A 117,562-nucleotide genomic window follows, 5' to 3' on the forward strand; every position below is an offset into this window, starting at 1 on the left:
GGATGCCGAATGCCATTTATTGAAGAAGGGAGGGAACCTTAAATACAGGCTTACAGCACAATGGAGGAACTCCGAAGAGCAGAAGTTTGATACTGAATGTTCTACATTCTTGCATCTAAGCTGTTTACACCAAATGCAGGATACACAAACAAGGAAACTCCCTTAAACATTCAGGAGGGTGGAGACCGCAGGGAATCAGCATAGGGAGGACATCAAGGTCAAGGTCAGGCAAGCAGGGCAGCAGTTACCTAACTTGGGAGTTCCAGGGCACTACGGCACTACACACCACCACTGCCCGGACTCAGATTTTGTTTAATATAAGGATTTATTGCTATTAACTGTCCTCTTAGGACAGCCTTGGCTGCATCCCAGAGGTTCTGATAAGATGTGCTTTCATTTTCATTTGTCTCTAGAGTAGTGTTCATTTGTACTAACAGTCTACTCTTGAAATTAGAAAAACAAATTTCATTCAAAATAATTCTGCCCCAAATTTAAGTATTTAGAAATAGATTTAACTAAAGAGTGAAAGACTTCTACAATTAAAACTTCAAGATACTGAAAAAGGAAATCACAGAAGATATTAAATAATGAGGAACTATTCCATATTCCTGAATAGGCAGAATTAATATTGTAAAGATGTCTATGCTGAAAAAATTAATATACAAAATGAATGTAATACCTATCAAAATCCCCATGTCATATTTCATGGGTTAGAAAAACAATACAAGAAATTATATGGAACCACAGAAGACCACAAATAGCTAAAGTACTCCTGAGGAGTAACAACACTCCTAAAATTACAACATCTGACTTCAAATTATACCAAAGAGCTATAGTGATGAAGACAGCCTGGTCCTGGAATGAAATAGGCAGACCAATGAAATGGAATGGAGAACCCAGAACTAAAATGGCAAAACTACATTCACTTAATGTTTGACAAACACGACAAAAACATAATTTGGAAAAAAGATAGCCTACTCAACAAATGGTGCGGGCAAAACTGGCCAGACCTCTAATCCCAGCACCAGGGAGGCAGAGGCAGGCAAATCTCTGTGAGTTTGAGGCCAGCCTGGGCTACACAGCAAGTTCCAGGACAGTCAGAGCTGTTTGGCCAGAGCTTCTTTTTAATGACCAGGAACTAACCCCAAGTATCAACAGATGGAACTACAGGAAAATAAAGTTTCTGTATAGCAGAGGAAACAATTATCAGAATTAACAGACAGACAACCTCCAGAATGGAAGAAAATCTTCACAGGCTAACATTTAGACAAGGGGCTAATATCCAGAATTTACAAAGAATTGCAGAAATTAACAAGGGAAATAAAACTGTCAATCACCAAAGAGCAAGCAGACAGTTTCCAAAGGGAATCCCGACACAAATGGCCAGGACCTTTGCGACAAGGTCTCACTGTGTGGCTTTGGCTGGCCCGGAACTTACTATGAAGACCAAGCTGGTCGTGAACTCACAAAGATTCACCTGCCTCAGCCTCCTGAGGGCTAGGATTAAAGGTGTGTGCCACCATGTCTGGAATGCAATAACTATTTTTAAAAGTGTTCAATATCCCTAACCATCAGGGAAATGCAAATTAAAACTATTCTGAGATACCACCTCACTCCAGTGAGAATGGCTGGCTGTCTTCAAGAAATCTGACAACAAGCCGGGCGGTGGTGGTGCACGCCTTTAATCCCAGCATTCGGGAGGCAGAGCCAGGCGGATCTCTGTGAGTTCGAGGCCAGCCTGGTCTCCAAAGCAAGTTCCAGGAAAGGCGTAAAACTTCACAGAGAAACCCTGTCTCGAAAAGCAAAAAAAAAAACAAAAAAGAAAGAAAGAAATCTGACAACAAATGTTGGAGAGGATGTGGATGGAGAGGAACCCTAATTTACTGTTGGTAAGGGTGCAGTCAGTCTGTAGATTCCTCAAAAAATTAAAAATAGGACTACCAAATGACCCACCTATTTCACTCCTGGGCACATACCCAGAGAAGTCTGTACCCTATCATAGAGATATTTGCACATTCATGTTTACTGCTGCTTTAGTCAGTATAGCAAGGAATTTGAATCAACCTGGCTATCAACAGATGAATGGATAATGAAAATGTGGTGTGAATACTACTCAGTTCTAGAGAAAAATGAAGTTTAAAAATGTCAGGAAAATGGACTCAGACTGTACAATCCTAAGCGAGATCACAGTCTCGGAAAAAAGCAATCTAGATGTGCTCTCTCATGCAGAATCCAGGCGATGATCTGTGTACACATGTAAGTGAATGTGTATGTGGGTTCAGTGTAACCTGTAAAGAACAAAAAAGGCTAAACACCAGGGCATGAGGAGGACTGAAGTCAGGTAATGACCACAGATATAAGAGGATAGAAAGCTAATTTTTTCCAGTTCTAATTCTGTCACAGATTTTTGGTCTGGTGGATTAGTGCATAAACATATTTGATACTGAAAGTAAGTGTAAAAGCTACTGTGAAGCTCTATTGCTTCCATTCTGAGTGCCAATTCAAGTTCATTGAGTTGCACAGACTTCAGGTCTAGTTAATTTGGTTACATGGTGTTTTTATTTATTTGCAAGCTTTTTAAATAACAAAGTTCATAAGATTAGAAAATATAATAAAATAAAAACACTGGGCTGGAGAGATGGCTTGGTAGTTAAGAGCACTGACTGCTCTTCCTGAGGACCCAGGTTCAATTCTCAGCACCCATTCCCAGCTGTCTCTAACTGCAGTTCCGGGGGCTCAGACATACATGCAGGCAAAACACCAGTGCACATAAAACAAAAATTAATTAATTAAAGAAAAACTACCATGAAGATGTGTGTGCTCCAGTTCTTGGAAGAAGCTACATTCATCCTGCAGACTGCTCGGCCTCAGCTGACTAGAACAGCATAGCTCTGGAGCATGGGGACTCATGCCTATAAACCCAACACCTGGAAGACTAAATCAGGAGGACTGCAGTGAGTTCAGGGTGAACACAGAGGGTTCAAGGTCAGACTTGGCTAGAGTGAAGCTATGTAAAAAAAAAAAAAAAAAAAAAAAAAAAAAAGGAAAAGACAAACAAACATCACAGCTGTAAAAAAATGTGTCACCAAAACTATCTTGAGCTATCTTAGGCCAATTACCTTCACTTTCTATCTGACCTAACAATCCCCTTACTAACCCACTTCTCAAACTATATCCACTAAGCTAGGACATGTCTGAAAGACCCCAGACCCCTGGGACACTTTCGTCTGTGGGAGGGCCCCCCAGAAACCAAGACTCCAAACCAGCAGATGCAACAAGCAAGGGGAATGTATTCAGCGCTTGACAAGCGGACTCTCCACCCTGGTCAGTCAGAGAGCCCTGAGCAGCGGTTACAAGCATTTTTAAAGGCAGAAATTACAAAATTAGCATAAGATACCAAGTGCCCCGGGTTTGGCCCAATTTAAAAATCATCATATATTTCAGCAATCATTTTGTTACTTGGGAAATTTTGTAACATTGGTCGTAAACTGGTTGGCTCAGGGGAGGTCTAGGGGGAGTGGTTACTCTGGAGGGGAGTTCGCATAGTTACAGGCTTGTGATTGGCTGACATTTGACCTAGTTTGCTGGACTCACCAGATGGTCCTTATCTTGGGTCCCCTTTGGGGAATTTTTAAACAGAGACTTATTTTTTTTTTTAATCTATAATTACAGACCTTGTCCCAAGGCCGGCATCTAGACTCTGAAACTTTTTACTTATTTCCAGGGAGAGGATGGGTCAGTTTGTCTAACGCAAGCAAGTTTACAGAAGCAAAGTCAGCAATTTGCAATTGCAAAATGTATCTCTAATTTTTTTTTCTCATTCCCTTTTTCTTTGGACTATTTTTAATCTTAAATTTAGGGTGTCTGTATATTATCCTGTGGAGTGTCAGTCGTTCTTAATGCTTGGTACTGTTGGGTTAATACCATAGCCTGCGTAATGGACAGTCTTTCTCGGATAAACTGTAGCAGCCTATTAAGAATGTAGGGGCCAAAAGTGAAAAGCAAAAGTAGGATGATGATGGGCCCTGCTAACACAGACAACAATGTGGTGACCCAGGGGGATTTGGACCATCAATTTTTAAACTAACTGGCTCCGGTGGCCTTTTCCCATTTTCGCTCCTCCAGTCGTTTACGAAGCTTGGCCATGGAGTCACGTACTACCCCAGTGTGGTCCGCATAGAAGCAACATTTTTCTTTTAGGGCCACACATAATCCTCCATCTCTAATGGAAACCAAGTCCAGGCCTCCTCGATTTTGGAGCACAACCTCTGACAAGGAGGTGAGGGAGGTTTCTAATGCAGAGATGGAAGCCTCTAGCCCCCTCAAATCCTCTGCTATAGCGGCCTTTAGCTGTTCCATGTGCTGATACCCTTACACATAAGCAACACTCCCCATTCCCCCCCCCCCCCCCCCCCCCCACCGCTATGCCCGCTACTGTTCCCAGTCCCATGAGGACGGCTAAGGTCATGGTGACGGGTTCCCTTTTGTATCGGTGGGTCAGGCCTTCCATCTGTTCTTCAAAAGATGAGGAGTCATGGTATATAACCCGAGGGTACAGATGCACTAGAACATAGAAACCAGTCTGGTTTATCAGCGTTGGTGAGATACAAGGTGTTAAACCAGTGTTACAAGGCCACCATCCCCCGTCTGAGGGTGCTAAATATTTGCCTGTAATAGCTGTAACCTTTTCTGTGCGGGCACAGAGCTGACTCTTTTCAGGGGGTGGTGTACCAAGACATAGTCCCTGTCCTGATACCTCAGATAAAGTTAGTTTGCTGGCACCCTGTCTTCCCCAGGAGCATGAGTCAGTGTTGTTGTAGGTACCATTGTAGGTACCTCATAATAAGGGGGTCCCTCAGAAAGGCAGAGCCAACAGGACCGAGTGAGGTCCCTTTTGGTGGAGTTAAGGGCAGAGAAGGCTCCCTTAATCAGGTTGTATAAGGGGGACATCAGGGGCGTCCCCATGGTTGTTGATGGAGGGGGAGGGTGGCCCCCTGAAGTTACGGGGGTGTGGGTTGTGGTTATATTCTTGGGTGGCAGGGCTTGGGGTACCCGAGGACTGGGACGAAGGACAGGGTTTGGTCCTATCATCATTGGATGAGATAGGGGTTTTAGGCGGAGGGTAATCTTAAACCAAAGGCCATCATCATTTCCCTCCTTGTAGAGGCGTAACCCCCAAGTCTGACCTTTTTGTCTCTGGGCTAGATTTTCAACCTATTTTCCTGGTTCTGTAAAGATGATGGACAAGGGGTTGCAGAGAGCCTGTTTTGAGCAGTCTGCCACAGAGCCCTTTTGACCTGAATCCAATCATGACTGGAAGATGGTCCCCAGTAGGCATCCCCGGTAGTCTCACATCCCCATTTGGCACAGTATAGGGACTCAGGCCCTCCACATTTTAGAACTTGTTTTCTACTTCTCCTATCTCTAGGACAGACGTAGAACTCCAGACCATGGAGTTCGGCGCGGGCCTGTGGGTTCGAGCATCCATACCAAGGGAGAGGGACTATTTTTACTCTCCATTGTAAATTGTTTGGGTTTTCTTGTTCTGGGATATCCCAGGTGTCCAGCCCCATGAATAGTTGGCACAGGTCAGGTGTCACGGTGGGCCACCAGGTTCCAGGGGTGTGGTCACCTTCAGTTAACCAGACGACCTGTCCAGTAGCAGTGCTGACTTCCCTAACCAGATGTTGGGGGGAGTGTGGATTAGCTGCTGAGCTAGCTCCTAGGTTACAGGGTCAGAGTACCAGTAGGAGAAACAATACCAGTTCAGCAGACATGAAGTTTAAGGGGATTACTAGTCTTTTCCAATTTCCAGTCGGGTCCCGGCTGGGGTGCTGGCTTAAGATGGGAGGCATGGATCCAGGCAGCGATGCCATCGACCTTTACTGCCGTGGGGGTGGTCAGCAGCACAGTGTATGGGCCCTTCCAACGAGGCTCGAGGGTCCTGGATTGGTGTCTTCTCACGTACACTTCATTGCTGATCTGGAAGGGGTGTGGGACAGTGGAGCTCCCAACTGTATAGACGGCAGCCAAGGGCTTCCACACCAGTCTCTGGATGAGTTGTAGGGCTCGAAGCCATGCCTGCAAACTTTGGGAATCAATGGCAGGGTCAAGGAAATCTGCTATAGGAGGGGGTCCTCCATATAGGATTTCGTAGGGAGTCAGTCCATGGCTCACTGGAGTGTTTCGAGCTCTAAACAGGGCCGTGGGAAGGAGTTGGACCCAGTCTTTAGTGTCAGTTTCTAGGGCTAATTTCTCTTTAATCATTCTGTTCATCCACTCTACCTGTCCTGAACTTTGGGGTCTGTAAGTGTAATGTAATTTTCAATCTATCTCCAAAAGCTTGGCCACCATCTGACTTACCTGGGAGACGAAAGCAGGGCCATTATCTGACCCTATTACCTTAGGGAGCCCAAATTGAGGAAAAATCTCTTTTAAAATCTTCTTGACTGCCACTGTGCTGTCTCTTGTTTGGTGGGGAAGGCTTCTGTCCAGCCAGAGAAAGTATCTACAAAGACTAGGAGATATTTAACTCCGTATTTGCCAGGCCTGATCTCGGTGAAATCGATCTCCCAATTGGTGCTGGGTCGTTCTCCTCTCATCCTGACTCCAGCGGGTGCCTGGAACCGACCTGCATTGACCTTGGCACAGGGAACACAAGAGTCTACAACCTGTTTAATTATGCCCGATAAATCTGGAATGTAATGAAACTGTTCCTCTCTCTGTAAAAGAGTCTCTAGCTTTTTATAACCCAAGTGAGTCCACCTGTGCAGGTAAGTGACCAGTCTCCTTGCATCCTTTTGGGGCAGTATAGTTTTATTTTTGTATTCCCAAGTTCCGGACGAGTTGTTAAAGGTTGCCTTTAACTTTTTGGCCGTCTCTATGTCCTGATCTGAATACTGGAAGAGGCTGTTTGCTGGGCTGCCCTTCCTGGGGTGTGGTTAAGGCAAGGGTTTGGTTTTGTAAGGCTGTTGTCCTAGCAGTTTCATCCGCCATGCTGTTTCCCACCGCTACAGGGTCCCTCCCCACCTGGGGACCCGGACGATGGATGATGCTCACCTTTTTAGGTAGGAAGAGCGCCTGTAGGAGGTCTAGGATTTTTTTGTTGTTGTTGTTTTTAATATCTTTTTCCGCCGAGGTTAACAGGCCCCGCCTTCGATAAATCTCTCCATGGACATGCGCAGTAGCAAAAGCATACTGGCTGTCTGTGTAAATGTTGACTTTTTTTTCCATGGGCCTTTGTCAATGCCTGCGTCAGGGCGATGAGTTCGGCCCTCTGTGCTGAGGTTCCAGGCTCTAGGGCCGACGCCCAGATGACTGTGGTCCCATCTACTACTGCTGCCCCTGCCTTTTGCTCACCGTTATGCAGGAAACTGCTCCCATCCATGTACCAGGTGTGTTCAGCATCTGGCAGAGGTTGGTCAGTCAAGTCCTCATGGGTCCCGTGCACTTCTGCCAGGATTTGATGACAATCATGTTCGATGGAGAGGTGAGAGTCCGAGTCCGGAAGCAGAGTCGCTGGGTTGAGAGACTGCAGCCCCGAACCGAATCCAGTCGGGATTTAATAGCATCGTCTGGTAATGGGTGATCCGGGCATTTGAAAGCCATCGGTCAGGGGGCTGGCAAGTAACTGTCTCTATGGCATGGGGGGCCATCACTGTCAAGGGCTGTCCCAAGGTTAGCTTATCAGAGTCTTTTACCAATATGGCCACAGCTGTAATGATACAGAGACATGGGGGCCATCCGGCCGCCACATTGTCCAGTTTCTTTGAAAAGTAGGCCACCGGTCTTTTCCAGGGCCCTAATTTTTGGGTTAAAACTCCTTTTGCAATTCCCTGTCGTTCATCTACATATAAAGTGAATGGCCTGGTCACATCTGGGAGGCCCAAAGCCGGAGCTGATAATAAGGCCTTTTTTTTTTTTAGCTGAGGATCGAACCCAGGGCCTTGCGCTTGCTAGGCAAGTGCTCTACCACTGAGCTAAATCCCCAATCTCAATAAGGCTTTTTTAATTCGATCGAAGGCCTGTTGTTCTTTTTCCCACCGGAATGGGGCATTGGCCTTGGTAAGGGGATACAGAGGGGCTGCCAGCTCAGCAAATCCTGGTATCCATAAGCGACAAAATCCAGCACTTCCCAAGAACTCCCTCAGGGCCCGTGCACTTGTGGGCGGCAGGATCTGGGTGATGGCTTGTTTACGACCCTCTGTTAGCCACCTCTGTCCTCCTTCCAGCTTATAGCCCAGGTAGGTCACTTGTCTGACACAAATTTGGGCCTTTTTAGCTGAGGCCTTATACCCTAATTCCCCTAGCCTTTTTAACAGGTACCTTTTAGACAGTCTTCTCGAGTCTCGGCTGCTAGGAGCAGGTCATCTACATACAGCAGAAGAGCGAACTGAGGATGGCTGACTCTGAAATCAGCCAGGTCCTGATGTAGAGCCTCGTCAAACAGGGTCGGGGAGTTTTTGAATCCTTGCGGTAATCTTGTCCATGTGAGCTGTCCTGAAAAACCTGATTCTGGATCTTTCCATTCAAGAGCAAAGATTGGCTGACTCTGAGGGCTTAGTCTTATGCAGAAGAAAGCATCTTTTAAATCTAGCACTGTATACCATGTGTGGCTTGGGGGCAGCGTACTTAGCAAGTTGTAGGGATTGGGCACTGTAGGATGTATATCCTCTGTCCTCTTGTTTACTTCTCTTAAGTCCTGTACCGGATGGTAGTCCCCCGTCCCAGGCTTTATGATGGGCAATAAGGGGGTGTTCCATGGGGATTGGCATGGTTTTAGGATGCCCAATTGTAGCAGTCTTTGTATATGTGGCCTAATTCCTTTTTTGGCTTCCCTGCTTAGTGGATACTGACGTATCATCACCAGGGTAGCCAAAGGCTTAAGTCCAATGATCATGAGAGGCTGGTTCACAGCCAGTCCCATTCCCGCAGTCTCCGCCCAATCCTGGGGAAAATCTGATAACCATTGGGGGTCGGTCTGGGCTGACTGAGGGCTTTCTTGTAATCGATGTTCATCCTCCAGGCGCAGAGTTAGGACTTGGAGGGGCTGCCCTTGGGGTCCCTTAATGGAGGCCCCTTTCTCTTGGAAGTAAATCTGGGCTCCTACTTTTGAGAGGAGGTCTCTCCCCAACAATGGATAGGGGCAGTCTGGAACTAGGAGGAATGAGTGAGTGACCAACCCCGTCCCAAGGTGTACTTTTCGCTCAGTTGTCCATCGGTACAGTTTTCCTCCTGTGGCCCCCTGCACCCAGGACGTCTTAGAACTCAAGGGACCTCTTGATTGGGTTAGGACCGAATGTTGGGCACCGGTGTCAACCAGGAAGGTTACTGGTTGGCCCCCCACTCGAAGGATTATCCGGGGCTGGGGGGGGGGGGCTCCTGGCCCTGACTGTCCTAGTCTTCATCATCCTGTAGGGACAATATTTCTGTCAGCTTCCGGGGTCCTCTTGTCTTTTATTTTTAGGGCAGTCCTGGCCCAGTGTCCTATTTCCTTACAATATGCACACTGGTCGCGGCTCATTTGAGGTCTCTTTTTGTCTCCCAGGCCCCTACCTAACCTAGCCCCTCTCTCTTCTGGCTGTCACACTACGCTGGCCAAGGTTTTGCTTAGCTCCTTAGTACGCCTCTTGTCTCGCTTGTCCTCTCTGTCCTCCTGCTCCCTGCGCAGTCTTCCTTCCTTTTATTCCTGTGTCTCTCTTTTATTAAAAATCTTTTCCGCTTCCTTGACTAAATCCTGCAAGGTGTACCCCAGAAGCCCCTCCAACCACAGTAGCTTAGTCCGTATGTCTGGGGCTGATTGCCCGATAAAGGACATGATGACATTGGATTGCCTATCTGCAGCAGAGGGGTCAAAGGGCGTGTACATACGATATCCTTCCATCAACCTCTCTAGGAATCCTGTGGGTGTTTCCTCAGCCCCCTGTATTATCACACGTACCTTGGCCAAATTGGTGGGGCGCCTTCCAGCCCCTTTGAGACCCGCCAACAGAACCTGGCGATAAAGATGGAGCCGCCCCCTACCAGCTGTGGTATTGAAGTCCCAATCAGGGCGGGTTAACGGGAACACTTCATCGATCTCATTAGGCAACTGCGTCGGTCTGCCATCTTTTCCTGGAACATTTTTGCGAGCCTCTAGGAACACCCGCTGCCGTTCCTCCGTGGTGAGGAGAGTCTGGAAGAGCTGCTGACAATCGTCCCAAGTGGGCTGGTGGGTTAACAGAATGGATTCAATCAAGCCTGTCAGGGCCTGAGGGTCTTATGAAAAGGATGGGTTGTGAGTTTTCCAGTTATATAAGTCCAAAGCGGAAAAAGGCCAATATTGAAATTGGCTGGCCACTGTCTAGAGGGGAGGAGCATGGGCTGTCCAGACCCCCTCACTGTCCCCTCCTCGATCATGATGGAGGCGCATACGACTGCTGGGAGGTGGTGAGGGAGCCAGAGGCTGCCGTAGCACCTGGGGACCCATCTGGGGAGGGAGCAGGTAGGGAAAGGGAGCCCTCTAGGGGGCCCCTTTGTTCTCTTATGGAGCGAGCAGGTTGGTCATAAGGTGGTGGGGGGTCTAACATTGACGGGGGGATCTAACAGTAGCGAATCTGTCTGATCGTCAGATAAAACGGGGAGGCGAGGAGGAAGAGTCCTTAGCTTTAAACCCAGACAATTCTTTTAGGGGATAGAGGGAAGATGAGGGTGGAGGGAGGGGAACAAGGGGAGTGGACGGAACCTGGGGGAGGAAGGGCTTGATCCACTTGGGGGGGGGTCTCGGGCAAGATCCTCCCAAATGACTATGTAGGGGACCTGATCAGGGTGTCCATGAGGGCCAGGCTAAAAAACTCGAGCCTTCACCTGTAAGAGAACATCGAAATTAAAAGAGCCATCCTTTGGCCACCCTACGTTAAGAGCAGGCCATTCTGAAAAACAGAAAGCGATCCATTTCTTTTTCCAGACCTCCAGTGACAGTTGTGGGCCCGGGTCATAACATCTTTCCAGTGATCTCAAGTGAGGCTTAAGGGGGTCGTTAGTCGTTGTCCCATTTTTCTAGAGGCCACCAGACATATAAAGACAATCAACACTAAACAGAAACAAACAAGACTAGACAGACCCGCGCGGTGCCGAGTGAGTACAAATGAGGAAGGAAACTTCAAACGGGAGGGGCCGGCCGTGCCTTAACTCCCTAGAACAAAGAGACACTCGGATCCCTTCCTCCCTCCAAAGACCCTAGAGTGGGACTCCAGGGTGGGACCAGGGGTCTGGGCACGTCTGCCTTCCCCACTGGCCCAAATACAAATTCAGAAACAAGTCCTGTACAGGCACTTTTGGATCCCAAAACATAGAACAAAAAAAAATGACAAACATTAAAGACATGAAACCTCAGAGCTCTGTCTTACCTCCAACTGGCCTTGGAATTTGGGTCTGGGGCGCCCAAATCCAGGACGAGCCCCCTAATGAAAGACCCCAGACTCCTGGGATACTTACGTCTGCGGGAGGGCCCCCCAGAAACCAAGACTCCAAACCAGCAGATGCAACAAGCAAGGGGAATGTATTCAGCGCTTGTGCAAGCGGACTCTCCGCCCTGGTCAGTCAGAGAGCCCTGAGCAGCGGTTACAAGCATTTTTAAAGGCAGAAATTACAAAATTAGCATAAGATAGCAGGTGCCCCGGGTTTGGCCCAATTTAAAAATCATCATATATTTCAGCAATCATTTTGTTACTTGGAAAATTTTGTAACACTCATAGTAAACTGGTTGGCTCAGGGGAGGTCTAGGGGGAGCAGTTACTCTGGAGGGGAGTTCGCATAGTTACAGGCTTGTGATTGGCTGACATTTGACCTAGTTTGCTGGACTCACCAGGTGGTCCTTATCTTGGGTCCCCTTTGGGGAATTTTTAAACAGAGACTTATGTTCCTTTTTTTTTTTTTTTTTTTTTTTTATCTATAATTACAGACCTTGTCCCAAGGCCAGCGTCTGAACTCTGAAACTTTTTACTTATTTTCAGGGAGGGGATGGGTCAGTGTCTAATGCAAGCAAGTTTACAGAAGCAAAGTCAGCAATTTGCAATTGCAAAATGTATCTCTAATATTTTTTTCTCAATGTCTAGCTTCCACCAACCCTATAAAGCTAGGAGAAGTATCAATCACACAGTAAAAACCAAATAGCCTTCTGCCCACAAATTCCATAACACATTTTCCCCAGGACTGACAGATGCCAGCAGTAGTGTCTAAAATGGGTCTGAGGGGTCTCAAGAAAATGGCCACATGTTCTAGCTTGCTTTCTGTTGGTGTGCTAGAACACTCTGACCAAAAGCACCTTGGCTTATTTCATCTTACACGTCTAGGTAACAATTCGTCACTGAGGGATTCAGGGCAGGAGCAGAGGCCAGAACCGTGCAGCGCAGGGGCTCACGGGCTCACTCCCTACCTGCCTCCAGCTACCTTCCTCATACAGCCCAGACCCACCAACCTAGAGGTGGCACTGTCTACAGAGGGTTTTACTCTCCATCAATCAAGAAAATGCCCCGCAGGCCAATCCCAACTGAAACTCCCTCAAATAACTCTAGGCTGTGTGGAACTGACAGCTGAATCTAACTAGGAAACCATACAATCCCAAGTGTTTGAGCAAGGCAAGATGTTCGCTTCTACAGAAGGGAGGTTGGCCATGCTTAAGAAAGCGTACTGTACAGGGAAAGTAGTGTTGCTCCTACAGAGTCCCGTGCCTTGTTCTGAGTGGTCAGAAGGCTGCCTCGGGGACTTAGCGGCTGGCGGCAGAGTTCATCAGCAAAGTGCTACTCCTGAGCACAGGATCTCTTTAACAAAGAGATCAACCATGAGTACATTACCTCAGTCTTAGGGAAAGACTGACGGGGAGACATCCTACCAATTCCTTAAAGATAGAATTTACTCAGTCTCATGAACTCTTCCAGAGAAAAGATTATTTCACCCCCATTTCCCACAGGAGGGAAACAGGGCCTCACAGGGCTGTGGAGAGAGCACCACCTCCTTTACAAAACTCCGGTCAGGACTGGGACTATAACTTGGGGTGCCACATCCCTGCTGTGCAGAACAAAATGCACCCATTTAAGAGACTGTTGACCTGGAGTCCATGACTACGTAAGACAGGTGCAAAACTCTGCGTGTGTGTCTTTCTTCGGGAGCTCAACAAACCTTCAGAGGGTTAAACACCCGTAACCTATCAAATACTATCTTTTCTGGAGGGAAAAGTTGCCACCGTACTAAATTTCTTCAGGCGGGACGTAATCAAAGTTCCGGTGTTCACCAAGTAGGGAACTCCTAGGAAGGAGAGGAAGCACACAGAGGAAGCCAGAGTACGAACAACGGGTAGAGGGAGGTGAGCACGGAGGAAGACAGAGACCAGAGGCTCAACAGACAGGCTTGATTCTGGCCAAGCCCTGCGAAGGGGTGGGGGAGCTGTCTTTAGGATCAGGACGGAGAAGGGAAGGGCGGAAGGGCCTGCACAGCTTCCTCTGGTGGCCAGTGGTCCGTAGCTACCAAAGGTAGCAGGGGGTGTAGTGGGTGGGTGGGTCAGGCGACCGATGCCCATCTCTTGTGGGCTCCTGGGGTAAGTGGAGCACGGAGGCAAGGGTCTGGGAATGAACTGGCATTAAGATGCTTTAGCTCTGGGAGTTGTCACTGCTTAACCGAAATGGAGGCTTCAGAGAATGGCATGGGCACGGCTAACAGCAGAGAGGCCGTCTCCGCCTAGTCTCTGCGGAGGGCAGGGAGCCCGCTGGTGAGGGGACCGGGACACAAGGCGTTCCAGGCCTGCAGAAGGAACTGCCGTCGCGAGCCACCGCTCTCTAAACGGAACCACGGGCAAACCTCAAACGTGGTAGCCATGTCCACTCCGCGCTGGGAAGCCCCCCAGTTTCGGCGAAACGATGGGAATTCCTGAAACCAAAGAGATGCGGTTCCCACAGCCAAAGCAACTCTTGCCATCGCGCCCGACCGACCTCCTGCCGTCTTAAACTCACCGCGTCCCCGCAAGCCCAGCCACCCACTTCCCCGGCCCCAACTCCCTTCCGGGGTCCGGGCTCTAGAGGGCGTCTACGCGGGTCTTTCCCGGGTTAAACCCGCGCTCGGTCCCTGATCCGTCTTCTCGGTGACCTTACAGCATCAGAGGGCAGAAGAGCAGACGCCCCAGGGCCTTTCATCCCGCGGTCCCTTTAAGAAGAGAACCGTGCCCGGACCCGCAGGCCTCACCGACCCCGGTTTTAACCGAAACCTAACCTGGACTTCCCCCTCTTGACTCAAATAAGACTAACTTTGGATTTTCCCTCCCCTCTCGACCAATCAGATCCTGTTACCAGGCAGACTTTCGCTGCCTCCGTCTCGGTGGCAGCGACGACCAATCACGGAGTAGGCCGTGCGTGTATCCAGGCAGACCGCGGCTGGCACGACCATTCAGAAAAAGGAAAATAAAAGCAACGCACGAGCCCGCCGGCCGGGCACCGTGGGGCTGGGCTGGAGCGGAGGTAGCCGAGGGGCTCGTTTCTCTTTCTCTCCTACCTGTCTGGTGTCCGTGCTGCAGGGGGACGGCTCCGAGGTAGGAGGGGCGACGGGACTTGGGTGCCAGCAGGACCAGCTCTCGGCAGCTCCTCGCCCGCGCGCACGTGCCCGAGGCTGGGACCCGGCTCCCCGCGGGGTTTCCTGCGCCGGGTCTCCCGAGTTCGGGGACCGGCCCTCCCATCCCCCCGGCCCGGCACCGGGGATCGGGTGGAGGCCCGAGGGGAGTGGGGACGCCACGGGGTGGGATGTCGTGGGATGACGTCGGGTCCGCGCCGCGGCGGCCGGGGGGCAGCGGGGAGGCCGTGGCGAGACCCGGGCGTGAGAACTTGGGCCCAGTTTTTTTTTTTTTTTCCAAACCTGGGAGGGCCGAGTGTGCCCGTATCCCTTCCGACCTCCCCGGCGAAATCAATGGCGAGGAGGCTAGTCGAATATCGGAGAACTTTGGTTTGTCGTGTTTTGTTTTGTTTTGTTTTTTTTCGGGGGGGGGGGGATTGGAAGATTTCTTTCTAACGTGGATCTCCCCACCCCTATCTCCCCCAGATTTGAGAGACTTCAAAAGGCGGGACATACAGAGTGGAGATGTCAGAGATCTCTTCGGGTCTAGAAGGGCCTGGCAAAGTAACGGAATAATTCAAATTTTAGAGAAGGCAAGTGGTGAGGAAAACCACCGGGGGAGGCTTGGCTGCTGTTTGTGTTTCTGGGTAGAGACGGGGAAAGGAAGCTTGGTGGGAGTTAAATCTTCTGCCTTGTCTTCTCTCAGCTTTTAGTCCTCATGCTGGGATGGCAGAAGATAAACCTGATGTTAAAAGCCCCAGGGTGGGGGCAAGGCCCCAAGGTGGTGCTGACACTGGGGAACCTACCACCCTTCTTCAAAGGCTCCGAGGTACCATTTCGTAAGTAATCGGCTCGGGCTCCAAACCCTGTGCCAGACCCAGCTGTAGATCCTTGTTACCCTTCACTCCTTACTCAGGCAAGTGTTCAAGAGCAGGCTGAGGTCTGGGGTCCCGGGAGCAGTCCGGTCCTTTTTCTGTCTCTAGCAGTCAGACAAAGGGATGGGACAACCTTGTGACCTCCAGCTTTTCTTCTTCTCCACAGCAAGGCCGTGCAGAACAAAGTCGAGGGAATCCTGGTAAGCAGGTTGGGAAAGGGCCGCAGAGGTGGTATTGCTGAGGGGTGAGGATGGTGGTGATGTGAGAAAGTAAATAGGTTTATGTGGGAGAGCCAGTGCTGCCCACCTTTGAGCAGCATGCTCCATCCTTGTGTGACCTGTGTAGAAAGAGATCAAATCAAACCCAATCCTCCCCTCTGCTCCCTTTCTCTCCATGGGAGCCCAGAAGGTTCCTCGTGTAGTGAGTACTCACCCTCAAGTCATTTATCAGGTCCCTTCTCATTCTGACAGCCTGACTTAGAGTCAGCTGGACTCTATGGTCAAGATGAGATCATTCACTGGGTCCTTGGCTTCATCTCTCCTGCCTCTGTTCCCTTCTGCCTCAGCAAGAAGTACAGAAGTTCTCTGACAACGACAAGCTCTATCTCTACCTTCAGCTCCCTTCAGGGCCCAGCGTTGGCGATAAAAGGTACTTTGGTGTTAGTGTTTTAGATGTCCTAGGTTCTGATCTTGAGTCTCACTGTGATGAGTCAAAAAGTAGGTGATGGGGAAGGGGGTTAAGAGCACAGGCTGCTCTTGAATAGGACCCAGGTTCAATTCCCAACACCCACGTAGTAGCTCACAGCCATCTATAACTCCAGTTCCCAGGAATTTTGACACCACTTTGTGACCTCGGTGGGCACCAGGCACACATGTGGTACACATACATACATGCAGGCAAAACACTCATATTATAAAATAATCTTTAAAAAAAGGAGAAGAAGATGCATTGATGGTGCCCTGCCCTGGCATGGTTTAGCAGAGAAAGGTAGATTTGGGACTGACTGATTTGGTCCAGCACCATTGAAGTATGTGTGTCCCTTTTACTTGCCTTACAGCTCAGAGCCGAGTATACTTAGCAATGAGGAGTATATGTATGCCTGTAGGTGGATCCGCAACCACCTGGAAGAGCACATGGATACCTGTCTGCCAAAGCAAAGCGTCTATGATGCCTATCGGTATGTAAAGAAGGTGATGCCTGGGTTGTTGGGCACAGGACTAGACCCTTACCCTTGAAGCTCCTCCTGCCTTGCTGGAGTGTGACCTCTTAAAGGGTTCCCCACACTTGGTCCCTAGCAACACTCTGAGCCCACCAGTAGCCTTCTCTGAATATCTTCTCCCTCTACCCCTACTTCCTCAGAAAGTACTGTGAGAGTCTTGCCTGTTGCCGCCCACTCAGCACAGCCAACTTCGGCAAGACCATCAGAGAGATCTTCCCTGACATCAAGGCCCGAAGACTTGGTGGTCGGGGCCAATCCAAGTATCCTTGACTGAGAGATTAGGACCTGGGGAGGAAAGGGGACGAGATAGAAATAGCCTAACTTGCCTAAGAGGCTTGCCGAGCTCCAGATTTTGGCTGCTCCTTAACTTGCATCAGGTATTGCTACAGTGGCATCCGAAGGAAGACCTTGGTGTCTATGCCACCATTGCCTGGACTTGACTTAAAGGGTTCTGACAGTGTAAGTAATGACCTTCCAATACTAATTAACTCTCTCTCCCAGGTAAAAGAGGTCTTTAGGACTTGTTGTGGTGGCTGGGAAAACCACAGTCATTCATACATTGCTTCTGGGAGACCGTCTGCCTTCCTTGTGGCCTAAGCATGGGAAGAAGAGCATTTGAGTTTCTGGGTCTTAATGAGTAGGAGCAACTTCTGTCCTCAGTCTGGTTTCTGCTTTAGTCAGTAGTAGGGGAGGGACAGTAATTCACTTGGTAATCTGATTGAGCATGTCTTTCTTCACTCCAGCCAGAAATGGGCCCAGAAGTAACCCAAGCACCTCGGGATGAACTGGTAGAGGCAGCCTGTGCCCTGACTTGTGACTGGGCAGAGCAGATCCTGAAACGATCCTTCAGTTCCATAGTTCAGGTCGCCCGCTACCTACTACAGCAGCATCTCATCTCTGCCCGATCTGCACATGCTCATGTGCTTAAGGCTGGGGGGCTTGCTGGTGGGTGGACCTGCTCTTCAGCCACTTTTACCTTTTTTTTGGATGTGCGCGCGCACGTGTGTGTGTGTGTGTGTGTGTGTGTGTGTGTGTGTGTGTGTGTGTAACACTTGCACAGAGTCTGACTATGTTGCCAAAGATGGATTAGACCTCCTGGGCTCTAGCAGTCCTCCTGCCTCAACCTCCAAACAGGCACACACTGATATCCTTTCCAGCTCTAAAGGCCTTCCCAAATACAAGGGTAGACACCCCTCGGATTGCTTTCTCTTCCCAGTGATCCTTTTTGTGTGGGTGGATAGGCGTGCATGCCAGGTGGAACTCTAGTCATGCTTACGTGGCAAGCACATAACCAACTGAACTCTGAGCCCGGCCCCTGCTGGAGCTACTTCCTAGGACATGCTTTAAACACATGCTTTCCTGCTGTCTGCCCCAGGCCCAGCTAGGAAGTCAGGCTCATTTCACTGTCCATACCTTGGTTCTTTCCTCACCCTCGCTTTATTCCCACTGGGTACCTCTGCAGAAGAGGAAGAGCGAGCCCCTCGGGAACGGTCGTCATGTAAATCCAAGAATGGCGTGGAGAACCTGGAAGGTGGAGGCCCCAAAAAGCCAGAGAGACCAGCCCAGGTAAGGCAGCTAATGCCTCTGACTTTGTGGTCGGCCCAGGGCTCCTTGGGGTTTGAGTGTCCCCTCCAGCAAAGAGCCTCCTACATTTTTACTCTGCTGCACCAGGTCCCTTCTTTTCCTCCTGTATTCAGGCTTTATTTTCTTAGTTATCTTTAGATTTATTTGTTACGTGTATGAATGTTTTGCTTGCATGCATGTATGTGCACCACATATGTACCTGGTGCCTAAGGGGAGAAGAGGACTTCAGATGCTCTGGAACTAGAGTTCCTATTGGAAGCCACCATGTGGGTGCTGGGAACCGAACCTGGATCCTCTAGAGGAACAACAAATCCTCTTACCCCGTGAGCCATCTCCCCAGCCCTGTATCCACAGTCTTTATGCACTGTTGTGGCTGTGTTTGCATTTTAGCCTCCTAAGGAGCTAGAAGCCCGAGCTGGGACAGACACCCCAGGACGTGGAGAACGGAAGAAGGGTGTGATCGACAGCTCAGCTCCCGCAGCCAGTAAGCCACAAGTTAATGCCCTTGTGGCCCGACTGCCTGTGCTCCTTCCCCGAGCACCACAACCTCTTATTGCACCCATTCTGGCTTCTAAGCTTTCTTCAGGCACTCTGAAAGTAGCTACATTGCCTCTGCCCACTAGGGTTGGGGGACCCCAGGCAGCTGTGCCCATCATTAACATGATCTTACCACCTGTTCCTACTTTGTCAGGGGCTGGGGCTAGAATTGGGCCTGGGCTTGGGCCAGGACCAGGGCCTGGGCTTGGCCCTGGGCTCGGGGCTGGGCCTGCACCTGGGCCTGGGCCTGGGCCTGCACCTGGGCCTGGGCCTGCGCCTGCGCCTGGGCCTGGGCCTGCGCCTGGGCCTGCGCCTGGGCCTGGGCCTGGGCCTGGGCCTGGGCCTGGGCGAGTTCCACCCAGGACACTTCTTCTGCCTCGAGGCACAGAGAACAGGGAGGTAGTGATAAGTGGTGACCCACGACCCCATGACAAGGGTATCAAAAGGACAGCAGAAGTGCCTCTGAGTGAGGCCAGTGGGCAGGACCCACCGGTTAAAGAAGTGAAGCAAGAGGCAGAGGCCACAGTGAGTGAGGCAAAAAGGAAGCGGGGACGCCCTAGGAAAAAGCCAGGCGGGAGTGGGGAGAGGCATGCTACTCCGGAGAAGGCTGCTGGGAACTCTCCCCGGTCTCCGAGGTTACTCTGGGGCTCCAAAGGAGAAAACAGCTCAGTTGGGAGACCAGAAAGACTAGGGCCAGTGGGTGATGCCAAGCAGGAAACAGTGTCTACTCAAGGTCAGGAAGATGGAGCTGTTTCCAAAGGAGAAAGGAGCCTGAGTTTCCAGCCAGCCAAAGAAGCAGAAGATAAAATTCCTCCCATCACCTCAAAAGTGAGTGTTATCAAGGGCGGCATTCCAAAGGAGGCCCTTTCGTTGGTAAAGGGAGAGGCTGCCATCACAACACAGGGTAACCAAGGGTTAAAGGGTCGAGGACTTCAGAGTTCCCTAACCCAGGAGCATAAAGACCCCAAAGCAACACCCCCATGATAGATAGCTCTGTGGGGAAGAATAGCTATGTTCATTTGAGCTCAACCTGCCTGCCTGAAAGAGGCCCTTCACTGCACCTGCCTCTCATTCAGCTAGTCTTTCCCTAAAGGAGCCCATTGGCCTGGCTTGTATAGTGCCTGGTAGCTGCTTCAGACCTTTCCAGCTCAATACCTTGGCTTTAATACAACCAGTAAATTATAATGACCTTCCCACCTAGATCCCTGTGCTCTCCTGGGGGAATAGAGCTAGGGTAAATGTGAATGTAGGTTAGGGATATTCTGGCTTCTAATCAATAGAAAACTTAGAACTCACTTAAGACAAAAGCTGTTAATTGGCTTATGAAATTGGAAAGTCAAGAGGTAGTACTGGCTTCAGGTGAGGCGTGATCTGATTGCTCAGTTCGTTCTCACGGCTTCACCTAATGTAAAATCATCCTTAGTTTGGACCATTCACAGATGCCAGCACTCCTAGGACTGCGTTTGCCCATTTTATATCTAAGCAGAAAGAAAGGGTATCACTATGCCAGGAATCCTAGCAAAAGCCCAAAGATTTACCATGATGAAACCAGCCTGGGTCAGGTCTATCCTTGACCAACAAGTGTGGCCAGGAAGATGTTTATGCTAATGTGTTTATTATATACATCATGGACCAGCTTTGGAAAAAGGGTGGAATCGGCCTTCTCACACCACAGACTCCCCAGATGGAGACTTGGGGAGGAGGGTGGAGAGTTGCTGCTGGAAGTGTGTCTTAGCTGGCTAAGCTCAGGTGAGCTAGACTGCTGCCTTTCCCTGAGCCTTGCATTTCTCTCACTGTGGTGGTGACATCTTATCTCATTGTAGTCTGGGAAGGACAGAGAAGGAAGCATTCTCTTGAGAGTCTTACTTCTCCTGACAACTTTTCCACTGACTCTGGGTCTCACTCCCTACCAGGAAAGCTAGCCCATGGCACTTGATTCAGTCTGCAGCCACCAGGTGTCAGTCCCTTGTCAGGACCGGATGGGGTCAGGCTAGATTAGCCGAGGAGGTGGTACCGATTCTGTAAGTTAGGGAGCACCAGGGGACAGATCCAGACACTCCAGATGTATCCTTGGGGACAGCAGGAAACCAGCCCATATTAACTGAAGATGAACTCTGTCCTCTCCACTGGATAGCTTCTTGTCAGGGAATCTTGGTTTTTTTCCCAAGAAATACAGATTTTCTTTCAGGGAGGTAACACCCATTTGTCCATTTATTTCCACAAGAGCAGATTTTTTTTAAATTATAATAATATTTGATATCTATAAAGAAATATTTACTATAAATTATGAAATGCAGTGAGTACCTATAACCCATCATTCAACTTAAACATTAAAACATTAAAAATTCTATTAGGTTATGCCACCTTTCCCTGCCTCTTCTTAGAGGTAACCGCTGTCTTTAATTTTATGCTCATTAATCGCTTGTTTATGTATATTGGCCATGTGTGTATATATTCTTTAAGAATGTATTATTTCGTTTTGCTTGTATTTCAGCTTTACAAAAATGTTGTACTCTGTTAGTCCCTGGAGGTTTGCTCTTTTGCACCTACCATTGTTTCTAAGATTCGTCGATGTCGTAATAGCTATGATTCATTCATTTGCATCTGTATAATATTGCAGTAAATACATACAACACAACCGACTTAGCCATTCACCTGTCGAGTAACATTGGGCTGTTTCCAGGCTTTTGTTATTATACACAATGCTGCTATGAACATTCTTGTACATGAGTGCCTTTGTTTTTAGTAAGATTTCTAAAGAGGTTTCTAAGATTGTCCTCGGCGGTCCTTTTGGTCTGTGTACCCTCTGAGTTGGGGACTGTTGCCTCTTGTCTTACTTTATGAAAGAGTTTACATCATATTGAAATGAACTGGTCTTGAATGTTTGATAAAACTTACCTATAAAGCCATCTGAGCCTTATGTTTCTTTGTGGGCATAATTTTTTAAATTTCGTTCTGTTTTGTTTTGTTTTCTCAAGACAGGTTCTACTATGTCTGTCACTGTACTGTCCTACTCACTATGTCGACCCACTGCCTCTGCCTCCAGACTGCCGGGACGAAAGGTGTGCACCACTGTGCCCAGCTCTTGGTAGACGTAATTTTAACTACTGGTTCCATAACTATAAACAATTTGGGCTCCTAAGTCACTTTTCCAGTTTAGTATGTATTTTCATATATCTTTTTTCCTTTTCTTTCTTTTTTTTTTGGTTTTTGAGACAGGGTTTCTCTGTGTAGCTTTGCGCCTTTTCTTGGAACTCACTTGGTAGCCCAGGCTGGCCTCAAACTCACAGAGATCCACCTGGCTCTGCCTCCCGAGTGCTGGGATTAAAGACATGCGCCACCACTGCCCAGCCTCTTTTTTTTGAAACAGATCTTATTACGTAGCCCTGGCTGGCCCAGAACTCACTCACAGAGATCCTCCTGCCTCTGTCTCGGAGTTAAGGGATTGAAGGTGTGCGCCACGCCCAGCTCATTGTTCTTACCCGACATGAAGGTAGTGTACTGGCCTCCTTCTCATTTCATCAGTTTCCTTGTGCCGCCCCACCCCCCATGATCGACTGCGCCAGAAATTTCAGTTCCAAATTTTCAGATGCTACTGTGGGCTTTTGTTGATCCTTTCATTATAATTATCCAAAGTGTTTCCTACTTTTTTAAGGTTTGATTTTATGTTTCCATATAGTTAGTATTCTCTTCTTTAAAGACACATTTTGATTTCTGTTTGTTTTCAGTAGCCCAGGCTGCCTCTAAAGCACTATGTAGCTGAAGATCACCTTGAACTTTTGATCCATCTGCCTCTGCTTTCCAAGTGGTAGGATTACAGACATGTGCCGCCATGCCCCACTTAGGCAGTGCTGGGTTGGAACCCAGGGCTTCATGCATGCTAGGCAAACACTACCAACTGACCAAGATACCCTTAATTTAGACAGCTGGTTATATTGACAGGGTATCTTTTTGGTTGGCTTGGTTTTCTGTAAGAACTCAAGACAGTCTCCCCCGGCAGCTTCCTCAGTGCTTTATTCTATGCTGCCGACCTCCACTCTTGGCTAAGGCTGAGGGTCACACGGTCACAAGCACACAGAGCTCTGAGATACATATTCAGGCTTTGTTTTCTTTTGAGACAGGGTCTGAGCATGGTACGTATCTCAGGATGACCTTGGAAGTCTGTAGCCCAGAGTAGCCCTAACTTGTGATCCTCCTGCCTCCGTTTCCAAAGTGCTGGAATCATAGGTGTGTGTCACATACCCAGCTATTTGAAAACTCCGCTCTTCCACAAGCCATGAGGTTTTCTATGCTATATAATATTTTCATTAATATTTAATTTTTAAAATATTTAAATTACCTTCATGACTTTGTATATGCATTTATGTGATTTACATATGTGCGCACCTATGTAAAGGGCTGAGCTTGAAATTAGATGTCTTCCCAGCATTCCCTGTTTTGAACTAGTGTGGGAATCCCTGATACTGTCTCCCACATGCTGGGATTACAGGTAGGCCTTCGTGCCCACCAAGCCTTGACCGCTCCAGTTCTCTCACGCAAGCAAGCACTCCACCCACTTCACCGTCTCCACAGCTCCCTCCATCACCTGGTTTTGGGTGTATGTGGTGGGGGTGATCAAACCTAGGACTTCGTGAGTGCTCTGCCACTAGCTATAACCCTACAAGCTATAAAATGCTCTAGGAGTTATTTTAAAAATTTTATAAATTTCCAAATGCCCCCAAATTTACATTTTAAAATCTCTTTTGATACTGATTTTCAACTTTATCATTAATATGTTTCTGAAGCAGGGTATGGTGCCTTCATACCTGTAATGCCAGCACACTTGGGAGGCTGAGGCAGGAGGATTACAAAGGTTGAGGACAGCCTGGGCTATATCGTAAGTTCGAGGCTAGCTTAGGCTTCAAGTGTGAGACCATTTCAGAAAACTAACCTAACAAAGCCAAGTATGAGTCCATATCTGTAATCCCATGCTTACGATGTAGAAACAGGAATACCAGAACTTTAAGGCCAGCCAGAGCTATGTAAGACCCTGTCTCTCATACACACAAAGCAGGAGTTGGAGGAGGGGGAACGGGGAGGGGACAGAGAGGTGGTTCAGGAGTAAGTTCAGTTCCCAGCATCCATGTTGGTGGCTCACAACTGCCTAAATTCCAGCTCCAGAGAATCCAACACCTCTAGTCTTTTAGGGACAGACCTGCATATGCACACACACAATTTAAAATAATTTTAAAGAATACTTAAGAGATAGAATGGGGCTGGAGAGATGGCTCAGAGGTTAAGATCGCTGACTGTTCTTCCAAAGGTCCTGAGTTCAATTCCCAGCAACCACATGGTGGCTCACAACCATCTGTAATGAGATCTGGCGCCCTCTTCTGTGTACATAATAAATAAATAAATTAAATCTTTTTTTAAAAGAGATAGAATGATTTGATACATATTTTTAAAAACACAACTTCTTCCTCACAAACCTACAAACACACACACACACACACACACACAGTGTCTTTGGTATCAATTCTTTGAAATTTGTTAGGATTTTTATGTTTTCTGACATAACTTGGGTACCTAAGTTGATACCTCCTTGTCTGTGGTAGCTCATTTACTCTTATATTTTGTACTTTGGGATTTTGAATGCATATTTTTGTCAAGCTACAAGAATCCTGGGGCTAGAGAGATGGCTCAGAGGTTAAGAGCACTGGCTGCTCTTCCAGAGGTCCTGAGTTCAATTCTCCGCAACCACATGGAGGCTTACAAACGTCTGTAATGAGATCTGGTGCCCTCTTCTGGCCTGCAGTGCAGGCATGCACGCAGGCAGAACACTATACACAATCAATCAATCTTTAAAAAAAAAAAAGATCCTGAGGGCATAAATTAGAAATAATTCTCCATTGGCTTCTCCCAGGAGCCAGGGCATGTACCAACCAAGGCACAAACTGGCCCTTTGGAAGAACCCTGAGTTAGTGGGCTGTAGTATAGAATGGTGATATAGAATGCCCACCACCTGGGAGGCTCAGGGTTCAAGTGAGGAAGAACAGCAAGCACTCTCAACCACTGAGCTGTCTCTCCAGATCCCACCATGTGGCTGCATTCTCTCTGCTGTGAGCAGGTCTTGTGTGTACTGTCACCAGCCCTGAGTCTGTGGGGCTGCTGTGGAACAGCTCCCCCAAAGTCACTCACTACCTGTGGTTCTTACAATCTTTCTGTCCCCTCTTCTGCATAGAGCCCTGAGCACTGAGGGCAAAGATATGAGAGCGAGATCCCATTTAGGGCTGAGCCAACACTATCTCTTAAGAATGGAGGAGAGGGCTGGGACTGGTGTGGCAGGCACAAAGCCTTGAGTTCAGGCAAAGAAGAAAGCTACCCACTATGCAAATCAGTATAGAAGTTCCTCAAAATACACTAAAATACTCAGAAGTGAGTTCCAGGACTTATGTAGATCCTGTCTCAAAAAAATAGAGATTTGTGCCATAATGGTGATGAACCTTTAATTCTAGCACTTGGAGGACAGAAGGCAGGTGGATTTCTGAGTTTTAGGCCAGCCTGGTCTACAAAGTAAGTTTGGCCAGCCTAGTTAGATGCCCCCCCCCCACATGAATACCTGTTTACTTAGTAAAGATGAAATATTGTTTATTGGAAAAATCGTGAAAGCCAACTTTCATTTTACCACTTACCATATGACTTGTTTTCTCGTGTGTGTGTGTGTGTGTGTGTGTGTGTGTGTGTGTGTGTGTGTGTGTGTGCGCGCGCACAAAGCTGTGGAAGCAAAACAAGGGTGTCAGATTCTCTCGAGCTGAAGTTACATGGGTTTTAAGACACCTGACATGAGAAGTCAGTGCTAGGGACTGAACTCTGGTCCTCCATAAGAACAGCAAGCACTCTCAACCACTGAGCTGTCTCTCCAGATCCCACCATGTGGCTGGTTGGTTGTTTTGTGTATATGGATGTTGTCCTTGTCTGTATGTCTGTGCATAGCGTGTATTCAGAGACCAGAAGCCATTGAATCCCCTATAACTGGAGTTACAGAGACTTATGAGCTGCCATGCAGATGCTGGGAACCCAGGTCCTTTGAAAGAGCAGCCTGTGGTCTTAACTGCTGAGCCATCTCTCCAGCTCCACAATATGATTTTGAACATTTATTGTCTAGTTTTTTTAAATTTTATATTGCAAACCACTAGTAAACTATGAAATCTATTTAGAAGGATGCAAAACATTGTTTCTAAAAGGAAAATAAAATAAGCCCAAAGTGTGAGAGTTCATGAAACTCTTATTTCATATTAAATATGCTCATGTACTTTTCAGTGATCACAGTATAAAATGCATTGGCTTTTTTAAAAAAGTTTTCCAATGTGTATATGTGTTTTGCCTGCATGTTTTTATGTGCATCGTGTATGTGCAGGTGCCAGCAGAGGGCATCAGATCCCCTGGCACTAGAGTTACACATGGTTGTCTGCCACTATGTGGATAGTGGGAACTAAACCTGGGTCCTTTACAAAAGCATTGAGTGCTCTTAACCACTGAGCCATCTCTGCAGCTCCAGAATCCACATTTAAAAAGCCAGGGGTAAGGCTGGAGAGATTGCTCAGGGATTACAGTTCTGCACCCCATACCAGATCTCCTTTAAGGTTCTGAAAAAGCAGACTTTTAGGAGCTTTGTGATTTAGAAGTCTCTAGGGGCTGGAGAGCTAGATCAGCGGTTAAGAGCAGTCCTGAGTTCAATTCCCAGCACCCACAGGGTGGCTCACAACCAACTGTAATGAGACCTGGCACCCTCTTCTGGCCTGCAGGCATACATGCAGGCAGAACACTGCACATAATAAACAAACAAATAAATAAATCTTTGGGGGAATTAGAAGGTCAGGTGGGGTTGGGGATTTAGCTCAGTGGTAGAGCGCTTGTCTAGCAAGCACAAGGCCCTTAGTTCGGTCCTCAGCTCCAAAAAAAAAAAAAAAGGTCAGGTGCAGTGGTGTTGCTTATAACCCCAGGGAGGCAAAGCCAAGAGGATCCCTGGGGCTTGCTCAGTCACAAAGAAATAAATATCAACAAAAGCCAAAGTGAATGGCACCTGAGGGAATACCACCAAGAGTTTATCCTCTGGCCTCCACAGGCTTGTGTGTGTGCACACATATACTTGCACACCAGCAAACACATGCACATACACATGCACACACAAAGAGGGTCAGCGGTGAGGGATTTAGAGAATAGTGAAAATATTATACTTCAATTTTGAATACATTTCTCATGGTTTTGCTATTTGAAAATGAGACTTGAATATAATGTAGTATGCTTTTCATGGTTTTATGATTGACACTTAGGAGACTGAGGGAAGCTAAGTAACCTGCTTGTGACTCCAGCATTCCGGAGGTGGGAGTCGGAGGGTGTCAGGCTTGAGGCCAGGCTAGGTCACACAGTGCGATCCTATTTATGTAACTCTGCTTATCCTGGAACTCGCTGTGTAGACCAGGCTGGCCTTGAACTCACAGAGATCTGCCTGGCTCTGCTGGGAGGCAACCATACCCAGCTGAAACCCTGGTTTTTTTTTTCCCCAAACAAAACAAAATAAGACTAAGGCTTTAAAAATAAAGGAAAATAAGAGTATAGAAAAATTAATTTAGTCAAACCTATGGACTTAAAATATTTAAAATTTAAAATTTATTCACTTTTGAAAAATATATTTTCCCAAATTCAAGACATCAGTGAAGTTTCACATCATTTCACAATTTCATAAATCTCCTTTATGTGCTAATAAATTCTCATATCTCCTTCTGAATTCAATCTGATGCCATATCAACAAACACAACTTTTTCCTATGGTGAAAACTATGGATTCTTAGAATGCAAAGGTAAATCTTTCCCTCCTGTAAGACAGCAGTTTTCAAGCTGTGGGTCACAACCCCTTAAGCAAACCTCTGTCTCTAAAGATATTTACATCATGTTTCATAATAGTAGCAAAATTATAGTAGTGAAGTAGCAACAAAAATAACGTTCTGGTTGGGGGTCCGTACAACATGAGGAACTGTACTGAAGGGTCGCAGCCTTGGGAAGGTTGAGAACCACTGCCCTAGGAGCTCAGAAGACCAAGGATTGGTTAAAAATTAGGTCTGTGATCCTAGCTACTTGGGAGGCTGAAACAGGGCTGCAGGTTCAATGCCTGCCTGGGCAACTTATTGAGAACCTGGCTCAAAAAGGAACAGAGCTGGGTATGCAGCCCAGTGGTAGAGCACTCATTAGCACCCAAGAGGCTCTAGATTAAACCCCCAACACGGCAGAAATAAATAAACGTGTCAAAATACAGGTAGAAACAAGGCTGGGGTGTGTGTGTGTAGCAGAGAGTAAACAAAACAACCAACAACTCACTCTCCAGATAAAAGCAGAGACAACGCTGTAAATGCACACCTACTGCAGAGGGCAGAGGGCAACTTGCAGGAGTCAGTTCTCTCCTTCTACCATCTAGGTCAGGGACTCACACTTGGGCAATCAGCATTGGTAGCAAGCACTTTACCCAATGAGCCCTCCCACCAGCTCCAAAAAGCTGCTATCTTGGAAATAAAATCCTTAGTTTGAAGAGATACTCTAGTCTTGAAGTCTTGTTTTTCTGTCAATGGGAAAATCCCAAGAGGTTGAGGAAGAAGGATCACTATATATGTAGCTGGGGTTATCTAAGCATCTCAAAAACAAATGGTAAAGGGAGGCACAAGCTGGTTGTGGTGGCAGATGGCTCTAATTTCAGTATTAAGGCAAAGGAAGGAAATTGTGGCGTTTTAGACTTGGCTTAGCTACATGAGACCCTGTCTCAAAAAGCAAACCAGTATCAAGGAAGGGGTGGCTGGGAGAATATGAGCAAAGTAAAATTATATATATGAATATATACATATGTTTGTGTCTGCTCATAAAAATGTCATAAATGTGCCAGGCAGTGGTGGTGCACACCTTTAGTCCCAGCACTTGGGAGGCAGAGGCAGGTTGATCTCTATGAGGTTGAGACTATCCTGGTCTACACAGTAAGTTCCAGGCCATGTAGTGCTACATAGTGAGACCTGTCTTTAAAAAAACAAAATAGCCTGCCAAAAGTACTGGCTCAGGCTGAGTTGATGCAAGTTTAGAGTCAATCTGGGCTACAGAGTTAAAGACTAACCCGGGCTATAGTGAGCCCCATTTCAGAAAACAAACACAAATGAACAAAAACCCTAATGTAAAAGAGGCTCTCAGCGGGGTGGTGGTGGTGGTGTACACATTTAATCCCAGCATTCGGGAGGCAGAGGCATGTGGATCTCTCTGAGTTCGAGGCCAGCCTGGCCTAGAGTGAGATCCAGAACAGCCAGAGCTACACAGATAAACCCTGTCTCAAAAAGCAAAACAAAAAACCAAAAAGGACTTTTGACACCTCATTTTTTATTGTTTGTTTTAATATATCCAGCCTGTCATACCTGTTTTTACAATATTTAAAAACTAATTTTAACCCAGTGTGGTGGCATGTACTTTTAATCCAGGCACTCAGGAGGCACAGGCAGGCAGATCTCTGAGTCTGAGACCAACCTGGTCTACATAGTAAGTTCTGGGACAGCCAGGGCTATGTAAAGAGACCCTGTCTCCAAAACTCAAATAAAGACTAGTTTTGTGGCCCCATGGAATCCTAGGTCTTTAAGGAATGTGTAACATTTAAACTCTAGGCTACCTCAGGCTTACCACTTCTCAATACAGCTGATGATTGGAAGCTAGCTGAGAACTGTGGGTGCTGACAGGTGGGATGGTGATGGCCCACACAGTGACAGGTTGAACTGTCTTTGGCACCCTGCTGCTCTTCTTTCTTATCTTCCATTACTGTGCTCCTCCTTTAGCCTAGTTTATCTGTTTGTCCTGTCCTTGTGATCTGAAAAAACTCCCATTTCTATTGTTCAGTAATTTTTTTGCTCTTAGAACGCTCTTTCTTTGTGTCCTACTGGAGACTATCTAATATCTCTCCTAAGTTCTGCCTTGCAGTATTCACAGGAAACCTTTCATTCATTCGCCATATACCATGCAGCCAGGCCTTCTGTGTCTATAGCAAGTAAGAACTCCATTTGTTCTACTTCCTGCATTTGTACTACCTGAGGCAGGTTTTAAGCAGGCATTTCAAGCTCTAATTTTATCTGCATGAATGTTTTGCCTCCATGTATGTAGATATGTATCTGGCCCACAGGAGTCAGAAGAGGACACTGGACCTCTTGGAAGTGGAGTTATGGATGTTGTGAGCCACCCTGTGGGTACTAAGAATTGAACCCAGGTCCACTGCAGGAGGAACCAGTGCTCTAACCCACTGAGCTATCCTTTCAGCCCCTCAAGCTGCAGTTCTTTATCTGCCACCCATTAAATACTGATGCAGGGACATTCATCACTTGTATTAATGTTCCAATAACAGACATGAGTATTATAGTACTTCCTTAATATTCCCAACCCCCCCCCCACCTTGGAAAATGGTATTATTACATCAGATATTATTGTTCCTATATTTTTATGGTAATATTGTCATTATTATACAGAGGTTCAGTATAGTATGGGGGCATGTAGATATATTCCTAGTTACTTTACAGGCCAGTGACTTGAGCCAAGGAATATAACAGCATCCTGGGAAAAATAGACTGTCTCTAAAGGGGAAAGAAAGGTATGTGTGTGGAGGAGGGGAGAATAGAGGGGAAATGGAAAGAAGGATGGCAAACCGTCAGTACAGTGAAGATGGTATCCAAGATCTGAGTTCAACCAGCTTCCAGTAGAATATTAAGATCCTTACCCCTACAGGAGCCTTAGGTCCTGAGAACGGTCCCAGGAACAGCGTTGGGGCAGTTGTTCTGAGGAAGGGGAGGGCTTTCGATAATAGTGACCAACAAACAACACAGAGCCAACGCAGAGGCCTGTCTGCAAGGCCTGCTTGGGTCTGTGTAGCCTCACCTCGTTTGTTTGGTTTGGAAAAGCATGTCCTCTAAGCCTTCCTAACCTGGCTGGGCCAGCCTGTTTGAGGTCGAGGCGCCTGGACACTGGAGGCCAAAGGCTGCCCAAGCTGGGGATGACCTCGGAAGCAGAACCTTGGCCCAGAGTGGTGCTGCTAACGGTGAAAGATTGAGGCGGTTGGACTGCGCCATTCCAGAAGCTACAGGGGCATAGTCTTGGCATTGTCCTTAAAGATGAGTAGGAAAAGGGAAGTGAGGGTGATTGTCCTCCTCTCTGACCCCTCTTTTTCGCGTTTGTTTTCTGGCCTTCCAGCATGGGTCCCACCGGCTGGTTTACGAAGGGAATCCCGTCGCGTAGGAGAAAAAGCCCCTGATGGCAATTACAGTACCTCAGTGGCGCACACAAACCAATCATTTACATATAATTTGCATGCTGGTATACTTGTGGAAGTACATAAACGATCACGACCTCCTCAGCTCGCCGCTTATCCCGCCCACGGTACTTCCCTCTCGGCTTCCTTAGTAAAGCCGGCCTCCTAGGCCCGCCCTCAAGCCCTGGGCCCGCCTTCCACGGATAAGCCCCGCCCTGCTCCCCCGCCCCTTCCCCAGCTTCCAAATCGCTCTTCCCCGCCCCCTTTTTATTTCTGAACAGGCGTGACTCGGGCAGCTCACCCAACTCAGATTACTATGGCATCGGTAGCGTCCTGACAGTCCGGGAAGCAGGAAGGCAAATCCCGGCACGAAGCGCTCGGGCGCAGGAGACTCTGACATCAAAGCCTGCAGAGGAATTGTTGTTTTGGGTCCTGCTTGTGAGGTCCGGTCCAACTTGAGGCAGCGTGAAGGCCCCTTCAGGCGGCGCCGCGGGCAGCCCCGCAGCCGGGGCCTGGTGCAGCCGCCGCGGCCGCTGTCAGGGAAGCGCAGGCGGCCAATGGACCCCGGGAGCGGCCGCTGCTGCTGAGGCGGCGGTGTCGGCAGTCCGACCCCGACCGCCTGCACCCCCTCCGCAAGGGTCTCCCGGAGGTAAGCGGCGCCTCCCCCATGAGTCGCCTTTGCCCCGGGCGGGGGTCCTTCTGCCACCCTGTCCCGCACAGCCTACCGCGACCTGGGTTCGACTACAAAACTGCCCTCCTGGTTCGGGAGCTGCACCCCGAGGCCCTTCGCCCTTTCCTCTCGGGCCCGGGGTCGTCGTCTCTGCCTTTTGGCTGCCTCTGCTGTTTAGCCCCTCCCTCTGCCCCGTGGATTCCACCTCCCCCCACACACTTCTTACCCCTGGTGCCTCTGTGCCTTAACTATTTCTGTAGCCGTGAACCTTTTCCAGTGTCCACCCCTGTCTGCCCTTCCTCGCCGTTTGTGGTGCTGCTCCCGAACCTTTTCCACGGACTCCGCCTTTATCCCTTTTCCCATTCTTGCCCCACTCGGTAGTCTGCGACCTCAGCAGAGTTCCCATTTCCCTCAGCTAAAGATCGTGTCCCTTTCTTCTGCTTCCGATTCCATTACCTCACCGTAACCCACTCCCCCAGCTCCTGGCTTCCAAGAATTGCCTATTCCCTTCTTAAAGAATCTCGGACCGTTGTCATCATGCCCAAGACCCCATCTTCTTTGATCTCGGTGCTCAGCCCTTCTCTGGGGTGCCTGATAATACCTGGAGTCTTGGGCTTCGCTTTCCCCCTTCTCAGTCTCCAGTCCTCCGGAGGATGGTTCCTGTAGGAGAAAGATCTGCTGGGAACACCCCTTCGGATTAGGGATTTCCAATTTTTGACACACACACACACACACACACACACACACACACACACACACACCCCTCTCTCTCCAGGACTTTGCCAATCTTTGTCTCCCTCGGTTCAGTTTCCCCTGTGGTCTTTAAGTGTTCTCTGTCACACTCTTTATCTCCACGCATCACTTATTTCAGATCAGCTAAACCTTGAACTAAGAAGAAAACGTGTTGTGAGGAGAGGAGCCTCAGCTGTCTCGGGCTCTTCTGGACAGATGTGTTTCTGATGGATGGAGCAACTTTTAAAGAAGTCCCTATCAATCACATTACATTTCGTTGACTGTTTAGGAGCAACCACTAGAAGAGATGGGCAGGCTTGCATGGACACTGAATGAGGCTGTGAGAAATTTTGCTTCAGGTTATTTATTTTAGGTCTTGGTTAGGTCACAGGATAGTATCTCCTACTTCTGCCTAGACCAAATTATTACTTTACTGACCGAAGCATAGGGGGGATAGTGTTGGTTAGTTTCATAAGCACTTGGACCTAAGGGGTGAAGTTATGTGTGTCTGGGGTGGGGGGTGACTGGGAAAAGGAACATGGGATGATATAAAGAGCTGGCATATTCAGAATCAGGACCCTTGGTTCTGCATGTAACTTCCTTACTTGAATTTGAACTTGTCTTTTGAGAAAAATGACCCATTCTGTAAGCACCAGTGCAATAATAGGCTAGAAGCAGGATGTCTGTTGTGAGAAGAATTATACTTTTTCTTTTAATTTATTAAACACTGCAGGTTCTGAGGCAAAAGGTATTTATTGTTAGTGATTTTGTCATCCTGAGACTTTCCTTTTATTTTGATATTTTGATCTCTCTGGTCTCTGTGTGTATGAAGTCAGTTTGAAACATAAGCTCCTGGCCTGCTGCTTTTCAGCTCTGCCTTCCCCTCTTCCACCACGTTAAATCGTTGACCACCTGTGCCTCTCTTTCTGTACCTGATCCATAACTCCAGATTCTGTAGTTAGAAAATGTGTTTGAGGACGAGCCCTTGGGAAAGGAGGCTTAGCAGCTGACTAGCTCCTGCTCTGTCTTCTTCATCTCTTCTGGCCTGAGATAATAAGGAAAGCACAGGCACTCCATTCCTCTCCCAACTCTAGGCCTGCTCAGGTCTGAAATAGTTGAATAAGCCAGGTGGTGGTGCACCTTTGATCCCAGCACCAGGGAAGCAGAATTCAGATCTCTGAGTTTGGAGCCAGCCTAGTCTACAAAGGGAGTTTTAGGACAGCCAGAGCTGTTACACAGAGAAATCCTGTCTCAAACTACACGCCCCCCCCCCAAAAAAAAAGAAAGAAAAGAAAATAGTTAAACCATCTTGGCCCACTTCTTACCCTGAAGTTACTCAGAGTACAATCTAGTAATCCATCTATGGGAGACCTTACCTCCTTAGATGTGCCCTTAACAAAAAACCATACCTCTAGTTGTCCTTGCTTCTCATCTGGGTCCACACTGCATAAGAACCTGTTTGTTGAACACTAATGTAGCAAACTGAGCTGCTTTGGTTCAGGGAAGAGGTTTGGGAGGATCATTTCTGTACTTGGCACGGGACAAAAGAGGGCCTAGTCTAAGTACACTGAGGGCTTAAACAAGGAGGACTGGTTCAGAGAACAGTGAGCAGTACAGGTTGCTTTCTCTACCATCTGCCAGTCTCATCAGGGGCTCATGAGCAGGCTTTGGCTGTCTGGCTGGAATCTGCTTATACTGCTACACAGAGTTCTCAGCTTGATCAATATTGACCTAACTACTGTGAGACCACTGCCCTTCCCCCACGGCTGTAGTTGAGAATGCCCTCTTCCCTGATGCCACCATCCTTTGAGACCTTGGGCAAGCATACTTGCTTCCTGCTGGGGCTTGAGCTTGCTAGACTGCTCAGTCCAGAGTCTCTACAGGGAAAAATGTAGAAATCATTCTTCCTTTACCATCAGGGTCAAAGGTGAAAGATGAGTTCTTAAAGATTTGTAATAGACCTTAAGACATGCAAAGGAACTTCTTTTTTAAGAAAAAAAATTTTATGTGTATGGATGTTTTGCCTGCCTGTATGTCCATGGGCCATACATGTGCCAGTTGCCTGCAAAAGCCAGAAGAGGATGTTTGTTCCCTTGGAACTGGGATTAAAGATGGTTGTGAGCTGCTGGGAATTGAACCCAGCTCCTCTGGAAGAGCAGATAGTGCTCAGAACTGTTGAGCCCTCTCTCCAGCCCCAGCAAGGCACTTGACAGCAGAACAAGCAGCCTAGGATGATACAGAGTCCCTTTTGAAGAGCAGCCTATTTTTAAAAGTTGCTGCTAACAGTGTACATGTACTTGGTAAAATTCAATAGCATTGTAGGGATTTACAATAAAAACTAACAGTCCCTTTCCCTACATCTGTACTCACACTCCCTCAAATTGGAGCTAGCCTCTTTAATTATCTCAGTATAAACTTCTATCCAGAACTCATTACCATAGCTTCACTTAAATGCTTGTTCCCCGACCCTTGTTGCAAAAGAGAGTTTGATTGTAGAGGATTTATACTTGTTTAGGTAATTATTACATTATTTTTGTTTCCATCTGAGCCTTTTCCAATGCTGGGATTGAAACCCAGAGCCTTGCTCATGTTAGATAAATCCTGTATCACTGCACTGGACCCTTGGTTCACTACACCCTTGGCCCTCTTTTCCATGAACTTTAACTGCACCTCATACAGTAAGATACTGGTTTCTTTATCTTTTTTTTTCCACTTCTTGTGACCCATCTCAAAGGATCCTTAAAAGGAAGGAAAACTGAGCTGGCTTGCCTGCTTGGAAGAGCCCTAGATCAGATGATTTCTAAAAAGTAATTCTGTGTGCCAGGCAGTGGTGGCACATGCCTTTAATCCCAGTACTCAGGAGGCAGAGGCCTCTGTGAGTTTGAAGCCAGCCTCAAAGTGGTCTACAGAGTGAGTTCCAAGACAGCCAGAGCTGTTACACAAAGAAACTCTGTCTCAAAAACAAACAAAAGACATTCTGTGAAAATGCAGGAGCATGTTAAAGCATCAGGATTAGTGTGAAGCAGTTCATATTTATCATGCATGGTAAAAGATTTGAAGTGGTAATAATGGTGATTGGGTAAGGGCATTGATTTGGGACTTGGTACCATCTTTCCTGAAAGGCCAGTCTAGTAAATCTTTTCTTTCTTTTTTTTTTTTCTTTTTGTTTTTTGAGACAGGTTTTTCTGTGTAGCTTTGCGGCTTTCCTGGAACTCACTCTGTAGACCAGGCTGGCCTCAAACTCGCAGAGATCCACCTGCCTCTGCCTCCCGAGTGCTGGGATTAAAGGCGTGCGCCATCACCGCCCGGCTTAGTAAGTCTTTTCGTGAAGACTTTTTTTCATTAAATTCTGTGCAAGCAACTTAATGAAAAAAAATTTTTTTTCATGAAAAGACCTTTTTCATTAAATTCAGAATTTCTGAGGTGCTCAGTTGAAGAGCCTGGTTAAGAGGTAATATTCCCTCCAGAGTCTTTTGTAGACATAACTGCTCAGGCCCATAAAACACATATGTGGCCCCCTCCTCTGCCTCTTCAGAATCTGCTCTGTGCTACCATAGCCTGGACTGACCCTGACATTCAGCCTTTCTCTACTATATTAGTTATTTTTCTTGTGCTAGCACAAAATACCTGACAAAAGCGACTTAAAGGGGAATCGTTTTGTCTCACAGTTTGGAGTTCCAGTCTGTCAGCGTGGAGTGTGGTGTGGTGTAAGGAGTGAGGCAGCTGGTCACTTTGCATCTGCAGTAAGGACAGAGAGACCATGATTTGATTCAGTCTGGGTCCCCAGCCCAGGGAATGGTGCCTCCAACCTAGTCTAGAAAATCGCTCACAGACATGCATACAGGTTTGTTTCCATGGTGACTTTGAATCCTGTAAAGTTGATTTAGGATTGCCCAGTTCATGGGGCACAGTTGTCAACATTTTCAGCTCTGCTCTTTCCCCAGCCCTCCTTCTTTCCTAGTAGCTGAGCTGCTAGGCTCAGACAAGGAGGCCCCCCCCCATCTTAAGGAGAGTTGACTCCCGGTATGCTGTGGATCTTCAGCTGTGTGGATGCTGCAGCTTGTAGGAGGAAGAGTGGTTAAATGCAAGGCTTGTTTCTCCTCCTTTCCTTGTTGCTGCATTTTAATCCCTTTACTTTCTTCAGAATAGTTAGTGCTCCAAGGTTTATTTTCATTGCATTTAAAGATGAAGAAATGAATACTGAAGAGCATATTTGAATTAGATTTTGGAGAATTCCTTATTTCTGTTACTCATGTAGATGTGTCTCGGCCCATATGTTTATTTGTGTGTGCATACATACATGTGGAGGCCAGGAGACAACTTCAGGTTGTTCGCCAGATGCTGACCAACAACTTTTTCTAAAAGACAGGAGTTCCTTAGCTTGCATTGGCTGAGTACAATAGACTGGCCAGGTGATAAGTCCTAGGGATCTGCCTGTCTCTGTTTCCCCAGCACTGGGGATCACAAGTGTACACTACCATGCTAGGCTTTTTTGACATGGGTTCTGTCTGGAGATCAAACTCGGGTCCTGGAGCTTGCAGAGTAAGCATTTTCCCATCTAAACCGCCTTTTCAGTCCCTATTTCTGTTATCTTAATTGCCAATGTGATCTAAGCCTATTTCCTGTAGTACTCCTTCTCTTCCTTGTGGCCCTGAGTCCCTAAGAGTCAGGTGGAGATGCTTGTAGAAGGAAGAAGGTAGGCTCATCTCACCTACTTTTTGTTTGTTTTGGTTTTGGTTTTGGTTTTGTCTTGACAATAATCTCTTGTAGCCCAGGCTGGCCTCAACTCACTAAGTAGCTGAAGATGAGCATGAACTGTTGATCCTCCTGCCTCTACTACCCAAGTGCTAAGATTACAAGCATATACCACCATTATCTGCTTTTTTAAAATCTCTGTTTTGTGTGCGTGTGCCAGTAGACACATGCCATGCCATGCATGTGAAGGTTAGAGGAAACCTTTCATGGCATGACTGATTCTCTTCTTCTGCCTTAGGCTCAAGGGATGGGACTCGGCCACCAAGCTTGCATGGCAAGTGCTTCTATCCACTGAGCCAGTCTCACGTGCCCTATGCCAGGCTTCTTCTGCACCTGTTGATAGCATCCGGTTTCTTGGGCAGGTGGGGGAATCTGTTCACTGTGGGATTCCTTGTTGAATACTGTGATGTGGGATTCCTCGCTGAGCCCTGGGAGACTGTCTTCTTTTGCCTATGGGATAAAAGGGTGATGGTACCTTTACCTGCCTTTCTGATGCCAGTCATAAACACAATTCCAATTAATTGGGACAGGAATATTAATTTCCTGTCAAGTCTAAGACACTCTTGTGTGTGAGGATGAATGAACTTCATTTCCCTTGGAAGGATGGTTGGTTTTGTTTTGTTTGTTTTGTTTTTTGACACAGGGTTTCTCTGTGTAACAGCCCTAGATGTACTGGAACTCGCTTTGTAGACCAGGCTGGGCTCAAACTCACAGAGTTCTGTCTGCCTTTGGAGTGCTGGGATTAAAGTGTGCACCTCCGCAGGCCGGTGATTGTTTTTGTTTTAATGATACTGGGGATCAAGTACAGGGCTTTGTACATGTTAGACAAGGACTCTGCTTCTAAGCTGTTACTTACTCTCAGCACCCCTTTAAATTTTTTGCTTTGTTTCTTTTTAGGTTATTCCATGTAAACTGAGCCTTGAACTTGCTAAGGATGACCTTGTATTCTTGATCCTCCTGCCTCTGCTCTCAGGGATTACAGTTCTGCACCCCATACCAGATCCCCTCTAAGGTTTTGAAAAGCAGACTTTCAGGAGCTTTGTGATTTAGAAGTCTTTAGGGGCTGTAGATATAGCTCAACAGTTATAAGCACTGGCTGCTCTTCCAGTGGTCTTGAGTTCAATTCCCAGCAACCACCTGGTGGCTCACAACCATCTGTAATGAGATCTGGTGCCCTCTTCTGGCTTGTAAGCATACACGCAGACAGAACACTATATACATAATAAATAAATAAATCTTAAAAAAGGAAAAAAAAAAAAAAAGGTCTCTGAAATGGAAAAGAGAAGGATGAGTCAGGCATACAGATACTGAGAAAAAGAGATAGTTGACCAGAGTTGATTGAGGCTAGAAGACCTAGCAGGTAAAGGTCTCAATCATGAGAGTGCCCTACAGAGGCGTGGCAGGGAGTGATTAAAGCTGCTTTATTATTACCCCTGTGCAATCCACACAGGCAGCCATGCTGGTTCTTCTGCTCAGAGGCACTGCCTAACTCTGAGAGAGAGTATAGTGAAAGGCTGCCACCTTCACATTGATACCAAGTCCAGACCTCTTCAGGAGTACAGAGATACTTTCCTTGCTTGACAGAGTTGGGAGAAAGTTGAAGTAAAGTTTCCCTTTTTGTTGGTATCTGAGAGTTTTAGAGTTTCCCATCAGTCTTGGCACTATTTCCGGGAGGCCGAGAACTGGACTGTGTGATATTGGGCAAATGAAAGTCACTTGCCACTTAACACTTCAGAGGTAAAAGAAGGAAGGTGGCAGAAAGTAGGGCTTCTGCAGCTGGAGATGCAGCTTAGTTGGTAGAGTGCATGCCTAACATGTATGAAGCCCTGGGTTCAATCAAACCAGGCATACAGGTCCATGCCTCTAATCCTGGCACTTGGGAAATGAGGCACAAGTATTACAAGTTTAAAATCATCCTCAGCTACATAGTGAGTTCAAGGCCAGCCTGAAATTCATGAGACCCCTGTCTAGGGAAAAAACAAATAAAAGTTCTTCAGAGTGACCAGAAAAACATATACTGAGTACCCCTTTTCTACTCACCTAAGGTATAGAAAGAACCCCAGCCTCACTGGAACAAAGAATAATGTTCTAAACACTTAGAAATTACTTACTTTCTTTTTTTGTTTGTTTGTTTTGAAGACAGGGTTTCTCTTGTATGGCTCTGGCTGTCCTCGAACTCACAGAGATCTGCCTGCCTCTACCTCCCAAATGCTGGGATCAAAGGCATGCGACACCACATGCCCAGCTAGAAATTACTTACTTTCTAGTTCTACAGAAGCCTCTCCCTTCTTCTGAAGTGGTACATTAGATGTTCTTTTTATTTGGAAAGAGGTCTCTAAGTCTACTAATGGCTATATCCAGATTCTAAAGCCAGAATCATCTGACAAAGTATTCTAGGCGTATTCTTCTGATGTGGTCACTCTGAGATCCTTTTCTTCTGCTTTTTACTTACTCTCTTGATCTGGTTTGGTGACACTCTGAAGGCTGCTTCAGGATCAGTGGCTTTCACCAGCAGTGTTCTCTGTCTACTTCTACAAGTCCATCCAGAGAGAGATCCAAGTTTCAATTCCTGTGTACCCCTGTTTTTTTAGAAGTTAGAGACCCATGAGTCCTGATTTCTTTTTGTCTTCTTACAGCCCTTCCAGTTCCTAGAGTTTGTATATGATAGTGGGGAAGGGGTCATAAGGGGGAAGGAAAAGTGGTCATAAATTTTTAAAGAATCACAAATACCTAATGCAGCTCACGTCCCTTATAATAGCACATATGCACACACTGTTTATTAATTCCACTAGCATTATTGAGTACTACCTCGTACCAGAAACTGTGTTAAATCATTTCATCCACATAAGTTTATGTCTTTCTTCTTTACAGCAGCAATGTGAAGTAATTTTTTTTCTCAATTTGCAGTTGAAGAAACTGAAACAGAAGATACATGGTGTGTTTAAGTTTTTACAGCTTATAAACATAGAACAAGGGTATAGTGTCAGGAAGCCAGACATGCAGAAAGGTGGTGCGGCTTCTGCAAGACCGATGGCGGCTGTTTGAGAGATGGTCCCCACTAAGTGAAGCCTAGTGTAGTGTTTGCTGGCTCTCAGTCCCTGGGTACTCTGCATCTGTAACCAAGTCAGGAGCGGTAACTAGTACCTAGAATTCCAGCACTTGGAAGGCTGAGGCAGGAGGATCATTACAAGTTTAAGGCCAGCCTGGGTATAAGATTGTCTCAGAAGACAATAACAGCTTTGATACTAAATAAAGAGAGAGGCAGAGAGCTTGTGTGTGAAAGATGTTATGAATCAGGAGATAACAGTTTAAATAGGAAAAGTATCAGCACAGGCATTTGAAGGTGACACAGGAAGAGCAAGAAAAAGTATTTAGAGTTAAAAAAAAAGAGAATAAGACCAAGTTGCTCTCCCGTGTACTGAAAAACTTGTAAGACTGTATATCACCTGTTTGCACATTCAAGCTAAGAACCAAGTACAGACCCAAGTAGTTTGAGTGAGTACAGAAGGAGTGGGGATGTGCAGTGGTCAGAAGCAGAGGCAGGAGGGAGGTTGCTGAGGAGATGACTTCTCTGATGTCGAAGGAGTGCAGAAAGACAGGAGCAGGTGCTTGGGCAGGCTTCATGGTGAAGGGAAGACCTGAACATGACATCACTAACCACTGTGTGTGTGTATGTGTGTCCCTTTCTGTTCCTGTCTCCCTCCCTCCTCTAGCTTGGAAGCGCCAAGTCTGGCTGTAGCCATGGGAGACATGGTAGTGGAGCCTGCCACCTTGAAGCCAACTTCTGAGCCTACTCCTAGCCCATCAGGGAATAACGGGGGCTCCTTGCTAAGTGTCATCACAGAGGGGGTCGGGGAACTGTCAGTGATTGACCCTGAGGTGGCCCAGAAGGCCTGCCAGGAGGTGCTGGAGAAAGTCAAGCTTTTGCATGGAGGTGTAGCCATCTCTAGTAAAGGCACCCCGCTGGAGCTGGTGAATGGGGATGGTCTGGACAGTGAGGTCCGTTGCCTAGATGACCCACCTGCCCAGATCAGGGAGGAAGAAGATGAGACGGAGGCCACTGTGGCCTCTGGCACAGCCAAGGGAGCAAGACGACGACAAAACAACTCAGCCAAGCAGTCGTGGCTCCTGAGACTGTTTGAGTCAAAGCTGTTTGACATCTCCATGGCCATCTCATACTTGTATAACTCCAAGGAGCCTGGCGTGCAGGCCTACATTGGCAACCGCCTCTTCTGCTTTCGCAATGAGGATGTGGACTTCTATTTGCCCCAGTTGCTTAACATGTATATTCACATGGATGAGGACGTGGGCGATGCCATTAAACCCTACATAGTCCACCGATGTCGCCAGAGCATCAACTTTTCCCTCCAATGTGCCCTGTTGCTTGGGGCCTATTCTTCAGACATGCACATTTCTACCCAACGACACTCCCGAGGGACCAAGTTACGGAAGCTCATCCTCTCAGATGAGCTGAAGCCAGCTCACCGAAAGAGGGAGCTGCCGTCTTTGAGCCCAGCCCCTGACACAGGGCTGTCTCCCTCCAAAAGGACTCACCAGCGCTCTAAGTCAGATGCTACAGCCAGCATAAGTCTCAGCAGCAACCTGAAACGAACAGCCAGCAACCCTAAAGTGGAGAATGAGGACGAGGTAAATTGGGGGAGGGACAGCAGGGCAAGGTGTCCGAGGGATGCATGAAGACAGGACACCTTACATGGGGTCACTCTGTTCTCTGCCCTCCCTTCTGTTCCATTTCACTGTTAGAAGGGTGGAATGTTAGGATGGAAAGAGACCTTAGAATTCATGTATTCCAATGGCCTCATTTCACAGAGGAAAAACTCAGAGAGTAGAGAGATAAAGTGACTTGCCTCAGGTCATCTAGCTAATGGCAGGGCTGATACTCTTGACTTTGTCCAGAGTTGGCTTTCACTAAACTGTGCTGTCATTCCATTAACCACATTCTAAGAACTGTGGTACAGGCCTGATGCACCCTGCTTAAGACCTGGCCTGGCTGAGGTCCCAGCAGCCCACAAGAAATGAAAAGGGGCTGTGCTCTGTCTGTGCTGGGAGAGGAAGGATGCTAACTAGTACACTAGCTTCTTCTCCTGGCCATTCCTCATAATTCCCTTCCCTAACTCCCCAAAGATCCTACTTATTGCTAACATAGGGTAAAGTTTATTCTCTACCAGTGGGACCTCAGCAGAATGTCCTGCCTTCGTTGGAGATAAACAAAAAGGGAAGAGAGAAATAGCCTTGGCAAAGTAAGTCTAATGTCTGGTTGAGGAGCTGAGGCTGAGAAAAGAAAACTCGGCAGTAGCAGGCTACCTAATGTTGATGCAGAGCAGGAAGTGAGTGGTCAAGAGCTTAGGGCACCATGTACTATACATCTGGACAGCTGTGGGGAAAGGTGCCTAGTGGATAACCAAGTTCAGTGGCCTGGTGTCCCAGCCAGACTAATGGTGCTCCAGTCTTCATCTCTGATTTCACTGTTGGCAGGCTCCCATCCTGGCTGCCAGCTGAGCCTAGAAAAGAAGGGATTTTAAAAATGAAAGAAAGAAAAGGAAAAAGGAAAAACAATGAATTTGCACTGTTGGAATGCATATGCCCATGGTCCTGGCATCTGGCTCTGTGGGGTGTAAACCACCCACATTTTTGATACAGTAAAGTTTCTTTCAAGTGGAGGGAAGTCAGAGTAGAGAAAGGAAAAGCAGTAGGCAAGGGAAATTTAGAGCCTGCTCTCCCTGGAAATGTATTCTATCGTGATATTTCAATGATACTAAAGCTAACTGTGCCAGCGTTTATTGACCATTGATATGCTAGGCAGCAGGCCAGATAATGTATGTGGACTCCTCACAACTCTACCTGGTGTTATTTCACCAGTGAGGAACCGGGCTTAGAGAAGTTAAATGACTTGACTGAGGTCGCTCAACAAGTGACTGTTAGACCAGGAGCCCAGTCCACAGTTCTTGCTCAGAGTCACTCAGCTGAGCTGCCTCGGTCATGCCTCGCATCTGCTCCTCCAGATCCCAGCTGTAAGAGGTCATGGGGGAAGAAGAGCCCAGGATGTGACAGTCTGCACTTGCACATCTGTGTACAGACAAAGCCCGAGCTATTATGGGAAGTAGAGTGGACTGTTTTCATTTCTGTCTGAGCTTTGCAGTAGAGTCCAGGGTCTAGGAAGGGAGGTTGTTGCAGAGCAAGAAGAACCCTCCAGATTGTGGTGGACCTGAGGGCCTGGAGGGCTTGAGCTTCTCTGAAAGAACTGCCTCATCTAAAATCGGATCTGGTCGGAGTGCGTGTGCGCATCTGGGAGGGAATTCATTGGTGCCTCTTGTCTGGCTTGACTTTTCCCTGTATCTATTTTTTAGTCTGCATCTTAGGACCAGAAAAGCAGAGGCCTTAGGGTTTCTCTTACCCTGTGCTGGTCTGGGGTCCCTCTTCTATGCATCTAACTTCTGCTGCAGGATTATGGATGGCTCTGAGAGGCAGGTATTCTATGAGTGTTTAAATCTCTAGGGTGGGTTTTTCAGTTGCCGTTCTTCCCCGCCTGGCTCCTAATTGATCACTAGATCCGGGGAAGGAAGAAAGGAAGATAGCACTTCCCCAGATCCTCCTGGGTTAGCTGATGCCGGCAGAGAGACACTTGAATCCACTGAGGCTCCTTGGGAAACTTTTCCTTGGGAAAGAGAAACAGAGAACACAAACATAAATACCACTAAGTTTCTACTCATGGAGCCAAACTCAGGGGTCTTTTCCAGTCCTTTTGACATTTTGAGGTCAAAACTTTTTGTGCTTGAGGTACCATGGGAATTGGTCTTCCTTTTCTTCCCCCCTTGTCATGAAACACTGACTCACTAAACAACTAGTTGCTTGTAAAGTGTGCAGAGTTCTGTCCCAAAGGCAGCAGAGGATGGAGGATAAAATGCTGTTCTTGGACTAGAACTGATATAAAGAGCTAATACCAACGCTCCAATATGAGGAGCTTGTCAGTGTGTCTTTCTTAAAAAGTTGTTTCCAGAGGCAGTAAGTACATACATATCTTGTTAAGATGAACTACAGATTTTTCTAGAGCCCAAGCAAGATCTTGTAAAGAAGGAGAGTTTCTGGGTGGGGTCTTACCCTCTCTGCTCCCAGTCTCCTTTTCCTTTGGGTTCTGCTTAATCCCATGCTCCTCCCACTATGGAGAAGTTCCCAAGAAGTGAGGTGGGGCCTCAGGGAAGAGGCCCAGGGCTACTTCCTGCCTGGAGTCTCCTACAAAGCTCTTCTTCACTGGCCAGATCTCAGAAGTTTCCATTTTCTTATTAGGATTCCTTCATGCTCCTCACAGAGGGTTCTAGCATTGATTTCTCACATCACACACACACACACACACACACACACACACACACACACACACACAAGCCCAACCTTCAAAGCAGTTCTTCAGCCTCAATTTTCCTTCCTGTTTGTAGCCAAATGATAAATATTTTGGCATAGAGTTGGGGGACACAAGGATCAGAGAGTGATTTAGGTACCACCCCCTAGTTCTACCCTCTCTACATAATGACACTCCAAATAGATAGCTTTGTCTTTTCAGGACTGTAACCTTTGTACAGAGAAATCTGCTGGATGTCACACTGGAAGTCTTTCCAGCCTGATAAGGGTGTGATGTCAGCTCTTGGCTTCAGCTTTACTCCCTAAAGCTGACTCAGTACAAATGACTCAGGCCTAGGGAGTAGGAGGAGAGGAACAGATCATGATATCCTCCTGCCCGCCACGGACATTCATGAGTCCACCTGGGAGAGGGTCTCATCTGGGAGAGGATCAGCTAGAACCAATCTCCTGCTTGTTACTCTTTCCCAACTAGCTGAGGTGGAGAAATTGAACCAGTAAGTTATAACCCATTCTGCCAGCCTCACTGTCCAAATCCTTCCTCCCACTTCTACTCAAAATAGAAGAGTTGAGGCCTTAGCGGGGTGTTTCCAAGTGTGCCTACACCCTGTAAATGCTCTCCTGCCCAGTTTAATAAAGGAAAACCCAAACATAACACCTCTACTGAGACCTTCAGCCATAGAATTGTATTAAGCAGATGCTTGAAATGCGGACTGTAGATAAGTGCAGTGCCCACTACCTTCTTGCTCTGGAAACTCTAAAAGACTCTGCCTCTTAGTCCAGACCCTTCCCTCCTGCCTTTGTACACACATTCTGTGCCTACCGCCTGCCTTGGTAGACTAGTGGACAGAACCCAGGATGGCCCAGTGCATGAGTCCTGCTCCCACAACTAGAGATCAGCTGAACAAAGGAGAGGGATAGTGTTTATTTTTTTTTAATTTTTTGTTTGTTTCCTGAGAAAAACTCTCAGTATGAAGCCTGGGCTAGCCTTGAACTCTTGATCCTTCTGCCTTGGCCTGCCAAATACTGAGATTATAGGCGTGTGTCACTGCACTCAGCTGGGGTGATATTTATTGGGATCAGACTTTGGGCTGTGATCAAGACTGCTACTGCCCTGCTAATTAGCGTTCTTGGGTGGATTTAGCTAGGACCTAATTGTCCAACATCAGTCCAGAAATGTCATGTATTCAGTGTCATGTGCAGCAGCCCAACAGGAAGCCAGAGTTTTAATGGGTTTAATGAGGCTGATGAATATGTGAGCATCCAGCCCACAGGTTTCCGGTTCATGGGTCTGGGATGCCCTTTGTCACACACTTAGGGTGATCCTGGGGCTGACTAAGAGGAGATCTGTATACCTGAAAGGTTAGCTCTTCCTGAGATTGCCAGGAGACTAGAGGAATATAGACAGACTCTCTAGTCCAGGAGTTGTGCAGTTGGTAGCTGTCCCCATGGAGAAGGGTTGGTTGAAAGCATGTGAGTGGGTGATAGGAAAGAAGTGAACCCTAGCCAGGCACTCACTGCACTAGGGATCCAGCTCTAGGGTTTTGATCTAAAAGAAAGGTTTGTTCAGGCAAGAATAGAAGATAAAATAGAAAACAAGGTGCCTTTGCCTTCAGCTCTTGATCTCAAGGTCTGAGCTAGCCTTCCAACATCCCCCAAATGTCTAGACTCTGGGCAAGTGGCATTTCCAGGCTGATCATCTTTCACTAAAGCAGAAAGATATAGCTGCACAAGAGAAGCAGTTATGATCCAAGTTGGAGCTAAATTCTTTGCCTTTGTCTCTTTCCCTCCCCCCAACCCCGCCCTTCTCCCCGTGCCCTCTGGCCCTTTCCCAGGAGCTCTCCTCCAGCACCGGGAGTATTGATAATTCATTCAGTTCCGTAAGTGGGGCCAGGCTGGGGCTGGGTGGCAGGCTCCTCACGGCCGCATTTCCTCTCCGTCCTATGTCTTCTATGACCAGTGAAGGCCCCTTTAATTCCAGGAGATTAGCATCTCCCTGCCAGGCTTCCCAGAGCTGGAGGCCAATGCCCTGAGCCTAGGCCCAGACAGGTTCAGCTGATCCTCTGCTCAAAGACAGCAGCTGGAATGTTCTTCTGCTCCTAGGTCTCTGGAGCAGACAGCTGGGACAGGTAGAATTTATTCCTGGATTAGAGCCAAGGACTGTTTAGCAGAAACCTCCAGGATCCCATTTCTTCCACCCAGAACCCTTTCCCCATGACTTCTGCCATCAGAATTTATTTTTGCAGTTTTCTAAATGTTAGGCTCTGTGCTGGCTGAGCCAACTCCAAAAACAAACAGGAACTGGCCTGAGGGAAAGTCTTGCCTTCCCACAACTGGTTTTCCTTTTTAACTTCATTTCTTCCAGGTCTGAGTTCTTCTCTTTCCCCAGCCCACTATCCAGGATGTCCCTTAATCCCTGTTCTCCTTTCTTACTCCCTCTGGACTAAATCATGACCCTCTGGTCCTACAGGGTCTTGGACCTTGTTGCTGGCAAAGACGTGAGAGGAAATGCTGGACCCTCTGGGAGTTTGGATAATTTAATTTTTTTTTTTTACATTTTATTGTCTACCCACTGTTTTCTATTTTCTGTGCTGATCCCCTTTTAAGCGTGATTCCTTCTCCTCCCATGTGGCAGAGCCCCTCTTTTGGAGGCCCGGGGTCATGTCCAGTGTGGCTAGGTACCATAGGGGTCTATAACTGAAAGGCTGATTTGAGGATGGAAAAGAATTCTGCCTTTTCTAATATGAGATGACTAAATTGGATGGGGTGGAGGGTCCTTTGGACAGTGACCCTTTGCCACCTGAGTGGATGGGTTCAGGGATCAAGATACAGGCATGAGTCTTCAGATCTCAATCGCCCTCCACAAACACACCCTCTCTTTCTGGGGTGGAACCCAGGGCCTCATTCTTTTTTTGCTGTTAGGCCCCCAGAATATTTCTAGGGATCCTTGAAGTCCAGTTCCACTTTCTTTTCTCCTTCAACCCTGTCCCTAACGCTTCCCTCCCTTGCCGCTGTGCAGGGCTCTAAGCCAGCACACTCCTCCCATCATGGAGTAGACAATGTGCGGTTGGTTCCTTTGCCCCCCACCCTATCCCACACGGCTAGGGGAACATGCTATTGCCCAGTTCTCAGGAACAGCTTCTGGGTGGGGAAAACGTAACAAGGCCCTGCCTAGATGAAGTGCTACAGCCTGCAGTAGCTGCTGGGGGAGAGAGTCAGTTTTCTCCAGGAATAAGCCCATGATAGGTTTCCCGATCCTAAACGGTCAGCCATAAAAACTTTCACATGTGCACAACACTAATTGGACTTAGTATTAGATGTATAAAATAATAACAAGAGGTCGGAAAAATGGCTCAATGGCTAAGAGCACTGGTTGCTCTTCCAGGAGGCTTGCTTTTGATTCCCAGCACTTCACATGATGGCTCACAACCAGTCTCAGAGGATTGATGCCCTCTCTGGCCTCCATAGGCACTGCACACATATGGTATATAGACAGACATGTAGACAGAATACTCATATACATAAAATGAAATAATTTTTTTAAAAGCTTATCCAGGTGTGGTGGTATGTGCCTTTAATCTCAGCACTTGGGAGGCAAAGGCAGGTGGATCTCTGGAACTGGAGCTACACAGTGAGATCCTGTCTCAAAAACAATAATTTCCATGCTCAGTAGTTTCATCTTTTTTATAATACTGTAACACTATTACAGAAAAGATAGAAAGAAACTGGGTCTTTCTGCTCCCAGTGTGTCCAAACTCTGAATAAATCTACTTTCAAAAAAATAATTGTTATTATAGAAGAGATGTTGATTCAGAAGGGAGAAGGAGGGACATGGGAAGGTAGGAATGATATAAACACAGTATTTGCATGTATGGAGGTCTCAACACATTTCCATTAACAAAAGTCTTAAAGTTTGTTCTTAATTTCAAAAAAAAGAAAACAAAAGATGTTCTTTTTTTTCCTTTTTTCTTTCGTGTAGTATGAGCAGTAAAGGTAGAAATTCTCTATCAGAACAATGAGCAGGCTTGATATAGTGGTACACATCTTTAATCCCACCACTGAGAAGGTGAGTTAAAAGGCCAGCCTGGTCTATATAGTGAGCTCCAGACAAGACAGGGCTACATAGCAAGACCCTGTCTCAAAAAAAAAAAAAAAAAAAAAAAAGCCAGGTGCTCATGGCACACACCTTTTTAATCCCAGCACTCGGGAGGCCAGCCTGGTCTACAGAGTGAGAGCCAGGACAGGCTACAAAACTACACAGAGAAACCCTGTCTCGAAAAACAAACAAACAAAAATAGCAAAGAAATAGAAAGAGAGAAAAGCCAGGCAGTGGTGCACACCTTTACTCCCAGCACTCAGGAGGCAGAGGCAGATGGATCTCTAAGAGTTTGAGGCCAGCCTGGTCTACAGAGTTCCAGGATAGCCAGATCTGTTACACAGAGAAACCCTGTCTCGAAAAACAAAACAAAACAAAACAAAACAAAAAAAAGGGGGGCGGGCAGCGGGGGAAGAGAAGCCTGGTAAATGAAATACTATTTCAATAAGAGCAGAAAGGAAGAATAAGAAGAGAGATTGTTCTATACAGCTAAGGAGACATGAAATACAGAATTGTGTAGTCAATATCTGTTGTTTTTTCAGGGTCTTGGTATTTAAGTCTTGGCTGACCTAGTAATCACTAACTCAGGCTGGCTTGGAATTTGTGGCAATCCTCCTGCCTCAGCCTCTCAAGAACTAGAACGTGAGTCCCACCATGCCCAGCATATGGGGGTTTTGTTTGTTTGAATCAAGTTCTTTTCTATAGCTCACACTGGCCTCCAACTTGTGATCTTCCTTGCCTTGACTTTCAAGGTGCTAGGATTAGAGGCGTGCACCTCTCTGGCCAGCTTTGTGGCTGTCTTGGAAAAGGGTTCCTGAGGTGGACAGGCTTAGACTAGGAGAGCTCTTCATCATGTCTCTCTGAGTCCATCTCTCTCCCCACCCTACTTTGCCCTTCTAGGAACTGCTGAAATACCTGGCATGAGGAACCAAGCCTGCCACAGGGAACTAAAATGGGGAGCCTAGCCTCTGAAAGGCAGGGGAAGAGGACCCAGGGAGGAATTGCTAGAGACAGGCCTTCAGAAGGGCCACCAAGGGCTAAAAGGAGCTGTTGCTGTCTCCATCCACCTGTGTGCACCGCCCCCCTTGCCTTTTCTTTCCCCTGGTTATACCCTCATTAATAATTTGCTCATTCTCTTCTCATCCCCTGCTTGTGTACTTAGCCCTGATGAGAATATGGGGTAATTGGGGTATGTGCCATGGAGAACAACAGAAGTTTTAGGATGAAAAACATTTTCCTTCTTTGAAAGGGGAAATACTGATTCAGGCCACTTTTCCTAGTCTTGTGGGGTCTGGCAGAGCCCTTTGGTACAGCCAGCCTGAGGGCCAACAGGAGAAGGGATAACCCTGTTCTTGAGATGAGTATGAGCTCTTCTGTCTGAGGTCCTGGGTGTCCTTTCTAGACCTTGTCCCCTTGCCTGTACCAAAGGCCTAGGGCAGTCTTTGAGGAACTCAAGTCCAAGAAAAAAAAATGGTCTATCCCAGTGTGCTGAGTTCAGGCCATCTTGGGTCCCTAGGAAGTAGCTCAAAGAAGGGAATGTGTTGGTTCTTCCCAGTTCAAGCTGAGAGAAGGAGGGTGGACATTCCTACTGTGACCAAAGGTAGCCCCTTTCCTGGGGTTCTTTAAATACTGGGGCCCTGGCCAGAAGCAAATAAGAGGGATAGGCTACTTTTTTCAATGTTATCTTTACCATCTTTTGTTTCATCCCAACCCTCTGTAGCCTGTCCGACTGGCCCCTGAACGAGAATTTATCAAGTCCTTGATGGCAATCGGCAAACGGCTAGCCACGCTCCCCACTAAAGAGCAGAAAACACAAAGGCTGATCTCAGAGCTCTCCCTGCTTAATCATAAACTCCCTGCCCGAGTCTGGCTGCCCACTGCTGGCTTTGACCACCACGTGGTCCGTGTGCCCCACACACAAGCTGTTGTCCTCAATTCCAAGGACAAGGTAAGTGGGCTCTGGCTCAGACCCTTCCCCTCATCTGACTGCATTCCCTTGATTCTCAGTCTTTGTTCCCTACCAGCATGCTGGAGACTTTTTAGTTTATGGTACATGTGTTAACTGTGACTCTTATCTCATTGCTCCTGTGATGCTCAGAACCCAAGAACCCTCCTGCCTGACTTCTTGGGTTTTGCTTTTATGGGCCAAAGTAGCCTAATAATTTCAGTTTACCTCATGCCATCCTTGAGGAGAATGGCTTCCCACCCACTCCTTGTCCTCCTTTGAGAAGCTCTTCCAGCCTCTCTGACTTTCAGGCTATCCAGGTACAACCACTATGTGGGTACAGGGACGTTTTTATAAGACTTTTTTTGATCAAAGTGGGCAGAAAGGAAAGAAATATGTATGCCCAGTTCATACTAGAAAAAATAAGCTGTGTTTGTCTGCTTATAGGAATGATGGTGCTCATGGTTCAGATTCTCCTCTCAGAGGAAGTATTAAATTAGGATTCTCCTTGGGACACATATCGCTTTATCCAGTTTTTTGTGTCTACTTCCCTGGGCCCTGACTTTAGCATAAGCCCACAAAGCTTCAACTGCCATTGACAGTTGGAACAGTTTTCAAATTGTACATGTGTATTTAAGCCCTGATGATAAGCTTGGAAGCCTTTGAAGTACCCTTTCCCCAAATGTTTATGCAGGTGGTATCACAAGTTCCTACCTGTGCATGTTGCTCACAGTCACAAGGGACTGCTGTTGAGGGCTGGAACAAAAAGAACTGTCAGTGGAATTTAGACGGGGTGGTAGTGGCAAATGCTGTCTCCCCCACCCACCCACCCAGGCTCCCTACCTGATCTACGTGGAAGTCCTTGAATGTGAAAACTTCGACACAACTAGTGTTCCTGCCCGGATCCCTGAGAACCGAATTCGGAGCACACGGTCCGTAGAGAACCTGCCTGAATGTGGAATCACTCATGAGCAGCGGGCTGGCAGCTTCAGCACAGTGCCCAACTATGACAATGATGATGAAGCCTGGTCGGTGGATGATATAGGCGAGTTACAGGTGGAGGTGAGGTAGCGCCAAGGAGTCAATACTGGGGGCCAGCACACCCAGATGAATGTTGTAGGAGTGAGGGGGTGAGAAGGAGAAGCTCTAAACAACTGGTTGGAATAGGTTCAAGCTTGTTCTCCTGCAGGAGGACCTCAGATTGAATGTAAGGAGGAACATCTAGACTAGGCGAGGAGGGAAATGTAATAAAACATTTATGGAGCACCTGCTACATAAAGTTGATTTAGATCAGCAGAGACTGACAAGCCATACATGCATTCAGTCAAATATATAAAGGGAACTGGGCAGTGGTGGTACACTCAAGAGGCAGAGGCAGGCAGATCTCTTAAGTTCGAGGCCAGCCCAGTTTACCAAGTGAGTTCCAGGACAGCCGGGGCTGTTACACAGAGAAACCCTGTCTCTAAAAACCAAAAATAAATAATTATATATATAAAGAGGCTGGAGACATAGCTCACAGTAAGAGCACTGGCTGCTCTTGTAGAGAATTGGGTTCAGTTCCCAGTACCTTTGTAGTGGCTCACAACTGTCTGTAATTCCAGTTTTAGAGGACCAGCTGCACTATTCTGGCTTCTGTGGACACTGTGTGCATATGGGCAAACACTCATATACATACATATTTTAAAAGGAGAGAAATATTAATATCTGCTATAATCCCAGCACCTGAAAGGTTGAGGCAGAAGGTTCAGAGTTAAGGCAAGCCTTGGCTACATAGAGAATTTGAGCCCAGTCTGTATCTTTCTTGAAAAAATTAAAAAAAAAAAAATGTTTATGGAGGGCTTTCTGTGTTCCACACCTGAGTACTGTATGCCAGTGAACAAGACTTGGCTTATACCTGCAAGGAATTTATGACCTAACAGAGAATCAGACCAGACAGCTGGTCGTTGTAGTGTGGTGTGATCTACACTGTCATGGGGAGCATGAGACATTATGGAAGTCCCCAAAGTTGGTACTTACTCCAGACTTGGGGTGGGAGTCAAAAGATTTCCTGGAGGAAGTAATCTTTCAGCCGAGGCCTGAAGCATGGTTAGAATTAGCAGAACAAAGAACATTCAGACAGAGGAATGAATGTGTACAAAGACTGGAAGAGAAAATGGAGCATAGATTTCAGTTCCGTGATAGGAACTGAAAGAAACTTGTATGTACTGGATATGTAGTGTGAGGTGAGAAGCAGTGACGAATGAGGTGGGAGAGGTTGACATGACCTGACAAGCCATGCACTCATTCAGTCCTGTTAGCTGTGGAAGAAGTTCCAGCTTCATTCTAGGGTTATAGGAAGGCAGGCAGAGCAGGCTTTTCTGTAGCAGCGTCTGGAAGTTGAGGTTGGACACAGCAATCCAGGGAGAGAAAGGAAGCTGCAGGGTGCACTAGCTGGAGCTGAGCCTGCTGAGCCTGGCAGAGCATTCCAGTAGAAAGGGGTCAGGGGTCAGGCTGAAGAGATGAAGATGCATGTGGAGGCTCACCTGTAGTCCCAGCACTTACATGGAAGCGAGAGAGCAGGGATTTGAGGCCAGGCTGAGAAACGTGAGTCCTTGTCTCAAAAAAGAAAAAAAAAAAGCCAGGCAGTGATAGTGCACGCTTTTAATCCCAGCACTTGGGAGGCAGAGGCAGGCAGATCTGAGTTCAAGGCCAGCATGGTCTACATCAGAATTATAGCCCAGCCTGGTCTACAGAGCAAATTCCAGGACAGCGAGAGTTACACACACAGAAACCCTGCCTCGAAAAAACAAAATAAAAATTGAAGAACTAGTCAAAGAAATCTAGTCTGGAAGAATCTAAGGGGGAATAATACATCCCTAATCATATGGGGCTTTCAATATGAGGTCGAAAATTACTATTTCTGCAAAAGCTGTGGCAAGGGTGTACAAACTTAAGGGCGTTGGGGGTATTCTGGAAAATTTGCTAAAATCTAGCTTCTAGATTTCATTCCCAGTAGTTCCAATTTAGACTCATGGTGAGGCCTGAGAATCTGCATTTCCTACCCCTCTCCATGAATTACGATGGAGTAGTCCACACTTTGAGAACACCACTGTGAGATCTATAACTTAAGAAGGCCATAATGGTGTGGAACCATGGTGGCTTTGGGAGCAGTCTGGAATGGAGTGGTAGGCCAGTTACGCCACAGTTAGGGGCAAGTGATCAGCGGGCAAGAGGGATCTTGTGTTTAGCACTTCTGACCTGCTCTCCCCAGCTCCCTGAAGTGCATACAAACAGCTGTGACAACATCTCCCAGTTCTCGGTGGACAGCATCACCAGCCAGGAGAGCAAGGAGCCTGTGTTCATTGCAGCAGGGGACATCCGGTATGGCCAGATCACATCAGCCTTCATTTAACCTCTCTTCCAGGCTCTGCTTGTCGCTTTATCCCTTCCCTGTGTCTATATTCTTTCTCCTTTATCTCATTATTCTGTCCTTGTCCTCGCGCCACCATATTTGAGGCAGTCAAGGTGCAATAGAGGCATTGCTTGGGCTACTACAAAAAGAAATGATATTTTAAGAGAGTTCCAAAAAGAAGACAGTGCCTCCGAGGACATTTAAGCATCACTTCTCAAAGTTTCACTGGACTAGCATGTGCAAGGCCCTGGGTTCAGTTCCCAGCACCACGAAAAAACCCAAAATCAAGAATCAAAGTGAGATCTCAATATTATATCCTTCACTTTGAGGGGAGAGAGAAGACCTTATTGGACGTGCAGATTCTGGAGTCATACCCTTTCTGAATCAATATTGGGATAAAGGAATGAAGAAAGCCAGGTTCTTTGCATGATCACAAACTACCATGTTAGCAAAATAGTGCTGTTGATTTTGCTTCTAGGAAAAGGCATTGCAGCTCTGAAATAACTCTTCCAAATAAATTGTATATTTTCTTCCTGCTAGACGGCGCCTTTCAGAACAGCTGGCTCACACTCCCACAGCCTTCAAACGAGACCCCGAAGACCCTTCTGCAGTTGCCCTCAAAGAGCCCTGGCAGGAGAAAGTGCGGTGAGGAGGGTAGAGGGTAGAGGGTAGTCTCAGAACTCCTCTCAGAGCTCCAAGGCATCTTCAGGTGCTTACTGCACCCTCTCCAATGCCTGTCCACCTCTAAACACTCCATGAGACTTCCACTGCAGTCTGAGTCCTTACCCTGCCATCACCCTGGGACTTCTTTCTTCATAGGAGGATCAGAGAAGGCTCCCCCTATGGCCATCTTCCCAATTGGCGGCTCCTGTCAGTCATTGTCAAGTGTGGAGATGACCTTCGGCAGGAGCTGCTGGCTTTCCAGGTGTTGAAGCAACTGCAGGTGAGGAAAGGAGACACAAACACACAGGGAAAGGGGCAATGAAAGCCGGGTGCAACCCCAGCGCTCCAGGGACCACACAGGCTTTCCCAGGGAGCTCTCTGCTCAGCACCCTTTCTACCAGGTCTGAATGGGAAAGTCAAACTTAAACTGGCTTGCCTTTCCCCAGAGAAGCACAGCCACATGATGAAGAGCTCTAGGGCGGCCTCTGTTGTTTTTTTCTGGAGCTACATCTGCCCTGTTCTGACCACTGAATGTCAGGATGCCGAGTTTCTTTTTTCTTTTTTTTTTTTTTTTGACTGAGGAGTGTGATTTCACATAGGGTCTCAAGTGGTTCAGGCTAGCCTCGAACCCAGTTCTAGGTGGTCTTGCGCTCTTGATCCTTCTGCCCTCATCTGCCAAGTGCTGCGGTTATATGCGTGCCCCACTGGGCTTTGGGTTTGTCCTTAAAATCAGAACTTCCCAAATGATCTGGGATGGATAGGTTTATTCTGTGCTCAAGTATTTGGGTTTTGTTTTGTCTTTTTTTTTTTTTTTAATTCATTTTTATTTATATGTATGGGTGTTTTCCATGCATGTATGTGTACAGTATCCATAGAGGCCATATGTCAGATCCCCCTGGAACTGGAGTTATAGTTGTGAGAAGCCACATGGGTGGTAGAAACTGAACTCAAATCCTAAGCAAGAGCAGGAAGTGCTCTTAACCCAAGCCACTCTCTAGCCTTTGCTCTGTCTTTTTGAGACAAGTTCTCACTCTGTAGTTCAGGTTTACCTAGAACTCATTATGTAGTCCAGGCTGGCCTTGAATTCATGGCCATCCTCATACCTCTGCTTGAGTAATAAACAGGTGTGAACTGCTGAGCCTGGCTATACTGTGTTGAGATACAATCACCTGGTCTCCCTGGGTTGGTGACCTGCAAGAGGCTTCACCTGTTCAATCCAGTGCTTTGTAGTATTTGTAGTGGTTGGTTGGTTGGTTGGGGTTTTTTTTGTTTTGTTTTTTCTTTTCTTTTTTTGATTTTTTGAGACAAGGGTTCTCTGTGTAGCCCTGGTTGTCCTGGAACTCGCTCTGTAGACCAGGCTGGCCTCAAATTCAGAGATCCACCTGCCTCTGCCTCCCAAATGCTGGGATTACAGGTGTGCACCACCACCGCCTGACTTGTTTGTAACCACTTGTTTGAGGGGTAGAGGTGGTGTGAACTTTGTCCTGGTTCTGGTTGTTTTTAGGAAGGACTCACTTGTAGCCTCAGCCGGATGTTACTTGCTTGGTGCCCTCTGTGCTCTCGGCCAATGTCACCTGTCCTTGTGCCACACCCCACTACTTCTCCCCCAGCTCCCCAACACTAGGGCTACAGTGTGGGACACATGGCTTAAGTACTTGCATTTTTTGTTTTGTTTTTGAGACAGGATCTCATGTAGGTTGACCTCTGACTCTCACTTGTAAACAACATTGGCCTCAAACTCCTGATCCTCCTGCGTCTGCCTTCCACATATTGGAAATACAGGCTTATGCCACTACATCCAGTAGTATTTTCATTTTTATAGTCTATTTTTATTTTATGTGCATCTGTGTTTTGCCTGCATGTCTGGCTGTGTGGAGGGTGTCAGAAGCTCTGGAGCTGAAATTACAGACAGGTGTGAACTGTCATGTGGTTGCTGGGAATTGAACCCAGGTCCTCTGGAAGAGCAGTCGGTGCTCTCAACCATTGAACCATCTCTCCAGCTCCATATTTTCATTTTCTAGAGATGCTTTCTCTGCCCCAACACTCCTTTTGTTGTTGTTATTCAAACTTATATTAACCTGTATGTGTATTTTCCTCACTTTGCCAGGCCCTGGACTTCCTTTTCAAACTTCCTGGTTCTGTTATTTGTGGTTGCATACACCTGTAATCCTAGAATGTGTAAAATGGAGATGGGAATCAGGAATTCAAGGCTAGCCTGGGCTATATGAGTCCCTGTCTCAAAAACCTTCCTGGTTCTTAGTAGGTCAGTGAGTCTTGCTTAATGGTCTTCAAGATACCAAGGGAGAGGTTGAGGAAAAGGAAACTTTATTATTCTCTAATTTGGAGAAAGATGAGCCACTCTTGGTACCTTTGTGTCTCTTCACAGTCCATTTGGGAGCAGGAGCGAGTGCCTCTCTGGATCAAGCCATATAAGATTCTTGTGATCTCAGCCGACAGTGGCATGATTGAACCAGTAGTCAACGCTGTGTCCATCCACCAGGTGAAGAAACAGTCACAGCTCTCCTTGCTCGATTACTTCCTACAGGAACATGGCAGTTATACCACTGAGGCATTCCTCAGTGCCCAGCGCAATTTTGTGCAAAGTTGTGCTGGCTACTGCTTGGTCTGCTACCTATTACAAGTCAAGGACAGGTAAGTGACTTGTGCCCTTCATCCTAATCTTTCACAAGAGTCTTCTCTGTCCCTTCACGTGTAGTTCCTCAGTTGATGAAACATCTTTTTAGGAAAGATTGTTTGTGTGACATTGAGCCGAAGAGGCAGACTGACGAGTGAGTGGAAACGAGGGCAGGAACGGAGGACGTGGGGAAGACTTGAGGGATAGAGAAAGGGTGAGGGAGAACACGGGCAGATGGAGCAGTGAAGGAAAGAAAGATGAGGAAACATTCCATTGGGATCAACCTCGGGTAGCAGGCAATGACACCAGTCCTTCATTATGAGACTGAAGAGTTTGGGGGTTTGTTTTTGTTTTTAGAGAAAGGATCATTTTATGTATCCCTGACTGTCCTGGAACTTGATATGTAGACCAAGCTGGTCTTGAACTCACAGAGATCTTCCTGCCTCTGCCTCCTGAGTGTTGGGATTAAAGGCCTTTGCTACCACAATCAGCAAGAATTTTATTTTGCGGGATAGGAATGATATGTTCTGATCTGTAGATGCCATATGGTGCTGTGGGTAAATAGAAGGTTAGTGTGACTGCGTCCTTAACAAGAAAGCAGAAGATGATGGAGCCTGGCATAAAGGTAGTCAGCGACTGAAAACAGAAAGGAAAGGGTGAGGGAGACTTTGGAGATGAACTTGAAATCCCCAGTCACAAGCTTTCCTTTCTTCTCATTCCAACCTGATTTCCCAAACTTTTGTTTTTTATGTGTGTGGGTGTTTTTCCTGCATGTATGTGTACGCCTAGTGCCAGTGGAGGCCATAAGAGAGCATGGGGTCCTCTGGGACTGGAGTTACAGGTAGCTGTAAGCCAGTGCCCTTAACAGTGAGCCGTCTCTCCCGTCCCGTTTCCAGTCTCTAAGTCTCTCTTGTCCTGCCTGGACTGTCGTTTCTTTCACCCTCACTATCACATGATTTTTCAGAAGCCCATCTTCACGTAGGTGAAGCACTGATAATGGCATGACCTGCGCTCTGCCGTCTTACTATCTCCAGGCAGGTGGTTTGGGGTCTGGGGCCTGAATGCCTCTGTTGGTTGCGGCTCTCCCTGGCAGGTTGGCTCAATGGTTAAAGCTATTGCTTAGTCCCTGGAACCAACTCCAGAGTTGTCATCTGACCTCCACATGCACACCCTGACATGTTCTGTAGCATGTGCACAATACAAATATACACACATGGTAACACAAAGAAATAAATTTTAGAAAGAAATGTGATAGCCTGTGCTTCCAGGGCTTCCAGTGACGTGGCAACCCATTAACATTAGTCAGTCAAGCAGCTTCCCGGAGTCTAGCATTATCTATTTAGTGACTGTAGACCACATATGCCCATGGCATCACTACATTAAGTGAAAACTTTGTGAGTGCTCCCTCATGAGGAAGCCAAGGGTCAGTAGTAGCTTTAGGAGCATTTGGTCATTCTACTCGGGCCTACCAAGCAAGAAGGGCTGTGTGAGAGAGCTGTGGGAGTGTAACCATAAGGATCTTGACAGCAAGCTTCAGACTGTCCTGAGCTTCAGAATTCTGACCCCAGGATTTTGAAGCCTGGGGCTCAGCTACAGGATTAAGTGAGGAACAGGGAAGCTAGCACTAGTTAGACCTCAGGAATTTCATTTTAAAAACTGATATGTCAAAATAATAAAACAGATAATAAATAACACTACCAAAAGAAAATGTTTGGATGAAAGTCTGTCCCTTTGGTGTGGCAGGAAGCTGCTAACCGTTTTTTTCCCCTAATGTACGAGTTTTACCTGCATGTATGTCTGTGCACCACTTGCACAGTGTGCCCAGCAGAGTCAGATAGCATCAGATCCCTTGAGAATAGAGTTAAAGATGGTTGTTAACCACTATGTGGGTGCTGGGAATTGAACCTAGGTCCTCTGGAAGAACCACCAGTGTTCTTCACTGCTGAACCCTCTCTCCAGCCCCTGATAAACTATTCCTAATAACTTCTAAAAGAATGGATGTGAGTTGGTGAAGTAGCTCAGGTTGAAGAATGCTTTGCTTAGCATGCACGATGCTCTAGGTTTGATCTCCCATTTAACACTGGGAGGTAGAGGCAGGAAGTTCAAGATCATCCTAGCTACCTATTTGGGCCAAAATAATAATTTCCATATATTATTTAAATGAATCCAATGTTAAGATTAATTTCCTCCTTTTATTTCTAGAAAATGTTCACTCTGTTATTCCTGCATTAAGATCTTAGTAGGTCTGGAGGGAAATTTGACAAAACCGTCACTTGGGGAAACTGAAAAGAGCATGCATGTCCATTGCACTGGTACACTCAAGAAACTTAGCTCCTTTTGCCAAGTGTGCTCGGGGACTTCTAATAGCATGAATTTCCAACAAGTGGAATTTGTTATGGTCTGAGTTGTTTTTTTTAAGATTTATTTATTTTATTATGTATACAGTATTCTACCTGCATGTGTCCCTGCAGGCCAGAAGAGGGCACCAGACCTCATTACATGTGGTTGCTGGGAATTGAACTCAGGACCTCTGGAAGAGCAGCCAGTGCTCTCCAGCCCTTAAACAAGTTTGTTTTGTTTTTCGAGACAGAGTTTCTCTGTATAGCTTTGTGCCTTTCCTGGAACTGACTTGGTAGACCAGGCTGGCCTCGAACTCACAGAGATCCGCCTGGCTCTGCCTCCCGATTGCTGGGATTAAAGGCATGTGCCACCACCGCCCAGCATGCTCTGAGTTTTAAAAGGTGAAATATGAATTCATTTTTAAATTTATCCCCAAAAATGTCAGTCAAGACATAAGAAAACAGGCCAGGCGGTGGTGGCGCACCCCTTTAATCCCAGCGCTTGGGAGACAGGGCCAGGCAGATCTCTGTGAGTTCGAGGAAAGGCGCACAGGGAAACTCTTATCTTGAGGGGAAAAAAACAAAACAAAACAGGGTTGGCGATTTAGCTCAGTGGTAGAGCACTTGATCCTCAGCTCCAAAAACAAACAAACAAACAAACAAACAAACACCTTCATTTAAAAAGGAGCCCTAAGGCAGCTTTCCAGGTGGAAGCCATCCTGGTAGTTAACCCTGGCCTTGGGACACTGGGGCCTGGGGGTGGTGTCGTTTGCTCTGGCTCTCTAGATTGTGTGGTCATGCACTTTGCCAATGCTTTCCACAGCAGGAAGGACTCAGGTGGGTCTTGCTCTTTGCGCTCTCCTCTTTCAGCCAGCCTGACCAACTCAGACAAGATGGCCCTCAGATGGGCATGAGTGAGTGCTCAGCCTAACAGAGCTTCTGTTGATAGTGAAAAGGCTGGTTATGCAGAATAGGCCAGACTTCACATGCTTAGCATGCTAATTGTTCTTCCTAGCCATTAATGTGGGACTCACAAAGGCCTGGGATTTACCCCTTAACTCTTCTTCCCCACAGCTGGCCTTAGGAGAAGGTTCTCCTAAGATTCTTTACGTAAGCGACCCCACATTGTTGTATACTTGCCTTCTCAGCCAGACATGGTGGCTCATTTGTAGAACTCTTAGCGCTTGGGATGCTGAGGCGGGGCCGCCAGGAGTTTGAGGCTGACTTGGGCCACAACAGTAAGTTCCAGACCAGCCTAGGCTGCAGTGTAATGTTTCTTTAGAAAAAAAAGTGGGGGTGGGAGAGACTGTTCAGTCCATGAAGTTATTGCTATAAAATCTAGAGGACCGGAGTTCAATCCCCAGAACCCACACTAAAAAGCTGGGTGTATGGCACAAGCCGCTCTAGGAATTCCAGTATTTAGGATGCAGAGGCAGGTGGATCTCTAAAGTCTGAGGTCAGTTTAGTGAGTACAGACCAGCCAGGCAGGGGCTACGTAGGAAGACCCTGTCTCTCAAAAAAAAAAAAAAAAAAAAAAGTAGATAGTTTCTAAGGAACAATGCCTTAGGTTGACCTCTGGCCTCCACATGAGTGTATATCCACATGAACATGGATACACACAAATACAAATAAGTTTTACTCCGTCTGCTTGCTTCTTATTGGTGTTCTGTACTGATAGGGCTTTGGTTCTACAGTGGTAGGATTAAAAATTAAAATAATCCCAGCACTCAGGAGGCAGAAGCAGGCGACTCTGTAGTTTGAAGCCAATTTGGTCTACCTAGTACCAGACCAGCTGGGACTACATAGTGAGACTGTCTCAAAAATAAAACAGGTAAATTGATGCTGAATGAGGGCTTCCCCTATTTAGACAGCTAGCTACTAGAGACATCTGTGTTTACTACTAAGTTAAGCTCAAGTTTGGGGTAGTAGAAGTATAATTTTTGGTAAATTGGCATGTATTGCAGTCTGGCTTCAAACTCTTTGTATTTGAGGATGACCCTAAAGTGAGGCTCCTCCAGCCTCCACCTCCTAAGTGCTAGAATTACAGCCAGTTGCCATTATTCACATCAGTTTATGTTGTTAGGGACAAAGCTAGGAACCTCAACTTCCTGCATGATAGGCAAGCACTCTACCAACAAAGCTACATCCTCAGCCCTCTGATAATCTTTATTTTTATTAAGCTGATAATTGAATTTCATACCCAGTTTTTCTTTGTAGTTCTGACTTCCTTTTTGTTGCTAGCTTTAGGTCCTAGGAAATTGACCCAGACTTGTAAGCAACAGGAAACATGGCTGGGGCCTCCCATCCCATATGGTGAGGCCAGTGTTGCAGCTTGAGAGCTACCTAAGCCAAACTTATTGCTGCCTCCTCCTCCCCTCCCCAGACACAATGGGAACATCCTTCTGGACGCAGAGGGCCACATCATCCACATCGACTTTGGCTTCATCCTCTCCAGCTCACCCCGAAACCTGGGCTTCGAGACATCAGCCTTTAAGCTGACCACTGAGTTTGTGGATGTGAGTCAAAAGAGGTGCTTCCAGGGGTCACTGTGTTCTTCCTGAGAGGAAGAGCTGATGGGCTCCCCCAAATCAGGAAGGAACAGAACAGAAATGGCAGTAAGTCAGTTTGAGGCAGGATTTCCTGGGAGCTTTCTTGTGAAAATAGTGAAATCTACCATGATTGCCTTAAGGAAGTTCTGGGAGGCCCACCAGAATTCCTGTACACACTCTCGACTCACTTTCAGGTAATGGGCGGCCTGAACGGCGACATGTTCAATTACTACAAGATGCTCATGCTGCAAGGGCTGATTGCTGCTCGCAAGCATATGGACAAGGTGGTGCAGATTGTGGAGATCATGCAGCAAGGTGCGGCTGGGGGAGGCCTGGGCTGCCTCAGGTTGAATTGCCTAGAACTTAGAACTTTTAGGAAGTTGAGCCCACCTCAAGACTCAGGTTGGGGAGGGTTTCTCAGGAGGTTTCCATTTCCCCTTTAGAACACTCTTCTTCACTGGGGGGGGGGGGGGGGGGGTACGCAAGAGGAAAGGAACAGCAGGAAGCTGTTAGGGTACCCTCATGGGGGAGACACCCATCTTTAGCAGGCTGGTCTTTCCAGTCTCTTCCTCTGCTAATTCTAGTGCTTCTACCCACTTTTCTCTGGTCACACTTGACCTGGCTGCCCTGGCCTCAGCCACCACCACTTCACGCCACCTTCCTTCTCCTGCTACCCCGTCCCTGCTCTGAACTGAGTTCCTCCTTCTCTCACCTCTTGGCTTTCACTCTGCTGCTTCCCCAGTCACTTACACAGGATTCCCCACCCCCTGAAAAAACAACAACAAATGACTTCCAGACATTTACCCCACCTAAGCTGCCAGTCTCCTCCCCATCCTTGCCCGTACCCCACAGGTTGCCGCCGTTGCTCAGGAGCATCTCTCTCTGGCCCCGTGGTGACGGTGGCCCAGGTCATCTGTGAGTGTCAGACCTAGCATAGGCAGAGGCCTGCAACCAGATAAGTGCAGGGCCCATTCATTCCCAGAGTTTTTTCCCAGCCTCCCCTCTGGGCCCTAAGACTTCCCTGCAATGCTTACTGGGGGATACTGTGGGCTTGCTTTTCCCTGTTCTGCCCACATACTTGCACATAGAGAACTAAGGATTATGGGATGAGGATGGACTGAAGGCCCCCAGTTGCTTTTCTCTGCACAAGCAGAGTTGCTGTACACCACCAGGGATCCCTGTGGTGGGGAGGGAAGGGGTACTTTATATACTTCTAGCGCTGTTCCCTTTGGTTACTATTAGCCTGCCTTCCTAATTGTCCACGAGACTTAATTACCACTGCTTCCCCCCAGGTTCTCAGCTTCCTTGCTTCCATGGCTCCAGTACCATTCGCAACCTCAAAGAGAGGTTCCACATGAGCATGACTGAGGAGCAGCTCCAGCTGCTGGTGGAGCAGATGGTAGATGGCAGCATGAGGTCCATCACCACCAAACTCTACGATGGCTTCCAGTACCTCACCAATGGCATCATGTGACACCCTTCTTGGGCCTAGAAGTGGTGGGACTGAAGGCACCCTCCCTAGGAGGACCTTTGCCTAAGAAACCCCAAATCACAAAACCCTACCTACCTAACCACCTACCCAAGGGAAATGGAAGGCAAGAAATACAAAGGATCATGTGGTAACCATGAGAGCTTGCCAGAGGGTAGGAGAGCCAACTGTGGGGTCCAGACTTGCTGGGGCTTCCCCACCTCCTGCTGTGTCAGTGTTACCGCCTGGCAGACTCCAGGACTCACTGCCTCCAGAGAAGAGGTGATCACGAACGAGGAGGATGGGGGCCTTCTTCCCCTCTCCAGAGTCTCAGAGGTTCTTTCTACAAACTGGCGTGTTTTCCCTGGGTCCAAGCAAGATGGGAGGAGTGGGTTCCTGGTACCTAGGATGTAATCCTATGTTTGACCATGCTGCTGCCCAACTCTGTCCCCTCCCAGGGGCTAACCCCTAGCCCACATTCCCCCTGGCAGGTGGGTTCTGCCGGCAGGGTCCTGTACTTGCTGAGGTTCCCCATCATGGGGTTAAGGAAGGGAATTGCCACAATCCTTCTAATACATTGAGGGTATTGGCCTAGCCACGGGGAATTTCTTACCCTGATCCTTTCCTCATACCCAGGGAAATAGCTCTCAATTTTTTTATTTTTAATTTTTGTTTGAAATAAAGTCCTTAGTTAGCCATCTGTGTCTTGTCTGAGTTGATTCTGGGGGTGGGTGGAAGGGGCTAAATCCAGCATACAAAAGGCACCAGACACACAAGATGAAGATTACTTTTTCCATCTGTCTTGGTCAATACTGCCTCTTCCCTGAGAAGGGCTTCCCCAGTTTTGACTCAGCCCCCCATCAGTACACATTGTCCAACTCACATAAAAGAAAAGCCTGAATGGGGATTAAACCACAAGCAGTTTTAATGGTCTGGTTTTCTCCCTCGGTCCTCCCACTGTTAGTATTATTACTACAAGAATAAAGGATTCCTGAGAGCCTGTCTTCTCCTCTCCCTGGACCCCATTTGACAGGACTCATCCCCACCAACCCCCACCCCTAGACTTCTGGGGAAAAGACAAGTGGAAGGCACTGCAGGGATGGGGCGGGGGTGTGAGTGCCAATGAGTGTTAAGAGGAGGGATACTAGGGCAGAACCCAGCGCAGAGGAATCTGGCAGAGGGATAGAAGCTAGACCCTGTCCATCCTTCTGTCTCCCCTGTGCCTGTGTCTAGCAGGCTTCCCAAGGTCCTGCCCCCCCCCCACCCAGTTACACACTGGGGGTCTGCAGCAGGAACATTAGTGTTGGATTCAGAAAGAAAGGGAGCTCACTTAAGTAGGACCCAGGGACCAAACCCAAGAGGAAAGGGGGTGCAAGTCACTAGAATCCTCAAAAGCCTTCCCCTCAGGCAGAAAGAGAAGAATCAAACAAAATAAATGTTACAATTCCCAGCCCAGGGAGGTGAAGCAGCAGTGAACCCCAAGTTCCAGGGAAGAGGTTAGCCAGCCCTGGGCCTGGGACCTAGCTGTCCCCACAGCCTCCCTGCCGGGCCCTGATGAACGCCATACCATGTGTGCGGAAATGGGTCTTGAGATTCAGAGGACTATCACAGCTCTTGCCACAGACCTTACAAGTCAGAGGGCCTCCAGAAGCACGCAAAGGTGAATCTCCACCCTCTGGGTCAGAGCGAAATGGAGGCGCCTCGTCCTCCCCATCCCCCACCCCCAGGGCACTGGCTTTACCCGCAGCGCGCCTCTTCTTGTGACTAATGAACCGGTGGCGGCTCAAGGAGCCGGGGGAAGCGAAGCACAAGCCACAGTCGAGGCACTGCTGCGTGCCACCATCCACCCTCAGCCCCAGCACAACGCTCTGTTCGGCTGAGCCACTGCTCCTATAGCGCAGAGGTCCGTGGCCTGCTGACCCAGAGCCACCCCTCAGGGACTTGGCTGGCGGCGTTGTACTGTCAGGCTCCTCACTGCAGGAGTCAGAAGACTGGCGGCGTTTCCGTCCTGGCCCCTGGAGAAAAGTGGAAGAAACCGGGCCTCACCACCACCCTGGCTTCCTGAGACCAGGGTCTCACTAGTTCCTCACTCCCACGACCTAACATGAGGAGGGCCTCTTCTTACCTGGGCTCTGCCACCAGAGCCTCGCACCAGGGTGCCTCCTCTGCCAGAAGGGGACTGGGTCCCAAGGGGCAAGCCATGCCGGACTTGGACATGCTTCTCCAGGATCAGGCGACTACTGAAGGTGCGCTTTCCCTCTGTGCAATACCTAGCAGAGGTAAGGGGGCAGGGTGGCACCAGAGACCAAGACCCACAGCTCCTGAGAGAAGGCAGGCTGCCAGAGCAGAGGGAGGCCTCAACCTCCAGATCCCTCAAGCAGGAAGCAGGTGAACAGGTACTCTGGGAGTAAGGCTCATCTACCAGGTAGGAAGAGGGGATGATGAGTAAGGGTTACCTGCATGGGTAAACTCTCTTGATTCCCTCATGGTTGACCCTGACATGGCGCCTCAGGCTTGGGGCAGAGCAGAAGGAGCGCTCACACAGGCGACAGGGGAACTTTTTCACTGACTAGAGAGCAAGGGTGGGAAATCTCACTCCCAGGCCACCCCAGGCTACCCTCCAGCCTACCTTTCCAGAGGAGACCTGGCTCACCTTGCCATGCTCCTTCTTCATGTGGGTCACATACTCGTCCCGCTCAGGAAACCAGGAATGACAAAGGCCACAGGTCCAGCCCCCAGGTCCCCCACCCCCACCTTTGATGCCTTTGCTTCCCAGGTCCCGTCGGGGTCGTTTGGTTGGGCGGGGAGGCTCAGGGGAGCTAGGCAGCTCCTCTTCGGAGGATGAGGAGGATTCCTCAGTAGCAGGGGCTGTCTCTGCCCGAGACACAGCTAGCTCCTCAGGCTCAGTCTTGGGGGTCAGAAGGGCACCTCCAGCCCCTTTCCCAACTGCCTCCTCCCCCAAGCGTCCAGACTGGTGAGTGTTCTATAAGAGGAAGACAAGAGGAGAGGCTGCTGGAGGAGAGCCTGGCTTTGCCGAAAGTCCTCACTGCTCCCTGCTCCCCACTGCCAGAGGCTCATGTGACCCTAGCTCAGGTCAACACAGCTAGCTAAGCACCCCGTTCCTAGCCCTTTGCTCCTCTGTACCTTGAGATGTTCCAGCATGGTCCTTTTCTGGGCAAAAAGCAGAGGACAAGATGGACACTTAAAGACACTGACACGCTGGGGCAGCAGGTGCTGGTCGAAGTGTGAGGAGAGAAGCGGCTGGTGAGTGAAGACGGTGTCACACATGGCACACTTATAGATCAGCCTGTGGTGGCAGAAAGGTCAGGGTGAACCATCACGATGGGCTAGCAGGGCCCTACCCGGCAGCCCACCCCCACTTCTTCCGTCCCCTCCCCAGGTCTCACTTGGCTTGCTGGGTGAGGAAGCTGGGATGCTGGGAGTAGAGGTGGGCATGGGCACTGGGCGCAGACTTGAAGGCCATGGGGCAGATGGGGCACTTGTGGAAAACTTCGCAGTGTGACGCCTGTATGTGGGATTTGATGGAGTTCACACCCCCAAACACCACTGCACAGCTGGGGCACCTTGGAGAGGAAGGGGAGGTACTGCAGTGAGGTCGGGCGTCTCCAGCACCCCAACTCACTCTTGAAGACTAGGTAGATGTTAAAGGAAATCAACAAAGGAGCACAAGCAAGGCAGAGGAAGGAGGAGGCCCAACTGTCCCCAAGAGTGGCCTGAGGAGCCCTGCTCTCCACTGCTCTCACAGTACGTGACTTGATGCAGGGTATGACTGTGCGTCAACACAACAGAGCGGAGGGAGAAGAAAAACGATGGTTCTCCTGGAGAAGCCATCTGAAAGGTTGCTGCTAAGAAAGAGAGCCTTAAGTTCTATGGGAGGATGAGTCTGAGGCACCTGTATCCTACACGGCGCGAGAAGTGCAGACAGGCCTCTCGAAGATGGGTCTGAAAATTGGCTTGTAGAAAGTTGCCCCCACACTCAGGACAGACGTGGGGGGGCCGGTTCTTATGTGTGCGCTGGTGGGCACTGAAGCTGCAACGATTGGGGAGCATCATGGGGCAGGACGGGCACACCTGTCAAGTGGTCAAACAAGGTTAGGTTGATGAGGAGCGCCCTGTACCCCATGACTTTGCCTAAGCAAGCTCCCAGTACCTTCCTGGAATTTAACTCCAGAGTGTCTGGCTGTCCCTTCCCCAGGAGAAATGAGACAACTCACATTGCTGGTAGACCCAAGCGCAGGAGGGCCCAGCTGCTGGAAGTGGGCTGCCATGCCAGCCTTGTCCCGGCACTGCTCCTTGCACTCCAGACAGCGGAAGCACGTGTAAACAGAGGCAGTAGGGGGGGTGGGTGGTTCTGTCGGGAGTGGTAGCACAGGGGCTTCAGTGGCAACTGTCGTAAGAGCAGAGGAGGTGACAGCTCCCTCCCCCTTGCCCAAGACAGGCAAGGCCAGAGGTCCAGGAACAGGTGGGACAGCCACAGGCAGCAGGGGAGTGATGTCCGGCTGTCCCACCATCTGGTCAAGGGCTACAGGCCTCATGACCAAATGTGAGCATTGCATGACAAGCCCCTTGTCCTTGTGCTCACGGGCATGAAGGAGTAGGCTACACTTGTTGAAGAAGACCAGGCGACGGGCACAGTGGTTACAGGTGACCTCTATACGCATGCTTCTACGATCATAGTGCCGGGCCAGGCTCTTTTCCAGTGAAAAGGCATCCCCACACTCAAGGCAACGGTAGCCTGTTGGAGGCAGGGCCAGCCCAGCCTCAGCTGGTGGACTCAGGTTCGGTCTATAAGCAGGCAGCAGATTCTTGCTGTTGAGGATCTTGTTGAAGGCTTCTACCAGGCTGGACTGGGTCCGAGAGATCACTGAGCCACCTGCTGTACCTGGCGCAGTAACGGGCTTAGAAGGCTGGACCATCACCACAGAGGCACCGTTTACCTTCTGTCCCCCAAGGCCTAACCCTGTCCGCACCTCAGCCTTGGGCAGAGTTTGGGGTACCAGACCTAACACACTCTTAGCCATAGTCTTAGGGCTGGTGGTATTTCCGCCTGGTAGAACCACAGCTTTGCGGGCAACACTAGCTGCCATTAGCATGGCAGTACTGGCATTCTGGATGGTAGCCACAGGCAACACTGTACCTTTCAGCCTTGTACCATCACCCAACTGGACACTCACCACCTTTGGACCCTCAGGGGTTGGAGTTACAGGAGACAGTTTCAGGAAGCTAGCCTCAGCCAGGAAAGCCCCCTCAGCCAAAGGGACAGGGGGGTCAGGTTCTGAGGGAACCCGGGTGACGGTTCTTGTGATATTCCCACAGGACGTTTTAACAGTCTTGATCCGCACTTTGAGGGGCCTAGAAGAGCTGGAGGAGGCAGGGGAGTCATTACTGTCCTCGTCTGCGGCCTCAGCCCCACTAGAGGGGCTCTGGGGACTTCTCGGGGGAGACTTGTCCCCTGTTCCCTCATCTTCTTCCTTCAGAGGGTTACAGCTGGATGCCTTTTCGGGGGAAGCAGGAGGACTCTGGTGCCCTGGAGACTGCTTGAAGGACATTCCAGCCACTTGGGGAGGTGAGGCACTGGCAGGGATGCCTGCTGCCTCGGGGCTGGAACCTGAGCTTCTCTGAGTTTGGCCCTGGGAATGGAGTGGGCTGCAGCTTTCCTGTTTCAAGGCCCCTTCTGGCAGGAGAGAACTAGGAGGCAGCAGGATTGAGCCATTTTCTGGAGCCAGCTCAAAAGGAGTGGAGAAATCTCGAGGTGAGGAAGGTTCAGGAGGTAGGGGATCTGGGTGCTCCCCTGGCTCAGACCCAAAGTGAGCAAAGAGGTCCAAGGGTGTTTTGCCTTCTAGAGTTTTTTCTTTCCAGGCATCTCCATTGGCAGGAGCTGGAGAATGGGGCGTTTCTGAGAGGGATGGCTCAGGACCCCCAAATCCATTCTGTATCAGACAAGATCCCACAGGTCCTTCCTTAGTTACACCCCCAGCCTTGGTCTCTTCTCCTGAATCCCCAGTCAGGGTCTCAGACTGCTCTGGACACACTGTGTTCTTGACAATAACACTGACTGTGGAAGTATCTGGCGGTTGTGGAAGGCCATGTTCAGAGACCTCGGCTGGACTCTCAGGGTCATCCTTAATAGTTGCTGTTGCTGCTCTGTCTTCAGAATCACCTCCTATACTGGGTTCTGCCTTCCCTTGGCCTCCTGGTCCCTCGTTTTCTTCTGGCCCAGAGTGAATGGCTTCATTTGCATCAATGTCAGGGATGTCAAAAGCAGCAAGGAGGTCATCAAAATCAGGGGTCTTCATGTCCCCCATAGCGACAGGTCCCAGACCTACAAAAACAGTAAGAGTGAGGAGAAACTGGGATGTCTGAAATAGAGACCTTAAACCCCCCTCTCTCAGTAACTCTGTATTTATCCCCTCCAACTTGGTAATCTCCACCATATTGAATGGTGAATCCTAGAGAGCTGTTTGAGGCATTCAGTGTACCAAACCCTAAAATCAGGATAGTGAGAAAACACCAGGTAGTGCCAGCATAAAAATCCAGAGAAAACAGGAGATTCTCAGAAATACAAAGAGTAATAGAAGTTAAGGTTCTCAGCCAGCATCTCAGCTGAAACCGGATCAACCGTCCCTGTGCCAGGCACAGGACCAATTAACCAGTAGGAATATTAAGAAGGATGACAGACACAATGCCTAGGTTTCCGGGCTTATTTGTGTTAGCATGGGATCACTTCATACTCCTCATGGACATGAACTGGGGTCCACAGAGATCTGAAAGGCCCTCACACAAAGAAGCAGTGATGAAAGCTGGGACTTCAATTGCTCTCCCTCAGCTTTATCACTGCTGTTCAAGCAAGTTACTTCACTGCCTTACTTCTGCTGTTTCAAAGAAGGGACAAGTAATCTACTTATCAAAGTTCTTCTAGAAACATAAAAGTGTATGCATGAGTGTCAAATCCAGAATACAATTGATTATTGCAGCTGGGCCAAATTAAGGACACGTGAGGTCGGGGAGAAGCTGGCTGCACTGGGAAGGGATACTACGGCTAGAGTCAGATAGGTGTCGAGGTCATCTGAAGTCACATATGAAAGACCTGGAGCCACTCCTGGCACCTGGAGCTCTAGCAGGTCAACAGGGAGAAACAGATTCAAGGGAAGAAAGAATAAGACACAAAGAGGCAAAGAAAGGGAGGGCAGAGTCACAAGGGCCCCAGCTGACTCCTTCACAAACACCTGCTGCTTGCTCACCTACCTTCCTTCCCCAGAGTGTCTTCCCTCTGCCTCCACCTTGCTCTCTCGGGGTTAAGGCCCCAGGGTACAACAAGCTGATCCACACCGTGGTCACAAAGGGGGAGCTCCTCCTTCCCACTGTCATTTAACTCGGAGCACCTCACCTTGTCTACCTCCTAATTCAAACTCCATCTTCTTGGGCAACAGTTGCCTAGGAAGTCTCCCCCAATCTTAATCGGGCCCAGCAGGGATGGGGGGGGGGGTTAAGTCCCACAAGATTTATGTGTCACTAAAGCAACAAGGAGGCCAGCTCAGTGACTGCGAGACCCAAGCTCTACCCTCCTTCGGTTCTTAAGTACAAGTATTCTGTAGGAAGAAGCAACGGAGAGAGGACAAATTCGCTCCCCTTCACACGTCCCCTGCCCAGGATGCAAGCCATTCCCAGGGCCAATTCTCTCACCTCTTTCCAGCCTTCAGACTGTAACTGGAGATAGTCCCAGCAGGTGGCGGCTGGCACTGCACGGACCAAGGTGGGGGTGGGGGACAAGGGTACCAACTAGAGGAAGAAAGGGGAGTCCTCCTTGCACTTAATTTTTTTTTTTACCCCCTCACTTAATTCTGCACAGGGTTTAACAAAGCCCTTAGTTCTTCCCAGATGAATCGCCAGGTCCCTCTTCAATTTGGCTCCCTCAAGTCGGGAGTCCTGGGCTACCTTCCCACTCAAGCTCCCAGCAGAGTGGGTCGGCGAGTACAAACCAAAGGGGACTGAGAAAACACCTGCGAGTTGGCCTCTCCCAACCACCTCCCTCTGGCGTGCAAGTGACTTGGAGGTCATCCGATAGCCACCTGGAGCAGACAGTGGGCCAAACAGAGAGGCTTAGGGCTGCTGAAGATCCTCCACTCAGCCGCCAGGCCTCGGGAGCTGCCATCTCCCTACCCTCTGTTCCCTCTGTTCCCCAAAAGCAAAAAGAAGGGAAGGGGCCTAACAGGAAGAGAGCGAACACACCCGGGTCGGGCGGGGGCTCCACTGCCCTTTGCCCAAGGCCTGCTGCGCCAAGCCAAGCCAAGCCGAGGGGCCAGGGCCCGGCCGGGGGCGATTAGGTTGCGGCCAAGCTGGGCAGCGGGCGACATGAAGTCCCTGACATCTGCCAGGTACTGGCGCGGGAAGCAAGCCCGGGGTTTCGGGTAGGGGACGAGAAGTACATTAAAAAACTGGAGGGTAAACTGAGGCGAGCGGTGCTTCTTTTCACTTCCACCGGCTAAGAACCCACGGGCAGGAGGGCCTCAGCCAGGCCAGGCCCCTGAGGATCCGCGGCCGGCGCCGCACGTCGGGGGCCAGGGCTCCCCGGCCGTGGGGAGTGGCCCGAGGGGAGTGGAGACACACGAGGGGGCGGTCCCTGCGTGGCTCCGAGCCCTGCGGCCGGGTCAGACCCAACTCGCACCCGGTCCCCTTGCCCTGGGCGCACCGCGCAGCCGGCCCGGGCTCCGACCCCCGGGGGCTCCCGACCCCCGAGCCCCTCCCGAGAGAGGGACTGCAAGGCGCGCGGCGGGCTCGAGGCGCCGGCGTGAGTCCCGCCGGGGCCCGGACGCGGACCCGCACCCGGTCGGGATGCAGGCTCCGCTCGGGCTGGGCCCAGCTCCCCCGCCCCCACCGCCCGGCACGGACACCATTTTAGGTCGCGACATCCCGCAGCCTCCGGTCGTCCCCCGGCCGCGCTCCGGCTGCCTCTCGGTCTAGGAGAGCCAGGACTTCGGGGTCCCGGGCCCCCCTCCCACGTTACCGGGCTAGGGGCAGTGCTTTCAACAGATTGGAGTTCCCACCAGCGGTCCTCCGGGCCGTAGGCGGCGACCCCGCCGGGCAGGCTGCCGCCCCAGGGGGGCGGCGCGCAGACGGGGGTAGTTGGCCAAGTGGGGGAGGGGCGGGGGCATCTACCCGCCCCCCCCGGGGGGCGGGGCCGAGGGCGGGTATCTGTGGCGCGCACGCTTACTTGTTCCGATCCTAGGGCGGGCTGAGACCCCCGGCCTCCAGCCGGGTCCAGCCGCCACCGCTGCAGCCGTCGCCGCCGCCCTCCCCGCGGCCGCCGCTACTTCCTGCTTCTCTCCTCTTCGGCCTCCCCTCTCCCTCGGCTCCCTCCGCGCTCCTGGTCCGGGCTGCCCGCTTTCATACTCGCCATTGGCCAATGGCCCCGTCGTTCAGCCCTGAGCCCCGCCCAGCCCCGCACGGGGTTGGCCCTCCGGACCGCGCTCGGAACTGGCCCCTCATAGTCCTCTCACCGCGATTGGACGAAGGGCCTGGGCCCTGCGGAGAAGCCTCTCCCCATTGGCTGCTCCGGAGTCCACCTGCCCCATCTGCGTAGCTCGAAAGCCATTGGCCGCCGCCGCTGTCGCTTAGCGAGAAGCCTGCCCGAGTCTCGGCTTTGGGACGCCGCGAGGGGCGGCTAGCCCAGAAGCGTGGCCGTCCCCTCTCGAAGCCGGACGCTGCGCCGCCCCATGTATGCAAACTTAGGAGCTCCTGCTGTGTGGCAGCGCGCCGGAGGGAGTCTCGTCGGCTTCGTGTGGGAACCTGGGAGCTTTTTAGGTGCCCGTGTCGTCTCCTCAGGCTGAGCCGCGGTCTCGGGGATGCGGTGCAGGGGTCTCAAAATGGGGCGCCGCCCCCAAACATTACGTCATCGGGGTGGCCGGTCCCTCGCCATCCTCGCAGTGTCTCTAGTGGCTTTATAATCCGGATGGATGCGGTTCTCGGCGTGGGTCAGCCTCCGGGCGCACGCAGCACGCACAGCTCCTCCCTCTGCGGGAGAGCCGGCCGGGCCGTGGGATTCAGAATGTGGAAGAAACCGGAACCCGGGACCTGGGACCCGAGACGCGCTGCGGACCGGAAGTGGGGGAGGTGACGTGGGGAGTGCTGGCGTGGCCTGGGCCACATCCAAAGAGCTTCAGGTAGAATGCCGATAGGCCTCCACGCGAGCGGAGGGGGAGCCGCCCTCGACTTCCCATTTAAGAGAGCTCCTTTTCCCCGCCCCGGCACGAGCTGGCGTGCCTGCTCCGCTTGAGCTTTCCCGCGCTTTGCGGCCCCGCCCCCGGGGGCGGGGCGAGGGGTGGAGCTGCTGGGGAGATGAGTCGCCTTGACACTCTCCCATCTGCACGCTTTCGCGGGATCCATCTGCAGGCCCAGTGTGCCACCTGGCGCACACTCTGCAGCCTGGCCGCGCGCCGCCGCCGCCCACCGCGAACACAGCCGCTCCGAGCAAGGGTTTTGTAAGATTGTGTGTTATTTTCACTCTTTGCGGGGTTGGGAGTGGAACCCGGGGCTCCACTCATTCCGAGCAAGCTACCCACCAACTTAGCACCGTGTCGAGTTTTTTTGTTTTGTTTTGTTTTAGCGGTACCGAGGAATGAACCTAGAGAGTCGCACATGCTACTAGGCAAGTGCACTAACACTGAATCTACACCCTGTCTCTCACTTTTTGAGTCAGGGTTTTCACCAAGGTTGTCCTGCCTGCCTAGTGACTGGGGCTACACTGCTGCGCCACCAGGCCCAGAGTTTGGTAAGGCTTTTAAAAGGAGACTATTACCCGACCTTGAGCCTCATAGCATTAGTCCCAGAATTCTCAGGCGCCTCCTGGGAGCTGTTTGTGATTATCAGGGCTGCAGCGCCCAAGTGTGACTTCGAGCTTCTGGATGGGAATCTTGGAACCACCACATTCCACAAGATGGCATCAGGCAAATCGGTCTACCTCCCTGAACCTATTGTCTTGTGAATAAAATGGTAATTATAATACCCACCTGCCAAGATGATTTTTGCAAGAATGGAAAGCTGAGAATGCAGAAGTACTATTTATAAAATGGTAACAAGCGGATGAACGCAGCCTCCGCCTCACCTTCCATCTTTCTCTGCAGGTGCCACAGCTCACAACACTCTCCTCTAGACAGCTAATTGAGAGTTCCTTACTGGAGCGCTAAAGATAGGTATTTTAGAAACCTGGGATGGCGGCTCATGCTTGTAATCCCAGCACTTGGGCAGTGGAGGCAGGATCATCAAATTCAGAGATACCCTTGGCTACATAGGGAGTCTGATACCAGCCTGGAATACATGAGACTCTTGAGTCCAACAGGAAAAAAACAGTCCCCTACTGGATGTAACCAACCCGCATTCTATTTCCACATCCTCTTCTGGGTCTCCCTATAGGTTTAATAATTACTATTCACATACATATATTATAATTAGAATTTTATGTCAACTCATTTAATCTTTACCATGACTCTAGAGGAAAGTATTATGATGTCTATTTTATTGAGAGGGAACAAGCACAGGCAGGCTAGATTAACTGACTTACACAAAGTCAAAAACAGTGGAATTAAAATTTTGAGAGTCCAGAAGGTAAGTGCTGAATTGCAGATTCCTTTTACCAAGAGAGTTCTGGGTAGAAGTTTGTTCTCCAATTAGATGTGATAGTCATGTGTTTAGGGAATATTTTTCAAACTATGTGCAGTGGTAGAAATCTTGTAATCCCAACACCTGGGAGGTGAAGGCAGGAGGAGCAAGAGTTCAAGGCCAACCTCAGCTACATAGTGAGTTCCAGAGTGTATTAGTCACTTTCTGTGGCTGTGGTGAAACACTCCGATCATGACAACTTACAGGGAGTTTATTTAGGCTTATAGTTCTAGAGAGTTAGCAGATGATAGCAGCGAGTGGCAGGCACAAAGTACAGGAACTGAGAGCTCACATCTTTTTTTAAATTATTAAATATGTTTATTTAAAAAAATTTTCCAATTTACATACCAACCCCAGTTCCCCCTCCCGCCTCCTCACCTCCCTCCCACTCTACCCCCATCCTCTCCTCAGAGTGGGTAAGGCCTCCCATGGTAGTCAACAAAGTCTGGCATACCAAGTTGAAGGAGAGCCTAGCCCCTCCCCATTGTATTAAGGCTGAGCAAGGTATCCCACCACAGGGAATGGGCTCCAAAAAGCCAGTTCATACACCTGTGACAAGTCCTGGTCCTGCTGCCAGGGACCCCACAAACAGATCAAGTCACATAGCTGTCACCCACATTCAGCGGGCCTAGTTCGGTCCCATGTAGGTTCCTGAGCCAGTCTAGATTCAGTGAGCTCCAACTAGCACCGGTCAGCTAGAGAGCTCACATCTTGAACTGCAGGCAGGAAGCAGAGAGAGAACTGGCAATGGTGTGAGTCTTTTAAACCCTCAAAGCCTTCCCCCAGTGACATACTTCGTCCAGCAAGACCACACTTCCTGAACCTCTGAAACATCTCCATCAACTGGGGATCAGATATTCAAGTGCCTGAGACTTACATGAGACCCTATGACCAACTGAGAAAGAGAGAGAGGAGAAAAATATTTTAATTCAGCTAATACTTCTTAAGCACCATCTGTGAGTTAAGCACTATTTAGGACACTAGAGATACAGCAGTGAACACGGTAGACAAGGGTCCCTGCTGTATTGGGGCTAGAGAGATGGCTCAGCAGTTAGGATCACTGGCTACCTTTGCACAAGACCAAGTTCCGTTTCCAGCACCCACATGGAGGCTCACAACTGTCTGCAAGCCCAATCCCAGAGGTTCTGACACCCTTTTCTGGCCTCCATAGGCACTGCACGTGTGGTACACAGATACACATGCAGGCAGAACATCCATAAACATAAGATGAAAGGAAAAAAAAATAGAGCCCTGGCGTGACCTGGGTATTCTTACAAATCTGAGGTCCAAATACTGAGACAAGCAGGCTCACTTGAACCCAGTTGTCCTGTCCAGCCTGGTCAAAACAGTGAGATCCTGTCACTGAAATAGGTAAAATATATAGAAGCATATTAGAAATATTTGCCAGAAGAGAAAGGGGTGGGTGACACAGCAGTGAGCATGAGTTTCCTTTAAATGCCTATTGTCATTCATAATTGAAAAAAACATTCTGAAAAGTCTGCCGACTATATAGTCCAGCTCTGTGAGATTCTAGATAGGGCAAGACAGCGGGCACAGCAATAGACCAGTGGTCCCAAGGGCTCAGGTGGAGGGAAGGATGACGAGGTTGTGCACAGGGGAATTGATGGCATTTGAACTTCTGTAAGACACTGTACTAATGGACACATGACATTCTGCATTTGTCAAAATCCGTAGATTGGACACAAAGGGTGAAGCTAAATGTAAATTCATTAGTTAATTCTAGTTAATAATAATGCATTGATATGTGGGGCTGGAGAGATGGCTCAGTGGTTAAAAGCACTGGCTGCTCTTCCAGAGGAATCAGGCTTAATTCACAACACCCACATCACAATTGTCTGTAACTCCAGTTTAAGGGGATCTGACACCCTCACAGACATTCATGCAAGTAAAACACCAGTGCACATAATATAATAAATCATAATTTATCAATATGATTGATCAGTTGAAAGAAATGTACAATGATTCAAGATAAGGGAAGTTGATGAGAGGGAATATATGGATACTATCTGCATTTTTTGCCCATTTTTTTCTATAAACTTAAACATCGATAAGTATTAAAAAACAAAATTTCAACCAGGCATGGTGGTGCACACCTTTAATCCCAGAAGTAGAGGCAGATGAAGGTTTCTCTGGGTTTGAAACCAGCTGGCCTATAGAGCAAGTTCCAGGATGGCCAAGACTATACAGAGAAACCCTGTCTCAATAAAGCATTGAAAAAAAATTTCAAAACCAAGAACTCTTCAAAAACAAAAACAAAATTTCAAAGCATGAGAGGAAGCCAGGAAGTGTGCTAGGGATGTACTTTTAGATGGGTTAGATGAATGAAGGCTTTTCTAATAAGATTGCAATTAATTGGTCCCAGAAGAGCCCACTGACTATGCAGCTATCTGGGTCAAGAACATTCTAGAAAGGAGGTATAAAGGTTCTTAGGTGGGAGTGTGAAACAGGTCAGCAGATGGGAGGGGTGAGTCAGGTCCTGGGGTAACCTGAAGGCTACTTAAAAGGTCTTTTCTGCTAGGCAGATGTGGTGGTACACACCTTTAGTCCTAGCATTCGCGAGGCAGAAGCAGGCAGAACTTGGCGAGTTTAAGACCAGCCTGGTCTACAAAGAGTTCTGGGACAGCCAGGGCTACACAAAGAAACCCTGCCTTGAAAAAAACAGCAAAAAAATCAAATAAAAGTCTTTTGCTTAGTCTCAAGTGGAGTAAGAAACCATCAAAAAAAGAAAGGTCTGAGGAGATGGCTCCATGGTTAAAACATGCTCTTGCAGGGGGCCTGGGTTTGCTTCCCAACGACAACATGGCCTTAAAAAAATATAAGAAATACCAGTCAAGGTGATGTACATCTTTAATCCCAGCACTTGGACAAGTGGGTCTCTGTGAGTTTGAGGCCAGCCTGGTCTATATAAGAGAGTTCCAGGCCAGCCAAGGCTGTATAGTGAGACCTTTTCTCTGTGTGTGTGTGTGTGTGTGTGTGTGTGTGTGTGTGTGTGTGTGTGAGAGAGAGAGAGAGAGAGAGAGAGAGAAAGAGAGAGAGAGAGAGAGAGAGAGAGATGGGCAAAGAGAAATGAAAGAAGGAAGATTCAGCTCTACCTCAATGACAAGAGTAACCCAGAGGAGTTGTATAAAGTCAGAGTGTGTGTAATTAAGAGAAGGGAGGGAAGGTCATAGCTTCACAGATTCAGAGGCTGTTTTTCTGAGTAAATGGCTTCTCAGAACTTAGGAGTGGGAGATAGTTCAGTTGTCTGGTTTTTCAACCTTTGGGTTGCAGGGCTGGGGGTGGCTGCTTCCTGGGGATTCCATGGATGGCAGATTTCCTGAAACCTTGAGCCTGTCTTTAGCCATGGTTCTTGTTTGTTTGTTTGTGTGGAGGCATCCTTTATTACCACAGCCTTCAACTTCAGTTCCAGGCGATCCAATATCTGCTGACCTCTGAGGTCTCCTGCACACAAGTGGTGCACATACATTCACTCAGGCACATGCACACATACACAAAATAAATTGAATGTGCCAGGCAGTGATGGTGAATGCCTTTAATCCCAGCACTTGGGAGGCAGAGGCAGGTGGAATTCTGTAAGTTCAAGGCCAGCCTGGTCTACATAGCAAATTCCAGGACAGCCAAGGCTATACACAGAAGTCTGTCTGGGGGGGGGGGGGGAATAAAGAAAAAGAGATGAATGTGGTGGTACACACCTGTAGGCAAGCCCTGCACCGGGAAGGCTGAGGCAGGAGATCACAAGTTTTATTCTAGCCTGAGCTATCTACTGAGACCGTGTCTCTAAGTTTAACAGAGAGCTGGAGAGATGCTCAGTGGTTAAGAGCACTTGCTGCTTTTGTAGAGGACACAGGTTGGCTTCCCAGCACCCACATGGTGGCTTACAACTGTCTGTAATTCCAGTTCCAAGGGATCCAGCACCCTCTTCTGACCTCCTCATGCACATGCATACAGTCAGACAAAACACTCAAAAATAAGTTTTAAGAAGAGGCAGGGGGTTGGGGATTTAGCTCAGTGGTAGAGCGCTTGCCTAGCAAGCACAAGGCCCTGGGTTCAATCCTCAGCTCTGGCAAAAAAAAAAAGAAGAGACAGATAAATTGACCTGGGAATGTGGCTCAGCAGTGGAGCTTTCCTGAGCATGTTTGAGGCCCTGGCTTCGATTCTCCTGCCCTCAAGAAGAAATGGGAACTGACTACAGTAATAGATGCCTATTTTCCCAGTACAGCTGCAGGTGGATCAGAAGTGAGTTCCAGGACAGCCTGGCCTACATGGGACCTTGTCTCAGAAGATGAAGACAATAATGAAGAGGATCTAGGGTGTGTGTGAGGACTGAAAGGAAGGAAAAGTCAAGGAGACTGAGGAAAAAGAGCAACAAAAGCAAGGAGGGAAACAAGAATTCTGAAACTTTAAAACCAAAATCCTGGGGCTGCAGAGATGCTCAGTGGTTAAGAGCACTGGCTGCTCTTGCAGAGGGCCCAGGTTCTATTCCTAGCACCCACATGGGGTGGCTCATAACCCCTTGTAACTCCCTCTGACAGGTCTCTGACACCCCCTTTGGCCTCTGGGTGCCTGTATATAAGTAAGCATATGGCACCTGTATACATTCATAAATAAATACGAAGTCCCTGTTCCTAGGAGGGAATGAGGGTGGAGCACTGACAGGTACCACTCGAAATAATAGGCTGGGAATCGACCCTGTGGATTAAAGCAAGATAGAGGTCATCAGTGATCTTGATGAGAACAGACATGTTACCTTAGCAGGGTGTATATGAGTTCATAAGAATGGAAGAGGGGCCAGGTGGTGAGAGTGCACACCTGTAATCCCAGCATTCTGGAGGCAGAGGCAGGTGGATCTCTGAGTTCAAGGCCAACCTAGTCTACAAAGTGAGTTCAAGGATAGCCAGGGCTACACACACACACACACACACACACACACACACACACACACACACACAAACCAGTCTCCAAAAACAAAAAAAATAATGGAGGCAGGATGCTGGGGCATGGTCTTTATAATGAGACTCTGAACAAAACAAAACAAAAAATGGAGAAAGGGCTGGCAGGATGGCTCTAATGAATCCAGGGATCCCACAAGGTGGCAAGGGAGAACCAACTGAGTCCTCTGACCACATGGGCGCTTACACACATGCTCTCCTTTTAAAGAGTGGAGGAGGGAGAAAGCAAAGAACCATTTCAAGGGAGAGAACAGTGTCCAAAGGAGAAAACGAAGAAGCAGCAGCATTTGGAGGGCATGACTGCAGTGCTGGGCATTGAGGCCAGATCTTCACAGGTTGACAGGCATGTTACCACTGAGCTATATCCTCAGTCTAAAATAAAACTTCAAAACCATTATTTATGTGTATGTGTGTACTGTGTATAAGAGTGCCCTCTGAGGCCAGAAGAGAACGCTGAATCCCCAGAGCTGCAGTTGCAGGCAGTTGTGTGCTGGAGGCTGGGAAACAAACACAGGTCCTCTGCAAGAGCAGTAAGCGCTGTCCACTGCTGAGCCATCTCCCCAGCACCAGAGATAAGCTTTCTCATTCCGTTTGGTTTGATTGTTTTAGCATTTTGTATATAAGGCATTTTGCCTGCATGTGCTACATGTACTGCATGTCTGTGCTACACGGGCCTGCAGTGCTACTGGAGACCAGGAGAGAGCATTAGATCTCTGGGGACTGGAATTACAGATGGTGCTGGGAATAAGACCCAGGTCCTCTAGAAGAGCAGCCAGTAACTGCTGAGCCATCACTCCAGCCCCTAAATTGGGGTGTGTGTGTGTTTAGGGGGGTGGGCATTGAGACAGGTATCTCCCCCACCCTATGAATCCCAAATTGGCCTTGAACTTGTGATCCTTCCTGCCTCTGCCTCTGCCTCACAAATGCAGAAATCATAGACATGCACCACCTTACCTGGGAGAAAGGGACTTATTTTGTTGTTGTTTTGGTGCCTGTCCTAGATCTCGCTCTGTAGACCAGGCTGGCCTTGAACTCACAGAGATTCCACCTTGGTCTGCCTCCGAGTGCTGGGATTACAGGCGTGCGCCACTACCACCTTGCCCGAGAAAGGGACTTTTAAGATGAAGAAATTGAGGCTGGGATTGTAGCTCACTTGGTAGGTAGAATGCTTGCCTAGCATTCATGAAGCCATGGGTTTGAGCCCCAGAACACTATAAAACCAGGCATGGAGGCTCAAGTATGTAAGCCCAGCACTTCAGAGGTCAAGACAAGAAGAGCAGAAGTTAAAGTCATCCATCTATGCTACTTTAGACCCTGTCTCAAAACCAATAAAATAATAGTAGAATGTCAATAAAGTATGTTATTAGTACACTCCAGGCAAAGATCCTGTAAAGGAAAAACTGAGATTACAGCAGAAAGATGATTTTTAAAAGGTCCTGGAAAAGCTGGGCATGGAGGCACACGCTTTAATCCCAGAACACTCAGGAGGCAGAGGCAGGTGTGTGTGTGTGTGTGTGTGTGTGTGTGTGTGTGTGTGTGTGTATGTGTGTGTGTAAAAAGGAACAAGATCATCCCCTAAGAGTGAAAATGAAGGAAAATCTAGGCACTAGAAAACCTAGAAAAATTCAGGAGAGGAATGAACTAAGAGGATCCAGAGGGCTGAGATACCAGCAGATGGGAATGGAGTGCTCATTCGAAGGACATTGGCATCATCCAGGATTATAAAGGCTGGGGATACAGCTCAGCTAGTAGAGTGAGTGCTTCCCTGGCATTCCCAAAGATGTGGGTTCAATCACCAGTACCAGAATAAATAAATAAATCTACAACATAACCCCTGTATATAAGTATACTACAGCTCCCTCTTTTGTCTAAACAAAGTTCTAATCTAACATAAAACAATATACTATAGGAATGATTATCCAGTATTGTCCAGGAGAGGGGAAAGGTAGTAACATAGACAAAATAGAAATACAACCAGCAAGAACAACATCAAAGGAGAGATTAAAATCCAGAAATGTCCAGATCATAAATGGCATGTTACAGAGATTACTCCAATAGCTGTCCTATCCTAAAGAATTTAGCTATTATTTGAAATGTTCTTAGCTAAGATAGGAGAGGATTATAATTGTAACTATCTAGTCTTGAACCCCATCATAGACCTCAGAAGAAAAATATTACCTGAGAAAACAGAAATTGCTAGCAAGCAATTTCCAAAAAGTTGCAAGAATAGATAGAGACAGCTGTCAGCCTGGACAGTCACCTAAAGTTCTCAGCACCGTTGGGGCATCCGTTTTGGCTACAGGCCTAGAATATCTGACAGAACATTTTCAGAAGCAGGAACTTTGAAAGACCATCTTACCCTGTCTTGGCAAGGTTCAGTAGTCACTTTTCCTTGTGTCCTGCTCGTCCAGAAGGACAGCATTCATACTGTCAGCAGTTGAGTTAAGGGCAGTTCTTTGCCCCGCAGGCCATTTTGTGTTGAGAAGACAAACTTCCAGATGGAAATGTCTAGAAGCCTAACATTCTCTTGGGATCAGATTGGTGCTGCCAGGAGCAATCGTGTCTCACGTCAACAGAATTCTAAGTTATCAAAACATTTAAATGTCATATTCTCTAGGTCTGTTAAGTGTTTGAAGATTACCTACCCATCTGACATATGTTTTTGTAAATCTGGAAAACCTAACTAACATAACTATAGATATAACAAGCATGGTTGACTATTAATATGTAAGTCTTATCTACCTAAATAACCTAAGGACTAATGCTTCACATATCAAGGTAAACAATCTGTACACAGATGTACAGTATAAGGACAATGACTTCAAAATTGTGACAATACACAAAATATCTTAAACAGGCAGAAATATATAGTGTAATATGATAACAATACCCTTAATATGTATCAATACACAAAATATCTTGTTTGTTTATTTGTTTTTCGAGACAGGGTTTCTCTGTGTAGCTTTTGCGCCTTTCCTGGATCTCGCTCTGTAGACCAAGCTGGCCTCGAACTCACAGAGATCCGCCTGCCTCTGCCTCCCGAGTGCTGGGATTAAAGGTGTGCGCCACCACTGCCCGGCATCAATACACAAAATATCTTAAACAGAGATAGAACATACATATAGTATGACAAATATAATTTTACATTTGTATCAATATATAAAATATTTCAAATAGGAATAGGACCATGTGTACAATATAATAATTATAATGTTGAGTTTGTATCAATGTACAAATTATCTTAAATAGAAATAGAAAAAATAGTTTACATGTGTATCAATATACAAGAATCTATATCAGTGCAATTTATCTAAGGCTGATTGTTTGCTAAATTAGTTTATTATTTGATAGAAAAATCTACCTTAATAACCTATATCTATCTATTCCCCTTTTTTCGGGTGCCAGGTATAGCGAGAAATCCCTGGAGTCTGCTTAAAGAGTAAAGGAATTTATTAGGAAAGAAAACTCACTAAGCAGGAGAGGAGAATCGCCGCAGGGTCTTGGCAGACTGAGGTACTGTCCTCTGCTGCTCTGGCCACCTGAGTCAGTCCGTCTATAATATTAGAGGGTCCAGCCTTAATATTACACATCCCAGGGGCTCAGGAGAGAGAACTACTAACGATGCGGACTATTTTCGGGAAATAGAATCTCAGCACACTCTATAGTCCACTTGCTTTAATTCCTCTGGTATAACATTCCATCTACACAGCTTCAGTTCTGTTCTCGTGCCTAGCTCCTTTCTTGCCTGATTTCTCTCTATACTTATCTACTGCTCCCTCTAAGTGCTATTGTAATTCTGTCTTGATTCTGCCTCATCTAGGTCCTTTTCACTCTTGTTCTTACCCATCTAGGACTTCCCCATCTGACCCTTCCTCATCTTCCATCTCGTCCATGCATACTCTCTGGTCAAAATCCTCCTTATCACCCCCCCCTTCTCCGTCTCTCCGTCCCGTCCCCCTGTGCCCTGGGAGTCCTGGTGTATACACACTTACAAGCAGTACTCCCTTGGCAGTGCAAAGCCAGGCTTCCAGGGTCAAACAGAGGGGTGAGAAGAATCACATAGAGGGGCAGTAACCGTTAATTATCATTTGCAACCCCAAAGGGAAGTGACCAATGGGGAAATGAATTAACTAGAGGCTAAATTTGGGCAATATCTAAGAAGAGGGATCTTATGTGCTCAACTATAGTCTTAAATGTGTTTGAGCCGGGCGGTGGTGGCACATGCCTTTAATCCCAGCACTTGGGAGGCAGAGGCAGGCTGATCTCTGTGAGTTCGAGGCCAGCCTGGGCTACCCAGTGAGTTCCAGGAAAGGCGCAAAGCTACACAGAGAAACCCTGTCTCAAAAAAAAAAAAAAAAAAAAAAAGTGTTTGTTAGAAAATGTTAAGAATCTATAAGTTGCTAGGTCAATGGGAGAAAATAAAACTGCCTTTTTTCCTGTGGCTCCTATCTGTCCAAGCTATCTGCCGTTTTTTCTGCAAGGTGGGGGAAGGTGTGCTCAGTTGCTAGGCAACCTGTGTACAGGTAGATGCCTCTGGTGATAGTTAAAGGGAGATCTGGAACTAGAGGTAAGGTTTGGGAAAGAAGGAAGTAAAGCTTAATTGGCACATCCGCCAGACCTTCTCAAACAGGTAGTCTGGACGCTTAAGTCTGTTCTTAGAGAGTACAGAGGTGTCTCTGATAAGGTACTTTCCTGCATCTGGGGATGGACCTGGCCGGATGCTGCCAATTATGATAATTACAGGGAGGCTTAAACTGGGGTTCTGGCTGAGCATGGCTGTTAGTGCAGAGGATTATCTAAATATTCCTAGAAGTGGTTAGGTAAGGAGTTAAAGGTCTATAAAGTTAGTAAGGCTGTAAGAAAGGAGGGTCTGAGCTAAATTGTGTAAAGCTATTTCTTAACATCCACCTGACATAGGTGGTGTCTTCTTATGGAATTTACCTTAAATCAGGAGACTTTTGTGTGGACTGTTATTACTGCTAGTCCTTGAAAGTGGCTAAGGGAGATATCCGATTCCAGAGGAAGCCTTTCCTGAGGCTGTTCTCCAAATACCTTGAATGTATATGTCCAGAGAATGATCAGTCCACACTGTTAGCCCTTCTTAGGGAAAAGTCAATTAGGAAAACTATGAAGGCACACATGATTTTCATAACAGAATACAGCTGATCTATAACAAGCCAAATAACACCAAAAGCTCCTTGGGATTTGGCTTCCTCTGGCGGAAATCCTTGATCTCTCCAGGTAGTGACTTTGCCATAACCAGCTGAGTTCCTATGATATATTCCTGTGGCCCGCAGCATGTCTGTCTGCACCATCCAGACCCACATAGAAGAGGAGAGACAGCATGCGTGGATCTCAGGTTTTAAGAGTAACCCCAGGCCACACCCCAGGGGCAGGCACTTCAAGGTCATAGGTAGATAGAACATAAGCTCAAGGAGCATCTCAGAAGAGGGGCAGAAGGATTGGGAAAGCCAGGGGACCAGGAAGGCTGCTATAAGATTGTCTTCTAGAAGCTGAGCAGCGGTGGCGCGCATGCCTTTAATCCCAGTACTCAGGAGGCAGAAGCAGGCAAATCTCTGTGAGTTTGAGGCCAGTGTGGTGCATTTCAGGACAATCTCCAAGCTACACAAAACCCCATCTTGAAAAAACAAATTCTTCTAGATACAACAGGAAAGTTGCACCCATGAAATCTCAACAGTATGGCTGCTTACACAAGAACTAAACAAACCACCAGTTGATAGGACCACAGGCGTGGGGGAAATGACATTGGACCTTACCCCTGTGTGGAGAGTTACAAGCAATTAAATAATGCTGAGGAAGGGAGAATTAGACTTCCCCAGAAATGAGCCCCCTAAAAATAGTTACCCAATCCCAGTGTCCAGCCCTAAAAAGTATTCATACAAGCAACACTACCCAGACCCACTGATTGTGTTTATAAACTTATTTTCATATGTGTGTGTAACAATAACAAAGAATAAAAGGCCATGAAATTGAAAGAGGGTTATGGGAAGGGTTGGAGGAAGAAAGAGGAGAAAATAATATAATAAGTTTTAATTTTTTTTGGGGGGGGGGTGTTTCGAGACGGGTTTCTCTGTGTAGCTTTGGTGCCTTTCCTGGAACTCACTCTGTAGCCCAGGCTGGCCTCAAACTCACAGAGATCCACCTACCTCCTTGCACATGCTGGGATTAAAGGTGTGTGCTACCACCGCCTGGCTATTTTCTTCATTTTAAGAAGGAAAGAAATCACTGGGCATGGTCGCTTGTGCCTATAATTCTAGCACTTAAGAAACTGAGGCAGGAAGATCACTAAGAATTTCAGGCCAGACTGTGTCTCAAAAAAAAAAAAAAATCTGGGACAGGTAGGAACACTTCTACTCTGTGTTGAGAAGATGTTTGCACTCCATATTGTAAAGGATCTGCTCCTTCACATTACTAACAGCTTAGCAGGAACACACTGGACGGTCTGTGCTCTTGGTTGACCCCTCTCAGCCCCGGAGGAGTGCCCTGTTGACACCAGCAGAAGCTAACAAGACTTCAGGATCACCTGAGCCCTGACCGCCACAGGAGGAGGGGGCTGGGAATGGCGATCGTGACCCAGACATCACAAGCCTCGAGAATGACCTGCCAGCACAAGGCGGACGCAGGAAGACCTAGTCCCCATTTCTTCTCTCGTTTATCGACAGGGGCTGGGACAGAAGGCACATCTTTAGAGCATTAGTCCACTGCCTTCTCAGATTGCCAGCTCTCAGAAGAAAGTGCCCCTGAAAACTTGTGTTCCTGTTTTGCCATGTGTGTGGCAGGCATATTCCAGTTACCATAGGATCAGGTTGGAGAGATTGACGGGGTCAGCAGAGGCAAGTGAACAACCACAAGGAGAGTGAGAGATGAGTCAGACGTGTGTGTGTGTGTGTGTGTGTGTGTGTGTGTGTGAGAGAGAGAGAGAGAGAGAGAGAGAGAGAGAGAGAGAGAGAGAGTCCCTTTTCCTTCTCCCAGGCAGTAGCCACCACTCTTCTCTCCCCACTGGGGTTGAGAGCTGAGGTTCAGTGAGTGAATGGCATTAGCGTTAGCACTCCGGTGGATACCCACTGCTGTCCTGCGTGCGTTCCAGGACACCAACACTGGCTCCTCTCACCTGCGGTCTTAGCCTGAGATCTTCTAGTAGATATCTGGGGACTCATTGTGGCTGTTTTCTATTTCCTTGACTAGAAAATTAAGTTAAGGGCCAGCGAGATGGCTCAGCAAGTAAAGGGGCTTACTGCTTAGCCTGACAGCCTGAGTCTGATCTCTGGAACCACATAATGGAGAGAGAATTGACTCCCACAGTTGGCCACTGACCTCCACATGTGCCACTAGAACACACACACACACACACACACACACACCAATAAATGGCATTTTTTTAAAAAGATTTATTTATTTATTATACATATGTTCTGTCTGCATCCTTGCAGGCCAGAAGAGGGCGCCAGATCTCATTACAGATGGTTGTGAGCCACCATATGGTTGCTGGGAATTGAACTCAGGACCTCTGCAAGCACAGTCAGTGCTCTTAACCTCTGAGCCATCTCTCCAGCCCAGGATATTTTTTTTTTTTTTTTTTTGAGTCAGAGTTTCTCTGTCCTGGAACTCCCTCTGTAGACCAGGCTGACCTCAAACTCAGAGATCCATCTGCCTTTGCTTCCACTGAGATTAAAGGTGTGCGCCACTGCCCAGCTATAAATGTAAATTTTAATGTTATGTGAATCATCTTTTCATTTTTCTTTATTTTTTATTAATTAACTATGCCTGTCTTTCATTATACAGACAGACTATTTGGATCTCCTCTTTTCTAAAGTGTCTTTTGAAGTCTTTTTCCCATGATTTTATTGTTGTTTTTTTACTGATTTATGAGTGGTTTGGTTTGTATTTCATTTTCAGATAGGGTCTCATATTCAGAAAAGATTAGCCTGAACTTCTGATGCTCTTGCCTCCCAAGATGTGCTTCCATACACAGCAGGGTTTAACAATGTATTCTGAATAAAAGTCTTTTGTGCTGGGCGGTGGTGGCGCATGCCTTTAATTCCAGCACTCGGGAGGCAGAGCCAGGTGGATCTCTGTGAGGTCGGAGCCAGCCTGGGCTACAGAGCGAGATCCAGGAAAGGCGCAAAGCTACACAGAGAAACCCTGTCTCGAAAAACCAATAAACAAACAAATAAATAAATAATAAGTCCTTTGTAAAGTTTGTTGGTTACAGATACTTTCTTTCAATCTGTGTATATTGCCTTCCCACTCTTTTAGGGGAATATTTTTGGTCATTATTTGTAAGTGTGTGCGTGCATGTGTGTGTGTGTGTGTGTGTGTGTGTGTGTGTTGTGTGATTATGGATGTGCAAGTGTGTATACCTGTGTGCATGCATGCCAGGGTCAGAGGAGGGTGTTGAATATCCTGATCTGTCACTCTCTGCTCTGAGAGCCAGTGTGGTGGTACATGCCTGCACTTCCAGCAGTGAGGAGGTGGAGGCAGCATGATGTCCAATAGCAAATCTGAGGCCATCCTGGGCTATTGGAGACCCTATCTAAATAAGTAAATAAATGAATAAATAAATGACCATGGTGGTTTGCCGTTGTAATCCAGCATGATAAGCAAGAGGATCAGAAATTCAGGTTAAACCTCAACTACCTAGCAAGTTTGAGGCCATCCTAGGCTAAATATAATCCTGACTCAAATAATAAACATCTTCCTTTAAATAAGTAAATAATAAAGCGAACAATTGAGTGGTATTTAGTATATTCACAATGTGTGTAATTGCTACATCAGTTTTAAAATGTTTTCATCGGACTGGAGAGGTGGCTCAGAGGTTAAGAGCACTGGCTGTTCTTCCAGAGGTCCTGAGTTCAATTCCCAGCAACCACATGGTGGCTCACAACCATCTGTAGTGAGATCTGGCACCCTCTTCTGGCTTACAGGGATACATGAAAACAGAACACAGTATACATGATAAATAAATAAATCTTTAAAAAAAAAAATGGGGGTTGGGGATTTAGCTCAGTGGTAGAGTGCTTGCCTAGCAAGTACAAGGCCCTGGGTTCGTCCTCAGCTCCAAAAAAAAAAAAAAAAAAAAAAAAAAGGAAATCTTACATGCATGAGACTGTTGTGGGGTAATCTTTTTGTACACTGTAAAGATGTGTCTCTACGCCAGGTGGTGGTGGCGCACGCCTGTAATCCCAGCACTCGGGAGGCAGAGGCAGGTGGATCTCTGTGAGTTCAAGGCCAGCCTGGACTACAGAATAAGTTCCAGGACAGGCTCCAAAAGCTACAGAGAAACCCTGTCTCAAAAAATAAAATAAAATAAAATAAAATAAAAAAGTAAATAAATAAATAAATAAAGAGCTGAATACAGCCGAGCTGTGATGTCATGCTCCTTCAAACCCAGCACTCGGGAGGCAGAGCCTGGCAGATTTCTTTGAGTTCAAGGCCAGCCTGGTCTACAGAGTGAGTTCCAGAACAGCCAGGGCTGCACAGAGAAACCCTGTCAAGGAAGGAAGGAAGGAAGGAGAAAGAGAGAAGGAAGGAAGAAAGAAAGAAAGAAAGAAAGAAATGGAACTGGGTCATTGTTGATGTTTGGTTTTGTTTTTGTTTTTTTGGGTTTTTTTGTATGTGGAGCTGAGGATCAAACCCAGGGCCTTGCACTTGCTAGGCAAGCGCTCTACCACTGAGCTAAATCCCCAACCCCTTGATTTTTTTTTTAAAGAATTTATTTATTTATTATGCATACAGTATTCTGCCTGCATGCCAGAAGAGGGCACCAGATCTCATTACAGATGGCTGTGACCCACCATGTGGTTGCTGGGAATTGAACTCAGGACCTCTGGAAGAGCAGCCAGTGCTCTTAACCACTGAGCCATCTCTCCAGTCCGATGTTTGATTTTTGTGGTGTCTATGGCAGTATTTCTAGGGTTGAAGGGTGTAAGAATAAGAAAACAAGTTAATCCAGGCCTGGTGGCACACACCTGTAACCCCTGCACTCTAAAGTAGGGAACCTTCAGTTCAAGGCCAGCCTGAGCTACATAGACCCCCGTCTCTTTATGTTTGAGACAAAGTTTCACTTTGTAATCCATGTTGACCTCAAACTCACTGTGTAGGCCAGGCTGGTCTGGAAAACCTCCTGCCTCATCCTCTGAGGTACTAAGATTACAGATTTATGGTACTATGACTGAGAAGTGATTGAAGATTTATAATTTATTACATCTGATTGGAATGTGGGTGTGGGTGTGATGCTCATGTGGAGTTCAGAGGACAAGTTTCTTTCTTGTGCCCTGTCATCCTGAGGATTGAACTCAGGTCATCAGGCTTGGCTCCAGGTAGCTTTACCTGCTGAGCTGTCTCAGATTTGTTACATGTCACCAGCTTTCTTGGCCTCTGCCTCCAATTTTACTCCCTAGAGCAGTACAGTGTTGGTGGGATCACTAACATTTGTCCAAGGCACAGTTTTGGCTACGACATAAAAGGTCCTCCACCAGATGCATTGGCCCACACATTTAATCCCAGCACTCCAGAGGCTGGGGCAGGTGGATCTCTCTGAGTCTAAAGCCGGTCCAGCTTATGTAGGAAGGTCCAGGCCAACTAGTGCTACACAGTTAGACCCAGTCTCAAAACACAGAAAACAGGGTTGGGGATTTAGCTCAGTGGTAGAGCGCTTGCCTAGCAAGCACAAGGCCCTGGGTTCTGTCCTCAGTTCCAGAAAAAAAAAACAAAAAAAACCCCCAAAAAAAACAAAGCAAAAGGGGTCCTTCTTTCAAGGGCTTTGGGAAAGTGAACACTGCAGTGTGTTAATGTTAGTGGCATTTGTTTGGAGAGTTCAGCATCAGGGGCTGCATGTTGGAATGCAAAGCCACCTCTTGCCATTCCATTGCAGTGTCTGGCAAAGCGTTGACTTCACTTGTCTGGCAGGTTGGTTTTGCTTTTTGTTTGCTGAGACAGGGTTCCTCTAAGTAGCTCTGGCTGTCCTGGAACTCGCTTTGTAGACCAGGCTGGCCCGCACCACCACGCCCCACAAACGTTCCTTTTACGGAAGCTCAATCTCAGAGTTCCTGCCCCATCCTGTGGGAGGGCAGAGCTGAGACCGGAGCCGGTGCCGGCCCAGCTGTTGCTGACGCTCACGGCCCCTGTGCAGCTATCCGGCCAGGCCTCACTGTCAGGAAGCTTCCCTTCCATACTCTCTGCTGGTGCTGTGCCATCTGGGCTTCTTCCTGTCTGAGCTTGTCTTTCATTTGTGCATCTCCTACGTTGTGGTTGGTCCTCTCCTAAGAGTCTATTATTTTTATTATTCCTAACCACTAAGTCTAGGAAGGGGTCTTAACAAAGCAGCAATCTTGTTTGTTCTTTCTTCTCCCTGCAAGCTGAAGAAACTGCAAGCCAGCACTTCCTGACCTCATCCAGGGAATCCTCTCCAGGCCTTCTGGCCTCTGGAGGCACAACGCATGCACACTGTGCAGACATACACGCAACCAAAACACCCATACACATAAACTTTTTATATAAATTCTTTTTTTAAGATTTATTTATTATGTATACAGTGAGTGTTCAGCCTGCATGCCAGAAGAGGGCGCCAGATCTCATTACAGATGGTTGTGAGCCACCATGTGGGTGCTGGAAATTGAACTCAGGACCTCTAGAAGAACAGCCAGTGCTCTTAACCTCTGAGCCATCTCTCCAGCCCCAACACATAAACATTCTTTAAAGACACCAACAATAGATCATGAAATGATTCCACCCAAGTCTAGCTGAGAGAGCTAATGACTTTATTGGAGTTACTGACAGGGCAGGGAAAGCTAACTCATAAAAGCTGCGACCCTGGGCTAGCTCTCTACAGCCTGCACACAGCTCCACAGGCCACAGATTTTCCTTATCCAACAACTGCTTATTGTTTGGAGAACCTTGGGGGGGGGGATCTTGTGAATCTCTGATTTTCTTCAATGATTTTTATTATCTCATGTCTCTGTTTAGTCTGCATGTATGTCTATATACCACATGCATGCCTGGAGCCGACACAACAAAGCATCAGATCCCGTCACACTGGAGTTGCTCAGACATAAACTCTGGCCCTGTGGAAGAGCAGTCAATTCTCTTAACATCTGAGCAGTCCTGGTTCCTGCATACATGTGGTACACAAAAACTCATCAGGAACACAAACTTAACTAAAATCTAAAAAAGAAAGAAATCTACACTAAACACATTTTACTAAAAGGGAAGAACTCAGAAAATATATCAGTGAGGCAAAAGAGATACATACATACACACACACACACACACACACACATGCGCGCGCGCACGCGCATGCGTGTGTCAGGCTTGGTGCCATGTAACTTTAATCCTAGCACTCCAGAGGCAGAGTAGTAGATCTCTGGGTTTAAGGCCAGCCTGGTCTATAGAGCAAGTTCCAGGACAGCCAGGGCTATACCAAGAAACCCTGTCTCAAAACAACAAAAAAACCACTCGTGTGTGTGTGTGTGTGTGTGTGTGTGTGTGTGTGTGTGTGTGTGTGTTTGTCCTATATGTACACCACATGTGTGCCTACAGATGGTTGTGAACTACCATATGGGTGTGTTAGGAACTGAACTCAGGTCCCTGCAAGAATTTCAAATGTTCCTATTATAACAGGGCCCCAGACCTTAGCACTACTGACTCCCTGGTAGAAGTACCATTCAGGCTGTAAAACTCAGCATGTAGACAGCATCATCTTCCATCCATCAAGTCCATAGTTCTGGAAAACGTACTAACCTTGTTTTTCAGCTTCTGAGGTTGTACTTCTGGCTAACTGTTCTGGTTAACTGAAGTACATCAACTCAGGATATGGTTTTTGTGCTTAAAAGCTCACCCTGAGAAAGGCTTGAGGCTACACTGAGCTCCCAAACGTCTAGTGTATTCGCCAGCTGGCTAATAATAACTTTCTGTTTGCTTAAACCTATGTCCAAGCAGTGTTCGCTGGTACATACCCCACAACACTATTGCTGAGCCATCTCTCAAGTCAGACTGATTTTTTTCTCAAAGATGAGGTCTCTAGTTAAATATGGTAGCATGTTTTTACACACAGCACTTGGGAGGTAGAAGCAGGCAGATTTCTGTAAGTTCAAGGCCTGTCTCAAAAGGAAAAAGACAGATTATCACTGTATAGCCCTGACTAGCCTGGAACACAATTCACAGACCAGGCTAGCCTTGAGCTCAGAGATCTGCCTGCTTCTGGTTCTGTAATACTGAGATTAAAGACTGTATCACCACTACCCACTCAAATGTAGTTTTGGTTGTTTTTGTTTTGTTTTTTCAAGGTGGTTTCTCTGTGTAGTCCTGGCTGTCCTAGAACTCTATCTGTAGACCAGGTTGGCCTTGAACTCAGAGATCACCTGCCTCTACCTCCCAAATGCTGGGATTAAAGACCTGTGCCACCTCCACCTGCCTTGAATGTGTTTTTTTATTTATTTATTTATTTATTTATTTATTTATTTATTTATTTATTTATTTATTATGTATACAACATGAATGACTGCAGGCCAGAAGAGGGCACCAGATCTCATTACAGATGGTTGTGAGCCACCATGTGGTTGCTGGGAATTGAACTCAGGACCTCTGGAAGAGCAGTCAGAGCTCTTAACCCTGAGCCATCTCTCCAGCCCCAATGTAGTTCTTAAGGAGCCAGTTTTGGGGGCTGGAGAGATGGCTCAGCATTAAAAGCACCTGCTGCTCTTCCAACAGACCTGAGTTCAGTTCCCTCCCAGCATCCACACTAGGTGGCTCTCAACAGCCTGTGAATCCAGCTACAAGGGATTCCATCCCTTCTTTGGAAACCAGGCATCCATTTATGTGGTGTACATGCATACACACAAGCAGAACACTTACACCTGTAAAATAAAAAATCTCAAAAAAAATTTGAAGAGAAAGTAAAGAGAATTGGTATGGAATGCTTAACCCATAAGTAGCTAAGCCAAACTCCCACTGGGAGTGTCTGACTTCTCAGTAGTGAGCAGTGTGGCTGCTGATGCAGTGGAGACCCAGTCACTAAGACCAGATACAATCTGCATGGGGGCAAGGGACTCGGCCAGCAAGCCTTCCTCCTCCTCTGAGATGAAAGCTGAGTCTCAGAGCCACGGTCCCCATGAGCCACACTCACCAGGGAACCACTTCTCCATTCACTCTTACAAATTGTGTTTGCAGCTCTCCAAGGACACTTGTACCAGTACCAGGCATGCACCAGAGTAGGCACTGATGGAGTGTGCTATGGTATACACACCCGTCTCCCTTCAGGAAAGAAGCTCCTACTGTCTGCTTAAGTACTGCCAAGCAGCAGCCCTCTCCCAGAGCACTGCCTCGGCTGGAGACCTCACCAGATCACACATCTTCCCTGAGCTGCAGCCAGTGACTGTTTGGCACTGTTGTATAAAAGGCCCACTGGGGCTGGAGAGAGAGCTCAGAGGTTAAGAGCACTGGCTGCTCTTCCAGAGGTCCTGAGTTCAATTCCCAGCAACCACATGGTGGCTCGCAACCATCTATGAGATCTGGAGCCCTCTTCTGGTGTGCAGACAGAACATTGTATGTGTAATAAATAAATAAATCTTAAAAAAAAAAAAAAAAGGCCCACTCCCCTAGCCTCAACCCACAATATGACCATTCAAATAGCAGATCCTAGGCCAGGAATGTAAACAGGTGGTAGAGCATCTGCCAGGCACACACAAGGCCCTGGGTAACCAGTCAGTCAATAGACAACTTCATAACCATACCCCTGGTGTACCAAACTAGGATGTCACAAAGAAGTGATGGTATACTAAATTCTTAAGAGTATTAATGAAATATATTTGAAAATAAACCCTGGATTACTGTTTCCAATTATAATTATTTACTTATCCTACATTGAACTTGTTCTCTCAGGATAGGAGGTTATGTCTCATAGCTCCCAGGTGCATAAAAAGAATTATACTTCTAGGATTTCAAGAGTCAGATGGCTCATGCTCATAATCCCAGCACTTGGAAGGTTAAAACAGGTGTAATGAGTTCAAGGCCAGCCTGGGCCAGAGACTTCGTCTCAAATGACTCAGCTATAGTGACAGAATTTAGAATTAATCTTTGCAGGGCCAGGTGATGAAATGACTAGTAGCAGCTGCTCCCAAGCCCGACAACCTGAGTTCATTTGCTGGGACCCACACAGCAGGAGAGAACCAATATTCACAAACTGTTCTGAGCTCCACAGCTAAGCCACTGCCATGAAGTATACACATTCACACACACAATATATATAAGAGTGTTTCCTTCCAGGTCACTTCCTGTGATTCTTCAGGAAGCTAACAACAGATAAGGATTCAAAAACTTGCAGTGACCTTGAGGCTGGTTTTACTTAGTCTGTATTTCCCTAGTGTAGACCATTCTATAGCCTTCCCTTAGTGAGCATTTCCTATAATATGGAAAGAAAATCATTAATCCCAGCAATTGTTAGAGGCAGAGACAATAGTATCTCTTTAAATTAGAGGCCAGCCCGTTCTGTACAACTCCCAGGTGTAAGGGTTGCAAAGGAAACCCCTGTCAAAAACTAACCAAGGGGGCTGGAGACACGGCTCAGTGGTTAAGAGCACCAGCTGCTTTAGCAGAGGACTCTGGGTGAAGTGCTTGCCATGAAAGAAGAGGACCCGAGTTTGAACTCTAACACCCATGTAAAAGCAGGCTAGGACACTGCCTGTAATCCTAGCACCAGGCAGACAAGAGGGTCTCTGGGGCTTGTCATGCAGCCAGTCTGTCCAAACTGGCAAGGTTCAGATTCTGTGAGATGTGCTCATCTCAAAAAATAAGGAGTTGGGGAGTGGTGGCACACACCTTTAATCCCAGCACTTGGGAGGCAGAGCCAGGTGGATCTCTGTGAGTTCGAGGCCAGCCTGGGCTACAGAGCGAGACCCAGGAAAGGTGCAAAGCTACACAAAGAAACCCTATCTTGAAAAATCAAACCCAAAACCAAGGTGAAGAGGGATTGAGAAAGATACCCAGTGTCCCATTTTTGTTGCCACATAAGCACACTTGGGTGTGTGACCTGAACATGCATACACATGAACATACAAAGCAACTGAACACATTCTGGTATATGAGATTCTAATAGTAGGTATCTAGCTGCTATTAATATACATGTATAAAACTGGTTCCAAACAAAGGGCTGACAGGAGCTGGAAGATGGCTCAACAGTTTAGAAGCACTCACTACTTTTGCAGAGGCCCTGGTTTGGCTCTCAACACCCATATGGACCATGTGTAATGCCAGATCTAGGAATCTGATGCCTTCTCCAGCCTCCTTGGGCACCAGGCAGGCAAATGGTACAGACTTACATGTAGGCAATACACTCATACACATACAACTCAAAAAATAAAATAAAAATCTTTGGGCTAGAAAGATGGGTCAGTGATTAACAGCACTGACTGCTCTTCCAGAAGACCCAGGTTCAGTTCCCAGCACCCACATGGTAGCCCACAGCTGTCTGTAGCTCCAGTCCCAGGGGATCTGGTGCCCTCTGCTGGCTTCCATAGGCACAAAGCACACAAGTGGTAGACACATGCAGCCAAACACCCATGCACATAAAAACAATTAAAACAAAAACAAATAAATAAAAAGAGCTAGCAAGTTAGCTCAGTAGGCAAAGGTACTTGCTACTGTGACAACTCAAATACATCCCTAGAACTCACAAGGTAAAAAGGGACAGACTCCTACAAACTGTCCTAACCTTCACGTGTGTTTTTGTTTGTACATCCCCTCCACAAACTCAAGTGCCAAAGCCAGCCTAAGTTGTTTACTGGATTGAGAAGGCACACATAATCACTGAGCATGGGGAGGCTGAGTTTAAAGTCAATTTAGTATACTTAATGAGTTACAGCTCAGCTTGGGCTAGACGAGACCATCTCAAGAGCCACAGAAACTTAAAAAGCAACTTGTCTGTACACACAAGGAGTCAAGCATTTCCACTCCCAAGTGGTTTCCTGTGTTTGTTTTGTTGTATTTTATGACAAACATAGGTTCAGTATTTCCTATTTGTCAGGTAATAATCACACTTTCAATAAACAAAGAAAAACCATGTGTGGCAGCGCACTAGGGAGGCTGAGGCAGGAGAATCTTTACTAGTTTGAGACCAGCCTAGGGTACACAGACCATCTCTCAAAAATTCAAGGGAAGCCAGGGGGTGGTGGCACACACCTTTAATCCCAGCACTCGGGAGGCAGAGGCAGGTGGATCTCTGAGTTCGAGGCCAGCCTGGTCTACAAAATGAGATCCAGGACAGGCTCCAAAACTACACAGAGAAACCCTGTCTTGAAAAAACAAGAAACAAAAAAATTAGAGGGAGTTACATGAGTTCTGTATTCTATACCGTAACTTACCAGAAAAGCTGCCTCAGAATTTGGCACCCATGAAGACACACCATTTTTTTGCCTTCATAGGAAGTCGGGCCTAAAGGACTCCTGGTCCTTGATGTCCTGGGCCACTGCTCAGGTCTTCAAATGTGTCTCCACCGGCCTGAACTCACCCATCTCTTCCTTACTGGCTTTTTCAGAGAACTCAAGGGTCCCTGAGGAGCCTGCTCTGAGGTCACCAGAGTCTTCTCTCCTGTAACACCTGGTTTCTAGTTCTCTTTTATTGGATAGTATCTGTTATTATTGGGGGGCAGGGGGAGGCGGCACATACGTACATGGCATCTGAATGGAGATGAGAAAACAACTCTGGCCTCACCTCCTCCTCACAGCGTTCTGTGAACTCTGGGGATCAAATTCTTGTCATTAGAGGTTAGAGATGGCTCAGCAGTTAAAAGTGTTGGCTGCTCTTCCAGAGTACCTGGGTTTGAGTCTCAACACCAGCAGCAGCTCACAACCATCTGTAACTCCAGTTTCTGGGGATCCAATACCATCTTCTGGCCTCCACGGGTACCAGGCAGGAATGTGATGCAGACTTACATGCAGGCAAATGCCCATATACGAAAACTTTTGTTTTTTTTTTTTTTTGTTTTTTTTTTTTAAAGACAGGGTTTCTCTGTGTAGCCCTGGTTATCTTGGAACTCACTCTGTAGACCAAGCTGGCCTCCAACTCAGAGATTCACCTGCCAAGATTAAAGGTGTGATGCACCACCACCACCTGGCCTATATACAAAAACTTTAAATTCTTATCACGTTTTCATGGCAAGTGCCTTTATGTGCTGAGCCATTCTGCCAGACCCTTAGAATTCTCTTTTGAGCCAAGCATGGTGGCCCACGCCTTTAATCCCAGCAACTGGGAGGCAGAGGCTGGTGGATCTCTGAGTTTGAGGTCAATTTAGTATACTTACTGAATACAGACCAGCCAGGACTACACAGTGAGACCCTGTCTCCAAGATAAATAAATACATAACTGATACTTCTTTGCCCTCTCAGACATGGACTGTTCATCACAAATCAGCTTGTCCCTAGACTGCGGCCATGGTGCTGGTCTCTGTGCACCTCAGTGGCCCTAACAGTGGATCCATGGCAAAGCTTCTCTTAATGACAAAGGAAAGGAGTCTGGGGACCTGTCATGGATGGAGAGGAGAGAAGGAGCCATCTGCAGAGCAGGAAATGGAAGACATTCCTTCAGGTCAACTCCTCACATGCAATGCTACCACTACTTGAAGCAGAAGGGAAAAGTTTGCCAAGCTTTATTCCGGTTGTAAAGGCTGCAGCAGCACCTCTAAGTCTAGACCCCATCTGTACAGTCCCCGGCAGACTCGGCCAGCCCTCCCTTCAGCCTCACTTCTTGTCCTCCTCCTTCTTGTCTTTCTTGCCGTCCTTGGTGGCCTGGGAGGCCAGAGAGCCCATTGCATTTCGAATGGCTTCATTGTTGGGATCCACGCCTGGAAGGTTCTCCAGGACACTCTGAAGGAACTCTGGGTCTTGCATCACATCATAGTCATCCTCCTCCTGAAAAAGGACACCATGAGCTGGGGCGCTGGGACGGGAGCCCAATGCTGCCCACTCCTGACTGCAGGGGTGGGGGTCTACCACCAAGGGGAGGGAAGGGACAAGTGAGGCAGGGGTGGGGGTCTACCACCAAGGGGAGGGAAGGGACAAGTGAGGCAGGGGTGGGGGTCTACCACAAAGGGAAGGGACAAGTGAGGCAGGGGTGGGGGTCTACCACCAAGGGGAGGGAAGGGACAAGTGAGCAAGATCCGTGCCTACACATGGTGTGAGCACTACTAGAAGCAATGAAGCCCGAGACCTCTGCTAACTGGGCTCAGAGGGTAAAACCCGACACCACCACAGGCAGCTTTCCTGCGGGGGAACACCCAACACTCCCTCCCCCAGACCTCTTTGGAGGAATCCTATAGAACTATCCAGATCACTCCCACTAGAAAATTCCAGGACAACGAATACTTCTCCAATTAACTGTTACCTTGGCAAAGTTTACAGATTTAAAAAAAAAAAAAAAAAATCACACATCTATGTCCCTCAGAGGCCTTGTTTATGAAATGCTAGGGAGGAATGGCCCCAGCCCTAAAAGGCTGAGGATCTAAATAGAGGGGATCTCAAACCTGACCGATCAGAGGTCACTGCTGGCCCTCACCTTAACTGGCTCTGATGTATCCATGGCTGAGCTGGCATCGATGTCAGCTGACTCTGCTTGACCAAACTCTGAGGAAAGGAGAAACACATCTGCTCAGTGCCATCTCCTCTCCATAACCTCTGCCAAGGCCCTGCCACACAGCCCTGGCTCACCTGCCCCCTGCAGGGACATCTGCATGGCGTAGGCAATCTGCTCCTCTTCAGTCATGCTGCTTAGGTCAGGAAGGCCAGCACGGCCAAACTCCTGCTGGCTGATGGTCATCTTCAGGAGGGCATCGTCTGAGTCTGGGAAGGACAGAGGGCAGGGAAGACCTAGTGGACATTCCACAGCGCTGGCCGTGCCACCCCCCCAGGCCTAGGACTTCAGACCCACCTCTGTCACCTTCAGCCCCAGATGCAGCAATTCCAGCCTCGGCTGCCGAGGCCGCAGCAGCCCTCCGGGCCTCCTCCTCCTGCCGCTGCCGCTGCTCCTCCATAGAAACACGAAGGGCCTGGTGAAGAGCAAGGCAAGGTCAGCCACCGGGGCCGCAGTCGACACTGTGCCGGAGGACACAGGATGCCTTCCGGTTTGTGGTGACAGGGAAGAAGCTGGACGGGCCTGGGTTTCATTAGGAAAACGAATGTGCACACAGAACCTCAGAGACAGGGAGTGAAAAGCTCAACGAAAACCATAGCATGGAAGTGCTCAGGACTGGCTGGCCCACTAGCTGGCTGCAGAGGACAGAACCCCAGGGCAGTATTTGCTTACTAGGGCCAACTCAGGATCAGCACTGGGATCTACTCCAAACTCAAAGTCACTGGCACCAAGACCCAGCATGGCGCCGCCTTCGCCAGCCAGAATAGGAGAACTGATGAGGGCGTCAGCCAAGCTGGGCCCGGGAGGCACTGTCACCAGATGTGAGCCGGTTCCGTCCTTGCCGTTCAGGGTGTTCACAAAGGCCGTCAGCTTCTCTGTGTTCACCTCCTGCAGAGCGGAGAGCACAAGACAGACGACAGCTCCTTCACTCACTGCTCCTCCCCGTCTCCAGAGTCGGGGGATGGGGGCACGGGGCTCCTCTCTAGGAAAGGACTGCCCTGCTCATAACCAAGTGGATCAGACCCCACGGCCTGTAATCCTGACTTACCTCCTCCCCAAAATTGATGATATCAACATTCACTTTTTCTTTCTTGAGGCGTTTGGCTAGTTTTACCAGCTAGGAAGAAAGGGAAAATGAAGAGACTGAGTCTATGCAGAGAGGACCCAACCTGCCTCAGCACACAGAATCAGCAGCCTACCCAAGGTCTGTCACCACACTGAGAGCTCACTTCCACCACCCCAGATGCCGTGCCCAACACCTGTGCCCGGTTCTAAGTGCTCGGGACTCACGTCCTTCTCGTTGTCCTCCACAGGACTGCCCACGAAGGCGATGATGCGCATCTTGTGGTTCTTGCCCTGCCGGTGCTTCAGAGCCAGCTTGGAAAGGAAAACAAGGTCCTCGTCAGTGAGGAAGCACCAAGTTCCTCCCTGGGTCACCCTGCTCCTCCTTCTCCTTCCATGATCTAAGAACCTCAAGTCTACCATCTTTCTGCTGTGCCTCAGTGGATCAAAGTGTAGGACCACTTCTCAATTCTCAGACTTCCCCTTTACATTCCTCAGGTTCGTCTGTCCCGACCTTTCAATACTGAGTAAGCTTCCCCTAGGTTCGTGTTTCTCAACCCACAGGTCACGAAATGGGGTGGGGGTTGAAGGACCCTTTCATGGGGGTCACCTAAGACTATCGGAAAACACAGATATTTACATTTCAGTTCATAAGAGTAGCAAAATTACAGTTATGAAGTAGTAGTGAAAATAACTTTATGGAGGGGTCCGTACACCATGAGGAACTGTGTTAAAGGGTCCCAGCGTTACGAAGGTCGAGGACCACTGCTCTTGTCTTGCTCTGTCTAGCTCTGGATTACAGTTCTGAAGGAAATGTTCACTGGTCCTCCCAGCAGGGAGCAGCAGGACTCACGTGGGCCACTCGGATGCCAGTGCAGAAGGTGATCTTTCCCTTGGGTTGGACGGTATGGAGCTTGGAGAGGATGCGGCCAGTGTCGGGGGTGAGTGTGGTCAGCACTTCGCAGTCACTAAGTGTGAGCAGAGTGTGTCAGGGATTCAGACCACACAAGTGCCACCCGACCACTACCATTCTCCTTTCCTTTTTTGGAATTTTCCAGACAGGTTCTCTCTATGCAGCCCTGGCTGTCCTAGAACTGCTCTGTAGCCCAGGCTGGCCTCGAACTCACAGAGACCCTCCTGCCTCTGCCTCCTGTGCTGAGATTAAAGGTGTGTCACCAATACATGGCTATTCATGTTTTCTTTAGAGACCTTAAAGACAACTTCATCTTTTTGAAGATAGGGTCTCCTGGTGGCTGGAGAGACGGCTCAGTGGTTGAGAGCATTGGCTGCTCTTCTAGAGACCTGGGTTCAATTCCCAGCACTCACCCACACGGCAGCTCACACCTGTCTGTAACTTAAGTTCCAGTGGGTCGGATTCCCTCCCAGACATACATGCAGGTCAAACACCAATGCACATTAAAAGAAAAAAGGATAGGGTCTCTTGAAAGACAAGATGGCGCATGCCTTTAATCTGTACGGAGTAGACAGAGGCAGGCAGATCTCTAAGTGTGATGCCAGCCAAGGTTATATAATGAGACCCTGTCTCCAAAAAAAAGATGGTTCATTGGTTAAAAGCAGTTATTGCTCTTGCAGAGGCCCCAGATTCATTTTCCAGCTGTAACTCCAGTACAAGGGAATTTAAACCCCTTTTCTGACCTCTGTGGGTACCATGCATGCATACATACATAGATGCAGAAAAATTCATATATATACACATATAATACAAAATAAATAGGGGTTGGGGATTTAGCTCAGTGGTAGAGTGCAAGGCCCTGGGTTCGATCCTCAGCATAAATAAATAAATCAATTAATTAATTTCACACAGGAGGCCCTGGGGTCACCCTTAGCATAAAAATGACAAGAAGAAGTTAAAAGCTGAACATGGCGGTGCAGGCCTGTAGTCCCAGAACCTGGGAGACAGGGTAGGAGAGTCTACATGAGTGTAAGACAGCCTGAGGTACATATCAAGTTTGAAGTTAGCCAGGGCAACAGGAAAAACTCTATGTGGAGAAAAAAGTCAACAAGCCCTCCCCACCCAACAAGCTGCGCTGACTGGGAAGGAGGTAGGAGACACAGGAAGGGTAAAAGCAGCCTGTGCTATCAACACAAGGGCAGCCACCTGCAAACCCAACACGGAACACCACCCACCTTCAAAGCCCCACTCCTGGGTCCCACGTACTTGGCCAGTGTGATGAGGCCCACGTTATTCTCAGGGTTGCTTCGGGTCTTCGAGTGACATACGATGTTAACAGCGTCCTGCTGGGCCTGTAGCCGGGTGGGAAGGAAGTCTCCATTCCGCATGTACTCACTGTTGTCCACACTGTCAGATTAGGGGAAAGTGGGGGGAACAGCAGTGGAGGATTCCCATGAAACATAGTCTCCAGACAGGGGACCCCTCAACACCTCCTGCCAGACACGCCGTGGTACAGCAGGCAATCAGGATTAGAACACAGAATCACCTGGCACTCTGTCTCACAAGCCAGGTGCAGCAGCACACAGCTAGAATCCTAGAACTCTGAAGACAGAGTTAGGAGGATCAGAAGTTCATGGCCAGCCTCAACTACATTGTTAAGTTTGAGGACAGCCTGGGCTATATGAGACCCCACCCACACACACATCACAAACAAACAAAACCAGAATCTAGACACTATGAAATATAGACTCCAACTTCCCTGCCTTTTGGGGCAGGAGTGGGGTGGGGAAGGGGCTTAATCACACAGTCTACCATTGAGCCACATCCCTGGCCAGGGACCAACTCTTCTTTTTTTTTCTTCTTTTTTTTTGGCTTTTTGAGACAGGGTTTCTCTGTGTAGTTTTGGTGCCTGTCCTGGATCTCACTCTGAAGACCAGGCTGGCCTCGAACTCAAAGATCCGCCTGGCTCTGCCTCCTGAGTGCTGGGATTAAAGGTGTGCACCACAACCACCCGGCCTAGGACCAACTCTTGATGACCCTTGAGGTCTAGGAGAGTTCTTCTAGCCAGTGACACTACTTGTGCTAAGGGAAGGGAGCAGTGTCCAGAACAAGATACTTTACTCAAAAGTCCAACTCTGGCTCAGTGATAAACTTTCTCCACCTTATAAAAATTTATCTGAACTGGGCAGTGGTGGCAGGCAGGTCTTTGTGAGTTCGAGGCCAGCCTGGTCTACAGAGTGAGATCCAGGAAAGGCGCAAAGCTACACAGAGAAACCCTGTCTCGAAAAACCAAAAAGAAAAACAAAACAAAACAAAATAAGAAAGTACTTATTTCTCTAAGGCCCACTCTTTCATTGGGAATTGGGTCTCTCCTCCCAGGGGTCTACGGATTGAACAGGTCAAATAAAGTGGCAAGTCCAAATTAAAAAATAAATAAATAAATAAATAAATAAATAAAAATAGTGGCTTTGAGCATGGTTTGAAGGAACAGCTACTAAGTGGGGGACTGGTCAGACTGAGAGAGGGACTTTAGAGAGGGAGAGACAACTACAGACAGGGAACAGCAAAGCAGGAGCACTCTCCTCACAACCACTGGGGAGGAGAGTGGCTCCTGGTGGAAAACAGACACCTTACCACCTATGCATGCATCCCTTAAAAACCACATTGTTGGGGGGCACGCCTTTAATGCCAGCACTCGGGAGGCAGAGTCAGGCAGATCTCTGTGAGTTCGAGGCCAGCCTGGGCTACAGAGCGAGCTCCAGGACAGGCACCAAAGCTACACAGAGAAACCCTGTCTGGAAAAACCACACTGTTAATGTTAATCCCAGGATTCCAGAGGCAGGGGAACTACAGGGAATTCTAGGTGGGGCTACGTAGCAAGATTCTGTCTCAAAACAAACCACCACACTGCCGGCCCAGCTTTCCCTATCTCCAGCTTGATCTGAATGGGTAGTATTATTTGTATTTCCTTTTTTTTTTCCTTTCTTTTCTTTTTCTGGAGCTGAGGACGGAACCCAGGGCCTTGCGCTTGCCAGGCAATTGCTCTACCACTGAGCTAAATCCCCAACTCCTATTTGTATTTCTTAGATCTGGACCTGTCAAGAAGGCAGCAGTGTAGATACAATGTGGGTGCTAGAAACTCTACTCAGGTCCTTTGTAAGATCAGCAAGTGCTCGAAACCACCGGGCCATCTCTCCAGCTGCATTGAGTAACTTTTAAGAGAAACATTTGGGTTGTACTTAAAATCACTTTTTATACGAAAAACTACTCTTTATTTGCCTGAAATTCAAAGTTAGCTGGGCATTCTGGTTGTGCTGTTTTGAGACAATCTTGCTAGGCAGTCCTGAATCATGGAATCCCCTGCCTCACCTCCCAAGTGCTGGAAACACAGGCTTGAGCCATCAGGTCTGGCAGCACCTTCTATTTCTGCTGGCAATGCTAGCCAATCTCCAAAGGTGAACATGAGCCTGGTGACTCAGGCTTGTGAGCCTACATGCTTGGGAGGTAGAAACAGAAGATCCCAAGTTCAAGGCCAGCCTATGCATCTTCTCCATTAAAGCTTCAAAGCCAGTCTGAGCTACGGTGTCAAAACTCCATCTAAAAAATGATGACGACAAATAATAAAAGCAATAAAGGGGTGTGGCTCCTTGGTGGAGCACGGTCCCATCCTTCACAAGGTTCAGGATTCAATTCCCAGTATCTACAAAAACAAAACCGTCTTGTAGCCCTGAAAAAAAAAAAATGCCCTCAGCTTTTTTTTTTTTTTAATTTCTTTTTTCAACTCATAATAGGTACTCATCCCAAGTATGAAACAGATAAAGAGTTAATTCGTTGGAGAACAGCACTGTCTTTTAATTTGACTCCTGCGTATCACGACCACTTAAATTTGCTGTGTGACTTGGGCAAATCACCCAAACTCCTTCCGACTCATTAAGAAACGAAGGACTCTTCCCTAAATGCTGTTATGAGGTTTACGTGAGGAAAAGTAGAGGGAAAGGCAATAAAGTTGGAGACGAGTGGATGGGATGGTTGGCCTCTGCTCCTAATTCCTTTACGGGAGGCACGGAGGGCAGGGTCCGAGAACCAGGCTAAACCGGGGTTCCGGGGCCTGCGTTCCCGGGCCGGGATGACTCAGGGAGTCGCCGGCCTGTCTCCCGCGGGCCCCAAGGCCACATATCGCCCGGCGGCCCCGTCCCCACCCCAGGCCCTAGGGCCTCGGCGCCATGCGCACCAGCGACCCGGACGCGCCCCCCGGCCAGGTCCGAAGGGCCTCACCAAACCATAGTGCTCTCCAACACCATCTTGCCACCTTCCCTCTGCGGACCGGCTCCGGGACTGGCTAACAACAGCGCCTCCGATTGGCCCGGCGCTCGTCGCCAATCACAAAACTCGGCCTCCACGGCGCCCCGCCTCCGCGCCCCGCGATGCGTTCTGGGACTTGTAGGCACCGCAGACGTGGAAGGACAGGTAATCTGGTGGTGCCGGCTGCCTTCGCTGTGGCGTTAGCTCGTTAGCTCCGGAGTAGTCCCACAGCTGCTTACAACGCTCGGAGAAGCTGTGAGTGCTCTGCACAGCTGGGCCTGGTGCCAGGCGTTAGCACTCTGCAGACTGAGACAGGAGGGTTGTAATTTACGCCTTCCTCTGCTCTTCTTTTTTGTTGTTACCATTTGAGAAAGAATGCCTGCAAATTCACTGTGGAGCTGAGGCTGGATTCCTGCCCCGCTGCCTTCACCTTCCAAGTGCTATTTACAGGGTACACCATCGTACCCAGATCTGAACTGCAGTTTCGAGGCCAACCTGAGCTACATAGCGCTACATGATGAGACTTTCTTAAACACACACAGACGCCGCACATGCACGCACGCACTACAGTGGATGTCAATTTGAGCGTGATCTTTTTGTTTTCATTCAATAACTATATTTATGATATTCGTTAGTTACATTAATTGTATTGATTTATTACATTCATGATATTATGTCCTGATACTACTGTCGGTTTGTGGAGCTTTTCCATTACACAAAGCAGAGATTCTGTACTTAGGAAATCATTGTCGAGCATGATCTTTGATAAAGAAGTGCCGTATCAGTCTTCACATTCTAACGTGTTTGCCTGTGCACTTTGTTCATCCAACTGCTGTAAACACTTACACCCCGGGCGGTGGTGGCGCACGCCTTTAATCCCAGCACTGGGGAGGCAGGGGCAGGCGGATCTCTGAGTTCCAGGCCAACCTGAGCTACAAAGAGAGTTCCAGGAGAGCCAGGACTACCCCGAAAAAACAAACAAACAAAAAGAATAAAACAGTAAAAGAATGCTTCAAGAGTGCCTCAGTGGTCAGGTGCTGGCTGGGCATAGCCGAGGCGCCAATTTTAACCCCTAACACCAAAACAAAAACAAACAAAAAACCAAAAACTCCCCCCCACACACACAAAGTTCAGAATAATTTGGATGAATACCCCATAACCCAAGAAATACAACTGGAAACTCTGGTCCTGGTCTCTGTTGCAAATGCTTTCTAGATTTTAGTAAAGTTTCCATTAATTAAACTTTCATTTGCTCTGCTTCTTTTTTTCAAGACAGGGTTTCTCTGCGTAGCCCTGGCTGTTCTGGTTCTCACTCTGTAGCCCAGGCTGGCCTCGAACTCACAGAGATCCTCCTGCCTCTGCCTCCCGAGTGCTGGGATTAAAGGCGTGCGCCACCACCGCCCAGTCTTGTTCTGCTTCTTTTATGACTGTAGTTTTTCTTTTTTTTGATAGGGTTTATTATTTTATGTGTAGGAGTGTTTTGCCTTCATGTATGTATGTGAACCACATGTATGCAGTACCTGCAGATGTCCAGGGAGAATTAGGTTCCCTGGGACTGGAGTTAGACAGTTGTGAACAGCCACGTGGATGCTGGGAATAGAATCTGGGTTCTCTGCAAAGCAACATGTGCTCTTAATCATTGAGCCAACTCTCAAGCCCCCTATTTATTTTTTAATAATTTTTAAATTATTTTTAATTATCTGTATGTGTCTTTGTTGGGGTATGTACATGTAAGTACATGTAAGTCCTCAGAAGCCAGGTGTGGTGATATAGTGTTCCCCAAAATATTGTGTGCCCTAATAAACTTATCTGGGGTCAGAGAACAGAATAGCCACTAGATATAGAGGCCAGAAAATGGTCGCACACGGGCGACCTATTATTTGGGAGGCAGAGATCCATCTGGATCTCTGAGTTTAAAGCCACACTAGGAACAGCCAGGCATGGTGACTCATGCCTTTAATCCCAGGAAGTGATGTCAAAAAGCAGAAAGGTATATAAGGCATGAGGACGAGGAACTAGAGCCTGGTTAAGCTTTTAGGCTTTTGAGCAGCACAGTTCAGCTGAGATTCATTCTGGATGAGAACTCAGGAGCTTCCAGTCTGAGGAAACAGGATCAGCTGAGGAATTGGTGAGGTGAGGTGGCTGTGGCTTGTTCTGCTTCTCTGATCTTCCAGCCTTCACCCCAATACCTTGCTCCAGGTTTGTTTTTATTAATAAGAACTTTTAAGGGGTTGGGGATTTAGCTCAGTGGTAGAGCGCTAGGCCCTGGGTTCGGTCCTCAGCTCTGAAAGAAAAAAAAAAAAAAAAAACTTTTAAGATTCTCGTGCTACCGCCAGGGGTCAGTTTTCTTGAAGCTGGAGTTGTGGTGCATGAGGTTCCATGTGGTGCTGGGAACCAAACCTGGGTCTCTGCAAGAGCAGCCAGTGCTCTGAACCACGGAGCCCTTTCTCCAGCCCCTGTGTGTTTGTGTTTGCCTGAGTACGTGTGCGCTCCATGTGCGTGCAGGTGTCCAAGTGCCACAGTGTGTTGTGGAGGTCAAAAGACAACTTGTGGATGCCAGATCTTTCCTTCCACCAGGTGGGCCCTGACGATCAAACTCCATCTGTCAATCTTGGTAGCAAGTGGCTTCACCTACTGAGCCATCTCGCTGGCCTATTAGCAAAGTTGTAATGATTATATTGGGATTGTGTCTTAGTTTCCTTTCCTATTGCTGAGATAAAATACACTGGCAGAGGACCTTAAAGGAGAAACGGCTTATTTGACTCACAGCTCCAGGTTACAGTCCATCGAGGCAGTGGAGACTTGTAGCAGCTAGTCACACCATATCCACAGTCAAGAGAAAGGAGCAATAAGTGAACGCACATATACTAGTTCTGCTCACACCTTTACATACTTATATACTTGTATATGAAAGCCCAGGACCCTAAGCCCAAGGAATGGTACCACCCACAGTGGGTGCTTCCCCCCACATCAATCAATGTAATTAAGATCATCCCTCATGCCAGGCGGTGGTGGCGCACACCTTTCATCCCAGCACTCAGGAGGCAGAGGCAGGTGGATCTCTGTGAGTTTGAAACCAGGCCAATCTGGTCTACATAGCAAGCTCCAGACAGCCAGTGCTGCATAAAAAGGCCTTGTCTCGGGCTAGAGAGATGGCTCAGAGGTTAAGAGCACTCACTGCTCTTCCAGAGGACCTGAGTTCAATTCCCAGCAACCACATGGTGGCTCACAACCATCTGTAATGAGATCTGGTGCCCTCTTCTGGTCATACGTGCTGTATACATAATAAATAAATAAATTTAAAAAAAAAAAAAAAAAAAAAAAGCCTTGTCTCAGGCCAGGTGAATCCCAGGGAGATCTCTGTAAGTTCAAGGCTGGCCTGCTCTAAATAGTGAGTTCTAGGACAGCCAGGGCTATGTAGAGACCCTGTCTCAAAAAACTAAAACAAAAAAGACCGTGTTTTGAAACCACACAACAGAAAGTTCAAAGTGTCTTACTTCCAGCAGGGAAAAGCCAAGTGCTGCAGCTCTAAGTGAGGCGTCTGGAGCTTGCAATGTGACCAGCCGGACTCCAGAGGGCGCAGTAGCTCCATCACTCCAGCTCTGCCACCTGCAGCAACACAGCTCTCCTAGGCTGAAGTTCCACTGCAGAGCTGCCGCCCTCCCTGGCAGACTTCGCACAATCCCAGCCAGACCCTGAGGTCTCCATTGCATCTGACAAGAACCTCTCAGGCCCTCTCCAAGGTGACTCCACCTCAGGTGCTCTCCACGTCTCCCTAAATCTCCCATCTTTCATTCCTCCAGAACCAGTACCAGGTGGGTGACATCACCAAGTTCCAATGTCAGTTCCCGTGTCTGCGCCCTTAACTATCAGCAGTGTGCTGACCTTAGGGAAACACTTTTTCTATGCCTTTGCTTTCAAGGGGGCAGAGAACCCCCTGGGCTTTTTAAATTTTTTATTTTAATTTATGTGTGTGCAGGTGCCTCAGGGATCAGAAGAAGGCATTGGATCCCCTAGAGTTGGAGTTACAGGTGGTTATGGTTGCTGGAAACCGAATTCGGGTCCTCTGGAAGAGCAGCAAATGCTCTTTTCCACTAAGCATCTCCCCAGCTCCAGGCTTTCTTCCTTTAAATAAATTTGGGTCCTGAAGAGTGTCTGATGAATAGGTAGGGCTTTTGTCTTCAGGGCATTTCCTGGGGTTCCAGGGCAGCATCTGAGGCTTCTCCCAGCAGTGTCACTCTCTTTAACAATCAGCCATTTCATCAGCACCAGCTTGAATCCACTCCTGTCCTGAAACTTCCTATGCCAGGCAAGCCGGTCCATCATCTCCCCATTCAACTTCACTGGGGTTCTCCAAACAGAGGCTGAATAAAGCCAGAATCCTGACCAAAACACCACAGTAATGGCCTCTACCCCAGTTCAAGACAGTCCTAAATCTCCTTTGCAACTTCATGAACCCGGAATCCACTCTGTGTTCTTATCTTCCAACTTCCCAAAAGAATGGTCCATAATACTTTCCCTAAGCACTTAGCAGCTTTCCTAGCCCAAAGTTCCTAACTCGTCTACATCCCTCCAACATAATAAACCCAAAGGACTAAAAGCCACGTGGTTGTGTTTGCCACAGATCTGGTTTTTGGAGAAAATGTAGAAGAATTTGGAACTTGGGGCTAGAAGAACTTTTGAATACTGTAAGCAGAGCTTAACAGGCCATTCTGACAGAAAATTGGGAGAAGCATGGATTGTGGAGAGCTGGCTCATGTGGATTCCAAAGAAAACAAGACTGTTTAGATGATGCTTCCATTATGGCTGTATTCTGCTGCATCCTGAGAACTTGAGACTGAACTTTAAACTTAGGAGTCTGGCAGAGGAGCTATCATGGCAGATGTCTTAGTTTCTTTTCTTGTTGCTGTGATAAAATACAGATAAAATACTCGAGGAATGGCTCACTTTAGCTCATTTATTCTTGTTCTTGTTTCTAGACAGGGTTCTTTTAGCATTCACTGTGTAGCTTTGGAGGCTGTCCTGGAATTTCACCATGTAGACCAGGCTGGCCTCAAACTCAGAGAGATCTGCCTGCCTCTGCCCCGAGTGCTGAGATCAACGGTGTGCTGTAGTTGGCATTTTTGGGGGGGAGCCACCAACCAGCTCCCAAATAAGTACATGGAGACTTATTATTAATGATGAATGCTCAGCCTTAGCTTAGGCTTGTCCCACTAGCTCTTTTAACTTAATTTAACCTGTTTCTACTCATCTACATTTGCCTCAGGGCTTTTTACCTTTCATTCTATATGTCCTGTTTTCCTGCTTCCTCTGTGTCTGTCTGTCTGTCTGGCCCCTGGCATCTCTTTTCTTTCTTACCAGCCTAAATTCCTCCTCCTACTTACTCTCCCTGTCCAAAAGTCCCGCCTATACCTTCTCCCTCACTATTGGGCATTCAGATTTGTATTAGACCAGTCAGGTGCCACCTTTTTTATTAATTAATTTATTTATTATGTATACAGCATGTATGCCTGCAGGCCAGAAGAGGGCACCAGATCGCATTACAGATGGTTGTGAGCCACCATGTGGTTGCTGGGAATTGAACTCAGGACCTCTGGAAGAGCAGTGGGTGCTCTTAACCTCTGAGCCATCTCTCCAGCCCCACAGCAACACAACTTTACATAGTTAAACAAATACAGCTGGACGGTGGTGGCGCATACCTTTAATCCCAGCACTCGGGAGGCAGAGGCAGGCAAATCTCTGTGAGTTCGAGGCCAGCCCAGTCTACAAAGCAAGTTCCAGGACAGGCTCCAAAGCTACAGAGAAACCCTGTCTCAAAAAACCAAAATAAATAAATAAATAAAAATTCTTAAAAAGAATAAATGTTTCCGTCAGATGATGCCAACATGTCAAGTAAGATGACAACCTTTATTTAACAACATGAGGGTATTAGTAACCTTGACAAAAGATACTTTTGAGTTTTGGGAACAAAAACTTCGTTTGCTTTTCCAGGCAGGGTTTCTCCGTGTAGCTTTGGTGCCTGTCCTGGATCTCGCTCTGTAGCCCAGGTTGGCCTCCAATTCACAGAGATCCGCCTGCCTCTGCCTCCCGAGTGCTGTGATTACAGGTGTGTGCCACCACCGCCCAGTGGAACAAAAACTGTTGGTTCACAGACAATGGGGTAAAGAAATGTGGTGGTGCTTGCCTGTTGATTCTGGCACTTGGGAAGAGATGGCAGGAGAATCAGGAGTTCGGCAGCCTCAGGCACACAGGCAGTTCTAAACTGCTCTGGGTTACACAAGACCCTATCACAAAACACAAAAAAATGGTATCTTCAGATGCTTACAGCCCACTTCTTCCTTGCAGGGTACATCCTCTAGTTTCACCTTGCCTCTGAATAAGACTTTTCTATTGAGAAGAAAAGAGAGGGGCTGGAGAGATGGGATGGTGTTTGGATGAGAATGGCCCCCAGAGGCTCATAGGTTTGAACACTTGGTCACCACGGAGTGGCACTACTTGAAAGGATTAGGAGGCGTGGCCTTGTTGGAGGAGATGTGTCACTGGGGGTGGGCCTTCAGGCTTCAAAAGTCCAAGCCAGGCCCAGTGGCTCGCTCTCTTCTTATGGATATGGATGTCGAACTCTCAGCTACTTCTCCAGCACCCTGTCTGCCTGTGTGTGGTCCTGCTCCCCACCATGATGACAATGGACTGAGCTTCTGAAACTGTAATCAAGCAGCAATTAAATACTTTCTGTAGTTGCTTTTGTTTTGTTTTGTTTTTTTCTCTTTAGGGGCCCAGAAACATATTCTGACTTATGACTGCCTGGCCTTATTTCTAGCCAGCTTTTCTTTAATCTACCTTTTGCCTCTGGGCTTTTATCTTTTTTTATTTTTATATCGCTTTTCTTTCCTTCTTATTCCATGTGTGGCTGTGTGGCTGGCCCCTGGCCTCCTCCTCTCCTTTTCTCACTCCATCTCTTCTTATTCTTTTCTTCTATTTATTCCATCTGCCTGGCAGCCCCACCTGTCCCTCTCCTGCCTTGCTGTTGACCAGTTCTTTATTAGGCCAATCAGGTGTTTTAGGCGGGCAAAGTAACACAGCTTCACAGAGTTAAATGAACACAACATAAAAGCATGCAACACATCTTTGCATCATTAAACAAATATTCCACAGCACAAACAAATGTAACACAACTTTCTTTCATAAGAGTTGCAGTGGTCATGGTGTTGATTCACAGCTATAGAACAGAACAGTGACTGCAAGTGACTAAGTTGGATGGTTAGGAGTATTAACTGTTATTTCAGAGAACCTGAGCTCAGTTCTAGGGAGACCTGATGCCTCTGGCTTCTGTGAGCACCTGCATTCACATGCACCTACCACAGATCTCTCTCTTCCTCTCTCTCTCTCTCACAGACACACAGACACAGATACACACACACACACACACACACACACACACACACACACACACCATAATTTAAAATAATAATTTTTTATTGTTTTTTTAAAACAATTTCTCTGTGGAGCCCAAGTTGTCCTGGATCTCACTCTATAGACCAGGCTGGCTTTGAACTCACAGAGATCCACCTGCCTCTGCCTCCCTGAAGGGAGCAGACAGAAGCACCTTGGCCTAAGCACTGCCGTTTTGACTTCAGACTCCATTACCTGCAGGATGAAATACAGTGAAGTTCCCACACCCTAGAGGAGCTGAGAACTTTCCAATGGCTGATCAGCCTCTTCCCTAACCCATAGAAATAGTTGTTATGCATCTTTAGTTCTCTAGCAACATTATGGCTGTCCCCAACACAGAAGGCATAAATTAATCTGATCGGCTGGACTAAAAGGCTAGAATTGTAAATCAGTTGACAATGATGGAACAAACAAGGACAGTCCGTAATCTTTAACTTCTGATTGGTAAAAATTGTAACTGTAACTTGGCAACATGTTTATGATTTTTGTGCTTATAAACCCCACTTCTGCTCCTGCTCAGGGCTGTCCAGAGGAAAAAGGCTCCTAAGTTCCAAGTCCTGAAGCCCTGTTCAATCAGTGACCTGCTTATGTGGTGAATTATTAAAATGTTTGGTACCCAGAAGTTTCCTGACTAGCCAACAGCTCCTAAATAAACACACTGAGGCTTAATATCAGCTATAAATGCTCAGCTAATAGCTCAGGCTTGTCACTAGCTAACTCTTACATTTAAATTAACCCATATTTCTTATCTATGCTTTGCTATGTGGCTCAGTACCTTTCTCAGTACGGCATGCCCATCTTGCTTCTCTGTCTCTGCTGGTGACTCTTCTGACTCCGCCCTTCTTCCCAGCATTCTCAGTTTGGCTCTCCCACCTACCTTCGTCCTATCCAGCTACCGACCAGTCAGCTTCTTTATTAAACCAACCACAGTGACAGATCTTCACAGTACACAGAAAGATTATTCCACAGAACATAAGTGTTGTTTCTTTCCTTCTTCATGGCACCTAACAGGTTAGGTGTAACATCCTGAATGCTGGGATTAGAGGTGTGTGCCACCACCACAAGTTATTTTGTTTAACAAAAGAGAATGTCCCGGCTAGTTGTATGTCAACTAGATAAAAACTAGAGTCATAAGAGAGAAGGGAACCTCAGTTGAGGAAATAATGATCAGGCTGTAAGCAAGCCTGGGGGGCATTTTCTTAATTAGTGATTGATGTGGGAGTGCTCAGTTCATTGTGAATGGTGCCATCCCAGGGCTGGTGGTCTTGGGATCTATAAGAAAGCAGACTGGGCAAGCCATGTAGAGAAAGTTAGTAAGCAGCACCCCTCCATGGCTTATGTGTCAAGCTCCTGCCTCCAGGTTCCTGCCCCATTTGAGATCTTGCCCTGACTTCCTTTGATGATGAACAGTGATGTGGAAGTTTAAGCTGAAAAAAACCCTAAGATATATTACAAAGCTATAGTAATAAAAACAGCATGGTACCAGCACAAAAACAGATATGTAGTCCAATGGAACAAAATTGAAGACCCAAACATGAGTATGCATGACTTCAGACACACAATACTTGACAAAGAAGCCAAAACATATGCTGGGGAAAGAAAGCATCTTCAACAAGTGGGCTAGGAAAACTGGATGTGCATATTCAATGAAAGGAAATTAGGTCCATCTATCACCCTGTGGAAAAACAAACTCCAAATGGATCAAAGACCTAAACGTGGAACATGAAACACTGAAACTAGGCAATACCCTGCACGATATGGGTGTAGGAAAGGACTTTCAGAAAAGGACTCCTCTGCACAGGAACTAAGGTCAACAATTGACCAATGGAACCTCATAAAACTAAATAGCTTCTGCATATCTAACTAAACAATCATGTGAAGCCACCCACAGAATGGCAGGCAATCTTCCCCAGCTATGCATCTGATGGAGAATATGCAGAATGCAGGAGAAACAAAAACCAGGAGAGTAAAAGATAACAAATGACCCATTGAAAAAATGACCCTGGGTCCCGAATAAAGTTCTCAAAAGAGAAAATGTGCTCATCATCCCTAGAAATTATGGATATGCTAATCAAACAACTTTTAAGATTTCATATTACCCTAGGCAGATGGAAAGATCAACAAAACACAGATGTTATGCTCAAGTCATGGAATCCCCCAGAGACCACCAAGGAGTCCGAATGAATCTATGAAAAAGCAAGGAGGCTTTATCAAGCTCAAGCTTAGACCCTCCGTCTGTCTGACACAGTGGTGAGATTGGAGTGCCCCAAGCCCAGTCAGGTAGGGTTTTTATCATAGCAGATGGGGTGAGGGGATTTCCAAGTTTCAGGGCCTCTGATTGGCTGACATTTGTCTAGGGGTGTCTTGGCAAAAGGGGATAGGTGTGTGCTAGGCTAAGGGGCATCTGGTGGTCCTATCTGTAATGGTTGGAACATTAGGTATTTTCCCCCTGGATGCTGATTGGCCCATTTCTGGATGGTGTCAGTTTGTGGTTTTTCCTGGAACCAGCTGTTGTCTTACAGTAAAATGAAACTTAGACCTCCTCTATAACCGGTCCCCTTGAGCCTGTCATGGCAGCAGTATGGCCAAGCTGCCTTAAGCCCTACAGTAGACACCAAATGCTGGAGAGAATGTGGGAAAAAGGACTTTTTAAAGATTTATTTATTATATATACACATCATGTATGACTACAAGCCAGAAGAGGGCACCAGATCTCATTACAGATGGTTGGCCAAGAGCCACCATGTGGTTGCTGGGAATTGAACTCAGGACCTTCAGAAGGGCAACCAGTGCTCTTAACCTCTGAGCCATCTCTCCAGCCCTTGAAAAAGGACTTTCAATCACTTTTAGTGGGATTGCAAATTGCTGGAGTCACAATGGAAATCAGCTGGGAGAATTCTCAAAAAGATAAAAACAAATCTAAGATCTGGCCCAGCTATACCACTCCTTGGCATACACACAAAAGACTTGACATCTTACTTCACACACACCTGCTCAGCCATGTTCACTGCTGCTCTGTTCACAACAGCTAGGAAATATACGTTTGACCTTGAAAACGTACCCAATGAGTGCAAGTTTGTAATGACTAACTACTAATTTGCATTTCTTTATTATCCTAAATAGTTGGTAATAATAACTTTCAAGGACTAAAAAATTGCATTACATTTTTAAATGAACTGTATAGGTACAATACTTTGAACAAGATTAGAATTGTACATACACTATGTTCTAACAAAATTAATCTCAATGTTGTATCACTATACAAAGATCCATGTCAATGTAATATAAAATATTTAAAACTAGAAGTTGCTTTTTAAAAGTAGATTCAGGGCTGGAGAGATGGCTCAGAGGTTAAGAGCATTGGCTGTTCCTTCAGAAGTCCTGAGTTCAATTCCCAGCAACCACATGGTGGCTCACAACCATCTGTAATGAGATCTGGTGCCCTCTTCTGGCCTGCAGGTATACATACATGCAGACAGAACACTGTATACATAATAAATCTTTAGAGTCAGAACAAAACCAAAGGATCATGAGATTAGTGTCAATAGAGTAGTCCCTAAATTTTGTTTTTTCTTCTGTCCCCTATCAGGTAGCTCTTCTGACACGATACAGAGATTTTGCATTTTGCTTTAATTAACAAGCATGCTTGGGTTTAGAAAAGGAGAGAGCCCTGCTCCAACTCCAAAGCCAGCTTTGATTTTTAATTGAATTGGGACCACATAAAAACCATTTGCATTATGTGTCTGCAGAGAACAGTAGAAACAAACATTTAGGAAGACTTATGAAATTTTACCCTGTTAAATATGAGATATACCAAGAGGCCAATTTATTTTTTCATGGGATGTTTTTTCTAGATGATTT

At 47.7% G+C, this 117,562-nt stretch overlaps 6 protein-coding genes across 12 annotated transcripts; 2 read left to right on the top strand and 4 right to left on the bottom strand.

The window, feature by feature from the left end:
* Positions 1-4,432: 4,432 nt before the first annotated feature.
* On the bottom strand, positions 4,433-12,866 carry LOC118586205. The gene is made up of 4 exons (XM_036191354.1): positions 12,834-12,866; positions 10,373-10,468; positions 10,024-10,207; positions 4,433-9,396 (listed from the first exon to the last, which is right to left on the bottom strand). Exons 1-4 carry the CDS (start codon positions 12,864-12,866, stop codon positions 8,315-8,317), a joined length of 1,395 nt encoding a protein of 464 aa, XP_036047247.1. The 3' UTR covers positions 4,433-8,314.
* A 2,242-nt stretch (positions 12,867-15,108) lies between these two features.
* Positions 15,109-21,709, top strand: Rfx5 (regulatory factor X5). The gene is made up of 10 exons (XM_036190862.1): positions 15,109-15,167; positions 15,281-15,413; positions 15,616-15,649; positions 16,015-16,097; positions 16,507-16,626; positions 16,809-16,928; positions 17,046-17,127; positions 17,412-17,613; positions 18,131-18,234; positions 18,643-21,709. The coding sequence occupies exons 2-10, from the start codon at positions 15,301-15,303 to the stop codon at positions 19,771-19,773; spliced, it is 1,989 nt and encodes a 662-aa protein (XP_036046755.1). The 5' UTR covers positions 15,109-15,167; positions 15,281-15,300; the 3' UTR covers positions 19,774-21,709.
* An 8,484-nt stretch (positions 21,710-30,193) lies between these two features.
* Positions 30,194-32,113, bottom strand: LOC118586206. Its single transcript, XM_036191355.1, has 3 exons — positions 31,977-32,113; positions 31,382-31,787; positions 30,194-31,079 (listed from the first exon to the last, which is right to left on the bottom strand). Exons 1-3 carry the CDS (start codon positions 32,111-32,113, stop codon positions 30,555-30,557), a joined length of 1,068 nt encoding a protein of 355 aa, XP_036047248.1. The 3' UTR covers positions 30,194-30,554.
* On the top strand, positions 31,337-64,391 carry Pi4kb (phosphatidylinositol 4-kinase beta). 2 transcript variants are annotated; one of them, XM_036190410.1, is made up of 12 exons: positions 31,337-31,729; positions 40,951-41,884; positions 46,441-46,485; positions 50,422-50,649; positions 51,481-51,708; positions 53,897-54,006; positions 54,578-54,682; positions 54,857-54,980; positions 57,087-57,352; positions 62,058-62,190; positions 62,418-62,538; positions 63,516-64,391. In XM_036190410.1, the coding sequence occupies exons 2-12, from the start codon at positions 40,979-40,981 to the stop codon at positions 63,695-63,697; spliced, it is 2,448 nt and encodes an 815-aa protein (XP_036046303.1). In that variant the 5' UTR covers positions 31,337-31,729; positions 40,951-40,978; the 3' UTR covers positions 63,698-64,391. The 2 variants fall into 2 exon arrangements, with proteins under 2 accessions (XP_036046303.1, XP_036046305.1); XM_036190412.1 differs by lacking the exon at positions 46,441-46,485.
* An 84-nt stretch (positions 64,392-64,475) lies between these two features.
* Positions 64,476-73,762, bottom strand: Znf687 (zinc finger protein 687). Of its 6 annotated transcripts, XM_036190404.1 has the most exons (10): positions 72,717-72,841; positions 71,396-71,491; positions 67,927-70,034; positions 67,605-67,783; positions 67,099-67,275; positions 66,836-66,998; positions 66,345-66,674; positions 66,148-66,260; positions 65,817-65,961; positions 64,476-65,706 (listed from the first exon to the last, which is right to left on the bottom strand). In XM_036190404.1, exons 3-10 carry the CDS (start codon positions 70,015-70,017, stop codon positions 65,212-65,214), a joined length of 3,693 nt encoding a protein of 1,230 aa, XP_036046297.1. In that variant the 5' UTR covers positions 70,018-70,034; positions 71,396-71,491; positions 72,717-72,841; the 3' UTR covers positions 64,476-65,211. The 6 variants fall into 6 exon arrangements, with proteins under 6 accessions (XP_036046297.1, XP_036046301.1, XP_036046299.1 ...); XM_036190408.1 differs by lacking the exons at positions 71,396-71,491; positions 72,717-72,841 and adding an exon at positions 73,210-73,762; XM_036190406.1 differs by lacking the exons at positions 71,396-71,491; positions 72,717-72,841 and adding an exon at positions 72,924-73,202.
* Positions 73,763-98,979: 25,217 nt separating this feature from the next.
* Positions 98,980-106,327, bottom strand: Psmd4 (proteasome 26S subunit, non-ATPase 4). Its single transcript, XM_036189710.1, has 10 exons — positions 106,226-106,327; positions 103,217-103,357; positions 101,891-102,005; positions 101,266-101,352; positions 101,024-101,092; positions 100,648-100,863; positions 100,273-100,390; positions 100,053-100,184; positions 99,901-99,968; positions 98,980-99,257 (listed from the first exon to the last, which is right to left on the bottom strand). Exons 1-10 carry the CDS (start codon positions 106,249-106,251, stop codon positions 99,087-99,089), a joined length of 1,143 nt encoding a protein of 380 aa, XP_036045603.1. The 5' UTR covers positions 106,252-106,327; the 3' UTR covers positions 98,980-99,086.
* Between the last annotated feature and the right edge of the window lie 11,235 nt (positions 106,328-117,562).

The sequence above is a fragment of the Onychomys torridus genome, chromosome 6 (genome assembly GCF_903995425.1).
Source record: "Onychomys torridus chromosome 6, mOncTor1.1, whole genome shotgun sequence".
Lineage (NCBI taxonomy): Eukaryota > Metazoa > Chordata > Mammalia > Rodentia > Cricetidae > Onychomys > Onychomys torridus.

Coding starts and splice junctions, on each gene's coding strand:
- LOC118586205 (XM_036191354.1), bottom strand. CDS start 12,866: ATGTCTCCCCGTCAGTCTTTCCCTAAGACTGAG. Junction 10,469..12,833: donor AGTCTTTCCCTAAGACTGAG/GTAATGTACTCA, acceptor CTCCCTCCCCAG/ATGGGTCCCCAGGTGCTACG. Junction 10,208..10,372: donor GAGGAGGGGACAGTGAGGGG/GTCTGGACAGCC, acceptor TTAACCCACCAG/CCCACTTGGGACGATTGTCA.
- LOC118586206 (XM_036191355.1), bottom strand. CDS start 32,113: ATGGGAAAAGGGATAAAGGCGGAGTCCGTGGAAAAGGTTCGGGAGCAG. Junction 31,788..31,976: donor AAGGCACAGAGGCACCAGGG/GTAAGAAGTGTG, acceptor TGTGCGGGACAG/GGTGGCAGAAGGACCCCCGC. Junction 31,080..31,381: donor GCCATAGTAATCTGAGTTGG/GTGAGCTGCCCG, acceptor AATTGCCATCAG/GGGCTTTTTCTCCTACGCGA.
- Znf687 (XM_036190408.1), bottom strand. CDS start 70,017: ATGGGGGACATGAAGACCCCTGATTTTGATGACCTCCTTGCTGCTTTT. Junction 66,999..67,098: donor TTCCTCACCCAGCAAGCCAA/GTGAGACCTGGG, acceptor CTGCCACCACAG/GCTGATCTATAAGTGTGCCA. Junction 65,707..65,816: donor GCTCTGGTGGCAGAGCCCAG/GTAAGAAGAGGC, acceptor ACTTTTCTCCAG/GGGCCAGGACGGAAACGCCG.
- Pi4kb (XM_036190410.1), top strand. CDS start 40,979: ATGGGAGACATGGTAGTGGAGCCTGCCACCTTGAAGCCAACTTCTGAG. Junction 54,683..54,856: donor CCCTGGCAGGAGAAAGTGCG/GTGAGGAGGGTA, acceptor CTTTCTTCATAG/GAGGATCAGAGAAGGCTCCC. Junction 54,981..57,086: donor AGGTGTTGAAGCAACTGCAG/GTGAGGAAAGGA, acceptor GTCTCTTCACAG/TCCATTTGGGAGCAGGAGCG.
- Psmd4 (XM_036189710.1), bottom strand. CDS start 106,251: ATGGTGTTGGAGAGCACTATGGTTTG. Junction 100,391..100,647: donor CTGATCCTGAGTTGGCCCTA/GTAAGCAAATAC, acceptor GCTCTTCACCAG/GCCCTTCGTGTTTCTATGGA. Junction 99,969..100,052: donor GATGTCCCTGCAGGGGGCAG/GTGAGCCAGGGC, acceptor TCCTTTCCTCAG/AGTTTGGTCAAGCAGAGTCA.
- Rfx5 (XM_036190862.1), top strand. CDS start 15,301: ATGGCAGAAGATAAACCTGATGTTAAAAGCCCCAGGGTGGGGGCAAGG. Junction 16,627..16,808: donor AGCGTCTATGATGCCTATCG/GTATGTAAAGAA, acceptor CTACTTCCTCAG/AAAGTACTGTGAGAGTCTTG. Junction 18,235..18,642: donor AGCCAGAGAGACCAGCCCAG/GTAAGGCAGCTA, acceptor TTTGCATTTTAG/CCTCCTAAGGAGCTAGAAGC.